The 144179-nt window shown below is 39.5% G+C and overlaps 1 protein-coding gene across 1 annotated transcript; it reads left to right on the top strand.

Moving 5' to 3' along the window:
• The first annotated feature begins 44107 nt into the window (after positions 1-44107).
• Positions 44108-46045, top strand: LOC132131855 (uncharacterized). Its single transcript, XM_059543990.1, has 4 exons — positions 44108-44135; positions 44309-44466; positions 44615-44707; positions 45093-46045. Exons 1-4 carry the CDS (start codon positions 44108-44110, stop codon positions 45417-45419), a joined length of 606 nt encoding a protein of 201 aa, XP_059399973.1. The 3' UTR covers positions 45420-46045.
• Positions 46046-144179: the final 98134 nt, after the last annotated feature.

Here is a 144179-nt window from a genome sequence, read left to right as displayed (position 1 = left end):
ATTTGGCGCATCATTAAACGAAAAATACGTCAAAGACGACCACGAACTCTTCAGCAGCTGGAAATCTATATAAGGCAAGAATGGGACCAAATTCCAACAGCAAAACTCCAGCAACTCATAGCCTCAATGCCCAGACATCTTCAAACTGTTTTGAAAAGAAAAGGAGATGCTACACCATGGTAAACATGCCCCGTCCCAACTATTTTGAGACCTGTAGCAGAAATCAAAATTGAAATGAGCTCATTTTGTGCATAAAATTGTAAACTTTCTCAGTTTAAACATTTGCTATGTTATCTATGTTCTATTGTGAATAAAATATTGGCTCATGTGATTTGAAAGTCTTTTAGTTTTCATTTTATTAAAATTAAAAAAACGTCCCAACTTTTCCAGAATTCGGGTTGTATTACGTACTGCACCTTTAAATGTGATGACATCTTTAAGGTTAGGAATTTTGTTAATGCTCGTCTTTGCTCAACACAAATATGCACACACATTTTGTCGCCTTGGAATAATAAGGTTCTATCTGACATTTTTGTCAAATTTGAGTTATTTACATATTCTGTGATAATTTATTATGTAAGGTGTGTACATTTTGGGCCTTTTTTTAGAAAACAAATATTGCTCTTTCTACAGAAGTCTATGGAATGCAAAAACTTTGAAGCTCAAAACTGCTCAGATAGAACCTTATAATTCCAAGGCGGCAATTAATGTATATATGCCTGCAAATGAAGAGTTTGGTTCCAAAATGGGATAAACACCATTTAAAAAAAAATTTCAATGGTATTGAAAAGTAAATTTTTTATTTTACGCAAAATTAGATATTCGCAGAGTTATTTGGTGATGTTTTCCTCTTCTTTTTTTTCAAGCCGTGAAAAGCGCCAGTCTCCCTTTTTTGCAGAATGCGATATATCCGCTCAACCAATCACAGCACACCATTCCACACACTCAAGACAGTAATGTGTAACGACGAATGAAGGTGAGGAAGCAAGTGCAAGTAAATAGGATATTTAATAAAAAAAACAGAGTCAGAAACACGAGTAACATAAAACAGGATAATAGGTGGGTGAGGCGAAGTCTGATGGCGATCCGGGAAGTAACAATTTCCGATGGTGACCCAGGAAGTGGCAGTGAGGAGATGCAGCAGTAGAGAGTGACACAGGAACTGAGATGAGCGAGCCGTGGGGGTGAGAGGTATTATCCGTGGGTGGTGAGGATTGCATGGGATTCCAGAGACACAGACGATCCAACGAAGAGAAGAACACAGAGAACATGAATGAGAGACCAGGCATAAACAAGGGGAACTGCAAGCAACACTCAAACAAACACAAGAGGAAAGACAGGACAATAAGTAGGGATCGGGTAATGAGTAGCAGCTGATGTAGATGAACAATTAAAGTAGACGCCCACATGAAACAATCAGTGCTGATGCGAGACACACACAAACTCCACCCACATAGTGCAAATCCCGAGGCCACGGTTTACCAACCGTGACAGTACCCTCCCCTCTAGGAACGCCTCCTGGTGTTCCCAGATGACCCTACCTGTTAATTGTAATCATCAATCAGGGAGTGATCCAGTATGTCCCTAGCAAGTACCCAACTCCTCTCCTCCGGACCGTACCCCTCCCAGTCCACCAAGTACTTGAATCCTTATCCCCTCCGTCTCGAGTCCAGAATACGATTTACCGAATAGAGACCATAGAGAGAGTTGTTGACTCCAGGAAGAAGGATTCTGGGAGACTAAACATCGCAAAGTTCTCTCTAAATCTTGGTTGGCCCGCTCAGACTGACCGTTGCTCTGCAGATGATAACCCGAAGACAGTCTAACCGTCGCTCCCAATAATTTACAAAACTCCCTCCAAAATCTGGACACAAATTGGGATCCCCTGTCAGAAACCACGTCTAGAGGGAGGCCATGTAACAAAAAGACGTGATCAATTACAGTAACTGCTGTCTCCTTGGCTGAGGGTAATTTGGGCAAGGGAATGAAATGTGCCGCCTTCGAGAATCGGTCCACTATGGTCAAAACGACCATCATGCCATTAGAGGGTGGGAGGCCGATAACAAAATCTAGAGCGATGGGGGCCAGAGTCTTGAATGGATAGACAGCGGTTGAAGAAGCCCATCCGGAGGTCGGTTAGACATCTTACCACTGGCGCACACTAAGAAGGACAAAATAAAATCGTGAATGTCGCGAGCCATAAGTGGCCACCAGAATCGTTGCTTTACTAAGCACTTGGTGCGGCTTATCCCTGGATGACAAGTGACATTGGAGCCCACTGAATAACGTCAGACCGTAACTCCTCCGGAACGAACAACCTATTCGGTGGGCACCCGGGCAGAGGCGTTACCCCTTCTAAGGCCGTCTTGACCTTCGATTTGACCTCCCATTTGAGTGATGAGATGACTATACTCTCAGGTAAAATACACTCTGGAGTCACCGGGTGTTCTGATGGATCAAAAATACGTGACAAAGAATCGGGTTTGACGTTTTTGGAACCCGGTACGAAAAATCAAAATGACTTAAAAAAAAGTGCCCACCGAGCCTGCATGGAGTTGAGTCTTTTGGCAGTTCTAATATATTCTAAGTTCTTGTGATCGGTCCAGATGATGAAACGTAGTGAACGTAGTACTGGGGGAGGTCAAGGCGGTCAGAGGCGAGACTAGTTGGCTGAAATTGCGAATAAAACGCAGATAAAAATTTACGAACCCCAGAAACCGCTGTAGGGCCTTACGGGAATCTGGACTTGGCCAATCTATCACAGCCTTAACCTTATCAGGATCCTTATGTATTCCCTCAGATGAGACGATGTAACCTAGGAAGGGAACAGATTGTGCATGAAATACCCATTTCTCCGCCTTGACAAAAAGCCCATTCTCTAGTAATCTCTGGAGCACTCGTCTGACATGTTGCATGTGTTCCTGGAGAGACGAGGATAAAATCAGTATGTTATCCAGGTGAACTGATTTACCATGTCTCTCAACACGTCATTAACGAGTGCTTGGAAAACCGCTGGCGAGTTGGAGAGCTCGAACGGCATAACCAAGTACTCAACGTGCTCTCTAGGGGTGTTAAAAGCGGTTTTCCACTCATCCCCCTTCCTGATGCAGACCAAATGTTAAGAGTTACGTAAATCCAGTTTTGTGAAGACGGATGCTCCCTGTAACCTCTCAAAGGCTGAAGACATTAACGGCAAAGGATATGTATTCTTTACCATGATGTTGTTCAGCTCTCGGTAATCAATAAAAGGTCGCAGAGGACCATCCTTCTTACCGATCGAGTCAACGATATAGCTATAGATGAAGTGACCCCAACTAAGCAAGCCAGAGGCGACAGCGGCAAGGAACCGAAACTCCATCGGTGACAGAATGGAGAAAAAAACCTTGGAAGAAACCAGGCTCAGTTGGGGGGCCAGTTCTCCTCTGACCAGATGAAACCAGTAGTTCAATTCCAGGCTGCAGCAAAGTCAGATTGTGCAGAAGAATCATCTGTTTCCTGTGGTCTTGTCCTGGTGGTCTTCTGAGACAAGGTCTTTACAGGGGATCTGTATCTGGGGCTCTAGTTGTCCTGGTCTCGGCTGTCTTTCAGGGCAGTAGAGGTCCTTTCTAGGTGCTGATCCACCATCTGGTCTGGATACGTACTGGACCCTGGTGACTGCAGTGACCCTCTGATCTGGATACAGACTGGATCTGGTGGCTACGGTGACCTCGGAATAAGAGAGAAACAGACAAATATTAGCATAGATGCCATTCTTCTAATGATGTAGCAAGTACATAGGGTGTTATGGGAAGTGTTTCTGGTTCCGGTTAACCTAATTAATGCAGCCTAAAAATCCTTTAACGGATTTGGATATCAAAAGCATATTAGTATGTTATGTGTAAGCCAGGTTAAAGAGATGGGTCTTTAATCTAGATTTAAACTGCAAGAGTGTGTCTGCCTCCCGAACAATGTTAGGTAGGTTATTCCAGAGTTTAGGCGCCAAATAGGAAAAGGATCTGCCGCCCGCAGTTGATTTTGATATTCTAGGTATTATCAAATTGCCTGAGTTTTGAGAACGTAGCGGACATAGAGGATTATAATGTAAAAGGAGCTCATTCAAATACTGAGGTGCAAAACCATTCAGGGCTTTATAAGTAATAAGCAATATTTTAAAATCTATACGATGTTTGATAGGGAACCAGTGCAGTGTTGACAGGACCGGGCTAATATGTTCATACTTCCTGGTTCTAGTAAGAACTCTTGCTGCTGCATTTTGGACTAGCTGTAGTTTGTTTACTAAGCGTGCAGAACAACCACCCAATAAAGCATTACAATAATCTAACCGTTAGGTCATAAATGCATGGATTAATATTTCTGCATTTGACATTGAGAGCATAGGCCGTAATTTAGATATATTTTTAGATGGAAAAATGCAGTTTTACAAATGCTAGAAACATGGCTTTCTAAGGAAAGATTGCGATCAAATAGCACACCTAGGTTCCTAACTGATGACGAAGAATTGACAGAGCAACCATAAAGTCTTAGACAGTGTTCTAGGTTATTACAAGCAGAGCTTTTAGGTCCTATAATTAACACCTCTGTTTTTTCAGAATTTAGCAGTAAGAAATTACTCGTCATCCAGTTTTTTATATCGACTATGCATTCCATTAGTTTTTCAAATTGGTGTGTTTCACCGGGCCGCGAAGAAATATAGAGCTGAGTATCATCAGCATAACAGTGAAAGCTAACACCATGTTTCCTGATGATATCTCCCAAGGGTAACATGTAAAGCGTGAAGAGTAGCGGCCCTAGCACTGAGCCTTGAGGTACTCCATACTGCACTTGTGATCGATATGTTACATCTTCATTCACTGCTACGAACTGATGGCGGTCATATAAGTACGATTTAAACCATGCTAATGCACTTCCACTGATGCCAACAAAGTGTTCAAGTCTATGCAAAAGAATGTTGTGGTCAATTGTGTCAAACGCAGCAATAAGATCCAATATAACTAATAGAGAGATACACCCACGATCAGATGATAAGAGCAGATCATTTGTAACTCTAAGGAGAGCAGTCTTAGTACTATGATACGGTCTAAATCCTGACTGGAAATCCTCACATATACCATTTTTCTCTAAGAAGGAATATAATTGTGAGGATACCACCTTTTCTAGTACACTCTAAAAAAAAAAGGTGCTAAATAGCACTAAAGGTGGTTCTTTGGCTCGTAATCATAGGGGAACCACTTTAAGTTCCATATAGCACTTACCTTTGTCAAATGGTGCTATATAGAACCATAAGAGGTGCCATAAAGCACCTTGATTGTTTACAATTTCTTCAACAAAAATGGTGCTCAACAGTGGTTCTTTTGCTCGATATAGGGGAACATCTTTTGGCATTAATGGCACTTAAGCTTCACAGCACATTTGTCAAATGGTGCTTTATAGAACCTTTTTTTTAGGTAGTAGGCCACTATCATGCCATATACTACAATGTTTGAGTCAATATGCTTCTAAATGACGCTTTTATACCAAATCGTGGATTGAAAGATTCAAAATCCTGTGCTAAAAGCTTACTGATAAACGAAATACATTACACTTTTAAAATAGTTGAATTCATTTATTTTAGTTTCAAATATAATCAGTGCTTTTTAACATTAACAACACTGGCTAAAGGAGTTAGAAAAAATATAAGGAAAAAAACTCTATGCACAGATTGAGTTGTACACTCTTTTAATTGTGACAGGCTGTCCGGCTGCATCCTTCATTTTTAAGACAACGCACTCCAGGAAGGTCAGTCTCACTCTCCTCAGTAATGGACTGGCCATCCAACATGACGACAATGTGTTCGTATGCATGGGATGACCCTCCCTGCAGCCTTTGAGCACCATTTTAGGTGTTGGTGTGTCAGGAGGGCAGGTCTGAGCATGGCCCTGGAGGAGAAGGGATAATAGCATTAACCGTCTTCTCATTTATTTGAAAGGCAAACCTTAAATAGTTGAATAAAACAATAAGCCCATTGAAGCTGTTTTACAGTGAATTTAAAGGGTTAGTTTACCCAATAATCAAAATGATGTCATTAATAACTCACCCTCATGTCGTTCCAAACCTGTGAGTCCTCCGTTCATATTCGGAACATAGTTTAAGATATTTTAGATTTAGTCAGAGAGCTCTCAGTCCCTCCATTGAAACTGTGTGTATGGTCTACTGTCCATGTCCAGAAAGGAAAGAAAAACATCATCAAAGTAGTCCATGTGACATCAGAGGGTCAGTTAGAATTTTTTGAAGCATCGGAAATACATTTTGGTCCAAAAATAGCAAAAACTATGACTTTATTCAGCATTGTCTTCTCTTCCATGTCTGTTGTGAGAGAGTTCAAAACAAAGCAGTTTGTCATATCCAGTTCGCGAACAAATCACTCGATGTAACCGGATCTTCTTGAACCAGTTCATCAAATCGAACTGAATCGTTTGAAATGGTTCGCGTCTCCAATAAGCATTAATCCACAAATGATTTAAGCTGTTAACTTAATTTGTTCGGGTCAGACGCTCTGTGTGTCAGTCTGCTTCACGCTGAATCACACATGCGCAGTATCATCAGCTCCTCGGTTCTCGAATCGGACGCGTCTGACAGAAACGGTTCTTGACTCGAGAACGAGTCAATCTTTTGTTCGTTATCTGGCTCGGCTGGGTGTTCATGTTCAGTTCTCTCTTCACAGCAGTTCAGTCAGTGTACTGTTTGAGTAAATGAATTCCCCCTTAATATTGGTTTATTTTAACTCAGAGGGTGTGTCAGCCACATTAAAAAGGTTAACAGCTTAAGTCATTTACAGGTTTAGATGATTTAACAAGTTTATACAATTCTTCCTCTCCTATAGTAGAGAATGAGTGGAACTGTTCCTCAGGGGGTCTATAGTGCACTGTCTGATGTGATACTGTAGCTGACGGCTGAATGGTTGCAATTTTATCTCTAATAGTATCGATTTTAGAAGTAAAGTAGTTCATAAAGTCATTACTGCTGTGGTGTTGGAGATGTCAACACTTGTTGAGGCTTTATTTTTCGTTAATTTAGCCACTGTATTGAATAAATACCTGGGGTTATGTTTGTTTTCTTCTGAAAGAGAAGAAAAGTTATCGGATCTAGCAGTTTTTTATGCTTTTCTGTAGGATAGGTTACTTTCCCACCAAGCAATACGAAATACCTCTAGTTTTGTTTTCCTCCAGCTGCGCTCCATTTTTCTGGCTGCTCTCTTTAGGGTGCGAGTATGCTCATTATACCATGGTGTCAAACTGTTTTCCTTAACCTTCCTTAAGCGTAAAGGATCAACTGTATTTAAAGTGCTAGAAAAGAGAGAGTCCATAGTTTCTGTTACATCATCAAGTTGTTCTGAGGTTTTGGATATGCTAAGGAATTTGTATACATCAGGAAGATAACTTAAAAAGCAGTCTTTTGTGGTAGAAGTGATGGTTCTTCCATACTTGTAACAAGAAGTAGGATTTACAATTTTGGCTATATGAAGTTTGCACAGAACTAAATAATGATCTGAGATATCATCACTTGGCTGAATAATTTCAACACTATCAACATCAATTCCATGTGACAGTATTAAATCTAGAGTATGATTTCGACAATGAGTAGGTCCTGAAACGTGTTGTTTAACCCCAATAGAGTTCAGAATGTCTATAAATGCTGATCCCAATGCATCTTTTTCATTATCAACATGGATATTAAAATCACCAACTATTAAAACTGTATCTGCAGCCAGAACTAACTCGGATGTAAAATCACCAAACTCTTTAATAAAGTCTGTATTGTGCCCTGGTGGCCTGTATACAGTAGCCAGTACAAACATAACAGGGGATTTATCATTAACATTTGTTTCTCTGGATAATAATATATGAAGCACCATTACTTCAAACGAGTTATACTTGAAGCCTGCACTCTGAGAAATCCTGAAAACGTTGTTATAAATTGAAGCAACACCTCCCCCTTTGCCTTTTAGACGCGGCTCATGTTTATAACAGTAATCTTGGGGGGTGGACTCTTTTAAAATAATGTAATCATCAGGTTTTAGCCAGGTTTCTGTCAAACCGAGTACATCTATATTATGACCAGTGATCATATTATTTACAAAAAGTGTTTTCGTAGAAAGGCATCTTATATTCAATAAGCCAAGCTTTATCATTTGTTTTTCCATATTGCATCTTTTTTTTATTTGTTGAACCTCAATTAAATTGTTAATCTTAACTTGGTTTGGACATTTTTTGTATTTTCTAGTTCGGGGAACAGACAAAGTCTCTATAGTGTGATATCTAGGTGAAAGAGTCTCTATGTGCTGAGAATTAACCGACCTCTGTGACGGGAGGCAGCTAGCAGACGGTCGGTTTAGCCAGTCTAGAGAGTAAAGCTTGCCTTTAGGCGGGGACTTACTTGGAACTAATTCTATGGCACAGTTATAGGAACGATGCGGAGGGAGAGAAGCAGCGAGGGACTTACTGAACACTTCCTTCAGGTCCAGGTACTCCAAGGGCATGTGTAACAGAACCATAGCCTCCTCCTGAAAAACAAAAACAGACACAGCAGGACAAGCAGAAACCAGACAAGACTCATGACAATGTTCACTACACAAGGTGATGGTGTTGGAACCCCAATCCACTCGTGGGTTGTGTTTGACTTGCCAGGGGTGACCTAAGATGATGGGTAGCACAGGGGAGTCCATGAGGAGGAAGGGAAGGGTTTTGGTGTCATTGGTGGAGGTGAGGAAAGTTATGGGTCCTGTGGAGTGGGTGGTGTAGGGCAGTTCATGGCCATTGAGTGCACTGACGGTGATCTGGTGTGAAAGGGGAATGATGGGGAGTCTCAGGTCTTGTGCAAGGGTGGTGTCCATAAGGTTACCTTCGGCTCCTGAGTCCAGAAGGGTGTGACAGGTGTGAGTGTTGTTGGCCCACCTCAGTTTCATCGGAAGGAGAGTAGATTATGTTGAGGACTTCCCGGCAGAGATCCCACCGGATAGTAGCCTCAATATTACTATCGGGCTGGCCCTTTTACCGGGCAGGAAAGTAGAAGATGTCCAGAGCCACCGCTATACATGCATAGTCCTCAGGACCTCTGCCTCTCTCTCTCCTCCCGGGTCAGTCAAGCTCTACCCACCTGCATGGGTTCGTGATCAACGATGGGACCGGGTGTGTTCTCCCTACTCGATTTGCCACTCTCAGAGGTGCCTGGGAGACGTGTGGGACAGGCGTGCACCCCAGTCGATCGATGCGAGCATCCACGCGGAGCGCCAAGTCGGTGAGCGTGTTGAGGCTGGTTGGCAACTCGAGAAGGTAGATCTCCTTGTGAACACGGTCAGCCATGCAGGAACATATCCCACTGCGCCTCCTCATTCCACTGGATGGAATAGTCCACCACGGAGTGATTCCCCTGCTTGAGGTCCGTGAGCTCTCGGGGCCGCCTCTTTGCCAGCCACGGCCCGGTCGAAAACTCTCTTCATCTCCTTGGAGAGTGAGTGGAATGAGGCACAGCATTGGTCTCGGTTATCCCACACCGCCATTCCCCACAGGGAGGCCCTCCCGGAGAGTAGTCAGAACTAACGCCACTTTGGACTCCTCGGTCTCAAAGGTGCGAGGCTGCTGGGAGAAATGCATGGAACACTTGGTCAAAAATGTTCTGCAGTAGTTGGGCTCACCAGAGTAGTTCTCCGGCACAGGAAGGTGTGGTTCTGGCCGGTAGTGGGTTTTGGGGATAGCCCGGGGAACGGACGGTGCGGGTGGTGCAGCGGGAGTGGTCAGCTGTTGGATCTGCTGGGTGAGCTCGGACACCTGTGTCACCAGCGCTTGGACAGCGCATCCAGCGTTGACGATGCTCTCCTGCTGCTGATCCATACGGGTGACTCTGTGGTGGATAAACTCGGAGAGTGATGTGGAACTTGCTGCTTCCATGATTGGTTCAGAGCGTTCTGTAATGACGAATGAAGCTGAGGAAGTGCAAGTAAATAGGATATTTAATAAACACAGTCAGAAACACGAGTAACATAAAACAGGATAACAGGTGGGTGAGGTAGAAGTCTGATGGTGATCCGGGAAGTAACAATGTCTGATGGTGATCCAGGAAGTGGCGGTGAGGAGATGCAGCAGGAGAGCGTGACACAGGAACTGAGATGAGCGAGCCGGGGGGGTGAGAGGTATAATCCGTGGGTGGTGAGGAGTGGATGGGATTCCAGAGACACAGACGATCCAACGAAGAGAAGAACACAGAGAATAGGAACGAGAGACCAGGCATAAACACGGGGAACTGCAAACAACGCTCTGACAAACACAAGACGAAAGACAGGGCAATAAGTAGGGATCGGGTAATGAGTAGCTGGTGTAGATGAACAATTAACGGAGATGCCCACATGAAACTATCAGTGCTGACGCTAGACACACACAAACTCCACCCACATAGTGCAAATCCCGAGGCCACGATTAACCAACTGTGACATAATGACGGCGCTCTGAATACACCCCGCATCCTAATTTCCTCATCTACTTTGTACTTTGTGATCAACAAACAAGGGCTGCACGATAAATCACATGTGATTGTCATGCGCATCTTGACAGTAAAGCCGGTTCTGTGATTAATAGTACCGTTAAATCTCCATCAAGTGCTTTCAGGTGGAAATTATTCAGATGCATCTAATACACAGAGCCGTAGATCGCGTTCATAATCGAATGTGATTCATTTAATGAACACGATATAGCGTAGCTTGTCAGTGTTAGTGCTATTATTAATTCCATAATTTTTTTTGTTAATACAGCACACAGCACTAGTCAACTAAATTGTAACATGTCACATGGCAAAGATGAATGCACTTTTGGAAGTTGAATGTAAGGGAAATGTCATTTTGGTATTTCTGTGGTCTAAAATGTGATGTTGTTAATTAATTAATTTATAACATTAACAGGATGACCCGTTGAATTCATTTTGAAAGCAATGAAAGTGATGTATTTTTAGTCAAGTGCCTATATACTATAAGATCAGTATTGACCAAGTTCAAAGGCTATCATATGTGGATCAACTTACTATGTGGTTATTAACGATAAAAACTCCATGATCACAGGAAGAAGGAGGCGCGAACCGGCGGACAATCAAAATGAAACTTTAATTACAAAATAAATACAAAACATTGCGGCAGCCCCTCACGGACGACTGCCGCGCACAAACAAAATTAAAACATAAAATAAAACCCAGGCCTGGTCCTCTCTCATCTGTCACTGTCGTTGCTCCTGTTTTATATCCTTCCAACTCCTCCGTGGGACTCGAGACCGGTGGGTCGAGCAGGTGTCACTCATTTCCAATCACTTCACTCGTCACATACCCACATCGCACCCTCGCAGGCCGGGGGGTACCCACAAGACTGCACTCTACTCCCCCCCCTCCCTCCGGGGGGACCGCTCACGGTGATCTGCGGGAACCTGGGGGTAGGACAGATGAGGCGAGAGAAAAGGAAATGGAAGGAGGAGCGATGGAGACGAGAGAGGGGAGAGAGGAGGGAAAAAAAAAATTGTTCCGGTTCCCAGACGCACTGCTTTTTGGCCCTCCACCAGCTGGGTGATCTCCTCCGCGGTGCCTGGCGGTGGCAGTGGACGGCCCTCGGTGAACGGCACGACACTCCTCTGCCGCCCGGTGGACGACGACGGCTCCTCCGATTTTGGGCAGCCGGCAGGAGTCCCCCGTTCCCTGCTTCTCCGGATTCCTTCACGGAGGCAGCAGGCTCCGGCCCCCAGGCGAACGGCGCCGACTCCTCCGCTCCCACACGGACGGCATCCGTCCCTCCACATCACGGGCAGCCGGCAGCGAGCTCGCCCGTCCCCGGCAACTCACTCCAACCCAACGCCTCGAGCGTCCATGGCGGCACACTTCCTCGCCTGCTTGATGGCATCGCGGATTCACCACAGCGGCGAGGGACCTTCAGCAGTGCGTCCCTCGTTCTCCCAGGTTTCGGCACCAATGTAATGATAAAAACCAAAATGAAATCAAAAAATCTAAATGAAACTTTAATTACAAAATAAATACAAAGCAGCGTGGCAGCCCCTCACGGACGACTGCCGCGCACAAACACAATCGAAACATAAAATAAAACCCAGGCCTGGTCCTCTCTCGTCCGTCACTGTCGTCGCTCCTGTTTAATATCCTTCCATCTCCTCCGTGGGACTCGAGACCGGTGGGTCGAGCAGGTGTCGCTCATTTCCAATCACTCCACCGGGCTCACCCTGTTCCCACAGCTCTCGGCCCCGCCCCACTCATCACAGTGGTATATTTTCATCAGTTAGAATATATAAAATAGCTTTTCATATAGATTCAATGGATTTATTGCATTTCGGGAAAATAATAATACAATTTTATAACAAATCTTTGAAAATCAAAAACTGGATATTCATTTTTAATATTATTATAACCTAAAGATGCTATGTGAAAGTTTGAAACAGAAAATAATGGTTTTTATCTTGCCACTTTCTTGGTAAAGAAAACAAATTTTTTACTCAAATTAATCTAAATGTATTTTAATGCATTTTGGAACCAAACTCTTCAAATATTACACTATAAAACCAAGATTGATTATTTATTGTCTTTCTACACTTTCACAACCTTAACAAATAATTTCTTTTCAGATGTAATTCACTACACTTTTATGCTGAGATCTCCCATTTAAGAGTGGGCATTTTGCCGGCCTGTTGGTGCTCTCCACTCATAAAGTGAGCTTTGAGCAAGCTTCCCCGGGCCTTGCTTGAAGTTGAGCATTAAATGAGCTGTCAAAAGCACTAATTTTCTGTCTATTTTGTTTTGCTGCAAAAAGCACTTTTTTTTTCTTTGTACATGCTCATTTTCTAATCACCTCCCTGGGGACTTGAAACGAGTCAGAGAAGTGCGGTCTGCTTTATCAAGCTCTGCCAGACAGCTACCTTTAATAAATACCACTTCTAAATGCTCTGGATTCTGTGTGTCTAAATTTTCAGGAAACAGACAAAGCCTGTTTTTAAACCAAATAAATACATGGTCATATCTCAGCAAAGTACCAGCCTCATTATTACTGTAGGTAAGTGAATTTTATTCCAGAAACAAATTATAATCTCCTTTAATGACAAAAAGTATAAATACCGATGTCAGATTCAACCACATACTTCCTGAAAATAGAATATTACCTCTTAAAGGCTGGCCTCTTGAGGGAATTTTGCTCAATTTTTCCAGTTTTTACATTCTCATGTGGTTTATAATTGCAAGTGAATGCGCTCTCGATTTGGGTCGTGCATAGTGTATTGTCATTTTTCATTCAGAACTTCAAATACTTTCATTTAAGACCAGTAAGGATCATAGCCACAGACATGGAGGTAACCAGAGATGTTTTCACAGTAGCTACACTTCGGTTTGCTTTACTGAATTAGATTGCCCGAGTTCTTTGTGAGAAAACGAGAGGGCAGTGTTAAGTGCTGAGGGTTGAACTCGCTTCAAAAATGAACACAAACACTTTAGTTGGGCTGCAGAGAAGCCTGAAGTAGAAATGTAACATGGATGTATAAAATAAAGAATAATGAGTAATTGCAATTCCAAAATTGTACACTGTTGTTGTTAGCGACGATGCTTAAAAAGGAATACATTTAAAAACACACAAGTTCTCAAGCTGTGCACACATTAGCGAAATTTTGATTTATGTCAAATTTTTTATAAATTTCTGTAATTATAAATCAACTATTTATGATTATTTCAGTGTGTTACTTGCAGCTTCTTTGTAATTATTTGTAAAAAAAATAAAATAATAGCAAGCATGCACAGCATTAGCATGGTCAGCATTAACAGTTTGCTGGCGTAGTGTTAGAGACAATGCATTTTATTATAATTTTTTTTTTGCATCATAATGGCTGTTACATTATTAAGAGAATTGTTAATTTTGGGTTAATTATTTCTTTGCAGAGACAGACAAGTTCCAAAGTGTTATATCAATTTGAGTGTCTGGAGGGTTGCATTATTGCTGCTCATTCAAGACACAGATGGCTGTACATGTTCCACGATGAGCAAACATTTTGAGGCTGGTTTGTTTGTATAAGTTATCATAGTTGGATGCACATTTAAGAACTATTTTGATTGGTTTGTATGCCATAGGTAAAATGGTGTAATTCATATCACACCTTATATATAACACTCTGATGATGCGAAGTTGTTCTTTTACCTTGAAAAGCACACAAAAAGATCTCATATAAACACTTATTATTACTATTCAACTAGTCATCCAGAAAAATAGTCAACTAGTAAGTTAGTGAATGTTTACCTAAATTACATGTCTAAAGGGATCACACTTTGGCTGGTTGGCATGGGCAGCATTATCATGGTTAGCACGGATTACTAATTCACCTTATGTTTCGTAAATCGTGAGCACAATTTACAAATGTATTTATGGATGTACAATTCGTTTGCATGATTTACTAATTCACCTTATTTTGAGTAAATTGTGATATGATTATTTTGCATAAATCTTGAGAACGATTTACTAATTTACCTTATTTGCGTAAATTGTGAGCACAATTTACTAATTTACCTTATTTTGCGTAAATCGTGAGCACGATTTACTAATTTACCTTATTTTGCATAAATCGTAAGCATGATTTACTAATTCACCTTATTTTGAGTAAATTGTGATCACGATTTACTAATCCGTTCTATTTATTCAGTTCCTTGAATGATTTATGAATAGCCTATTGCACCCTCTTTTTGACGACATAGCAGTTACAGTCCAGTCATACTTTATTCATAACAACAGCAATAGAGATCTTTTCTCATTACAAAAAAATGATGATGGGTTTCTGAAATTGCGGACATGAGTTAGTAAAACACACAAAAACAAAATTTTACTAAAATTAATTAGTTAGTGAATGTTTACCTAAAGGAGATGTCCAAAAGGATCACACTTTGGCTGGTTGCCATGGGCAGCATTATCATGGTTAGCACGGTTTACTAATTCACCTTTTTTTGAGTAAATCACGAGCATGATTTACTAATTCACCTTATTTTAAATAAATCACAAGCACGATTTACTAATTCACCTTATGTTGTGTAAATCTTGAGCACAATTTGCTAATTCACCCCATTTTGCATAAATCGTGAGCACGATTTACTAATTTACCTTATTTCACGTAATTCAATTAACATGATTTACTAATTCACCTTATTTTGAGTAAACTGTGATCATGATTATTTTGCGTAAATCGTGAGCGTGATTTACTAATTTACCTTATTTTGCGTAAATCATTAGCATGATTTACTAATTCACCTTATTTTGAGTAAATTGTGATCATGATTATTTTGCGTAAATCGTGAGCACGATTTACTAATTTACCTTATTTTGCATGAATCTTGAGCACGATTTACTAATTTACCTTATTTTGTGTAAATCGTTAGCATGATTTACTAATTCACCTTATTTTGAGTAAATTGTGATCATGATTATTTTGCGTAAATCGTTTCTCTCGCAAGTGTGTCACAATACAGAAGTAAAGTCGGTTGCAACTTCTGGTTCAATCAGACTTTAAAATGAGTGTTAGTAAGTTGTGGAAACTAATCGTTATTTTGTGGAAACAATATAGTACCTGACTATTAGCATGCTAAAAGCTTGCATCTATAAATTCACCACCTGCTAGCAAGGAACTGCTGGTGTAGCAATTCGCCTTCAACAATATATTTCAAGACAATTAAATTACATTTATTATTATTATTATCTGATTATTTTCAAAGCAACTTGCAAATGAGCCACTTTACCATCTATTTAATAAAGAAAAAATAAAAATACCATATTTACAGCATTGGACTAATTAGTAAAACAGATATAAGATGTACCAAAATGTGATGTGATTTGTTGTCGATGCAAATTTGCACTGAACTATGGGTAAGGCATCTTTAAATTTAACAAGAGCTGACATCATCAAGGAGATGGTTGTTCTAGAAAAGCTTTTAATTTGAAGTCATCAACACTAACATCTCATGCTGATACAGCAAACGGTGGCAAATGAAGCACTGTTTCAGTGATACTAAAACGAACCCTATTCCAAATAGTGTTTATGGTCCATTAAAAATAATTGCCAAGAGAGATTTATTTTTCTCCTGATAATTTGCATGCATGCAGGGCCGCTAAAAACCTGAGATTCGCTGCAACCAGGTGCTTGTTTCTTCATATAATGATTTCCTCATCGTTTTAAATCAGAGTGAACCAAAACAACCAAAAATTGCCTTCAGCACAATGATTTTTAGCCTATAATTTAATGAAAATCGTCACCTAGCTGATCACATACTGCTGTTGGAAGGCTTTTGATTTATATTTAAATACTAGACTGAGTCTGAATGAAGACCACAGAGTGCTGTAATTAAGATGAATCAGGCATATGCACATTTAACCCATAAGTGGTCAAAAATATATATTTTTAAATATATTTCAAAATATAAACATTAATGACCAAAAATGACAATTTTTTAAAATATATTTATGTAAATACATGTATTTGGCACAAATAATAATATTTTTTTATTTATTTATGCCCAATATATATATATCACATACAATATATATTGTAATTATATGAACTATTGTATACTGTGTGTGTGCATATACTGATATCTTTGTTTTTGTTTTTGTTTAGTTTTTTTCACAAAGCATTAGGTAATGTTGTCTTGCAAAATATTTGAATGATATTTTAAAGTGTTTAAAATGCTGTCTGGGCAGCTCTAGCTCTTTTGATGCCAAGCTATAGCTAAAGACAGCATCCTAATCAAAATGTTATTTGCTTTAGAGGATTGTTTGAGTCACTGTGTAATATTTTCATTATTTATATACTTAAACTTTTGGAAAAGCTGCCAAAGAAACCCCCCAGACATGTATATTACTCATCAATTATCTTATGCGCTAACTGTAATTAGCAAGTTTGAGTACATAAGCTGCCAAATTCTTGCTCCCTAAAGCTGATTTAATCAAATCTCCTGACACTTGAATGGAAACTAAACTCTTCTCAAGCTGAAGCTCAAAGGGCTCAACTTGTCACCTGCCAGGAAATTTCAAGTAAACCAAACCAAAACAGTGTTCAACAATAAGATAAACCAAGAAGAAGGTAAGAATATGTCTTCTGTTTAAATGTGAAAGGAAAATTATGCTTCCCGTGATGAGTAAGGTGAACCTTTAGCGTTTACCTCTGACAGTCGCTCAGTGCTAAAGAGATAATTAGAAAGCTAACCAATATATCTTCAGTGAGCAAGAGACATTTAAGCGGACCATTAATCCATGTTTTGTTGAACCGAAATGAAGTCTTTTCTCGAGGGCTGATTGATCTTTGCTCACAATTGGTCATGGCTTGTACAAAGCGGATTTTGGCGCAGCGTAGACCATGGCCCATTACATCATTCAAACTTGGGATGTGAATTAAAAAAACGGTTTTGTTTCTTTGGTAAAGTTAACGAGGCACCAGTCACACCAATGAGAACTCGAAGTTGTCCTGTGAATAAATAGTTTTATAGCAGTAGTCAGTAAACATCTGTGGGTCATGTGGAGCTTTGTCATTTTGCAGGCTCTGAGAAAGTACTCAGTCATAAATGTGATAAATTTTCAAAATACCAAGTAGGTGATTGTGACTTTTTCATTAGATCTGATGCACCACTGGCAACTGTTTACAATAGGAAAGCCGAGGAAATCAACATTACCTTACATGACCGGAGTCAGTGTTTGATTTCCTAAAACTGTAATTTTCTCAAGCTGTAATTACAATGTGTTTCAAATAAACACGAGCTGTTTGAGGGTGTATGATCAGTTGACACATACAGTACATGTCCATGACAGGGAAAATTCACCAAAAATAAAAAATTATGTATAATTTACTTACCCTGCTGTCAATCAAAACTTGTGTGCATTTCGTTCTCCTGTAATATAATGTTTTAGACCGTTTTTAGACAGCTCTTGTATTCTTCTTCAATTCAATTCCTCAAATTTTGTTCTATTGTGTTCTACAGAAGAAAGAAAGTTATATGATTTGGAAAGACATATGAGTGAGTAAATGACAGAATTGAAATTTTAGGTGAGCCATCCCTTTAAACTATAATGAAAAAAAGGGGTGTAGAATATATTTTGTCTCAGAAATTGCTAGTAATTTTCACAAACAGTTACAAAGAAAAAGTAAAGCATTGAATTAAACACTGCATTTTGAAGTTGAAAGACTGAAATGTAAAATGTACTCCAGTACTCTTTTCTTTGAAAAATCTTTTTTACAGTGTTTGTTTTCTTTTTCTTAAATTATATAAAAATTTTGTATATTTACAATTTTAATTATTTACTTAAAATTACTTATTAAATTTATTTACCATTTTTAAAGTACATTTTTAATTACAGTTTAGAGTTTTACCTTCAATTGTTCATTTTAAATGGCCCTGCAGTGTGATTAAAAAGTACATATATTCAGTTTTTCTTCTCTAATATGTTTTATTTTGTAATATGTTAATTATGATGAATATATGAATATATGAATAATAAGTATAAAATTAATAATTAAGAATATAATTAGGATAATAAAGAGATGATCATACATCTGCATGCATTATAATGTAGTAATTATTAACTAGAAAATGATCTTTTCAGAGGGTCAGTTAAAATTTTTTGAAAGCATCAAAAATACATTTTGGTCCAAAAATAGCAAAAACTACAACTTTATTCAGCATTGTCTTCTCTTCCGTGTCTGTTGTGAGTGAGTTCAAAACAAAACAGTTTGTGATATCCGGTTCGCGAACGAATCACTCGATGTAACCGTATCTTCTTGAACCAGTTCACCAAATCGAACTGAATCATTTTAAACGGTTCTCGTCTCCAATACGCATTAATCCACATATGACTTAAGCTGTTAACTTTTTTAATGTGGCTGACACTCCCTCTGAGTTCAAACAAACCAATATCCCGGAGTAATTCATTTACTCAAACAGTACACTGACTGAACTGCTGTGAAGAGAGAACTGAAGATGAACACCGAGACGAGCCAGATAACGAACAACAGACCTACTCGTTCACGAGTCAAGAATGGTTTCTGTCTGATGCGTCCGATTCGAGAACCGAGGAGCTGATGATACTGCACATGTGTGATTCAGCATGAAGCAGACTGACACACAGAGCATCTGAACCGAACTGATTCTTTTGGTGAGTGATTCTGAACTGATTCTGTGCTAGTGTTATGAGCCCAGGTAAACCGAAGGCTTGAATCAAAGGCAATCATCGCCAATAACGCCATTACGTCGAGCGCAAAAGAACCGGTGAACCGTTTTCTTCAACCGGTTTATTGAATCGAACTGTCTGAAAGAAGTACTAATGATCTGAAAACTGATGCAACCGGTTCTTGACTTGTGAACGAGTCAATCTTTTGCTCGTTATCTGGCTCGGCTCGGTGTTCATCTCTCTCTTCACAGCAGTTCAGTCAGTTTACTGTTTGAGTACATGAATTACTCCGGGATATTGGTTTGTTTTAACTCAGAGGGAGAGTCAGCCACATTAAAAAAGTTAACAGCTTAAGTCATTTGTGGATTAATGCGTATTGGACACGCGAACCGTTTAAAACGATTCAGTTCGATTTGGTGACCTGGTTCAAAAAGATCCGGTTTCATCGAATGCTTCGTTCGCAAACCGGATATCACAAACTGCTTTGTTTTGAACTCCCTCTCACAACAGACACGGAAGAGAAGACAATGACTGTCTGAGCCAATCACAGACAGAGACGTCACTTCCTGTTTGTTGTTGGCGCCTGTACTGCGTATGAGCTCCGTCACTATATTCTTTTTATCGACTATTTTTATCTTAAAAATCTATTTTATACACCAACGTTTCCGTTTATATAACGTGTGAATATATCCTCTATTGTATTCTACAACAAAAACAATCAAGAGCGCCTCGTTATCACTAGTTTTATTTTGAGCTCCTGGGTCCGCTATTAGCTTATAGCCCGTTAGCATCAGCGGAGTGGTTGCTGCTAACTGCGTTTACATTGCTAATACTCTATTCACACACATTACCACTGCTGTACTCACTGTTACTTGCTTTAATGGCGGATGAATGTCTACCTTTGATTACAGGCAAGGCCATGTTCGAATGCAGCTCGAGCTCGAGGCCGTGGGGAAGCAGATTCGCGACCTGGAGGTAAGGCAGGCCCAGCTGAGAGAGTGGAGAGCCGCGTTGGAATCATCCCGGGCTGACGCTCACAAGTCCGGGGTAAGTATACAGCGTGCTGTTAACAGTCCCACCATGTCTACTCCGTGTGTTTCTCTGCACAGGCCCGGTGCACCCAGGACGCGATCTTCCCAGATGTACTTCACTCCGGCACCGGGACACCATGGACCCTGGTTGCATCCACAGCGGAGGACGCGAGCCAGGCCCCGGGCGACAACTTCTCCCCCTCCGGTCTTCGAGATCTCCACACGGAACCGCTTCACTCCCCTCCGCGAGACAGGACGCAACGCTGTGATCATCGGTGACTCCATCGTCTGACACGTCCGTGCTACGTTAGTTGAAGGTAAAGTGCACACTCATTGTTTCCCTGGTGCTCGTGTTCTCGATGTTTCTGCGCAGATACCCGCAATCCTGAAGGCCGACGAGAGCCCCAGAGCGGTCATGCTTCACGCCGGGGTTAACGACACCACGCTGCGGCAGACGGAGACGCTGAAGAGGGACTTCAGGAGCCTGATCGAGGCGGTTCGCAGCACGACGCCCGCGGCGACGATCATCGTGTCAGGACCACTGCCCACGTATCGACGAGGACACGAAAAGTTCAGTAGACTTTTTGCTCTAAATGAATGGTTGTTGTCATGGTGTAAAGAACAGAAACTGCTATTTGTTAATAACTGGAATCTTTTCTGGGAGCGTCCTAGGCTGTTTCGCGCTGATGGCTTGCACCCCAGCAGAGTCGGAGCGGAGCTGCTCTCTGACAACATCTCCAGGACACTTCGCTCCATGTGACTATTAAGACAATTCTCAAATAACTATTATGATGACTTTTGTTCCATCCTCTTAAATGATAAAAGTACTTGCGCTGTACAATCTATTAAGACTGTGTCTGTTCCCCGAATAGTGAGGTCAAAATATAAATTTAATGTAGGATCTAAAAAAAAATTCTTATCGTGATTAAACCAGAAACATGTAAAGTAAATGAACAAAAGCAATCTTTAAAGTTTGGGCTCATAAATATACACACCCAAAGCAGTTATTGTAAATGAAATGATCACAGATAATAGTTTTGATGTACTCTGCTTGACTGAAACCTGGCTAAAACCAAATGATTATTTTGGTCTAAATGAGTCGACTCCACCAAACTACTGTTATAAGCATGAGCCCCGTCAGACTGGTCGTGGCGGAGGTGTTGCAACAATATATAGTGATATTCTCAATGTTACCCAGAAAACGGGATACAGGTTTAACTCATTCGAAATACTTCTGCTTAATGTTACACTGTCAGACATGCAAAAGAAATCTAATGTATCTCTTGCTCTGGCTACTGTGTATAGACCACCAGGGCCGTATACAAAATTCCTAAAAGAATTTGCAGATTTCCTCTCAGACCTTCTGGTTACAGTTGATAAGGTGCTAATCATGGGAGATTTCAATATTCACGTTGATAATACAAATGATGCATTAGGACTTGCGTTTACTGACCTATTAAACTCTTTTGGAGTCAAGCAAAATGTCACCAGGCCCACTCATCGTTTTAATCATACACTAGATTTAATTATATCGCATGGAATCAATCTTACTGCTATAGATATCGTACCTCAATGTGATGATATTACAGGCCATTTCCTTGTATCGTGCATGCTGCATATCACTGATATTAACTATGGTAAATGGACTGCATTTATATAGCGCTTTCAACAGACCACATGGCCATCCAAAGCACTTTACAAGTTGCCTCACATTCACCCATTCACACAGTCATTCATACACCGACTGTGGTGTCAGCCATTCAAGGCGCCATCCAGCTCGTCAGGAGCAGCTGGGGTTGGGTGTCTTGCTCTAGGACACCTCAACACTTGGTCAGGTGAAGCCGGGGGATTGAACCACCAACCTTCCGGTTTGTAGACAACCTACATGAACCAATGAGCCACTGCCATCTATATGTCTCATTGTTACCTTCTGGGTAGAACTATTGTTCCAGTCACCAAAGACAGATTCGCAAATAACCTGCCTCAACCTGATCTATCTCAACTGCTATTTGTACCGAAAAATACACATGAATTAGACGAAATGACTGACAACATGGGCACTATTTTCTCTAATACATTAGAAAATGTTGCCCCCATCAAATTGAAAAAGGTTAGAGAAAAACGTACTGTGCCATGGTATAACAGTAATACTCACTCTCTCAAGAAAGTAACTCGTAGTCTGTCTTGAACGCAAATGGAGAAAAACTAGCTTGGAAGTTTTTAGAATTGCATGGAAACACAGTATGTCCCGCTATAGACAGGCTCTAAAAACTGCTAGGGCAGAGCATATCCACAAACTCATAGAAAATAACCAAAACAATCCAAGGTTTTTATTTAGCACAGTGGATAAATTAACAAATTACCAGACGCCGCCTGATACAAATATTCCACCAACGTTAAATAGTAATGACTTTATGAATTTCTTCACTGATAAAATAGATAACATTAGAAATACAATAAGGAATGTAGATTCAACACCGTCTAACACTTCAGTTTCATCCATCGCACCCAAAGATAAACTGCAGTGCTTTACAAATATAGGACAGGAAGAGCTAAATAAACTTATCACTGTATCTAAACCAACAACATGTTTATTAGATCCTGTACCCACTAAATTATTGAAAGAGTTGTTACCTGTAGCCGCAGAACCGCTTCTCAATATTATTAACTCGTCGTTATCTTTAGGTCACGTCCCAAAACCATTCAAGCTGGCGGTTATTAAGTCTCTTATTAAGAAACCAAAACTAGATCCTAGTGAACTGGCAAATTATAGGCCTATTTCAAATCTTCCATTTATGTCTAAAATTTTAGAAAAAGTTGTGTCTGCTCAATCCTGCACAAAAATTATCTGTATGAAGAATTTCAGTCAGGTTTAGGGCCCCACCATAGCACAGAAACTGCACTTGTTAAAATTACAAATGACCTGCTTCTTGCGTCAGATCAGGTACCATCGTCCCTTCCTCCTCCCCTGCCGGTGCGGGTTTTTTCTTTGTTAAGAAGAAGGACGGTTCTTTACGCCCCTGTATAGATTATCGAGGGCTCAATGACATCACGGTCAAGAACCGTTATCCCTTACCGCTCATGCCATCCGCCTTCGAGATCCTGCGGGGGGCCAAGATTTTTTCGAAGTTAGACCTCCGTAATGCTTACCATCTTGTCCGCATAAAGGAGGGGGACGAATGGAAGACGGCGTTTAACACACCCTTAGGGCACTTCGAATATCGTGTTCTTCCCTTCGGTTTAGTCAACGCTCCCGCCGTGTTCCAAGCGTTAATTAACGATGTTCTCAGAGACATGTTGAAAATTTTCGTCTTTGTCTATCTCAACGATATTTTAATTTTCTCCCCCTCCCTCCAAGTACATACCCAGCATGTTCGTCGGGTCCTCCAATGGCTTCTCGAGAATCGACTATTTGTCAAGGCCGAGAAGTGTACTTTCCACGCTCAATCCATCTCATTTCTGGGGTCTATAATTTCGGTAGAGGGCATTAGCATGGATCTCTCCAAAGTCAGGGCGGTCACCGATTGGCCAGTTCCTGATTTGCGTGTCGCGCTTCAACGTTTTTTGGGCTCTGCTAATTTTACCGTCGGTTTATCCGTAACTTTAGCCAGATCGCCGCCCCGCTAACTGCCCTCACGTCAGCCAGGGTCCGTTTTCTCTGGACTGAGGAGGTTCAAGCCGCTTTCGATCGACTAAAGTCCCTTTTCACATCTGTGCCTATCTTAAAGACCCCTGACATTTCCAGACAGTTTATTGTAGAGGTTTACGCGTCGGAGGTGGGCGTGGGAGCCGTCCTCTCGCAGTGCTCATCTTCTGATGAGAAGATTCACCCCTGCGCTTATTTTTATTTTAAGTTAGACCTCCGTAATGCTTACCATCTTGTCCGCATAAAGGAGGGGGACGAATGGAAGACGGCGTTTAACACACCCTTAGGGCACTTCGAATATCGTGTTCTTCCCTTCAGTTTAGTCAACGCTCCCGCCGTGTTCCAAGCGTTAATTAACGATGTTCTCAGAGACATGTTGAAAATTTTCGTCTTTGTCTATCTCAACGATATTTTAATTTTCTCCCCCTCCCTCCAAGTACATACCCAGCATGTTCGTCGGGTCCTCCAATGGCTTCTCGAGAATCGACTATTTGTCAAGGCTGAGAAGTGTACTTTCCACGCTCAATCGATCTCATTTCTGGGGTCTATAATTTCGGCAGAGGGCATTAGCATGGATCTCTCCAAAGTCAGGGCGGTCACCGATTGGCCAGTTCCTGATTCGCGCGTCACGCTTCAACGTTTTTTGGGCTCTGCTAATTTTACCGTCGGTTTATCCGTAACTTTAGCCAGATCGCCGCCCCGCTAACTGCCCTCACGTCAGCCAGGGTCCGTTTTCTCTGGACTGAGGAGGTTCAAGCCGCTTTCGATCGACTAAAGTCCCTTTTCACATCTGTGCCTATCTTAAAGACCCCTGACATTTCCAGACAGTTTATTGTAGAGGTTTACGCGTCGGAGGTGGGCGTGGGAGCCGTCCTCTCGCAGTGCTCATCTTCTGATGAGAAGAGTCACCCCTGCGCTTATTTTTCACATCGCCTCACCCCCGCCGAACGCAATTATGATGTCGGTTATCGCGAGTTATTGGCGATCCGCCTTGCCTTAGGAGAGTGGCATCACTGGCTTGAGGGCGCTCCTGTCCCGTTCATTGTCTGGACAGATCACAGAAATTTAGAGTACATTCGTTCTGCTAAGAGACTCAACGCTCGACAGGCTCGCTGGGCTCTTTTCTTCACTCGCTTTGACTTTTCTATCTCCTACCGTCCCGGTTCTAAGAACCTCAAGCCAGATGCACTTTCGCGACTGTTCGCTTCACCAGAGGTTTTTCCCACGGAGGAGGAGATCCTCCCTCAGAGCATGGTAGAATGGGCGCAGCTGTCTGGGGAATAGAATGATTAGTCAAATGCTCTCTGGCCCACTCCGTCACTCCCTGTCTTTGTCCAAAAGGCCTTTTTGGCGTTGTGCGTCCGTAGTCACACAACGCCATGGACTTTATCACAGGTCTCCCTCCCTCTGAGGGGAACTCCGTGATACTCACAGTCATTGACCGTTTTTCTAAAGCCGCCCGCTTTATCCCTTTACCTAAGCTCCCGTCCGCTAAAGAGACAGCCCAAATTGTCGTCAACCAGATTTTTAAGATCCATGGTCTCCCCACCGACATTGTCTCCGATAGGGGTCCCCAATTTTCTTCCCTCTTTTGGAAGGAGTTCTGTCGTCTAATTGGAGTGTCGGTTAGTCTCTCCTCCGGTTTTCACCTGCAAACTAATGGCCAGGCCGAGCGATCCAACCAGATAGCCGGACGTATCCTCCGTAGCCTTGCTTTCCATAACCCCGCCTCCTGGTCAGAACAGCTTCCCTGTCATGATCCTGGTACTCTCTCTCATTAGCCTTTCATTCCACGCACTCACACTCTAGCTCATTATCCCACTCACCTTCAGCTGCTTTCCATCATCTCATCTCTGCGCTCTCTCCGCACCTGTTTCCTACCTTCTCTGATTAGACTCTCTATTTCTAGGCTTTCCTTTCCTCTGTTCTTTGTCAGATTATTGCCTGATGCTACATATCCATAACCTGCCTCCTTACCTCTGTTTAGTCCTGTCGTGTCGTATCGTGTCCTGTCTGAGAGGTGAACCTGATTAACAGCCTTATTACCTCGCCTCTGCTCTGTTCATCCTCCAGTTACGTGAGTGGCCCACGGTTGGTGTATCCATGCTCTGAACGCACCCGCTCTCTCTCTCTGCCCCCAGGGGTTTTCCTGTGGCCGGTCCTGACCGCAGTTTTCTGTTGCTTTACTGTTGAAAGTCTTACTGTTCCCGTGGGGCTGAGATTATCATCTGTTGGAGTTATAACCCAGAGACTTTGTGTTGGATCATTCCGCCTCGACGGCTACATGTGTTTCCTTCTAAATACTGAGACTCTTCATTAAAACTTTGTCAAATCGCCTTTTGCTTTTGGGTCCTCTCTCCTTATTTGTGACAGTTTTTCTTACCTTTCTGGACTTGGACAGTATACCGTTCACACAGCTTCGGATTTGGAACAACATGAGGGTAAGTTATTAATGAGATAATTTTGCTATTTGGGTGAACTATCCCTTTAAAACAGAAAATTGTGAATGTTTTAGTAACTTTTAATTAGTAGGTTTATTACATAGCAATAATTTAATTATTGGATTATATGTAATTGTATTATTATTATTAATATTATTATTATTATTATTATTGGTTTGGAATCTATCAAACATTAAAACTTATTATAAAAACATTAATTAAAATATGCTATGCTTGTAATTTGTAAAGTATTTTAATACATTTTCCAAAAATAGGAATAACCAAATGGTTATTTATTATATAAACCAATAATAGTGGTAATATCTCCCATTTCTTAATTTAATCAATAAACACCCCATAAAAATGTGGCCAATAATCTATGTAATTTTGCACACAAAACATACATTTTCCCATTGTCCTTACATTTCCCAAGCTTTTTTTTAGATAAGTACAAGAAAGCGTGAGAAATTGGGAAGCACAATTGGGGAGGTGCGTGAATAATAGATTAATATTGTTGGGGAGGGGGGTGCTTTATTGTTCCAGTGCTCTCTTGTGCCATGCCCACCAATGTCCTGCTGGGATAGCATTGTTAGGCCGAGAGCCATCACAACTGAAGTAGAGAACTGCAGCCCTACCACCCAAACCAAACGTCAACACTTTCAATTCCTTCATAGCTTAAGTCATGGCCTTTCAAGACTGAGTTAAATAAAATCCAGAGAAATGGTGTCAAAGTTGCCTATTGTCTGAAATCCAGGAGAGGCTGATGCAAATATTGAGCAGTTGCTGACATCACCAAAGTTCAGTTCTTCAAGGTGATGAAGTGTTTTGACAGGAATAAAAAGCTTTTCATTTTGGATTTATCTGATGATATCACTTCCTTTGATGTCATTACGTGTCAACACGTACAAGCCGTGGCATCTAACGCAATCCGATCGCCGCAGAGGTGTTGGATAATGTCACTGCACCAGCGCTAAACAATTCTAAAAACTAACCTAAATGATTTTATTGGAGCACTGAATTTGAATTATCACAAATGTGGATTTCAAAGAACTGGGAACACATGCAAACAAAATGACTGTCTTTGCCAATACTGCTGCTTAAAGAAGTATGGACACCAGAAATACAGCAGGGTGATGTAGAATGTTCTGGAGAGCACTTTGAATTTGTTATGTCTTGTAAATCACATTTAAACATTTAAAGGACATTTAAAGTTCCTTTCCCCCAGCAGTTCCAGTAAACTCACCATTTTCACAGTTGTAATTGCAGTCTGATATTTCATCCCAGTGGTCACCTAGGTTCCATAAGGGCAGAGGAAATATTTGCGAAAATGTTCTTTCAAGAAAAACTTGGACGCTTTCAAATGCAGTCAAAAAAGGGATGAACAGCTGTGTGTCTGTGAACTCTAATTCACCTAAATATGAGACAAAGATGAGTAACACAGGCTACTTTCACACTGTTGCTATTAATGGACCAAAATCTTATTTTGTGAGCCAATGTGAGCCATTTATAATCACACTGAATGACTCAATCGATCCATTCATTCATAAATAAATAATTGTCACGATTACACTCCATCACTCACACTCTGCACTACATCTCCCAACATCCTCAGCAGTTCTCACCTGCACTGGCTCAGTCATCGGTTGTTGCTCAAATTGAAAGCTGCATCCTCTGGAGGTCGCACTCTGGAGGCTGCATACGTCATCAAGCCTGGTTTATTTCAGTTAACCGAGCATTACATTCGCGAGTCATAAGCATATATTGATTTATAATTAACTAAGACTAATGGTCAAATTTATAACTGTTAATATTATAAAATAATATCTTCTTTATGATGTATGCAGCCTACAAATGTGACCTCCAAAGGATGCTACCTTCCTTTTGAGAAACAGCCATCATCCGCACCTGCCACTGATCCGCACCTCGTCAGCACCTCCATATAAGCCTGTCTCACACACTGAAAGACAAGCACAGACATGACCAGGGCAGCATCCAGTTAATTTTTTTATGAACTTCACTTACTAACATCCATCTGTCACGTTTATTTAGATGTACATCATTGATTAAATTGCATGAGTGCCCACTACTGGTCGATCCCTTATAATGGGCTGAATTGGAAAGTCCTTAGCCCTTGATCACTTGAATCAGCAATGGAGCTGATTTGTTTACATTTTTCTCCTTACAAATTTGTTTGATGCAACTTTCTATATCTATATAGTTATGCTTGGGCTGTTATAAATGATTAAAAAAGTCAATCCAATGGCAATCCAAGGGGCGTCAGAGGCCTCGCCTGCTGCACCCAGTACATCATGCCTGTTTGCGGATTGTCCCGGGCTGATACTCAGTGCGCAAGAATCCCTGCTGATGTTGATGGCGGCGGGGCTCGCATCCAGCCTTCACGAAGTGGCGGAGCCTGCTGATGAGTCCTCTGAGTCAGCGGGGCTCGCTTCCGGCCTTCACAAAGTAGTGGAAACCACTGATGATCCCTCAGAGTCAGCAGGGCTCGTTTCCGGCCTTCAGTAAGCGCTGGAGCCCACTGATGATCCCTCCGAGGTGGCGGGGCTCGCTTCTGGCATTTAGGAAGCAGCGGAGCCCGCAGATGATCCATCTGAGGTGGCATAGCTTGTTTTAGGCCATCAGGAAGTGGAGAAGCCTGCTGATGATCCCTCCGAGGCGGCGGGGCTTGCTTCGGGCCTTCACTCAGAAAGCTCCAGAGGCAGCAGTGTCTGCTTGTGGTTCCCCCGAGGTGGTTCCTCTGAGGCACCGGGGCTCACTTCTGGCCTTCCCAATGCTGGCCTTTCCCCTGCTGATGATCCCTCCGAGGTGGAGGGGCTTGCTTCAGGGCTTCACGAAGCAGCATATTCCGCTCACCGTTCCCATAAAGCAGGAGCGCCCTCTCACAAGGCTACAGAAGTGTCTGCTCAGAAAGCTCCAGAGGTGGTGGTTTGCACTCAGAATGCTCCATAGGTGGCAGTGTCCACTCCCGGTTCCCCCGAGGTGGCGATGTCCGCTCAGAAAGCTCCAGAGGTGGCGGTGTCCGCTCGCAGTTCCCCTGAGGTGACAGTGTCCTATTTATGCCATCAGGAAGCGGCAGAGCCTGCTGATGATCCCTCTGAGGTGGTGGGGCTTTTTTCGGGCCTTCAAGAAGCAGCGGATTCTGCTCACAGTTCCCCCAAGGCAGGAGCGCCCTCTCACAAAGCTCCAGAAATGCCAGAGCCTGCTCATAATCCTCACAAGGTGGCTGTATCCACTCCCGGTTCCCCTGAGGTGGCGGTGCCCGCTCAAAAAGCTCCAGAGGTGGCGGTGTCCACTCAGAAAGCTCCAGAGGTGGTGGTGTCCACTTAGAAAGCTCCAGAGGTGGCGGTGTCCGCTCACAGTTCCTCTGAGGTGATGGGGCTCACTTCTGGCCTTCCCAAAGCAGTGGAGCCTGCTGATGATCCCTCAGAGGCGGTGGGGATCATTTCTGGTTTTCCCAAAGTGACAGTGCTCGTCTATGGGGCTCCCGATGTGGTGGAACCCACCATTCCCCATTCCAAGGTGGCAGTTGCACACACACCATTGTGGTGGCCGCTGGTTCTGCCCTGGGTCCCCATCCCGACGGATCTGCCTCAGTATCTAGGTCTCCCTCCAGCACACAGACCTCTCCCCCCCATCCCTCTTCCTATTCCGCTCCCGCTCTGCCGTCCCCCGGGCTGGGTGCTTGGGAACGTCTGGAAGCCGTTCCTTTAAGATGGGGTTCTGTCATAAGTCGAGGTCATGCATTTATCCCTCTCTCCACCAGAGGTTGCCATCTCCCAGACTCCATTTCCCAAACTCCATAAACCTGTATACTCATTACACTAATTTCCCCAGACTCCTTTACCTTAACTCTACACACCTGTTCACATACTCACATACACACACACAGCTGTTCCTCATTGTCTTGGACTATTTATACACCACACTCCCACCACTCTATCTGGCTGAATTGTTAATTGTATTTATAATTCTATGTATGTGAGGTAGTCGAGTTGCAATCATTCCTGAACCTGTTTTGTTTTGCCTTGTTTGCCTTTTCTGTTTATTAAAGAGTTCTTACCTGCATTTGGACCCAGACATTGTTTTCCTACGGTGCTCTCTTACCAGAATGTGACACTCTTGTCCATGTCCCAAAGTCGAATGCACTTCAAAATGGCAGCAGGTATTCCCCCAAGGGGAGTGCTTTGGGAAGTTCATGAGTGCGTGTCTAAAAGTGAAGTGGAATGCAGCATAGGAATCCATAACTTGTTGGATACTCTACCGCCCTGTCCCAAATTGCACACTAAACCCCCACCGTCTTCCACTGAGTCCAAACTTTCATGATGTAATACTTCTTTGAGTGTCAGGTAATAGTCTGACGCAGAGCTCGCCTCGCCTTGGCAGAAGTGCACAACGAGGATGCAGAGCGGCCATCAAGAGGACACTCACGAGCATGCTTCTGAAAGCAAAGATGATGAATTGCACACTCTATGGTCTCAGTCATAAAAACTGTAGGTGGTGTCCAGGCATTTTCCTGACATCCTATAATGCTCTTTAATGTTATATCATCTATTATAATATCTATTCTTATATCATAGAATAGATATATTCTATACTATACTATACTATACTATACTATACAGTTAATTAATTTACAATAAATTATTACTTTATTGAATCAACAGCAATAATAACTTCTAACACTGATAAAGAAATTGAAATTGAAATGTAATTATTTAAAAATGTTAAATGTCACAATAAAATAAGTAAATTATATTTAAATAAAATTTCACCCAAAATGAAAATTCTGTCATTGGTTGCTCACCCTCAAGTTTCTGTCCCCACTAACTATTGAAGTCAATGGCTACTTTCAACTGTTTTGTTGCCATCAACTGTTTGGTTACCAAAATTTTCGACATATCGTCTTTTGTGTTCGACAGAAGACAGAAACTCATACAGGTTTGGAGTAAGTGTAGATAAATGAGATTATATGTTCAATCCAGTCCAAAAAGTCAGTCATAGCTCTACATTTCTGTTTTATGGGATAAGACTCTTTATTATTTACTAGCAGCTATAAAATACTTTTCATAATCTGCTTTTTGAGGAAAAAAGACCTCTCAAATGGTATAAAACGGAGTCCCATTCCAAACACCGGCCTGCTCAATTGCTAGCTATAGTGTGCTGGAGATCGTTCTTTCTCACACAAGGTTGTAGTCTTTAATTTGCTTTCCTGGATCCAGCTTGTTGGTTTACAAAGCTTTTTCCATGTAGTATGACGGGGTGGGTGTTCTCTTTGAACACAATTATATTTACGCACAAGAGATTTGCTAATTACCATCCCTGCTCCCATTCTCTAAAGAAATCAAGCCATTGTAGGGAATGCGGGCTTGACATCAAAAGTGAAAGAGGTTAATCAAACCATGACTACCTTGTTTAAACCTGACTAACATCTGAAAGAACTGTTAAAAAGTAAGACTCTTTGTAAATTCCAGCAGTGTATATTATGAAACATGGAGCAACGATTGTTCATACCATAGGACTGAAGTCATACATTTTAGAGAGGATTTTGCAGGTGATGATATAACTAACTTTGAGGGTCTAGACAGGAAAGAGCAAAGCCATACTGTATTTATCCCAGTAGGGATAAATCAGCTTCAGCTACCTTCTCTGTCTAGAGCCGTTAGAAACACATCTCTTGCCTTTGGCATCATCCAAACGAGCCACATTGTATTCAACAAAACAATCACACCCCTCAGGTTTCCATGTTTACTGCCAACAAAAAAAGGGTTTCCACTGCCGCCCTGGGAAACTAAATCATTATTTGGGCATTAGCGATACGAGCGCATGGACAATATTCTAAATGCCTGTGGTTTCGGAAAAGCTGCTTTTCATTCAAGTTCACTCACAAGGTAGCGTATTTGAAGGCTCATGACATTGGCTGTGAGCATGAAACCTTTTCTATGATTGCTAATAAAAATGAGGTTACCTTGTTGAACAAAGTAACGTATGTACAATGTACTAAATTCCTTGCTTAGTTATGAGGTGACTTCATAAGCATCACTTTCACTGAAGGCTAGGGACTTAATTTGTCTGCACTGTATGGACTATGAACATTAACGTTACATCAGATCTTGTGGAGCTTTAAAGAGAGAGATTTTATTACTTTTCTAACCGATCAGACGTAATGATTGGTGAAATGGTGAAAAACCTTGTGGATATATAATTGGTACTTTTCAATCGAAAGGCTGTATCCTTGTAAGACAGCAAATCTGGGCTGCCACATGATAAAGCTCAGCTGTAGGATGTCTCACTTTGAAAGATCCGTATTAGGCAGTCTTTGTTTTGCATCCTTCATTCGGCCCCTTTTCAAGGATGCATCAGGTGTAACCTTTGCATCTTTAAGTTACCAACAATCCTTTGCACAGATTCCGATTTACTAAAAAATAATTCGCTGAATGAATGAATCGCTATTGAGCTGATCCAATTTCATTATGTTGTGTGCAAGACAAAACTTTTTCTTTTTTTTTAGGTGAAGAAATAATGTTTTCTTTGTTGTAAATGAATTACATAATGCTAAACCCTGTGTAATGTTAACCACTGGGAGACCACAGACAGTTGTCATTACCTGTATCATAAGTATTAATAGTATTATCCCAACTATGTTCCTTAATGCATGTCTCCTTAACCAAACCCACGTGATTCAGGTTATCAGCTCATTAGTAGAGACTCCAAGACCTGAAATGGATGTGTCAGACAAAGGAAACATGCAAAATGTGTAGTGTTGGGAGGCCTCCAGGAACAGGCTCTGGAACCACTGAGATAAAGCAGGGGTTCCCAGTTTTGCTTCTGGAGCGCTGGTGTCCTGCAGAGTTTAACTCTAACCTGGTCAAGTACACCTGCCTGAAAGTTTCTAGTGACCTTGATTAGCTGTTTTCAGGTGTTTCTCGTTAATTTTGGAGCTAAACTATGCAGGACAATGGCCCTTCTTGACCAGGCTTGGATAACTCTTTCATGGAGAATTGAGCGTAGACCTACTTAGCCCACGTCCACACTAATAAGTTTTCATTTGAAACGCATCTTTTTCTCACTGTTTTGACCTTCTGTCCACACTGAGACAACATTTTATCAAGGAAAATTGAGCTTTTTGACAATGATAAATTTGAAAACTGCGTTTTCGCATTGTAGTGTGGCCTGAAAAAACGGAGGCTTTTGAAAACGATGACACAAGTTTAGTCATGTGACGCATATTGCACCAATAGATATCCGTGTTTATATTATTGTGCACGTTATGTGCTATGATCATTCACACTATTGCTATAGATGTGTTACTTTGTACACTCATATCACAGTCCTGCAAAGATGAAAGTGAATTTACTTGCGATCACTATGCGGCAAAACATGAGGGCAGTATAGATCAGACATACAATCTTGAGTGTGTGCGACCTGGAAGCGTCAGTGAATGGTGAGTTATTTTCGGAAATAAAATTTCCTGTCAGAAAAACTGCATGAAAATTTATCATGTCTGTTCCGTGTGTACTGTATCATCTGTGGTGATCTTTTCTGAGGCTTTACGTATGTGCAGAAATTGAATTTAACGTTTTCTGATGTTTCTGTGTGAATGAGACACTTTTGGAAAACACTGGAAAATGCTAGTGTGGGCGGAGAGCATTTTAAACGAAAACGACATTTTCAAATGTATCCGGATTAATGTAGATGTAGCCTTAGAAACCACCGAGAAAACTCTAGAAACTGTGTAACAGTGCCTTGATATTATTTTTGCAACACCCCATCACCTTGATAAAGAGTTTTGTATTTACAAGCAGCACAAAATCTAGTTTTATAAAAACCAGAGGTGTCCAGTCCTGTTCCTGGAGGGCCACTGTCCTGCATGGATTAGCTTCAACCCTAATTAAACAAACCTGAACCAGCTAATCAAGGTCTTTAGGTTTACTAGAAACATCCATGCAAATGTGTCCAACTCTGTCAGCCCTACAAAGCAAGATTGGATGCCCCCATTCTAAACTACTGACTACAATATTTTGCAGGACCAGTAGCCAATTCAATATGAGAAAAACACATGTAAGAAAATTATTTTATGTCAAAGACTGTGAAAGTTCCTGCACATGATGTCTGGTATGCACATCCCTAGCAGTTTGCGTCTTCTCATGAGTCCTGGGTGCCAAGGTCAGTGATTGTCAGACAAATGCTGCCATATTAAACTCATTAGGAGGTTCACAGTCTAATCATAGCTCTTTCTTGCCAGCCTGCCTATGATGAGTCAGAGGTTAGGCAAATCCTTGAATGTTAACAGCTGGGAAGAGCCCTCAGCAGGACAAAAAATTACTGGGAACACTCAATGGTTACCGGATCTCTTAATTTCCTATAACATCAAAGCTATTTGTCTGACAGCTTTTGTCCCTGAATCAGTTAGACTCAACTGAAGATCTCCTCAAGAACTCACTAGTAAAGATTGTTGAACGAATGCAATAATAATAATAAAAGGTGCAGGAATCATTGCCAGCTTTATACAGATGTTGAAATGTTGAACATGGGGAAGTTCCTTGTGAGGAAAATCGGAGCCAAAAGAACGCTGACCCACCCCAGTACCTGCACTTCCTTAATTGTGGGAAACCCGGAGTTTTGGAATATCCTCAGGAATTCAACCGTTACCTGTCTGACACCCAGGGCACTCCAGAGATTTTACGATTAGAGGCCCATGTTGAACTATGCTGGGTCTATTTTTAGGACACCAAATTGAGACTGGGCATGAAAACCTGCAGCAAAAAATAACTCCATAAAGTTTAAGGGGGAAAGTTTAATACCTACGTGGCTCATGTGTGGTCCCAGTTTCATTAAAAAGATCTAGTTTTCCACTCATGCTTTGGAAACTACCTCTATGGCAGAGCGCTTGGTGCATTTCAGAGGCCAAAATGTGTTTCTGTCAGCTGGGCAAGGCCTGGGAGATCTTACAAGAATCCCTCAACTGGTTGCTGGATGCAGTGCACTTTTAATCTACATGGAACTTCATGGATTGAGCTTCTGCATGTAACGTGACCATATGGTTTTGCTGAAAGCCATGAATAACACTGAATAACTAACCAGGACATCCTAACAACCACCTAGCAATACCTTCGAATTCCACCGTAAGTGCATTAAAGGGATAGTTCACCCAAAAATGAAAATTACCACATGATTTACTAACCCTCAAGCCATTATAGGTGTATATGGCTTTCTTCTTTTAGACATATACATTAGAAGTACAAAACAAGGATTTGTAAAGAAAAATGTCAGAGTATTTCGATATAAGCAAAGAGGAGACAGGTTTTCCTTTGCTGTAAACAAAACTTGGTTCTCACAAGACTAGCATGTTCTCGCAAATTCTTACGCAGCATCCTAAATCCTCCGCTGGAATACCACTCTGAACACACGTACAACAGATAGTATTCATCTGAAAAAAGAAAGTCATATACACCTAGGATAGCTTGAGGGTGAGTAAATCATGAGGTAATTTTTATTTTTGGGTGAACTATCCTTTTAAACAAGTTTTAATTTTTGTTTTTTACAAAATGAGTAAAAATTTTAACACATACATACATTAAATTGTAAATAACAAAGATTATTATTTTGATGCTTTACAAAACAAGTTGCTTTTCAAGAAATTCAAGCAGTGTTAGTGTTCCCACTGATAGCATTCAAATTAGATCCTCTGGAAATGTGTTTTCAAATTGTAAGTTTAACTAAGTACTTTCTATTAAGCAGGCAGACTACACCCTACTGTACTGCTAGCTAATGCTGGGGGTAATATAATCAAATGAAGTGGTAAATGTCGAGGCAGGAACTCATTACCCAAAGCCATTATGAGGTAATATTTCTCTCTTCATTGATCTGTTTGGCCATCTCACCAGCTCTCCTTGATTAGGAAGAATATATTCCATTAGTCATGTGGGCTAACATCAAAGAAGAAGCCAGTGTGAACAGCAGCACAAATGCTGTATTGTCTTAAAATAAATTTTTACATTGTCTGGAGAAAATATGAACTATATTTGTCTGTGCATCTTCTGTTTTGAGGTTTGTTTGGTTATTTGCCTATTGATAGAATGTTGCTTACTGAACCAATTCAAGAGTACTCAGCACAAGTCTCTGTGCGAAACCTTTTCAGTGTAAGTGTACAGGATTTGAGCTCATTTTGTTGTCTGCTAGGAAAATATTGTTAATCATGTTGAGTAGTTTTGGATTTCCTAAAAACAGTAGCACTTCCACGGCAACAGAATAACATTAAGTCGTTGGCGCCGATACAGGATGGCTGCCTCCGTGACGTGCTCTGCAGTTGTTTTTGTGTTTTTGTTAGTTTGTCCTGTCTTTAGTTATATTCTTGCAATCAGTTTCACCAGGGACGAATTGCTGGACATTCGGCAACACACATCTCCCGATATATCACCGGTTTTCGACTATTCTGATGTTTTGCTAGACATTCTTGTCGGCGGAGCGGCTGCGCTGATCACACGCTTCAAGAGGACGCGCAGATGGGGAAAAAGAGCTGGCGCGCTCGTGAGAGTCAGAAAACGTGGATTTCGAACGCCGTTGCCTAGCATCCATCTGGCAAATCTCCGCTCTCTACCCAACAAAATGGACGAACTGCTTCTGCTCTCTCGGACAAATAAGGATTTCTCACACTCTGCTGCACTGTGTTTCACGGAAACTTGGCTGAATGACGCCATACCGGACAGCCCGCTCCATCTGCCGGACTTTCAGCTATTCAGAGTGGACCGCGAAGCAGAATCAACGGGCAAATCGTGCGGCGGCGGGACATGCTTTTACATCAATGAATGGTGGTGTACAGATGTAACTGTGTTAAAGAAGATGTGCTGCTCAAATCTCGAAACACTCTTCATTAACTGCAAGCCATTCTATTCGCCGCGGGAGTTTCACTCGTTCATTCTGGTGAGTGTTTACATTCCTCCGCAAACGCACGTGAGCTCAGCTTTACAGAAACTTGCTGATCAGATCACAGAGACAGAACAACAACACCCGGACTCCGTTTTAATCATTCTTGGGGACTTTAATGAATCCAATCTCTCCTGTGAACTGCCAAAATACAGACAGCATGTTACATGTCCCACAAGAGACAGTAATATATTGGATCACTGTTACACAACAATAAAGGATGCATATCACTCTGTTCCACGAGCAGCTTTGGGACGTTCTGATCACCTTCTGGTTCATCTTATACCGACCTACAGGCAGAAACTGAAATCAGCTACACCTGTATTAAGGACTGTAAAAAGATAGAGCAGGATTTACAATCTTGTTTTGACCTCACTGACTGGAGTATCTTTGAAGCTGCTGCCACCGATCTGGATGAACTCACAGAGACCGTAACATCATATATAGGGTGGTGGTGTTGGCGCAGTGGATAAGACACATGCATTTGGTGTAAGAGACGCAGGTTCGAATCCACTGTGAGACACCAATGTGTCCCTGAGCAAGACACTTAACCCCTAGTTGCTCCAGAGGCGTGTGACCTCTGACATATATAGCAATTGTAAGTCGCTTTGGATAAAAGCGTCAGCTAAATGAATAAATGTAAATGTAATATATCAGTTTCTGTGAGGATATATGCATTCCTACCAGGACTCAACTAAATTACAACAATAACAAACCGTGGATCACTGCAAAACTCAGACAGCACCGTCAGGCCAAAGAAGATGCTTACATGAAGGGGGACAATGTCTTGTATAAACAGGCTAAATACACACTGGAAAAGGAGATCAAAGTGGCAAAGAGGAATTATTCTGGAAAAATAAGGACTCAGTTTACTTTGAACGACTCCGCATCAGTGTGGAAAAGTCTAAAGAAGATCACCAATTACAAGACACCACCCCCCAGCACTGTGGAGAATCAACCACTTGCAGACGATCTGAACGAGTTTTACTGCAGGTTTGAAAGAACACCCATCACCTGCCCTGAACACCTCCCCACACAACCATTCACACCATTCACAACTCCTGCAACCCATTCTGTACACCTCTCCAAACAACCGTTCACACCATTAACAACTCCTGCAACCCGCCCTGAACACATCTCCAATCAAGCGCTCTCACCATTTACACCTGCAATTCAGATCAGCGAGGATTCGGTGCGCCAGGTCTTCCGGAAGTAGAAAAGGAAAAAAGGACCAGGCCCAGATTGTGTTACACCAGCCTGCCTGAAATCCTGTGCTGACCAGCTGGCCCCCATCTTCACAAAGATCTTCAACAGATCGCTGGAGCTGTGCGAAGTCCCTTCATGCTCCAAACGCTCCACCATTATCCCCATCCCAAAGAAATCCAAAATTACAGGACTAAATGACTACAGGCCTTTGGCTCTAACGTCTGTGGTCATGAAGTCATTTGAAAAACTGGTGCTGGCCCACCTGAAGGACATCACTGGACCCTTGCTGGATCCTCTTCAGTTTGCCTACAGAGCAAACAGGTCTGTGGACAATGCAGTAAACATTGGACTGCATTATGTTCTGCAACACCTAGACAGACTGGGGACTTATGTGAGGGTCCTGTTTGTGGACTTCAGCTCGGCCTTTAACACGATCATCCCAAACCTCCTCCTGCCCAAACTAACTCAGCTCTCCGTGCCCACCTCCGTCTGTCAGTGGATCAACAGCTTCCTGACAGACAGGCAGCAGCTAGTGAGGCTGGGAAAATACACATCCAGCACCCGTACAACCAGCACCGGAGCTCCCCAGGGCTGTGTTCTCTCCCCACTGCTCTTCTCCCTGTACACTAATGATTGCACATCTAAGGACCCCTCTGTCAAGCTCATGAAGTTTGCAGATGACACCACACTCATCGGCCTCATTCAGGACGGTGACGAGTCTGCTTACAGACAGGAGGTTAAAGAGCTGGCTGTCTGGTGCAGTCTCAACAACCTGGAGCTTAACACACTCAAAACAGTGGAGATGATCGTGGACTTCAGGAGAAACCCCCCTGCACTCCCCCCACTCACCATCATGAACAGCACTGTGACTGCAGTGGAGTCATTCAGGTTCCTGGGCACCACTATCTGTCAGGACCTGAAGTGGGACATTCACATTGACTCCATTGTGAAAAAGGCCCAGCAGAGGTTGTACTTCCTTCGCCAGCTGAGGAAGTTTAACCTGCCACAGGAGCTGCTGAAACAGTTCTACTCCACCATCATCGAATCCATCCTCTGCACTTCAGTAACTGTCTGGTTCAGCTCAGCTTCTAAATCTGACCTCAGAAGACTACAGAGGGTAGTCCGGACTGCTGAGCGAATCATCGGTTCAACCCTCCCATCTATTCAAGAACTGTACTTATCCAGAGTGAGCAAAAGGGCTGGCAATATCACTCTGGACCCCTCACATCCAGCACACTCCCTCTTTGAACTGTTGCCATCTGGTCGACGCTACAGAGCACTGAGCACCAATACGACCAGACACAGGAAAAGTGCTCATTGTAATATACCTGCCAAACATTGTCAATTTGTATATTTTCGTTCCTTACCTACCTATTTGTATTTTTTTTTTTATTATTCCATTTTGTGTTTTTTGTTCTGTCACTGCCATTATGTTGCCCTGTGGAGCTTCTGTCACGAAAACAAATTCCTCGTATGTGTGAACATACCTGGCAATAAAGCTCATTCTGATTCTGATTCTGATTAAAGTGTTAGGTAAAATGATAAATGGAAAACTTATAAAGATATATATGCACAGATAGAGATAAAATGTGATGTTGATGGTAAATAGATGTAAAGAAGAAACAGACCAATCACTATTCTTAATGTAAATATATGTATGAAGAAGTCCAATTACAATTCAGTATGCAAATATTATGTTGACATTGCTGCAGGTTTGATTTTAAATTCTGAGCATGTAATTAATATGAGATTTTCAAGCTTATATAGATTGTTCCTCTAAGAAATTAGTGTGTATCTAAATTCTAGAAAAAAAGGTGTAATGGATGCTTTGTACATTATGGTACAAAATGGTATGTCTGAAGAAATAGTGCTTTCCTAATTTTTGTTTTTCAGTTGCTTTGACAAAATCTTTTTTTGTTTAAAGCGCTATATAAATTAATGTGACTTGACTTTACTTGTCTTATTAAAACTGGATGTGTTAAGAAATGAAACTTAAAAGAAGGTAATTTTGCCTTTACAAAGATAAATTTAAGTGCACCCTTGTTCAGAAAGCATGCTTTAACCAGGTCCAGCAGAAAGATCATTGCACAATTTAACTCTTTTATTTTCTGATGTTGAATGTAAGTCTTGGTGCAATTCAACTCTTTAATGTTTTGTTTTATGTGTACTATGTGATATCCGTAAATTATGTTGAAGGGAAGCTATTTTAATTTCATTGTACGTGTGTATAAGGACATTAAAAGGTATTCATTCATTCTCTGCAAACTGTTGCTCTGCCATGACAGCAGTTCACCTGAAACAGCAGATGACGTCAGTTTACGCCAATTTCCACAATAGAGCCCCTTGTGGCAACACTTATGCAGCGAATACTGGCATTATGAATTGCAGCATGACAAATTTTTGAACATAACAAGGCATAAATATTGACCTGGATAGCTAGAAGCATTTGAATTAATGTTCTTGTGTACAGTCTGTTGTATGTTTGCTAGCTTTTATGCACTATAATTATGAACAAGGAAAACTGCCTTAGTGATCACTGCTAACTGTCAAATCCATAAGGTCCGATTGAGTACATGTGATATTGTTTAATCAAACAAGCTTTCACAAATCTTCACTGATGGCTGAAAGAGATACCAGAAATCAAAGCTTGATTAGTGCTAGTAATGATTTATTTAAGACAGATGTAGGTGTTGTGGTGGAGCCGCCAATCTCAGTTTATGAAAGAGAAAACAAACAAGCAGTGCAGATGTTAGATTTGTCAAGACATGCTTACAAAGATGAGAATGCAAAGGCCAGGATCTCATTTGTCACACATTTTGACAGCACAGGGAAATTGATAGATAATCTTAATTCATCAAATATGATTTTTTTAAAGCCTTTAATCAAATGGGGTATAGCCACTGAGATACTTTCCTCTTGGGTCATACTAAAATATGATTCAAACTGGCAATAATTTAACAGATATTTCCGCAAATAATCAACTTGTTGATACTAATTTTGTTATTATTAGTCCAAAAATCTGTGTTGATGGTGAAACATCTAATCCTTAATCTAATTACACAAGACTGACATGTCTATAGTTTTGTCTGGCCTTTGCAGGTAATAAAATTGATAAAAAAAACCCAATATATATAGATCATTGTCAAGGAATAGTTTGCTGACAGATTTCCCCTAGAGCGAAACAGAATGAGTTCAGTATCCTTTCTTTTCTGATACTCACAGTATTTTTGAAGCCTTTATGATGTTGGTCAGTGGTGCCAGATGTTTGCAATGAACACTTCAGGCATGAAGGGTAACATTTCCCTTACTGATTTACAAAACACTGCCTGACTGAAGGCAGCTGCCTTTATTCCTAGAAAGCTGATTCACAGACAGTATTTTAGCAAAAGCTTTTATCCAAAGTGACTTACAGTGTATTCAGGCTCTACATATTTTTGTTACCAGTATGTATGTTCCCTGAGAATTAAACCAATTACCTTTTGCGCTTCTAACACAATGCTCTACCACTGAGCCACAGTGACGGACAGACGGATGGATAGATAGTTATAAATAGATAGACCGACAGATGTCAGTGACTTAACAGACAACTTTTTTTTGTAGAAAGTAGAAAATAGATAGATCTATCTCTCACCCCCTGATTTAAAGGGGTACTCCACCCCAAAATTAAAATGTTGTTATTAATTACTTACCCCCAAGTCATTCCAAAACCCATAAAAGCTTTGTTCATCTTCGGCAGTGTTGCATAAAGTACCTGAAAGTCATACACAAGTAAAAGTACACACCGTAAATGCAAACATGGTATTAAATTAAAAATATTAATTTGACTTTAATCAGTTTTTATCAACCTGCTATTAACACTTGCTTTTAGTAAGTTACTTGTACTTTGAGGTTGAAAAATCTTACCAGCTCAGTCTGCTTGAGTTAGATTAATTTAGAAAAAGTAAGTTTATGATCTGTGGGCATGCGCAGATCAGTCCTCTCTCTACGCTAGACGGCGATATTTGTTCACCACTATGGCCCCGCCCCTCAATAGCTACTATTGGCCAGGCGTCCATCAACTCAACGTAACCTGATTTGTACAGGTCATATACCCTGACCAATCTTAACCACTCCAGGTGAAATGCCTAACCCCAACCAATCAAGCTGCTTCGTAGGGCGGGTCTTGGCGTGGCGGGATTCTTAATTTTGCAGATATGTCACATCATGCCCGCAACTGACCAGGTGGCGCTGGACCTAAACATCACTTCAACGGCACTTGTGTTTATCTTCATCATAACAGCGATTCTTGTGCTTGGCACACTCATTTGGTGAGTAAATATTTTACCCTTGTGCTGACCGTTTTGTTTCTGTACGCGCCCAGTGTGTGCTTGCTCGTAATGATGTGTGTGTAGTAATGTCGGCTAACGATAGCTAACTAACATGGACATAACGTGGCTATATTTTGATGAAACTTGGTCAATACTTCATTATTTTTTCAATCCAAAACTTCCTCGGTGTGGAAAATAGGTAACTTTAAAGACTAGTCACGTTCAAATTGAGGAAAAACTTTAGTGTAACGGTCGCGGGCGTGCTCGTCATGCGAACGTGCCCGTGCCCGCGGCCGCGCCCACCTGCCATGCCAGTAACTTTTGTCGAGTACTGACTATCATGATGACCAACTGATCCCGGCGGTTTGTGAGTTTACTGAGCTTTATTACTGTTGTTTATAAACTCAGGCAGAACATCAGAACAAGTCTGGATGTATCATTTTATTTTAAGATAGGCTGTAAAGTTAGGATTATGTTAAATCAGCTAACTTTAGCTACCAACAATAACAGTCTGTCTTTATCAAAGACAGGATTACCACTGTGTTGGGGATATCACCACAGTCAACTACGTTAACTTAATGTTGTTTTATTTAACACTCCGCACTTAACACTAGTCGATATTACTAAACTTAGCTATGCCGTTTCCATGGTTACCATGTGTAGTACCTAGATCAGACTCGGTAACGTTACAGAAGAGTAGAGTGTCTCCCTGTCTGAAAAGATCTTTACACTCCGTTTATCATAGCCTGTTATGAATGTATTTGCTGGCATGCTCAGTGGCTTACATTATTCTTTAAGGTCATCTTGTACATATGTACATTTTAATACTGAGAACTGTCTTTGTGGGTTATAGGCTTATGTTATAGTTTTCACATGTACTTGTATGTGAGTTGTGGTGAGCTATGGTTGTGTTAAAATGTTGTTGTTTTTTTTTTTAATTGTCCCCTTCCAGGCTTAAGCAGGCTTAAGCATTCAATAGTCCCAGCAATAAAAGGTATTTTAAAATAATAACTGTATTATTATTGCATGCTAAAGTAAAATTTATGCTTACATCAGAGCAATTGGATTACAACAAAAGAAAATCAAATTAAATCTTTCTTGTGTGTTAAAATTAATTCATCATTATAGTATATTTCATCTTACAGAATATTTTGTGCATATTTTGAATTTCAATTATTTGATGTAATTAGTATTTCTGGACTGTCTCTATAGATACTGTGGGTTCGACTTATAGCCCATCATACCCATTTTCACACTCTCATTTCACAAATGATGGACCAATCATTTCTACTACACAGACAAGAAATTGTAAAAAAGGAGCCTGCTGTACAGACCGTGGTTGAACGATGGCCAGCACTCTTCACAGAGAGACAGGTAAGCTATTTTGATTCTCAACCAATAAAATAATGCAAATCAAAAATAAATTCAAGGTGTGTGGCTAGAAATCCAAACACTTGTTGGAATGTTAATACCTCTGTATTAGATGTAGATTAGGTGTAGATTTCCGCCACCTCTCCATCCCTACCCACCCCTCTCTCTACTTCAAGTGTTTGCTGAGTTTAATAGAATCGCCAGTAAGAATCTTGAAGGAGACTTCTTTGAGGCGCTGGACCAGTACGCGCCACGTTTCATCGAACTCTTCAAAACAAAGAAGGGAACTGTTGGCCAGAAACTCATGGAGCTGATGCAGCACATGAGCTGGATGGTAGGTTCATTTTGCTTTTGATCTGTATGATAGTTCATCAATCAAGTTCTAAATGAGCCGATCCAGACCAACCTGTTTTATTTCCTGTCTTCTTGTGTCTTGCAAATTACTCTGTTAACTGGCCTATTCTCTCTCTGTGTATCATTAGACACCAGACGTGACAGTACTTCGCTCTGTTGTCCTCAAAGGCATTCCCATTTTACTCTGTGATGACTCCAGTGAATTCTACAAGACCTGCTCTGTAAGTACGTGCACATAAGAAAAAGTTTGTCTGCATGAATATAATTTTGTATAGCAATACCTCTACAACTAATCTGAGAGATATGTAAACAGCAAGTAAATAAAAATAAAATTTTCCACATAAACGTTATACACATTCATTAATTTCAAATCTAAGGAGTAGGAGTCTAGGTTGAAAAGTCAGTGTCACTGTTCAAGAATGTATAGACCTTGTTGTATCTCCATAGCTTTAGTTTAATCATACCAAATATATTTTGTTTGCTTTATTGTAACAATCCAGTGTGAAAACATATTTAAAGCCATATTCTCTGATAACATTACAACACTAAAAATAAATGTTTTAGAATAGCATAAATTGCAATGCTGAAGAATGTGTGTCTTTGTAGGATACAACGAGAGACGAGGCCCTAGAATGCATCACTGTTGGTGTGCTGACAGTTGTCAGTGAAGATAGTCCTCATGAGGGTCAAAGCTCAGTGGACCTCCAGCCCATCTCCACTGCCATCATTCTGGAGGGAGGTATTGTAATGGATCATATTAAAAACTTGCCTCAGGCAGTTTGTCTGTTGTTTGGGCTTACATATGCATTGCATTTGGATTACCCAAAATGCATGGCAAATACACTCAACTTCATTCAGACTGTGATGCTTGGACTGGGAAAGAAAAAACTCCCACCAAAACTGTTAACTCTGAAGAACAGTCTTCTGGGTTAGAACAGTAAAGAGCCGTCAGCTGTCAGATAGCACTTTGTAAGCTTTGCAGCCATTAATGTTCTCCTGTTATCAGAGAAAGTTCGATGCTTTCATGCAACTGTTCACGCTTATTTACAATCTCAATTTAAAAAAAAAGAAAAATTCCATTGAAGTCTGTACCATGTTATGCAGGTATGCTAATGGTGGAAATAGAGCTGTTTGCAAAGTGTTGTTAGTTGTTATTAGATGATAATGTCAGAAAAGAACCTAGCAAGGTTGTCCTGTTTACATTTGTGTTTTTGGAAAACGTTTAATAGTTTTAATGTAGTACAAATACAAACCCCAAGGAGTGATGTTTTTCTTTGTGTTGGTTTAATTTTTGGACTGTTCAATTTGGTAAACAAAAGTATTTGTTGTACTTTCAGTTTTTATCAGAAATGCACTGATTTTTCCATGCACTGAAGTCCTGTAGTTATCAGGTGTTTACCTGTTTAATATTGGGAGACTGTTATTAGCTCACAGAAATGTGGTTTTATTTTTTATATTTTTCCATATCATTTTCTACAGTTAAATCAAACAACAACTTTGTTGTTTAGCTGCTGTTTGTACTTGAATGTGCATTGAATAAATGTTGTAATGGAGCTGAATCAACCAAGTGAGTGTTCTTTTAAAGTATATGTTTGTGGTGTGTTTGCCTTTATTAGATAGTAACAGCAAAAATAGATCAGAAATGGGGGAGAGAAAAAAGGCCACAGGTTGGACCCAAACCTGGGCAGCTGCAACAAGGACCCATTCAAGGAAATTGGTTTCTTTAATTTAAGTGAACTTGAAAAATGAGAGCGCAGAACTAAAAGTGTTAAGTTGTAGGTATTTAGTAAATCTAAGTGAGGTTAAATTTATATCAAGCAATCCACACAAAATGAAAAAATTAAGTTAACACAAAGCATGTCTATTAAGTTACATGAACATAAAAAAATGTGTTCGTGGTACTACTTGATTTAGTACTGCACACTTAAAATAAACAAGCTTTTCTAACTCACTAATCTTAAGCTTACTTTGCTTAATTTTTTTGAGGCAATGAGTTTGCATACTTTTTTTAAGTAAGGTCAACTAATTACATTTTACAGTGCAGATATCTTACCAGAAAATGACTTTGGTAGAAGTTGAAGTCACCGTTTAGAAAATTACTTGAGTAAAAGTCTTGAAGTATGTGATATTTATTGTACAGGGTTAGTTCACCCGAGAATAAAAATTCGTCCTTCTTCTACTCAACCTCGAAGCATCCTAGGTGTATGTGACTTTCCCCTTTCAGAATAATCCATTCAAAGTTATATTAAAAATTGTCCTTGCTCTTCCAAGCCTTTAAATGGGGTAAGCGGGTCTTTGTTGACAACTGTTTAGAAGACATGAAATAAAGTGCGCGCATCTGTAATAAAACGTCCTTCACCCTGTAGCGAATCCATGCGATTTTGTAAGATAAATTTTCAGATTTCAAATGTAATAAACAATTTTTTTCACACTTCTGCTGACTGTTGGGAACCGGAAGACATATTGAAAGTAAGTAAATGCAAAATGGAAAAGAAGCAAATATATGTATATATATATATATGTATGTTCATTCACAGCTTGAGTAGCAAGATTGTTCAGTTTTACCTATTTCTTCCATTTTGTATTTTTGGGTAAGAATAAGAAGCACTTCATCTGGTATTTAGTGTCTTTCATTCCAACATAAGAAAACTTATCTGTAATCTTCTGTAATCCTCATCTGAAATAGCATTTAGCCTACACTTTAATGTATTTCAGCAGGGACATGGATGAATTTAACCTGCAGTTGCAGATGCATAAATAGGCTTAATGTTTTGTTTTTAACATAAATGCTGAATACTAATATTTGAAATCATTTAAAACATGACAAAAACAAAATAGTCGAAATGTGAAATTAAAACTGCCAGTAGGTGACAGCAAGTGAATGTTAATGAGTGAGTCATTGAGATTCAGCCGATTCATTCAAACACTGATTCATTCAGAAACAAAGCATTTGACCGTGTTGATGAGTGAACTATTTAATCATTTATTCAACCAATTTGTCAAAAAGCTGATTTATTCCATAAGTAAACACGCAGAACCTGATTTTACCAAGTGAGACATGTTCCTGGGACAACATCTTTGTTGTCCCTGGAACAACATTGTGATTAACCAATCAGATTTGAAGAACCAGTTTATAGATTTTGTGAAGTTTACGCTTAAAATCACTGTTTGGTGCTTGTACATCAGTGTCATTCATCTATCATTTCCTCTGCTTTTAGGGATTACTCATGGTTAAGGTTAGGTTTAGGTGTAGGGATATGATCAAGAATATATTTTTGGAGTAAAATGTTGTTCCAGGGTCAACAAAATATTTTGACCTAGGTACACATCTAACTCAGGACGTGCAAGTAAACACCATTCATTGCTCAGAGATGCAAAACAGTGCTGTGATCTTTGTTTGGAACTATTTTCGTAAGCAAAACTGAGCAAAAAGAAGCAATATTATGTGTAAAATGTAAGTCACTTATTGCTTCACTGAACTTGTATAAAATGATTATTAAATGTGTTTATGCATCTGCATAAAAACGGTACTCTTTGTGCGATAGGCTACAGATTAAGTTAACTAGGCCTACATTAAATTATATAAATACAAAAAGCATAAAGAATAATTTTTTGCCCTCTACAATTTAGAATGCCTGGAATATTGAGTTTTAATAGTGTGCACTCTGTGTGTGATTTGGTGATATTGCCTACTTGATAACATCTGATTGCACATCATTACAACAACGCATACCATATTATCACAGACAATGCTGTATATTGCACACCCCAGCCTCGACTTGAGTGGAAAATTAAATAATCGGCGGTTGTTCACGAGTCTAACTGACCACTGACCACTGATTCATCAAACCTGCTTTCCTGCAGTCTGTTCTTCTGATTATTTGGCAGTAAGTAACGAATATACTTGTATCAAGAGTGAAAGTATACATTTTATTTAGGAAATGTAGTGGAGTAAAAGTAAAAGTTGGCTGAAATATAAAACTCAAGTAAAGTGCAGATACTCCCAAAAAATACTCAAATACTGTAACAAAGTATTTTTACTTCATTACATTACACCACTGGTCACCAGAACACAATTTAAGATATTTTTTATGAAAACCTGGAGGCTTGTGACTGTCTCATAGACTGCCAAGTAAATTACACTGTCAAGGTCCAGAAAAGAATGAAAAGCATAATCAGAATAGTCCATCTGCCATCAGTGGTTCAACTGTAATGTTATGTAGGGACGAGAATACTTTTTGTATGAGAATAAAACAAATATAACGACTTTCTTCAACAAGCCATCTCCTCTGTGTCTTCCCACATCACCGTAACACCATTTTGGAAAACGCCTGCTGAATGCAAACTGCCAAAATATCTCAAATTGTGTTCCGAAGACGAACAAAGCTTTTACGGGTTTGGAACGACCTGGGGGTAAGTGATTAATGACAAAAGTTTCATTTTGGGGTGGAGTATCCCTTGATTTAACTTGGTATGTGCTGATATTCAGTACCACACACTCAGTTGCAGTATGTTTTGAGTTTTGTATCTGAACACAAGGACTGTCAAGCTCTATAAAATCCACATAACTGTAGAACATATATCTATATTAGAAACAGGAGTGATTTATATGCTGATTTCCCTCACTCTATTGCAGAGACGCCTCATGACAAGCCAAGAATATTTGCTCCAAGCACTCCAAGGTGAGAATCTTGGCTCAGCACACGAATCCAGTCTTAGGTTGCAAAAAATCTATACATTTATTCATATAGCTAAGTGTATATGGGCATATAATATAGCACATTTGACCTACTTGGCAGAAATCCCGTGCCATTGTCATTTGCATGCACTTTAAATACTTTTTTTTTTTTTTTATGTGGCATTATATAGAAAGAAAATATTGCATAAAATATGATGCTGTGAAACATTCTCGTAAACTAATCTCGTAAACAAACGATTGCTGCTTAATTGTAATTAACATAATTGATTTAATCTGCCACATAATAAACTGATTTATTTAAATAAAATACAAAATAATTTTTTTTAAACATGTTTTCCAAGTAAAAATGCTTTTACAGTACTACGTGCGGAACATGATTCTGGCAATACAAAAACAATACGTAATTGTTAATAATGAGTGACTGAGATCCTGTTCTTATCAGTGAGTCAACAAGCTACATAGATATTTTTATGGTAATAGCGGTGATGTCATACGGCAACAGGACAATCAAATAAGTAACAATGTGTCACTATGGGAGTGTAACCATGTGAATAGTTACTGTCACCTTTGTTTGCTGGATTTTGCAAGGAAAGGGAAAGATGGAAACACTGTTTAAGATTAATTGTTGTTTCTCCAGCTTGTTTTATAATTATAATTATTTTTATTTTGACTAAAAGGGTGTGGTTTGGTTGAAATGCACTGAAATATCTCCACACTAGCAGCCTATCATGTAAACAGGTTCATGACTTGTTACTACATGCAACCAGGATCCCACATACCGATCCCATCAGCTCTTATCTGACTCAGCTGTTTATGTCTGATTGAGCATTTCATCATGAGAGTGAATCTGACACAATTTGGCAATGCTCTAATTTGATGTTGTGATACTAAATGTACAGATGTCTATGTGTATCTATGTGACGTGTTTTACAACCGTTATTAGCAAAGAAAAACAATATACTGTAGGACTGTATATAGTCATCTTTTATTCATCCTTATGTCATTCCAAACCTTTGTAATCTTCTTTCTGCCATGGCATACAAAACATGACATTTCTGAACAATAAATGTCCATGACCTTCAAAAAAGTAAAAATAAATAAATATAAAATAAAACAAAATAAAATAGTTTGTGATTCCAAGAACACAAAATCGTTCAAATTCATAATAGTGGGCTCAGACTTGTGAACCCGTGAGTTTAACTCACACCAGACAGATCAATTCAACTTAAACCAGACATTACTATAGCTGATTGATTGAAACTACTGACTTCTAAAGAACTGGATACCTAATGTTTCTAGGTTATTCATGTCCATGGGAACTCTTCTATACAATGAAAATGAAAGGAAATGGACGTCAAGCTTTTTTTTTTTTTTTTTTTTGGAGGCAATCAAACAAGCCCCAAGCCCCAAGATCCAAAAAAAAAAAAAAAAAAACCTTGACAGTGATAATGTTCTTTCATTTTCATTGTAGGATAGAATTTCTATTTTTGATGAACTGTTCCTTTAAAAGATTTACGTCACAATTTAAAGGAAAGTGTGCTTTGAAAATGACAAAAATATTAATTGTTGTCAAACAGGTTTCAAAACACTGCCATTGGCTAGACAAAACAATTAGTTTCACCCCAAAATCACTGAACATAAAACTTGTTTGCTGTGTCCCAAACTCTCCCCACTGGTCGAAAAACTATTACTGTGTTGGAAATATTGGGATACTAAAACAAAAAACAAAATTCTCTTTAAAAAACTTTAAAAAAATTGCATTTTGGGTGAACTTTCCATTAACATATTTACACAAAAATGTGAAAGTGTAAGTGTATGTAAATAGTCCCACCCAAACTCACTTGATTGGTTGAAACTGGTTTAATGGGCAGGCAAAATACAAAATACACTGATTTCCCCTTAAAAACAATTCCGAACAAATAGTACCATTCCAAATTCACTCCACTGATTGAAGAACTGTTGCTGTGTTGGAGAGGTTGGGATTACAATTAAAAATAATTGTAATAAAAAAGTCCCACCCACAAGCTCGCTCCACTGGTTGAAAAATGTTGCTGTGTTGGGCAGCTTGGAATTCTCAACAAAACAAACATCAAAACCCCATTGAAAGCAATTCTAATGAAGTAGGCAGTTTCTTTGCCTTCATTAGAAATGCAATTTTTTCCACACCTTTGTTAGGGGCTCACAGAGTGTGAAATCACAATAAGCAAAACAAAACAAAAACGTTTGGCCAGCTTATATTAGTGCACTCCAATGTGCTACATCATTCAACAGAGGTACAAAACAAGTGCTAAACACCATGGGGTTGAAGTCCCGGCAAAGTGACCTCTGAAATGATTAGCCATAGAAATTCTCAACACGTTCCAGAGAACTCCACTGCATTTTTTCTCTTTCTCATTCCGTCTTCCTCTGTAGTCTGAGGTTGTTCCAGGTCTGGGGACCGCCATTGGAAACCGCCACTGGGAACCTATCAAATAAGGAATAGGAACTAATAAAATCAGATGCCAAAACCGCAGGAAGAATAGGGAAAAGTTGCCTATTGAAAAGCCGTCCCAGATTGACTAAAAGTGGCATTGTTGGGCTCTTTTGATGACATCAACAGGGGTAGACTTCCCAATGCGCTCTGTTGACGACCAGGTCAGGTCACGTGCTGCTGAGGGGCACATGGGGTAAAATAGGGAAACTATAGCAGTGCTTCAAGTGCTTCTGGAGCGCTTTGAAGTCAAAGAAAGTGGCCTCATCGATCATTAATTTAAAGGCTCTTACCTCTTTTTCTCTTTCTTTTCACATGCCATTTCCCTGCTCTTGTGTGGAACGGTTACAAAAAATCCTGCCTGAACCCACGCTGCCTGAACCCAAGCTGCCCTAATGAAAGTAAAAACATTTACTAAATGTACTAAATAAATGCTAAATCTATATATATATCTACAGGTATATATATATATATATATATATATATATATATATATACAGTACAGACCAAAAGTTTGGACACACCTTCTCATTCAAAGAGTTTTCTTTATTTTCAATTGTAGAGTCACACTGAAGGCATCAAGGGCTATTTGACCAACAAGGAGAGTGAAGGGGTGCTGCGCCAGATGACCTGGCCTCCACAGTCACCGGACCTGAACCCAATCGAGATGGTTTAGGGGGGAGCTGGACCGCAGACAGAAGGCAAAAGGGCCAACAAGTGCTAAGCATCTCTCGGGGAACTCCTTCAAGACTGTTGGAAGAGCATTTCAGGTGACTACCTCTTGAAGCTCATCAAGAGAATGCCAAGAGTGTGCAAAGCAGTAATCAAAGCAAAAGGTGGCTACTTTGAAGAACCTACAATATGACATATTTTCAGTTGTTTCACACTTTTTTGTTATGTATATAATTCCATATATAATTCCACATGTGTTAATTCATAGTTTTGATGCCTTCAGTGTGAATGTTAAATTTTCATAGTCATGAAAATAAAGAAAACTCTTTGAATGAGAAGGTGTGTCCAAACGTTTGGTCTGTACTGTATATATATATATATATATATATACATATATATATATATATATATATATATATATATATATATATATATATATATATACGCCAAGGGGAAGTCGTGGTGGGAAGTCGTGGCCTAATGGTTAGAGAGTCGGACTCGCAATCGAAGGGTTTATAATATTTATATACTTTTTTTTCGAGGTTTAGTTTTAACACTGCTCTGACAATAAAGTGTCACATGGCAAAGGTCAACACTAGCATACTATAAAAACACAATAATGCAAATAAAGTGAAATTATATAATTAAATTATGCCATACATCTACCTTGGACAGACCAAAAAACTGTTTTCATGTTCTTATGATAGGCTTATGTTCAGTGATGAGGAAATAACACTACACAGGTGCTGGTCATATAATTAGAATATCATCATAAAGTTGATTTATTTCACAAATTCCATTCAAAAAGTGGAACTTGTATATTATATTCATTCATTAACACACAGACTGATATATTTCAAATGTTTGTAATGATTATAACTGACAACTAAGAAAAATCCCAAATTCAGGATCTCAGAAAATTTGAATATAACTTAAGACCAATACAAAGAAAGGATTTTTAGAAATCTTGGCCAACTGAAAAGTATGAAAATGAAAAGTATGAGCATGTACAGCACTCAATACTTAGTTGGGGCTCCTTTAGCCAGAATCACTGCAGCAATGTGACATGGCATGGAGTTGATCAGTCTGTGGCACTGCTCAGGTGTTATGAGAGCCCAGGTTGCTCTGATAGTGGCCTTCAGCTGTTCTGCATTCTTGGGTCTGGCATATCGCATCTTCCTCTTCACAGTGCCCCATAGATTTTCTATGGGGTTAAGGTCAGGCGAGTTTTCTGGCCAATTAAGAACAGGGATACCATGGTCCTTTAACCAGGTACTGGTAGCTTTGGCACTGTGTGCAGGTTCCAAGTCCTGTTGGAAAATGAAATCTGCATCTCCATAAATTTGGTCAGCAGCAGGAAGCATGAAGTGCTCTAAAACTTCTTGGTATATGGCTACATTGACCTTGGACCTCAGAAAACACAGTGGACCAACACCAGCAGCTGACATGGCACCCCAAACCTTCACTGACTGTGGAAAATTTACACTGGACCTCAAGCAACATTGTGTGCCTCTCCTCTCTTCCTTCAGACTCTGGGACCCTGATTTCCAAAGGAAATGCAAAATTTACTTTCATCAGATAACATAACTTTGGACCACTCAGCAGCAGTCAAGTCCTTTTTGGAACGAGACGCTTCTGACGCTGTCTGTTGTTCAAGAGTGGCTTGACACAAGGAATGCAACAGCTGAAACCCATGTCTTGCATACGTCTGTGTGTAGTGGTTCTTGAAGCACTGACTCCAGCTGCAGTCCACTCTTTGTGAATCTCCCCCACATTTTTTAATGGGTTTTGTTTCACAATCCTCTCCAGGGTGCGGTTATCCCTATTGCTTGGAAACTTTTTTTCTACCACATCTTTTCCTTCCTTTCGCCTCTCTATTAATGTGCTTGGACACAGAGCTCTGTGAACAGCCAGCCTTTTTTGCAATGACCGTGTCTTGCCCTCCTTGTGCAAGGTGTCAATGGTCGTCTTTTGGACAACTGTGAAGTCAGCAGTCTTCCCCATGATTGTGTAGCCTACAGAACTAGACTGAGAGACCATTTAATGACCTTTGCAGGTGTTTTGAGTTAATTATCTGATTAGAGTGTGACAGCAGGTGTCTTCAAAATTTACCCTTTAATATTTAACCTGCAATTTTCTGAGATACAGAATTTGGGATTTTCCTTAGTTGTCAGTTATAATCATCAAAATTAAAATAAATAAACACTTGAAATATATCAGTCTTTGTGTGATGAATGAATATAATATACAAGTTTCATTTTTTGAATGGAATTAGTGAAATAAATAAACTTTTTGATGATATTCTAATTATATGACCAGCACCTGTATATTGACTTCTTGCCACTTGGAGCCCAAGACCGGTTGCCCACTGAAGCTATGCAGGGCTGAGCCTGGTCAGTACCTGGATGGGAGACCTCCTGGGAAAACTAGGTTGCTGCTGAAAGAGGTGCTAGTAAGGCCAGCAGGGGGTGCTCATCCTGTCATACCTATCAGATAGGTCCTTCAAAGTATCTTGGAGAGGTGAGGTGTCCAAGTCACAACATCTAACTACTTGGGTGCCTCAGGGCTCAGTTCTTGGACCACTTCTCTTCTCTGTCTACATGACATCATCAGGTCATTAAGAAACATGGCTTTTCATACCACTGCTATCCTGATGAGCCGATGGTAGCTACTCGCATCTCAGCTTGTCTAACAGACATTTCTTCCTGGATGATGGACCATCACCTTCAACTCAACCTTGCCAAGACAGAACTGCTTGTGATTCCAGCAAACCCATCGTTTCATCACAATTTCACCATCAAGGTAGGCACATCAACCACAACTCCTTCAAAAACAACCAGAAGCCTTGGAGTTATGACTGATGATCAGCTGATTTTCTCATACCACATTGCTAAAACTGTCCGATCCTGCAGATTTGCTTTATTCAACATCAAGAAGATCAGACCCTTTCTTTCGAAACATGCAGCACAACTCCTTGTTCAAGCTCTTGTTCTGTCCAGGCTGGACAATTGCAATGCCCTCTTGGCAGGTCTTCCAACCAGTTCTATCAAACCTTTACAATTAATCCAGAATGCGGCAGCAAGATTAATTTTTAATGAGCCAAAAATAATACACGTCACACCTCTGTTTTTATCAATTTGCACTGGCTACCAATAGTTGCTTGCATAAAATTCAAGGCATTGATGTTTGCCTACAAAACCTCTAGAAACTTGCGTTCTAGAAACTTGCGTTCTGCAAGTGAAGGTTGCTTGATTGTGCCATCCCAAAGAAGCACAAAGTCAATTTCACATACTTTTAAATTAAATGTTCCCTCCTGGTGGAATGTCTTCCCCAACTCAATCCGAGCAGCTGAGTCCTTAGCCATCTTTAAGAATCGGCTTAAAACCCATCTCTTCCATCTTTATTTGACCCTCTAACTTTAGCACTCACTATTCTAATTCTATTCTTTAAAAAAAAAAATCTAACTACCTTTCTAATCTTTTTGTATTCTATTTTCTTTTCATTTACTATGCAATCATGTGTGTGTGTGTGTGTGTGTGTGTGTGTGACCTCTAACACTAGCTTGCTCTATTCTTTTTTTCTATTCTATCTGTTTTCTTTTTATTTATTATATTATTTAGAAGCCCTTGCTACATGTACTGTGTCTAACTGAGACTTGTTATAGCACTTATATATCATTGCTCTTTTTGTTGTTTTTGATTGCTTCCACTGTCCTCATTTGTAAGTGGATAAAAGTGCCTGCTTGATGAATAAATGTAAATGTAAATTTAACTAAATGATGCATAATGTAAAATGTATTAGAGAAAATCTGTCCATTTCATATGCGTGGACTAAGTGAATGCTGGTCCAGCTTGTCCAGTGATTGAAGAGTGGACATTAATCACTCCCACACCTCTGCCAAAGACAACATAAGGCTCCTCAGGCAGTGATGTAGCAGGGTGAGACCCTATCAGTTTGTAGACAGTAGCATGTGTGGTCAATGTGATAACAGACACTGAGCTGTCATGCTCTTTACTCACATCAAGAACCGAGTGCAGAATGAAAGCATGTGTGAAGTGGAGGTGCAGGCACTGTCATTGTTTGCTTGTGTGACTCCTGTGGTGCACTGGCATGTCTGATAACTGGCAGGCATGCTGGGAGGATGCTAATTACTTCTTTTCTCAAGAAGACGCGGCTTGCAACAGCTGGAAAGAACAATGATGCCAAACAATAATGAATGAAGCTGTCCACCCACACATCTACAGCTGAGAGCTGAGTGATACATATGCATATAGTGCAACCACTTCATTCTCATCAAGATGAGAAAATGAATAAATTATTATTATTATGACAATAATTGTTATTATTATAAAACAAAAGTTAGTAGCATTAGTAGAAAATGTATAATAATCATCAATATATTATTAACACTAAAATAAATAATAAATTATATAAATTATAAATACATCAAATAAATGATTAATAAACTAAATAAACAAAAATATATATATTTATTAATAAGGCTGGAAAGTTGGAGTATCAGTCTGCTGAATGTCCACCTGGAACCTCTGGTGTCGCACTGCTTGCTGAAGCTGATGGTGAGCCACATCCCAGAATCTCTCTCTCTCAGAACCATCCGAAGGTAACAGGTAACAGGCTGGTAACAGAGCATGCACTGGAAAGGAATGAGTCAAGCACAGGCTGTCAAAGGGAATTCTGTCCATATTAAACTAAAGACATTTCATTTACAAATATGGGTTATTTAAATAATATTCTTTTTAAATCAATTAAATTACTTGTTTTTTCAGAAACTGCATTAATTTATGTTTCTGCAAAAATGTAATTACTGAAGTTACATACATAAATTCATTTCTTATATGGTTGCTAGCTTTTTCTGTGTGATTGCCAAAGCACTGTATGTAGATTACAAGTAAAAAATTAAAATAAATAAATAAATAAAAAAACAACACAAACTTAAATACTTAACTGTGAGCAACAGTTACTTACTTGTCTTGATACTTCAAACTTGATACTTGATACTACTAAAATTCATGGTGCAAGATTCACTTCCAACTGTGTCACTCGATATCGTCTGAAAAAGGTCAAACCCAATATATGACATTAAAACAAAGTCTTATCATTTTGATCATGTAGCATGCCATTACAGAGCCCATGCACTTTCAAGGAAATTATAGTGATTCACATTGTGTCGCCATGTTATGTTGCATAAAATATCTACATCTGCTAATATGAGAATTTCCCATGAAATTCCATGCAGAGAATTCCAGGAATACAACAAAAAATATTTAATATCATTATGTGAGATGTTTTCGTAACATATCCTTAAACTACAGTGACTACCCAGTATAGCACTAAGACAAGGATGTAGCTTCTGGTGCTTTACTTTGATGATAAAGACCAGATTTTGCATGTACTATATTCCCATAAATTCAAATACTGTTATCTTTCGTCCCTTTTAAATCAACAGTATTGGGCTGAAACTCAGCCCAAGCAGTAAAGAGTGACTCGATACAATCACGTACTGCTCAACTAGAACAGACACAGGCAAAAAAGCATATTTACTGAAATTAACCTAAAAAATTTGGACAATTTGTTCTTCGTGGGACACTTTATTGACAGTTAATTTCAGTAGAATTTAATTTAATTTAATAGAATTGAACTGTAATCTTAAAAATAACAGCACACACACACAAATTCTGTTTAAGAAAAACTTAATGTTTTTTATTGTTACTAAATGAATGGAAATAATGCTGACTCAGTATTTGGTCAAATTTAGGTTAATTAGGATGCAAATATTACTACCATCTAGGCAAGCAGTTCACTAGGTTGTAGAACAAACAAGCGCCTATATTTCTTATTGTCATGTGATGTTTTTTTTTTTTCCAGGAGACTTAAAAATGACATTATGCAAGTAATTAATTAACTTTGTGCTCTTTGTTGATTTGCACTTAATGGCTCAAATAATTACTTAGCTTTCAAATTATGTCTAAAGCTAATCATGTCTAATTACTTCAGCAAACATTATTGTCCCTGGTCTTTTATTTTATGCCTATGTTTTTTGCACAGCCATGTGTTTGCCATTAAATGGACCATTGTAATATTCTCAATCACAGCGCACCAAAGACGAAATAACATGAGTCGATCATAATATGCCTACACCTCAAACAGAACCTTACTCTCTCCATGCAGAAGTGCACGTACAGAGCAAAGTTCTTACTAAACCAGCACATGAATTACACATCTTACCTAAGTCATATTTTAACATTGTGTAATACTGTTTTTCCCCATTTTTGTCATTGTATGATGAATTTCTTTCATAAAAGTCATAACAGTATATCATGAATTGAATTAATTTTCTGGATTTATTTCCTTGTGTCACTCATAAGTAAGTGTGTGTGTGTGTGTGTGTGTGTGTGTGTGTGTGTGCATGCAGTGTTGCTTTGTATTCTAAGTGGTTTCTTTGTAGCCGAAGTCGGGGGGAGGGGGTTATGTGCTCCCTCACCTCTGGTGCCATCTTCAGAGTGGTCACCCTGATTTTAGTCTGTGAGGTGGGCTACTGCTCTGGGAAGATCTTCCACTCAGAATTGGAGATGGGGAGTGTGTGGATGTAGGCTGTCAAATACATGCAAACAAAATACAAACAAAAAAAACATAAATGACCTCGGAGGGAAGGATTAGTTTCAGTTTTGGGTGGAGAGGACGAAGGTTGTACCAAGGGGGCGTTTTGCCTCACAGGTGGGGTAAAATGCCCCCAGTCTGACAAAGCAATTTGCTTTATATATTTACAGCAAAATCAGAGTACAGGCTGTTTTAAATTTAAATTAAAAAGAATATAATCAATTCTATTTGAAAAATATTGTTAGCTGATGCTAACTGGCTAGCTAACTAGCTACCTGATGATACCTTAAGGTCATTTCCAAATATTTTTATTTAACCAACTAGTTATAATACATTTGATGCAAAAACAAAGGATTTGATGTTTAGAACAGAGTAACTACAGTAATTAAAAAACAAATCAGAAAATGTAATGATATTTTTTTCTTAAATAACACATATTCCCTCTATCTACAGGCCTTACTATTCTCATATCATATATAACTGCAATGTTCCACAAAACAACAAGATTTAAAACACTTGTATTTATTACTGCTCCCTGTGACCCAGTTTCTCCCTCATTTGATTACGTTCATTTGATTCAGGTGTGTTTAATTTATCCCCCCTTGAACCCCCCCCCAACCATAGGACCTGCCCTTCTTGGCGTTTTCAGTTGAGTTCAGCCAGTTCGCCATTTTAGCAGTACTTCGACAATGCTGCACTGAACTTACTGTTCTAGATTGGGCAAATTGAGCTAGAGGGAAGCTATCGTCCAGTGTCTGGAGAGCGTCTGGCTCCAATCCAGATCACAGCCAGGCCCAGAGCCCAGCCCCCCATGACTCCATTGCGAGAAGCACAAGCCCGAGCCCACCGATGACAGAGAGCCCGAGCCGACCGTGACCGATGAGCCATCGCATAGGAGTGTGACAGAGCTGAGGATCGCCACAGAGCTGAAGATTCTAGTGAAGTCAGACAAGGTGCAAGTGCCGGCTAAGACACCCGCCATGAGGAAAATAGCCATGGACAGCACACAGCAGCCCTGAGAGCCCCGGAGGCTCAGAAATACCCACACACCATCCCGTTCCTGCCTCCTCCACCACTATCGTATGGCAGCCCCTCTGCTCACCCTCAGCCTACCATCTGTTTGATGCAAGTGCCAGTCTCCATTGTTGGTGTGGCAGGAGAATCCATTGCCTCCGCCTCCAGCCTCTGAGTCCCAGACTTTGCCTTGGCCCATTGGCCCAGCGGCTCCACCATGGCTCCTAGCTCCCTCCTCTCTGCCGAAGCCCGGCAGTTCACTGGCTCCACCTTGATCTGTCATCGAACATCCATCCCTCTGGCTCTGTCAGGCTCCTCCTTCCCTTCGGCTCCTCCTTGGTCCTCTGTTGCTCCAGCTTCACCACGGCCTTCCGAATCTCCGCCTCTGTTGCTTTAGCCATGCACCCTCCAGGTCCTCCCCATCACCCTGGCTCATCGGCTCTCCATCTCTGCCTTGGAATCCTCCTTCATCCACTCCACCACCATCAGGAGGCCTCCTAGAGTTGTCAGCCCTTCCTCCACCATGGCTCCTCTCCCCATCGGCTCCACCATGGGTCGCCTTTATGGCTGTGGCCTGGGTCCCACCTGGCTCAGCCTGCTCCAAGTCCCTCCTGACTCCTCCCTGGCTCTTCCCTCTGTCTGGTCAGCCCTGGCTCCTCCTGTCTCCTCCATGGCTCCGCCCTTCATCTGGTCCACCCTGGCTCCTCCTGGCTCCTTCTCAACCCTGGAGTCTGTTGGCTGTCCTCCTCCAGGGTGGCCATTCTCCACACTAGCCTCCTCCCAAGGTCCCACCCATACCTCCCTCTCGTGTTTATATGGCGTGAGGACACACCTTCCGGGAGGGGGCAATATGTCAGGAATATGGACTGGTTTTGTTGTACTTTCTCCCATGTGCTCCCCGTGACCTAGTTTCTCCCTTGTTTGATTACATTTATTTGGTTCAGGTGTGTCTTGTCTATTCCCTTCATTTAGCCCTGTATTTATAGTGTTTTCTGTCCCGTTTTCCCTGTCTTGTATTGTTCGTCTCCTGATGGCGCTACGTTTGTCTCCTGCCTACCTTGTTTAACCCTTGGTTTGTCTATTAAAGATTCTTACATCTCTGCATTCCTCGCTTCTACACAGTAGACATCGTGACTGTAAGCTTCATTGGGAATCTTCTACAAAATTCTGCTTGACTTTATCAAGTGGTTATTTTGGGAAAAACAGTAGGGGGTGATTTACCCCAAGGGTGTGTTTCCCCCATTCCACCCTACGTGACTTGGGGCTATCTGTTTAGTTTAGTTTTTTCCTCTCAAAAATTAAAAAATGTATGCTTATTGTTTTTTTTTAATCGGTTAAAACCTCCTACTGTTGGTTAACAAATTTAGATTGGTATTTTTATGTTTGGCCTCCCATATAGGAACAGAGACTGGGCCAAATCTGGCTTACATTCAGCATTTCTGGCTTCATTCTGGCATTGTTTTTTTTATTTATTTATAAATATATTTTTATTTTTTTTATGTAGGATAGGCTATCACAATTAAAACAAAAACAATGCTTGTGTTTAATGACACTACTTTTTTTTCAGAAATGGAAGTCTCTTAAAATTGTATCTGTGTTGTATTTATATATATATATATATATATATATATATATATATATATATATATATATATATATATATATATATATATATATATATATATATATATTTAGTGGCTTTATACAACTATAGTGCTTCCAGTAGGTTACTTTACAGAGCTGTCAACACTGAAAACTCCAGTGGCATGCAATCAGTTGATGAACACCCTATTCATCATATATAAATTATTGTTTGGTGTGTGGTTTTCCCGTTTTTATTTATTGCATTCAAAAATTTCATTATCTACACTGGTAGTGCACAAAATTTAGATAAATGAAATTATATAAATAATAACAATAATTGTGCACTCCCCCTCACACTGACCCTGACCCTGAAATTGAGTGACAGAGACAACTGGACAGGAGACAAAGGAAGTAATTACTTCCCTCAGTTTAGTGGTCATTTGATTTGTGAATGAATTCATTCCTCTTGTCTGCTATGTAGGGTCACAGGGAAAGCAGGGAAACACCCTGTACAGATGGATAGTCCATTAAAGGGAAACTCAGACATAAACACGTGCACTCACACCTACAAGCAATTTAATGTCTCCACTTCATCTGACCTGCATGTCTTTGGATTGTGGAGGGAACTGAATAGCCACACAGAATATCCTTCTGGCTCAGTCATGACTTGAACTGGGGACCTTCTTACTGAGGCAACAGAGATACCCACTGAACCACATGGGCTCAGTTGTTGGCACAACTACTGAGGGGAATGCAGACAGTGGATGACGGCATTAGGATGGCAGCAGAACTGAACTGTCCATATGAACACCCCATTTTAATCCCCCATTAGTCTGGGTCAAGAAATGTCCCCTTAGACAAGAAGAGACTATCTGACGGATGGAGTTTCTTCAATTGACATTTAGGAATGGTTAAATGTAAAACAGATATATGTCGTAGAACAATTTTGAGTGTTTAGGTTTGCTCAAGGAAAAGCAATTGAACTTTCAAATCCAGTAACTCGTTCATAAACCTTTACACCCTTGAATCCCAGTCAGTTTGAAACCAGAATTAAACTGATTGTCTTTGAGACCTTAGGGCAGAGGTGGGCCACTTTGGCCCTTGAGGTCCACTGTCCTGCAGAGTTTAGCTTCAGCCCTAATCAAAAACACCTGCCTGTAATTTTCACATAATCATAAAGGCTTTAGTTAGATTTTTCAGGTGTATTTGAATAGAGTTGGAGTTGAACTCTGTACAGTGGACATCAGGAATCAGAGCTGCCCACCCTCTGCCATAGGGTGTCCAAATTGTCTTTTTAATAGTTCAGAAACATGTCCAAGAGTGCCCCATATGCAACTTTAGCTGAACTCATTTTTTGCCAGTTTGTCTTTTTTACTATGGGACAGTAAAGCAATAAAAAAAAGTGATAAGAAAGCAGAGGGAGGAGCAAGAATAGGAAAGGTCCATGAGCCGGGACTTGAGTTTGGGAAACCTGAGCACTGTTGCAGTGTGTTGGAGAACTGCCCACAAGACTATTACTCTTACACCCTGACCTTGATAGCAGACTATTACTTGACAAACTTCTATCCTCCAAAGAAAGGTCACTAAAGTGTGAACTTTTGGACTTCCAGGACTGAGGGCAGAATTTGGGATTGGGCCTAGGAAAGCTTTAGCTACACTTGAGAGTTAAGCAGTCGTCTCTGGAGACATTCTAGCTCAGCCACTTAAAAGCAGGGTGGAGAAGCACCACTGATGTGTCGAACGTGATATCCGACAGTAATCCAGGCTTCTGGTGAAGTCACGGCCGTGTCTCAAACTGTGATGGTGGTTTCCAAGGCAAATATTTATGTGGGCAGGTCAGTCAGGTATAATGGGGTTGGAAGGGTGGGAAATGGAATATTGCAGTGCCTTGGCCTAGTCTGTAGACTCAGATCTCTGCTGGTGCTGAAAGCTTTTTGTCAGACCCTGACCTTCACAAGTGTAGTAGGGTCATTTCATGCTAACCCTCATTTTGCAAAAAGTCAACATCCTACACATATTTATACACAGTTTTTTGGAGACCAACAGAAAACCTAACCCTTAAAAGTCTTGCAGACTAAGAATTATAGGATTATAACTACACTGTAGGCACAATGTGGGCTACCCTTCTTAGACCAGCCTTAAAGTGTTTGTTGGTCTCACCTGGTTTTGGGGGATTTAGCTGGTCTCAGAACTTTGCCAAGCTGTTCCTTAACTGGTTTAGCCACTTGATCTGCTGGTCTCCCAGCCTGACAAGAGTCAAAAAATTTGGCCAGGCTGGGTTGCAAATTAACCTTGGGCTGGTTTAAGCTTTTTCTTAAGCACAGAAGTGTTATTTAAGGACCATTTTTGTTCCATTGCATTACATCATCCAATAAATGTAACCTCTTTTTAGATGCAAACTTGGATATCCGATAATGCTTATAAGACATTTTATTTTAAGAATTATTTATTTTAAGTAGCACAAACATTGCTCATGGTCACACACATGCAGTGAACTCTTTAATTTAGCTGTATGTTACCAAATTAATCATGTTGGTTTTTGGCTTTCAGTTTTGTATCGTATCCAAATATTTGAATACTTGAAGAAGCAGACATATCCGCATTCTAGCAATATCCAGACTAACAATAGTTATGTTCTTATCTGTTTATGTTTTCTTTGTTACATTAATATACTTCCTCATTCTTCAGAATATGCAAGTACATCTGGCAAAGCAGGAAGAATATAAATATAGTTAGCCTCTAAACAAGGTTTTTGTGAAGAGCCAGGTTTTTTATTAGGTACTATTAGCAGCAACAACAATACATTGAAATACCATTCATAGCAGTCTTGAGATGATCAAATTTGCCATTTTATGGTATAACTTCCAGATACCCTGCGCAGTGATCTCAAACTGGGACAAAGGTTTTTGCTTATTAAAATGTGTCATCCAGCAAGCATGTGATATTAGCATGAATTGCCACAGCCAGTCTGATCTTGCAAGTGTAAGTTGAACATACAGGGATCCCAGGGTATGTCAGACAATCTTGGCAAGTTCTTCTAGGAAAACTAAACTTTATCATACCCTCAAATGAAAGCTAGATTTTAGCATTATCAGTGGTGCTTGCTTGTGCAAAACTTGCCCCCACAATGCCAAGATGTAAGCCAGTTTCATGGTTGTTCTGTGAGGTTGCTAGTTCATCAATGACATTGTCTGGTAACTTTACATTTACACATTTGGGAGACACTACTTTCCAAAGGGACTTACTGTGCATTAAAGGTACACATTTTATCAGCTCTTGTTTTCCATAGGCATCGCACCCACAACCTTAGCATTGCTAATGCTATACTCTACTGATTGAGCAACATGAAGGCCAGTTAAACCTTCAATAAACTTTTTTTTTCAGTAAAACTACATTGTGTGATATATGTGTTTATTGTGACATAAAGGTACTCATTCCAAAATATATTTAGGTATATCCTGTATATAGGAACCACCAATCCTCTACAGAGTTGTTTTAGTCCGTAATCCCAAATAGAAGCATTAATAATAGTGATTTTATTCAACCAAGTCTAATTAAATTGACCTGTCAAAATAAGACATCATGAAGTACCAGGAAATTAATGAAGATTAAAGGTTAAAGAAACAATGACTGGAGTTCTAGTGAAATGAGCAACACTATTTTATAGCGCTGCAAAAGCACATGTGTTCCTGGAACCTGAGCTGTGGGCAATTGAATAAAATCACAGCAGAGATCACTGGAAGAGATATCAGGACATTTAGAGAACTCATTCTCCATGACCCCTGCTTGATCTCCTCTGTAGTCATTTGCACTGATCAGAGAGAGGTTACGATCAAGAAAACTGGACCACACGGCATAGAGAGATTAGAAGTTCAAGTTGCCATAATACCCCAGCGGCAATCAGAAGGACAGGATCAGGGGGCTGGGTGGGGCCCATGACAGCGCAGGGGACGTGGGGATTAGACTCCCCCTATCTAGTGTTTCAGGTGTCACGACTTTCAGAAAAGAAGCAAATCCAAGAGGAAGAAAAATATGCCTCTTTGCTGTCTCTGTAAACATATTACAAAGAGGAAGTGTGGAAAGTATTAAAGCATGAACAAATACATCCATTGTCCAAATTCAGTTGCAGGACAAATTACTTTAACATAATACTTGCTCACACTACGTTTGAACAATCCAATTAAGACAATCAAATGGGATTTTGAGCTATAAAATGTTCTTACAAGTGTGCAGAGTTTCTGTTTTGGCAACCATACACAACATATAATCAGAAATATTGATAAATCTGACTACTTGTGCTTCACATACTGTTTAAGAACACCTCTTTACTGGAGGTAGAATCACTGTAATATTTACCCTCTCATGGCTTATTCCTTTAATGTAAGTATATACTACTGTTAGTTGGGTAAAATGCATTATGAAACAACCTTTAAAAGATAGTAGATGTGCAATTTCTAATTTATTAATAACTAGTAGTATAACTATAGTACATATTTCTTGCTAGGATGTTCTCGAATAGTTAGTCAAATTAATATTTCTGTTACATAAAATATGTAATTGCTGCAAGTGCATTAATGTAATTATGACCAAAAAAAAAAAGTCCAGGGGCTTGACATTACTCCAGGTTACTCACAAAGATCCAGGGCATTGGGGAGGATCCAGAGGTCTAAGGCGGAGCCAGAGGTCCTAGGCAGAGCCAATGGCGCCAGGCGACCAATGCAGAAATTTGGATCCGGGAGGCCACAGTGGAGCCAGAGCGACAGAGACTGAGGTGAAGTAGAGGGGATGAAGAAGCCTGATGGAGTTGGAGGGATGGAGGCACATGGCAAAGCCAGAGGTGTGGAGTCCTGAGGTGCAGGATGGTCGACGCCAGACCAACGTGGAGTCGGAGGGACGAGGGAGCCAGGCGGAGCTTGTGGACTGCTGGGCCATGATGGAGAAGAGGGAGCGAGGAGCCATGGTGGAGCTGAAGGGTCAACGGACCGATGTGGACTCCAGGCCTAGGAGGCTGGTGGTGGAGATGAGGGAAACTCAGACCACGGCAACGCTAAAGGATGGCAGTACCATGGGGCTCGCACCACATAGATGCTGGGTTGAGGGTGTGCAGAGGGGCTGCCAGACGACATTTGAGGAGCAGGCACATTCTAGGAGCAGACACTGGAGAATCAGAAGCCCCTTCAGGGCTGAACGAGGGAACCATTGATGAAGGAGGGCTGGACTGGACCAGCGGAGACCACGGAGAGGGGGCACTTCGATCTCCAGATCAGATTCCCAGTCAATGACAACCTCCTCCTCATTTTGGCCCTTTTGCTGCACCATACTCAGCTCACCCTCAGCCGTGGTGCAGGGGGTAGAGCTCCTCTCTGCGCTCCCGCCATCTGTGGCTTTCTCCCTCTGGCTTGTTGGTCACAGCGGGCTCTGGCTCTCCATTAGCAGTGGACTCAGGGATTGCGTGCTGCGCATTGGGGAGATTCAATTCAAGTTTATTTGTATAGCGCTTTTTACAATACAAATCATTGAAAAGCAACTTTACAGAAAATTACATTTCTACAATATTTAGTAGTAGCTTATCAGTGGTGACTGTCAGTTTATATGCATATGGCAGAAATGTACAAAAAAAATTTAATTGAAGATGTAATCAAACAGATGAACACTATTAATCAGCAATTATTATATGATGCAATCACACTTCTAGCAAAATTTTGTAGTTCTGTATGTTGTTTTAGGGTTAGCATCATCTGAGGTCTTCTGTGGGGGGAGTGCGGTAACATCATCTCTTCTCAGGTGTTTTGGATCCAGACTTTAGCTTGTGTAAACCCTAGTTACCAAGGGATGTAAATCCTGTGGCAAAACAGATAAACAAATAGAGATATAATTAGCATAGCTGCTGTTCCAACCAAGTCAAATTAATTAGTTTAACCAAAGTTAAAGAATATTAATGCGCATTTGATCAGATATAACTGGAGTCCAAAATTATAAGATGCATTATTTGAATGCTTGGCGAAAGAGATGTGTTTTTAATCTGGATTTAAACCGAGAGAGTTTCTCTGAACCCCAAACATTATAAGGCAGGCTATTCCAGAGTTTGGGAGCCTTAGTGGACTTTGCTATCCTAGGTACTACCAAAAGTCCAACATTTTGTGACCTTAGGGAGCTTGATGGATTGTAGCATGGTAGAAGACTAGCAAGGAATGCAGGAGCTAAACCATTAAGGGCCTTATAGGGAAGCAATAATATTTTGTAACTGATACAGAACTTAATAGGTAGCCAGTGCAGAGACAGTAGAATTGGGGTAATATGATCATATTTTTCTTGACCTGGTAAGGACCCTAGCTCCTGCATTTTGTACTACCTGTAGCTTGTTTATTGAAGATGCAGGACAACCACCTAATAGTGCATTACAATAGTCCAGTCTAGAGGTCATGAATGCATGAACTAGCTTTTCTGCATCAGAAGCAGGTAACGTTTCGTAGTTTGGCAATGTTTCTAAGATGGAAGAATGCTGTTTTTGTAATATGGGAAATATGGCTTTCAAAAGACAAGTTGCTGTCTAATTTAATACAGAGATTTTTTTTTTGACTGAAGCGGAATTAACAGTATATCTGTCTAGTTATAAATTGTAATCTACGAGATTCTTTGTACTGTTTTTTTTTTTTTTTTTTTTTTTTTTTAAGACTTGCAAGCAGCAAGTCATTTGTAATTTTAACAAGTGCCATTTCTGTGATATAGTGGGGCCTGAAACCTGACCGAAATTCATACAGATATATATATATATATATATATATTATTATTCTTTTTTTTTTTTTTTTTTTTTTTGCAGGAAGGAGCACAATTGAGCAGACAACTTTTTTAAAATTTTAGACATAAATGGAAGATTTGAAATGGGCCTATAATTTGCCAGTTTACTAGGATCTAGATGTGGATGCATCTAGGGTCCATGGTGTCCCAGTGCCGGAGTGAAGGGCATCTGGGAAAATCACATCCTGGGTGCATCGGTCCTGTGCAGAGAAACACACGGAGTAGACGTGGTGGGACTGTTAACAGCTGGCTGTATACTTAATCCGGACTTGTGACCGTCAGCCTAGGAGGTTTCCAGCGCGGCTCTCTGCTCTCTCAGCTTGGCCTGCCTCTCCTCCAGGTCACAAATCTGCTTCTCCATGGCCTCCAGTTAGAGCTGCATTCAGTGTATGTACGTGTCCTCACCTGCACTCAAAAGGTAGACATACAGTACATCCACCATTAAAGCAAGTAACAGCAATGGTAATGTGTGTGAATAGAGTATTAGCAATGCACGTGGGTTAAACGGCAAACACACTGGTGATGCTAACAGGCTATAAGCTAAATAATGGACTCTGGAAATCAAAATAAAACTAGTGATAACAAGGCGCTCTGATTGTTTTTGTAGAAGAGGATATAATTACGCTCTATAGAAAAAGGTGTATAAAATAGATTTTAAGATTTAAAAAAAAAGGCTATAAAGCATTAATGTGACGGAGCTCAAACTGAAGACCCACGGCAGAAATTAGATGGTGGGCTGGGCTCTGGGTCGAGAGTGGCACTGGTGATAAGCTCTTGGGAACCGGCTGGGAACAGAGATCCATTTCTCATCAATGTCCACTCCACAAAGGCTGAAAAATTCGCTCGGGGACCATCCTCAGACATCAGCACCCTGTACGCAATATTCAAACTGGCGTCATCCAGGTATTTGGTGAGGCTTGCCAGTACCCCTGCTCCAGCAGGCGGAGGAGGTATTCTGGGTGAAGGAGGAGATCAATGGGACAACTGAATGGAAAGAAAAAACTGAGAAAAAATGGAAAACAAATGGAGGGGAGACAAACAGAGGTTTTTTGGATTGGGTCGTCTGTCATACTTTGCTGCAGGAAGAACGAGAGAGAGAAACGTTGAGTACAACCAAAAGTCTTTAATCCAGGAATCACACACCAGTAACACAGAACATCCAACAAGGACAAAGTAGACCCAACAGAGGAGAGATGTAAAGACAGGAATTTAAATACTATAGATAATTGCAAAACACATGTGCATAGAAAGTGAGTGACATGACATTCAGCCAAGTATGGTGACCCATACTCGGAATTTGTGCTCTGCATTTAACCCATCCAAAGTGCACACACACAGAGCAGTGAACACACACACACACCCGGAGCAGTGGGCAGCCATTTATGCTGCAGCGCCCAGGGAGCTGTTGGGGGTTGGATGCCTTGCTCAAGGGCACCTAAGTCGTGGTATTGAAGGTGGAGAGAGAACTGTACATGCACTCCCCCCACCCACAATTCCTGCCGGCCCGGGACTCGAACTCACAACCTTTCGATTGGGAGTCCGACTCTCTAACCATTAGGCCACGACTTCCCTAGAATGACTAATTAAAAGGGAACATGGAACACATGGGGAGGAAAAACACAACAAAATGAGTCCAGGGGCATGACAGTTTCTTCACAGGTTTATAGAGTACTGTAAAATTGTGCAGAAAACAGATATAATGTAATTAGAACAATAATTAAATATTCTCCAGAGAACATTTTGCACATATTTAGAATATTTCTATTTTTCACAGTATACTGTAAGTAAGTCTTCATACATTAAGATATATAGCTGCTTTTTATCATTCTTATTTTACAAAGGGCATGATCATCACATTTAGGGTTCTTTGGCATCAAAACGTTAAAATAATCCTGAATGTGTGAATAAGTGTATTCTTTCTTTCTTTCTTTCTTTCTTTCTTTCATTCTTTCTTTCTTTCTTTCTTTCTTTCTTTCTTTCTTTCTTTCTTTCTTTCTTTATCCAAAGCTTTAATGGTACATATTAGCTCTTAAGTTTTTATATATATATATATAGGGTTAGGGTTAACTTAAGAGCTAATATGTACCATTAAAGCTTTGGATTAAGAGGGGGAAGGGGAAGTCGTGGCCTAATGGTTAGAGAGTCGGACTCGCAATCGAAGAGTTGTGAGTTTGATTCTCAGGCCGGCAGGAATTGTGGGTGGGGGGAGTGCATGTACAGTTCTCTCTCCACCTTCAATATCACGACTTAGGTGCCCTTGAGCAAGACACTGAACCCCCAACTGCTCCCCGGGCGCCGCAGCATAAATGGCTGCCCACTGCTCTGGGTGTGTGTTCACAGTGTGTGTGTGTTCACTATTGTGTGTGTGCACTTTGGATGGGTTAAAAGCAGTGCACAAATTCTGAGTATGGGTCACCATACTTGGCCGTATGTCATGTCACTTTCATATGCCGCGTTTCCACTGAAATTACCAGGAACTTTTTTTTCCAGGAACTTTTTTCCTCCCAGACCTGTTGCTTTCTGCGTTTCCACCACGGTGTAAAATACTGGGGAGGTTAGGCAAATAGTCTGGTGACGTAGGTCTGCGCGCGTTTCTCAGTACAAAGTATGCTGATTTTGGACGTGCATCCTCGGTAGTTCAGACTTTGCTCATTCAACTCGGGAGTGTGATGTCCACGACGATGAATCTGATAATACTGCAAACAGCAGCGTATTTCATAACTTCAGTCAGCTCATCTTGGCTACTGCTATTTTCCTCTCTGTATATTTACAATAAAACGAAATAGGATATCAAATACCACTGCCTCCTTTCGTTTTCATTTAAACATAATAACAGCAGCAGAAATGTACTTAGTTCAGGGATATGTGTATATATACAGCCATGACAATGAAACGAAACATTATATCAATTTGCCTTTTTTTATTTTCATTTTAACATATAGATAAGTTGAATACAGATCAAAGATAACCTGTTAGATTTACCCAAAACGAATTATATTTTATGTTTAACCACTAAAGAGACATCAGAGCCAGCGGCACACATCAGAAGGTCTAGCCGAGGTGAGGCTGCTCTCGGTGGATACATAAGCACTGAGCTCTCGCGGATCGCGTGCAGCTCACCGTCTCTGAGATCGGCGAAACACATTTTACAAATAGCCGCTGTCTTTATAAATAAACCACAGATTTGAGTTTTAAACAACTACATTCTCGCCTGAAATACTATTAAAATTACATTTCATGACACAATAACAGTAATATTTTGAAAATGATCCGAATAAATGGTGGTTAACCCAAACAATGCTGCGTGAAACTCAGCTCATTTTGGCTACTGCAATTTTCCTCTCTGTATATTTACAATAAAACGAAATAGGATATCAAATACCACTGCCTCCTTTCGTTTTCATTTAAACATAATAACAGCTGCAGAAATGTACTTAGTTCAGGGATATGTGTATATATACAGCCATTACAATGAAACGAAATATTATATTAATTTGCCTTTTTTATTTTCATTTTAACATATAGATAAACTGAATACAGACCAAAGATAACCTGTTAGATTTACCCAAAATGAATTATATTTTATGTTTAACCACTAAAGAGACATCAGAGCCAGCGGCACACATCAGAAGGTCTAGCCGAGGTGAGGCTGCTCTCGGTGGATACATGAGGACTGAGATCTCGCTGATCGCGTGAAGTTCACCGTCTCCGGGATCGGCAAAACACAATTTTAAATAGGCTCTGTCATTATAAATAAACCACAGATTTGAGTTTTAAACAACTACATTCCAAAACGTTCTTTGGGGAAAGAAAAATGGTTCTTCTATGGCGCCAATTTGAAAAGCCCTACAATTCTACTACAGATAAAATCATTAATATTCTAGGATAATTCTAGAAAAAGAGGCCATGTTTCACTTCCCCAGCTTTCACCAGGAGCTTTTAATAATTTTTACTAGAAAAGCTATCTATTATAAGATGCAATATATGGGATTTATATGGTAGATGGTCATTCTTCATATCCTCTTGTGCTAGAGTGGTGTCCCTCTAAAGGTTAATTGCCTCTGCTAATTGTTACCCCTTAACTAATGTCCTCCTGCCAGTAGTATGAGTCACGCTCGGACTGAAATGGCCTCTTCCAATTGATGTATGCTGGTATTTTGAAGCAAAGGAACATCGGCGGAAGGATTAGTGAACTTAAACTACAGCTTCAGTTGTGATAAAACCAACCCAGGAGGAAAAATAATAACCAATAACAAATTAAACCTCATTCAGATGAGCAAGACGGATGTGTGGTCTTTCAACAGGAACCATTTTCCACACAATCAAGGGCAAACAAAAGGAACAAATGGGTGATATAAGCTAACGCCCAACATTACCTTCAGCTCAAAGACATGAAGTTAAGAGACATGAAAGCAAGGACTGCGACGCTCCCTTCCTCTCTGTTCCATCCATGCAGAACCAGCCCAGCCCACTGGGGGCAGCGTCACGCTTCTGGGACAAGGAACAGCACTGGTCTCCACATGCATGAGCTGAAATGTTTCCTTATGAAATCTCTCAAGCTCAGCCAGATACTATTATGTTTGTCAGATTAAGATGAGATCAGTTTTATGATAGGAGGATGTTATGATTTTACCTTTGCCCGACAGATGTCAGGAAAGACATTTGTGGCGCTCTTGCGCATTCGTTCATTTCTTCTGAATGGGATTCTGTCTGGGCTTTAGTGAGCTAAAACGAGAGGTCCTTGAATCCTTAATGACTCTTGAGTAATGTAGTCATGTGGACGTGGTGAAGTCAGATTTCATCAGTAAGTGGTGCTTGACTCTCTCACCTCAGACAACTAAAGACATGTCCTTCTGGAAGAATTAATGCACAAACAAATATATTGCTCTATTTTTGGCCCAGTTTTGATTCGGATCAACCCAGAAAGCCCCTTGCAAAAGCAAATAATTTACATTTACCCTTATCACAGACTATAAAAATACCTTACATTCCTGTCTTAAAAAAAACTAACGAAAAAAGGCAATATTACAACAAAATCTCACTGCAAGTAATCCACATTTTGGCTAGTTCATATGAATATGTGTGAAATAAGTCATGGCAGGTGAGGGCATTTTCATACACGCTTGGCCAATAAATGTCTACCTACATCACGAGTAATACCAGTTGTGCTGGTTAGACCCTGCTCCAGAATAGGAGATAATTTGGTTCTCGAAAAAGGCAGTCCAGTACTAAAATTAAACACCAAGTTCTGGCGGTGCGAAAATGTCAAAAAGTGGGTAGTTTCACAATTAGTTCTGGTATTACGAAAAGGTTCCTGTGGTGCAAAAGGCCCTATTAAGTCCACTTGTTATCTCTGTGTGAATTACCTGCATCATGCATCACCTTTACACCGGTGCAATCGTGACAATGCCTCACTGGTTGTATAAAAGTTGGTGGCTAATTTGTATGATCACACTTTTTATACTATCTGCTAATGCCCAAGTGACAGTAAAAAATTGCTGGGTAATTTGTATTAATTCATATTATAAAATTTGTACATTATGAACTTAATCCACACTGACTCTCTAAAAGTTGGTGGCTCATATGAATTGTACTTACTTGTTTTTGTACAATCTGCTTATGTCCCAGTGATGGTAAAAAAAAAAAAAAATGGGTGGCTAATTTTATTGAATGCCCACAATCTCATTTGTATGTTTTCCTATGTTTTGCTTATGCCCCAGTGACAGTTAAAAATGTGTGGCTAATTTGCATGAATTTATACTCATATTATCTCATATGTTTTTGCACAGTTCACAATATACAAATTCGTACAAAATTGCCTCTAAATAGTTATTTTCCTGTGAGATCAGGTTGGTCAGTTTGTTAAGCTAACTAAGCTGAAACCTTATAAACTTTTGTTCATATAATGAATGAAATATCATTTGACATGACAATCAACTGAAGATATTAAGGTATTCAACAAATCTACAAACATTGTTCTTTCCACATCATGTTTAATTTTGAAAGCCCGCTATAGGAAACAGCTCTGTTACATACGTAACCTTCGTTCCCTGATGGACGGAACAGAGATGTTATGTCGAACGACATATAGGGTCTTACTTGGGAGGCAAGTCATCTCTGAGTTTAAGAGAAAACGGCAATGAAATTGGCCAGTGGATTTTGTATACCTGAGCCACTCCCCGTGCATATGGGTATAAATAGGCGACATGTGCATCCACTCTTCAGGTTTTACGCTGAGGAGCCGAGAACATTTCCCGGCAACAGCGAATGGTTGTGGCATGGGAATATACATAACCGAGACTTTCCCTATCTGTCGGTCACTACAAGTAATGTCGAATGACATATGGGGTCCATGGAAAATGCCACAACCTGAACACCGTCACAACCCTATGGCACTGCAATTGTTGACAAGCCGTGGTATGCCACAAAAGCTATGCTAAGGTCATAACCTTACCAAAGCCCCAGCACAAATTCACTGACCTTGGTACTGAAGGGGACCAACAGTGAATATATCGCTGCTGGAGAAGTCCATGCTGCTGTTCCATCCACAAAAAAAGTTTTTAAAGGGATTTTAACCTTCTGTAAAAGTTTGCTTAAAATCTTCCTATTTGTTCTTTCAGCCTTGCAAAATGATGGGGAAGTGATTCAGTATTTCAGAGTCTTAAGGAAAAAGGTTGCTATGGAGACCATTTTTTACCCATAGAGAGGTGGCTTATATGGACTGTCCAAGGGGTCAATATTACATATGGAATGGGTCTCTGAACCAGACAAGGACCTGCTCAGAACTTCTGAAATTCTGGGTGTGGTCCACGTATATGTGTAGCACTCTTACGGGACACAGCAACACCAAGGCTGGAATTGCCTCCTCCTGGGCAGTGCTTGCAGGTTCACCACCTGATCTGGCACATATCCAGGCCCGGGCCTCAGGACAATTCAGCCTAACAGAACATGAGTTGCAGGAGGAGTGAGAGGTCCATTGGGCATGGCCCAGTGGAGAAGCTCTCACTGTCATCCTCAAATCTCCCAGAGCACTAGCCGGCGTTCTTCTGCTCATGGCAGAGAAACCGGGATGGAGGGATCTGCTGCAAACCCCTTGACAAGAGGGAAACACGATCGCAGCAATGCCATGGTCATACGCACACAATAGTTGTATGACTCATCCTGAAGACAGCAATCGTGGCTGTCGACAGAGGACAGGAAATGACCGAATCCAAAAGGGCACGGACGAAACACGGGGGGCATAAAAGGCACAGGGAGTTGGTCAGGTATGCGAAATCCAATAGCCAATTTTCATTTCCGTTTTCTCTTAAACTCAGAGATGATTGGCCTCCCAAGTGAGACCCCATATGTCGTTCGACATAACTGGTAGAGACCGACAGATAGGGAATCAGGGTTTCTCAAATCTTGTGCTGCTGAATTTAGCTCCAGCCCTGATCAAATTTATCTACCTGTGATTTTCTAATGATCCTGAAGACAGTGATAAGTATGCTCAGGTGTGTTTGATTAGGGTTAGAGCTAAAGTCTGAAGGAAAGTGGATCTTGTGGGCCAGATTTGAGGATCCCTGGCCTAAATGGAAACATATTAACTTCCACAGTTTGAATGAGATGCACATATACCTTAGCACATGATCATCAACTGTTAATTCAGTATAAAAAATTTAAAAAAGATAAACGATTTGACAGCTTATATTGTCAGCAGCAACATTAACAACAAAATTAAGCCAGTAAGTTCTAAATCAATTATCATTTTTAATAATAGTTACCACATACGTTTTTCAAGCTGCAATGCATGCTGGGAACTTGCGAAACTTGTTTGTTAAAGTATTATGAACTGGCTTTTAAAAATGTTATACTGTTCTCTGAGATCCACTTATAGTGTTAAGAAGAATTTTGCATAAAAAAAATACAAATTTACAAACTATTGGTTTTATTTTGTCCTGTTTTTGGCATGGCCCATTCTAGACTCATAAGAAGAAGCCCACTGCCATGATTGGCTAGTAGTTTTGCATATTTAAATAAGTTTCAACCCTCCCATCGATACACATATGGAATTGTTTTGAAAACTTCTGATGTTGAGAAATGGCAGCCATGTTTTATACATGAAGTGTACCTAGCATGTGTTAAGTCAGGGATCTTACCATGCCTCAGGGTTTTTGTGGGTCAGACAGACCCAGGGTGTAATGCTGGGCCTTTTCGCCTAAGTGCTGATCCTCAGTTGCTCATGAGAGGATGTTTGCAAAGGATTTGAGGTCAGGAAGTTGATAAAACATACAGGAGGTGGTTAGGCATCCTGGAAACCCTGGGAGAATGAAACACATCGCATCATGGGGAAGTTCTGATTAATACACACATGTGAACTACTTTGTCATTAAATCAACAGTGACTCGCATGGGTGAACTCTGTCATACAGTAGCAGTGTAATTTGTGTCTCATTTACAATGTTAGTCAGCCACAGAGACAAAAACAAACCAAAACAAGAGTGAGTTAATACATTGCGACAAGTTCCTTATGTCAAAGTGGATTTTCTCATCTATCCTGTATTACTATATTTATTTATTACTTGTTAGACCTTTTGATTCAAAACTGCTTTCTACAGAAGCCCATTAGAGTCGAAACTAAAACATGACAACGTGAGATAAAGTTTGAAATGATATACATAGACACATTCTAATACCTAAATTCACAATTGTGAGATTTTAAGTCATAGTTAAGAGAAATAAACTGATATCGAAAAATAATATGTAACAAAGTTGCAATATCGTACAGATTTGTACAATTTGAATCGTAGGAAAATGTAGGATTTGTAATAAGACTGGATGGTAATATTGTAATAAGATGGATTTATTTCTTATTTCTTCACCAGACATTAACTGATGGACTGGAGTGGTGTGGATTACTTGTGAATTATTGAAATGTTTTTATAATCTGTTTGGACTCTCATTCTGATGGCACCCATTCACTGCTGAGGATCCATTGGTAAGCAAATTATGTAATGCTACATTTCTCCAAATCTGATGAAGAAACAAACTCATGTCATCTGTCATCTTGGATGACACTGACAGCAAATTGTCATTTTTGGGTTAACTGCTCCTTTAATCATTGTTTTGAGAGTGTGATTTCCACAGTACAAATCTTTTACTGCACATAATAAAAGAATGAATAGATCAGTCTTCCATAAATGAGGTAAGCTTTTCCAATCAAACGCAGAGTAGCGATCACTGGCGTGACTTTAAAAAATACATACAATTGCTTCTCACTGTATTTGCTGAGGGTGTTTATTTGCTCAGTTGACGCATGCTTTAGGTTGCTTTATTCAGAGAAAAATTGAGCTTGGCATTTTCAGTCGTCGTTAAAACAAGCGGTCTTCAAACACGCACAATTACAAAGCGCATTTCAAAGACCTCACACCATACAAATAAAGAACCAAAACATACAAATACAAAGCTTCATATGCGTCATAATCACAGTGTCTCTGGAGTTAAAGCTCCTGTATGGGCTGCTTCTTGTCAATGAGTACCTGAAGGGGTCGGTGCGTGGGAACTTAACTGCGATTGCTAATGTGTTAGCGGAAAGTGTTGTGGTTATTAAAAGCCTGTTTAATCTTAAAGATTACAATGTCATTAATGTGTCTACATCACTGCTCTTATGGGCTTATTAACACCAATTCCAAAATATACAAGACAATATTTGTAAATGAAACAATTCATGCCTCTGAAATACTGAATCACATTGATTGTGTATTTTCTATTGGAGGCTAAGAAATGGATAGTTCACTCAAATATGAAAAATCATATTTTTCTTTAACAATTTTTTTTTTTTGGTGAATGTTAAAGCTGCTGTGTTCCATACAATTAAAATAGACTATCATTATTATAACTTTTATTTTTAAGTATATCTTTAAATTGTTCTGGTATTTTTCAAGTGATTATGGAAATTTTGCATTGGAATGGGTTTGAATGGGTTTCACTGGTTAAAGCGTTACTGTTGATTATAGACTTGTATTTTAGCTGGAAGCAATGGTGGGAAGTAAAAACATCTTAATGATGGATTTGTTTCTTACAAAAACCCAACTTTAAGCTTCATAAGACATTAATTGATGGACTGGAGTGGTGTGGATTACTTGTGGATTATTGTGATGTTTTTATCAGCTGTTTGGACTCTCATTCTGATGGCACCCATTCACTGCAGAGGATCCACTTGTGAGCAAGTGATGCAATCCTACATTTCTCCAAATCTTATGAAGAAACAAACTCATCTACATATTGGATGGCCTGAGGGTGAGCACCTTTTCTGTAAATTTTAATTTTGGGTGAATTGTTCCTTTTTAAGCTCTTCTGTTTTCATGAAAGTTATAGCACATATCTCATTTTCTGTTCACAAGATAAAATAATATGTTAAAGCATTCAAGTATCAAGTGAACGTGACAATGGTAATATTATTGCACAAGCAAGTTTTATGCTTTAGTAGAAGGTCCTCCCTAAAAATCAACATGATCAAATGTTGTGGAGGTTCAGCTGGGCTCATGCCAACATTTCATTTTGAAACCCTCAGGTTTTTTTTTTTTTTTTTACCGCTAAGACTAGGCTGAACAGGTAAATTCTGAAAACATGCTCTAGTTTAATAAGAGCTTATAGAAAGTTACGCGCTGAAACATAAACCCGAATAAAACCACATCTGGCAAGAAATCTCAATTCAAAGGAACTGTGGTATTAAGAAAACAGTACCACTGAAGAACATAATTGCATTATGTCGAAATCAAATATGAAATAGGAAATGAATTATTGACATGAAGTATTACTAAAAAATGTCTTCCTCCTCTTTGATGTGGCTGGAAATGCGACCTAAATCTTAATATTACCATATAGAACTTCAACCTTATAAGTCTAATGGTGTCCGTAAGGTCATTAAAAACTGAATATACTCTGTGGACACAGTAAATATCAGTATGTAGCTAATAGTAATGGACTTGTGAAGGGTCTGCAGTATCTGTAAAGTAAAATTGAAATATTTTTCACAGTAGTTTTCACCATAATCATTTAACAGTGCAAATCTTGGTTGACAAAAGAATACAATTTAGCATTTTACTTTTGCTAGGTCCACATAAACAAACATATATATATATATACATATAGGCTATACATATCACGCCCTTGGGCTGTCTGTGTATGTTTTTCTCCCCACGTGCTCCCCGTGACCCAGTTTGTCCCAAGTGTGATTGTCTCATTTGGTTCAGATGTGTCTCGTTTATTACTAGTTTAGTGCTGTATTTAAAGTGTTGTCTGACATATGTTCTGTGGTCCGGTGTTAAATGTCTCGATGTGTTACGTGTATCTCCAGCCTAACCTATGTTTGGATTATTAAAGACTGTTTATGATTATCCCTCGTCTCTGCGTTCCTTGCTCCTCTCTGTAGCAATCATGACGAACGATAGATAGATAGATAGATAGATAGATAGATAGATAGATAGATAGATAGATAGATAGATAGATAGATAGATAGATAGATAGATAGATAAGGTTTGAAGATAGATAGATAGATAGATAGATAGATAGATAGATAGATAGATAGATAGATAGATAGATAGATTGTGTCTATCCTTCACAGTCTTGTTTTTATTTGTGTTAAATTACATATGGGGTCTATTCTTGTGGACTGTGAAAGAAATTCACAAACTGGAATTAAATGAGGTAGCATTTACACAACCCCATTTTCAACTAAAAATGGAACACGTTTGATGCGTTTTGTCCAATCACAACAGCATTTTGGGCCCTGAAAACAACGGTGTTATCATCTATAGTCATTGATACATGTAATTTTTATAATTCGATAAAATAACAAGAAAATCATTTTTATTAAGAACATTCAATTGATCATCTCTGATTCATTTCAAAGTGGACATTTGTTGGCATGGCAAGTTGGGAGACATGTTTTGTCCCATGTCTAAACAATCTTTGAGCCTATTGTGAACGCTGATCTGGCATACTGCATAAACCACTTACATCACTGGAACATTATTTTAACAGCTCCCATTGAGTCCGAGTCAGATTTGGAAATGTTTTATAGAAGATTAAAGCTTCCTTTGAGCACCTGATCTCTGAAGAACATTCCCAGTAAAAGCTCTGAAATCTGAGCGGATCTTGGCCTTTGTTTTTTCTTGTTTGTAATGTCTTTGCTTGTTAGTTCCTTCCAGTAAAATTCCCACACAGTGTTAGTGGATACATCCATTTACTGCCAGGTTGTTTATCCACCTCTCCATTGCTTTGCTCCATTATTTCCTTAGAATTTAATACAAGTGTTCCCGTTTTTTCATGTCAGTTTGCTTTGGAGCAATATCTGATCTGGCAGGAATGGCTGTGAGTGCTGAATATCAATACTCGGCTTACTGGCCCACTGTGGTCTTGATACATGTCTGCCATTGTGCTGTGACAGCTTGTCTTTCAAAATGGGTTTCTAGAGCCATCCAACTGCAGCTTGGATAGATAGATCGGTCATGTACTGGGTCTGACCCCAATAAAAGCCATCAGCTGCATCACAGGGATCTTGAAGGAGGCTAATCTGATCAGTTTTTTTAATGCTCTTTGATACCGCCACCTCCTTTAAAGTGTGTGCACAACCAGGGTATTTAGTAAAATAAAAAAGTCTGAAAATGTTAAACATACAATCTGATACAAAGATAACGAACGTTACTTTTAAATGTAATGCATTACAAAATAGCTTTACACCCGGAAAAAAAGTAACTAATTGCATTACTCAGTTACTTTTTATGGGAAGTAATGTGATACAGTACTTTTGCATCACTTTTTCTCATCTGAGCTGGGCTTGCTGGTTTGTTTTTAATATAAAAGTTATATTTTTGGCAAATAGCTTAACTCACATTATTTGTGATGCATTACCCTAATACTGTTTTTAAATGTATTTATTTTATCAAATTACACCAATGAATGCAACCATCAGAAAATGTGCTCACCCATCCAAGATGTAGATGAGTTTGTTCTCTTACGAGAGCTCTCTCGTACTGCGTCTTAGCTAAGACGCTACGGGAAAAGTCTCTTTTCACGAAATACTGAAGCAAAAAATTATCCTTAATTTTGTATTTTTGTAAAGCGCATTTGCAGCAGTACACAGCCATAGGCGAGACGGCTCGTTCGCTCATTGGCTTGTTCTGCGGCAACTGCACAGCCTATCGAGCGCGGGCTGATGCAACATCAGACCAATAAGGGCGCTTCGCGCCCTTCTTGCCACTTCCCGGCGAAACGGGTGTGGCCCAACCTATAAAAGGAGCTCGAAAAGGCTGACTCACCTGATTTTTCATCTCTTCAGCGAAGCTCACGCATCGCTGGATCACGGAGGAAGCAAGCGCCGTCTGAGAAAGCACATCAGCAGGACGAGCCATTCTGAAGCTGCTGGCATCGCCGCCTTCCATTGCCGTTCCTGCTGCGCTATCCGGCGCCTATATCCTTTCAATCCTGTTATATACAAGCTGTTCTTTATGTGTGTGTGTGTGTTCGCTCTGCGACACACACTCGTAAAAGAGCTCGCGTCTTTTTTAAGATGCCTTCCTGCGGCTCGTCAGAGCCCCACTCAGCGAGGGAGACCGGTACGTCATCTGTGTCTCCTGCCTGGGTGAAGATCATGCAGCGCTCGCTCGCTGACGGCGGATGCCCCCACTGCGAGCTGTTGCCATGGTGACTCTGAGGACTCGCCTGGCCTTTTTCTCTGAGCCTGCATTCTCCGCTGCGCTGAAGCGCCGTAAAAGGATCGCTTCCAGCGGATTCTGGAACCGTCTTCAGCTCAACCGAGCTCGCCGGTTCGCCCTGCTTCACCGGCCCCCCCTGCATCGCTTCCCGGTGGGCAGCGCCCGCTGTTTGCCGGCGCGTCGTCCGAGGAAGTCGATCTCAGGGCCGCGTCGGGGGAAGAGGACACGCGCTCTCTGCTAGCTTCGGGCAGTGAGGGCTGGGCGAGCTCCAAGGATCTCGCGCCTTCTGCTCAGAAGCCCAGCAGACGAGCTGACATCGAGAAGGAGCCGGGGCGAAGGCTCGTGTTGGCCGCGATGAGTCTCGGCCGCGAGTGGTTTGCACCAGCGCCCCCCCCCTCTCGTTCCCGGCTGGATGGTATTTCCCTTTCGGATGAGCGTACTTCTCAAAGCCCGCCTCATTTCTTCCTGAGCTTCACGAAGAGGTGGCGAAGGCTTGGAACGCTCCATATTCAGCACGAACTCGTTCGTCTGTCTCACTAGCATTCTCCACACTGATGATGCTAAAAACAGGAACTACCACTCACTTCCGCCGGTGGAACAGGCGATAGCGACGCACCTTTGTCCGCCCTCTGCTGGACGGCGGCAAAAGCGGTGTTGCCATCTAAAGCCTCCTGTGTGACGCTGCGTCGGCACTACTAATGATGGCTGCTTCATCGAAGCGCAGGTGTACGAGTTCCGCTGTGGCCGAGCTCTCACCCAAGCGCACCGCTGTTTCAGTTCCGGGAATTGTGACTGTCTCAGCGTTTTCTGCAATGCGCAAGCCTGCACAGTTGCCCGTTTGCCTGCACACAAAAGCCGTTATCACAACAGCTTCAGCAACGCAGCTCGAGACCCCCGTTCTCGCTCTACTGGCCGTCGCCCCGCGCCGCGGGGACCGCGGCAGAGGATTACGGTGAGGCCGGGAGCCCCGAAGCCATCCTGGGAAAGCCATCTACGCATGCTGCATGTTGCTGCGTCGGCACTACACACGATGGCTGCTTCATCGAAGCGCCGGTGTACGAGTTCCGCTGCGGCCGGGCTCTCACCTAAGCGCGCCGCTGTTTCAGTTTCCAGAGATTGTGACTGTTTCAGCGTTGTTTGCAATGCGCAAGCCTGTACGGTTGCCCGCTTGCCTGCACACGAAAACCGTTATCACGGCTACCCAGATATTTCCCGAAAAAGGTGTAATTCCTGGTGTCCCGGCCACGGCCGAAGGTGCTATAAATGTAGTGACGATGCCCACTGCTCAGTGCCCATCTCCGCATATAAGCACAGCCCTTCACACAGGGCTCGCGCCTATAAAAGCGACTCAAGTCGATCACGCGCACTACATAGTAGACGTGCCCACTCCTCAGTGCCCACAATCACTATGTCACACGCGTCATGTGGTTTCTGTAAAAACGAAACCCGTGCACGTTCGTCCGGCCACGGCCGATGGTGCTATAAATGTAGTGACGATGCCCACTCCTCAGTGCCCATCTCCACATGTAAGCACAGCCCTGCACACAGGGCCTGCGCCCATAATGTCGACTCAAGTCGGTCGCGCACACTGCATAGTAAACGTGCCCACCCCTCAGTGCCCACAATTACTATGTCACACACGTCATGTGGTTTCTGTAAAAACGAAACCCGTGCATGCTCGTCCGGCCACGGCCGATGGTGCTATAAATGCAGTGACGATGCCCACTACCCAGTGCCCATCTCCACATGTAAGCACAGCCCTGCACACAGGGCTAGCGCACATAAGATCGACACAGATCGGTCGAGCGCGCCGCATAGTAAACGTGCCCACTTCCCAGTGCCCACATACACTATGTCACATACGGCGCGGGGCTTCTGTAAAAACGAGGCCCGTGCACGTACATTCTGCACAGGCAGACAGCGAGTTGAAAGTGGTAAAAGTGCACACATGCAGCCCACGGTTACTCGCAGATATATCGAGTCCCACGGGACCCGCTCAGCCTCCCTCCAGTCGGTTAAGCGCCGGAACGGGGTCGAGGAAGAGCGATCTGCCCGCTGTGATCAGCGCGCTCCCCGCCTCAGATGCGCAGCACACTCGAGCGCCGCCGTTGCCCAGTCAACAGAGCGCGTTTCGCATCCAGCCCTTAGCCATTCATGCAGATGCATGGTCAGTGCTTCCAGGGGTTTCGGATTGGGTGCTAGGCATTATAAAGAGAGGCTACTCGCTACAGTTTTCTCGACGCCCACCGTGCTTTTCAGCGCACTTCGAAACTACGGTCAAAACAGAAGTAGCACACATACTTCGGGCCGAAATATCAAAACTGTTGAGCAAAGGGGCTGTAGAGCCTGTGTCTCAAAGCGAGGGGGGGCTGTACAGCAGATACTTTCTGGTGCCCAAGAGAGACGGGGGTCTCCGGCCGATACTGGATCTAAGACAGCTGAACAGGCATTGATGAAACGCAGTTTCAAAATGCTCACGACCAGGTAGCTCCTCGCGCAGATTCGCAGAGGGGACTGGTTCATGTCAATAGATCTGAAGGACGCGTATTTTCAAATACAGATAGCGTCAAACCACAGGCGATATTTGAGATTCGCCTTCGAGGGCCAGGCATACCAGTTTGCAGTCCTGCCATTCGGCTTGTCCGTAGCTCCTCGTACGTTTACGAGGTGCATGGATGCAGCGCTCGCTCCTCTTAGACTCAGAGGCACACGAGTGCTGAATTATTTGGACGACTGGCTGGTTCTGGCCCGATCATGAGCGGAGCTCATGGACCACAGAGCCGTTTTACTCGATCACCTCGAGAAGCTCGGCCTCAGTGTCAATTGGGTGAAGAGTTCGCTGAACCCCAGTCAGACGATCCTGTTTCTGGGTATAGTTCTGAACTCGTGTTCCATGACGGCGCGGCTGTCACCACAGCGCGCGATGGGCATTCAGCGTGCAGCGAGTTCTTTCCGCTGTGGCGCGACTGTGGCGCTCAAACACTGTCAAAAGATGCTGGGTTTCATGGCCTCAGCATCTCCGGTTCTGCGGCTGGGCCTGCTCCGCATGCGCCCCCTGCAGTTCTGGCTGAAGGCTCGGGTGCCGCGCAGAGCGTGGGCGTCTGGCCGGCTGCATTTCAAGGTCGATCAGAGCTGTGTTGCGGCTCTAGCACCTTGGACAGCGAACAGCTGGTACCGATCAGGTGTAAGCCTGGGGACTTCCCCGAGTGTGAAAATGGTGTCGACGGACGCCTCCACTTCGGGATGGGGAGCGCTGCTCGAAGGCAGACCGTCCTTTGGCCTATGATCAGAACGGGAAAAGCTCCATCATATCAACTGCCTGGAAATGCTGGCAGTGGAGAACGGGCTGACGCGCTTTTGTCCCCATATCAAGGATCACCACGTCATAGTCCGTTCGGACAACATGTCCGTGGTGTCCTACATAAATCGCCAGGTCGGTCTCGGGTCCCGAAACCTGTGCAGGCTGACGGAACGCCTCCTGATTTGGGCTCAGCGCAACGTGCGCTCGCTGAGAGCAGTGCATGTGCCTGGACTGCAGAATCTGGGTCCAGACAGGCTGTCCAGAGGCAATGTTCCTACGGGCGAATGGTCTCTACACCCGCAAACAGTCCGGCTGTTGTGGGAGAGATTTGGCATGGCGGAGGTGGACCTCTTTGTGTCCCACGAAAACGCTCACTGCCCCGCGTTCTTTTCCAAGAACGAAAGCGCGCTGTCACGGAGATGGCCGTGCTGCCCGCTTTATGCGTTCCCTCCCGTCTCCCTCCTTCCGCAGGTGATAGAACGGGTGAGAGAAACGAGATGTTCAATACTGCTTGTAGCACCTCTTTGGAAGAACCAACCATGGTTCCCAGATTTGATGCAGTTAGCAGATGTCGCCCCGTGGCCGGTACCGTTGAGGAGAGACCTCCTCTCGCAGGCCAGGGGCTCGATTTGGCACCCTCAACCGGAGTTGTGGTCCCTCTATGTATGGGCACTCAATGGTTACCCGCTGATCTCGCAGTGGGAGTGCTAAATACCATCACTCAGGCTAGAGCTCCGTCGACACGACGTCTGTATGCCTCGAAGTGGTCGGTGTTCTCCAGCTGGTGCACAGCTCGAGGTTATTCACCCCTTAGTTGTGAGGTGACGGAGGTCCTCTCCTTCCTTCAGGAGCTGTTGGATAAGGGCAGAGCCCCATCCACGCTCAAAGTTTATGTGGCTGCCATCGCGGCGTTTTCTGAAACGGCGTCCGGTCAGTCAATAGGAAGGAATGATTTAGTCATCCGGTTCCTCAGAGGAGCTAGGAGGCTGAATCCTCCCAGACCTCCGTCAGTCCCTATGTGGGACCTAGCGGCGGTTTTGGAGGCCTTGAAAGGTCCCCCTTTCAAGCCTATCCAATCGATTAGCCTTCAGCATCTGTCGTTCAAGACAGTATTCTTGTTGGCTCTCGCTTCTGTGAAGCGTGTGGGTGATTTGCACGCGCTCTCGGTGAGCCAGTCGTGCTTGGAGTTTGGGCCCAATGACTCAAGAGTCATACTCAAACCTAGGCACGGTTATGTGCCGAAATCCCTCAACACACCGTTTCGGGCTCAGGATATTGCCCTGTCTGCCCTGCCGGTGTCAGGGGAGGATGGAGACTCGAGTCTTCTTTGCCCTGTCAGGGTTTTAAGAGCTTATGTGTCTCGCTCTGCTGCCTTTCGGCAGACGGAGCAGCTATTTGTCTCGTTCGGTGGGCGTTCCAAGGGAATGGCTGTTTCGAGACAGACTCTATCCAGATGGATAGTTGACGCCATAGCGTTAGCTTACGCTTCCAGGGGCCTTCAGTGCCCGTTGGGCGTCAGAGCACACTCCACAAGAGGCATCGCCTCGTCGTGGGCGTGGTCTACTGGGATCTCCTTGCAGGATATATGTATGGCGGCAGGTTGGGCCTCGCCGTCTACATTTATCAGGTTCTATAACCTGGAGGTTCCCACCTTGCAAGCAAGGCTGCTGTTGGTATAGGCGAATCAGGGCCCTGAGGGGAATTCTGAGTTCACGAGCGCTATGCGCTGCCGACTGTTATATGGGCAGTATTGCGTAAGACCCGCATTGCCACATTGGTCAGGCCTTGCCTCGGCTGTGTGACGTCATATTGCCGCATCTACGGATGCTGCTAGATATGGGACGGAGGGCTTTTTCCCTTTTCTGTCCTGGACTCTCTGTGAGTCCCTCAGGTGACTGTGCACTGTAAATCCTGGGCGTTGCTTCAGGTTTATTGGTGTGTGATCCCTGCGCGCACGGCGTTTTACATTGGGTTCCCGTAGCGTCTTAGCTAAGACGCAGTACGAGAGAGCTCTCGTAAGAGAACGTACTCGGTTACTAAACGTAACCTCGGTTCTCTCTAGAAGAGCGAACGAGTACTGCGTTCTCTGCCGTGCGCACGATTCACTCTGGTTCGCTTCGGCGATAAAATAAATCAGGTGAGTCAGCCTTTTCGAGCTCCTTTTATAGGTTGGGCCACACCCGTTTCGGCGGGAAGTGGCAAGAAGGGCGCGAAGCGCCCTTATTGGTCTGATGTTGCATCAGCCCGCGCTCGATAGGCTGTGCAGTTGCCGCAGAACAAGCCAATGAGCGAACGAGCCGTCTCGCCTATAGCTGTGTACTGCTGCAAATGCGCTTTACAAAAATACAAAATTAAGGATAATTTTTTGCTTCAGTATTTCGTGAAAAGAGACTTTTCCTGTAGCGTCTTAGCTAAGACGCAGTACTCGTTCGCTCTTCTAGAGAGAACCGAGGTTACGTTTAGTAACCGAGTACGTTTCTTCATCAGATCTGGAGAAATGTAGCATTACATCAATTGCTCACCAATGGATGCTCTGCAGTGAATGGGTGCCGTCAGAATGAGAGTCCAAACAGCTGATAAAACATCACGATAATCCACAAGTAATCCACACCACTCCAGTCCAGTGCTGGTGAAGCAAAAATTACATGTTTGTAAGAAACAAATCCATCAAGACCACAGCATTCTGCAGTATCTTTATATAATATCGATACAAGCACGTCACAGTTTTATCAGTAGTGATTCAGTTGGGTTGACAGTTGAGAAGTTTGTATGTATCGCACTTATTTAGAATATGATTGCAATATGACAATCTTTTATAAAGAAATATCTAACTGAAAAGACTGTGTTGTTGTCAAGTCATTAACCAAATACTTTAATAAAGAATATAAAAACATTAAAGAGCAAAAACTCTAATGCCGTAGTTAAAAGATTTCCAACACAATAATAAAGATTTGATGTTAGAGGATTATTAAATGAATGGCTTTGCGTACACAGACAATTTATTCTCAACAAAGATGATCCTGCTTTAGTGCCACAAATGGGTTTTGTTCTTAATAATACTGAGACACATTTCAACACTATCCTGTCTGGACGTACTGGTGTGATTGTATAAGTGTGAATAGATTCTGGATTATGTCAATGGGTTGTGCAATTTATGCACACAGTCATTAATTTAAAACATTAAGATGGCACGAAATATTACAGAATAACTGTCTCCTTTGTATCATGTTGAAACTTGTATAATTCGAGCCTTGATCCATTATTTCACGTAACACAAAGGACCTAAAACACCTGATAAACACTGACTCTGTTCCAAAATCTATTAAACTCCCTAAGTAGACAGCACTCCAAAAGTGAGGGCTATACTCAAAGATGAGGAGCATAATTATGATGCCTACTAAAATGCCTTCTTTTAAGAAATTCAAATGAAGCCTAACATGTATCCTTAGCAGAGAAGGTAATTCCAGAATGCATTGCACCAAACTCAATTTTCATTCAAGATGGCGGACAAAGTAAGATAATTTGTAAGAATATAGTTATGATATTTCTAATGGCTCAGTCTTTAATTTAATTTATAAAGGTCTACTAGTTATTTTAAATTGTTAAGACTATTGCATTGTCAGCTTAGCAATATTTGTTAGCAACATTTAGTAAACAAATGCGAGTTTATGACTACTCAGCGTGTTAGAACACTACATTTTGAAAGTGTTACCATTTCAGATATCTTGTAAACATTTTTTTATTTTATTTTTTTGCTTTGAATGGTATTTGTATAAATTTTACCGCGTTTAGACAATGTTGCAAGAAGTAATTACATAAGACTCAAAGCATTGTATTGGAAGTATTGGCATCTAAAGGGCTTAAATGTTCCAGTCCAGCATTTCCCATACTGCTTTATAATGTTGACTTCAAAGTGCTCTGATTTGGGGGAAGGATATGAAAGGATTTTACAGTTACATATTATTACATATAGACGCTACATATTGTGTTGCATGGGAGAGTTATTACCCTTTTGGCAGCACTTTTCTTATTGGTTTTGCCTTATCTCTTTTATTGGCTGCTACTAGTGTAGGTCTAGATTTGGCCACATGTGGATCACTAGTCCTTTACCTCACCAATGGGGCGACTTGGACATCATATTCCATTTAGAAGAGGATCACAGGTGTGGGTCATTTACACTTCACAACCGTTATGCCACTTCTCAGAGCCAGTGTTGAATAATGTCTAATATAGCCAATCAAGCAGGCTTTTAGGTCAACCAACATTCATTTTACCAAATTTTTACACAGAGAGAAACTTTATTCCTCTTCATAGCTTAGGGCTCCTGGTGGAGTTCTAAAATAACATTCAATAATAGCTCACCATAACTCTCTCTTAGATGTTTCTCCTAAAATAACTTATTGGATGAAAGATGCTTGAGCTCTTATAGAGATCTTTGACTTCTGATGACAGACTTTAGTATCTTGAAAAACTGGTTTCCAGCGTTATTAAAAAGTGATCATGAATGAAATATTTTCATTGTTTCTGTCACATAACAAACAAAGGACTCAGCAGGTAAAGTAATCATTTAAGTTCCTCATAAATTAACTTCAGCTGCATTATAATGATTTCCTAATTCATAATACTATGAAGATTGTGAAGATGGATGTGTTAAGTGAATGTTGGCTGTTGTAAATATAACATTTAAAGGCACTCAAATGAACAAAATAACTTGAATACATATTAGGGTAATACTTAAGTTTAGGGACCAGTTCACATTACTAGAATATTGGCTATTTATTAGTACTTATAAAACACATATAAATGCCTTATCTGCATAAGAATATTCTAGATCCCTTAATCCACCCCATACATAAACTTAACATTTATCTTACTAACTATTAATAAGCAGCACATCAGGAGTTTATTGAGGGAAAAGTTGTAGTTAATTGTTATGTAATAGTGAGAACTGGTCCCCAAACTAAAGTGTGACCAATATGGGTTTGTTTTTATTAACGGTATCAAATAAAAGAGTCAGTAAAATGATCTGATCTTTACATCACTACTTCCGAATGTCTTCTTTTATGTTAGGGATAACATCAAACTTGTACATGTAAGCTAGCAACTTCAGAGACTAGAAAATCACAGCTAGGCTGTTTTGTCTTTGATGTCTCATTAAGACTGCATGAAACCTGGTCAAAACAGGCAGCTAAGAGAGAGAAGAAATAACATTAGCCTTTAGCAGTGGGGAAAAGTACAACATTGTGCAGACCCCAAGTGTGTAGAGTCTCTCCATTTTCCACTGGACCACCTAAAAAGTTGCGTCAATAAACGCAGCATGTTCTGAGGGGGAAAAAGCCCTCACAGGTTTTCTCAAACAGCACACACCCAAGTCTAATTCCCACAACATGACTATCACGCTTGGCTTTTAAGGACAAACACAATGTTATTCAGGTGTGACCTTTATCTTTATGATGTAAGTACTTGTATTCTGAGTCACTGAACTTGTAGGCCTTTTTTACATGAATGAATGAATCACCCCACAAGTAATTAAATCGTACAATATTCAGTGCAATAGTGAGAGCAATAGCGTCAACCTCATTGCTGTAGTTCTTTTCTTAGAACAGAAGAGGTCTGTGTTTACACTGCGCAGATGGCTAATCTAGCAGAGCTCTGCACTCTTACAATGAGCCCTCCAAAACTAACATTATGAAATGAACGGCACAAATCACTACAAAAATAGTGAGCTACTTCAAAATAAACCCAGCTGATTTCAACTTTCATTGAAATATTAGCCAGTTTTTCCACCTTTTCTGCTCTTTATTACATGAGGAATAAGTTGTAAACATTTGGAAAGACCTGCGTTTTTTCTTGTCTAGAAATGTATGGGTTAAAATTTTCTTTCCTCTTAAGATCAAAGGCTGTGGCTCACTGTGCTCACTGGCTTAAAATTCTCAGATTAAAGGTACGTAAACCTGGATAACCAAAGCATTTGGGCAGCATTGTCTTTTCTTAGAGTGACTTGCTCTGATTCCGTCAACTCTTTGTTGTTTATTATATCTAAACAACACTAAATCCTAATAATTTGTACTGTAAATCCAAAAACCAAAAATTTTGAAACAGATAGATAATTGATTAATATACATATACATTTAGTTATATAGCAGACACTTATCCACAGTGACACACACACACACACACACACACACACACACACATAGGGAACACTATTCTCTATTAACTAAGACTTTTCCTTTAATAAATTCCTAATTTGCTGCATATTAATAGTTAATAAGATAGTTGTTAAGTTTGGGTATTGGGTAGGACTAGGGATGGAGAATAAGGCATTCATTTGTGCTTAATTGGTTCTAATAAATGACTAATATTCTAGTAATATGCATGCTAATAAGCAACTAGTTAAGATACCCTAAAATAAAGTGTTACCAAAATATTGTATGCAAGTTGAAATATTTCATTGATCTTTACTGTTTTCCATATGTATGTGATGCGATCTAGGAAAACCCAAAACATGGTGAAATTTTATCTTTTTTAAGGTTTTGAAACCCAAATATGATATGAAAGCTGAGTTCAAGCCCTTTCCATTTTGTACATAACTTGAACGGAACAAAAGTTATGGCTATCTGAAGTTGGCTGATTGATATGATTTTCCTGAATGGAATTTTGAGAAGAACAGGTTTAAAGTAAGACGGGTTTCACTTTCACTTATACTTAATGATTGCTGTCTGTCAGGAGCACTATACTGCATCTTTACACAAATATACTAACTTTACCCTGAAGTGGACAGTTGTCTGTTGTTTATCATGATGGGCATAGATCACCCCTTGTATATTGGATAGCACGAATAGTGTACCTTGTAGTTAGAAAAGTGAGCGCAGCGCACATGTGCATATAACAGACTGTCATCGGACTCATCATCTTTAGTAACATCATCATCCAATCCTTCATCTCTGGATGTTAAATAGTCCATTATAACATCTTTTAGGGTACTGACATCACCATGATTGAGCAGACTGAGATGAGCAAGATCGTCTAAGTGAACAGCTTCAGACTGCATTGTTTTCTTGCGCTCCACCTCAAATTATATTAAAATAAACAAATAAAAACTTTGCATGTCGTAGTTTACACAGGACTGGCGGGAAATGTGAATTGGTACACCTTTATTATATACGTTAGCTACTTGATTTATTTTCATCTATTATATTGATTTACTATCCTCTTTAGTCTTCTGAGGTCAGATTTGGTAGCTGAGCTAAACCAGACAGTTATTGAAGTGCAGAGGACAGAATCAATGATGGCGGAGTAGAACTCTTTCAGCAGATCCTGTGGCAGGTTGAACATCCTCAGCTGGCGAAGGAAGTACAACCTCTGCTGGGCCTTTTTAACAATGGAGTCAGTGTGAATATCTGACTTCAGGTCCTGAGAGATGGTTGTGCCCAGGAACCTGAATGACTCCTCTGCAGTCACAGTGCTGTCCCTGAGGGTGAGTGGGGCAAGAGCAGGGGGGTTCCTCCTGAAGTCCACAATCATCTTTACAGTTTTGAGTGTGTTGAACTCCAGGTTGTTGAGACTGCACCAGACAGCTTGCTCTTTAACCTCCTGTCTGTAAGCAGACTCATCTCCATCTTAACATGAGTGTGGTGTCGTCTGCAAACTTCAGGAGCTTGACAGAGGGGTCTTTAGATGTGCAGTCGATGGTGTAGTTGGAGAAGAGCAGTGGGGAGAGAACACAGCCTTGAGGAGCTCCAGTGATGATCGTACAGGTGCTAGATGAGAGTTTTCCCAGTCTCACTAGCTGCTGGCTGTCTGTCAGGAAGCTGGTGATCCACTTACAGACGAAGGTGGGCATAGAGTGCTTAGTTAATTTGGGCAGGATGAGGTTTGGGAAACAGGATCCTTACATTAGTACCTGGTCTGTCTAGATGTTGCAGGATATAATGAAGTCCCATGTTGACAGTATCATCCACAGACCTGTTTGCTCTGTAGGCAAACTGCAGTGGGTCCAGTAAGGTTCCAGTGATGTCCTTCAGATAAGCCAAAACCAATCTTTCAAATGATTTCATGGCCACAGACGTTAATATTCAATTCAAGTTTATTTGTATAGCGCTTTTTACGATACAAATCATTACAAAGCAACTTTACAGAAAATAACATTTCTACAATATTTAGTAGTACCTTATAAGTGGTTACTGTCAGTTTGTGTGTATATGACAGGATTTTTCAGAAAAAGTAATACAAGACGTAGTCAGCCAGACGATGAACATTATTAACAGCAATTATTATATGATGCAATCACACTTGTAGCAATATTTGTTAGTTCTGTTTGTTGATTCAGGGTTAGCATCATCTGAGGTCCTCTGAGGGTCAGCATCATCTCTTCTCAGGTGTTCTGGATCCAGACTGGAGCTTGTGTACATCCTAGTTACATCCTGTGGCAAAACAGAGAAACAAATAGAGACATCATTAGCATAGCTGCTGTTCCAAAAGGGTAAAATTAATTAGTTTAACCCAAGCAAAAGAATAAGAATGCACATTTCAGCTTCAGCTTCAGATCAGATTCAACTGCAGTCACAATTTAAGAGATGCATTATTTGAATGCTTGGAGAAAAAAATGCATTTTTAATCTAGATTTAAAGAGAGAGAGTGTGTGTCTGAATCCCAAACATTATCAGGAAGGCAATTCCAGAGTTTGGGAGCGAAATGTGAAAAAGCTCTACCTCCTTTAGTGGACTTTGCTGTCCCAGGAACTACCAAAAGTCCAGTGTTTTGTGACCTTAGGGAGCGTGATGGATTGTAATGTGGTATAAGGCTAGTTAGGTACGCAGGAGGTAAACCATTTAGGGCCTTTTAGGTAAGTAATGATAATTTGTAATGGAACTTAATAGGTAGCCAGTGCAGAGACTGTAGAATTGGGGTAATATGATCATATCTTCTTGACTTTGTAAGGACTCTAACTCCTGCATTTTGTACTACCTGTAGCTTTTTTATTGAAGATGCAGTACAACCACCTAGAAGTGCGTTACAATAGTCCAGTCTAGAGGTCATGAATGCATGAACTAGCTTTTCTGCATCAGAAGCAGGTAACGTTTCATAGCTTGGCAATGTTTCTAAGATGGAAGAATGCAGTTTTTGTAACATGGGAAATATGGTTTTCAAAAGACAAGTTGCTGTCTAATATAACACCCAGATTTTTGACTGTAGAGGAAGTAACAGTTCATCCGTCTAGTTGCAAATTGTAATCTACAAGATTCTGTGTACTGTTTTTTGGTCCAATAATTAATATCTCTGTCTTATCCAAATTTAATAGGAGAAAATTATTGGTCATCCAATCTTTTACAATTTTAACACACTCTGTTAGCTTAGTTAATTTAGAAGTTTCATCTGGTCTCGTTGAGATTAGCTGAGTATCATCAGCATAACAGTGGAAACTAATCCCATATTTTCTAATAATATTACCAAGGGGCAAAATGTATATTGAAAACATAAGGGGATCTAGGACAGATCCTTGTGGCACTCCATATTGTACTGGTGATAAAAAGATGACTCCCCATTTAAGTAAATAAAATGGTAGCGATCGGACAGGTAGGATCTAAACCATCTTAGAGCCTGCCCTTGAATACCTGTATAGTTTTATAATCTATCTACGAGTATGTCTTGATCAATGGTGTCGAATGCAGCACTAAGATCCAGTAATACTAGCAATGAGATGCAGCCTTGATCCGATGCAAGAAGCAGGTCATTTGTAATTTTAACAAGTGCAGTTTCTGTGCTATGGTGGGGCCTGAAACCTGACTGAAATTCTTCATACAGATATTTTTTTTTTTTAGCAGGAAGGAGCTCAATTGAGCAGACACAACTTTTTCTAAAATTTTGGACATAAATGGAAGATTTGAAATAGGCCTATAATTTGCCAGTTCACTAGGATCTAGTTTTGGTTTCTTAATAAGAGGCTTAATAACCGCCAGCTTAAATTGTTTTGGGATGTGACCTAAAGATAACGACTAGTTAATGATATTGAGAAGCAGTTCTTTAGGTACAGGTAACAACTCTTTCAGTAATTTAGACTGTATAGGATCTAATAAACATGTTGTTGGTTTAGATACAGTAATATGTTTATTTAGCTATTCCTGTCCTATAGTTGTGAAGCACTGCAGTTTATCTTTGGGTGCGATGGATGAAGCTGAAGTATTAGCCGCATTAAGTATTAATATTTCTAATGTTATCTATTTTATCAGTGAAGAAATTCATGAAGTCATTACTATTAAACGTTGATGGAATATTTGAATCAGGTGGCATCTGGTTATTTGTCAATCTAGCCACTGTTGATTGTTTTTGTTATCTTCTATGAGTTTGTGGATATGCTCGGCCCTGGCAGTTTTTAGGGCCTGTCTATAGCTGGACATACTGTTTTTCCACGCAATTCTTTTCTCCATTTGCATTCAAGACTACGAGTTTCTTTCTTGAGAGAGTGAGTATTACTGTTATACCATGGTACAGTACATTTTTCTCTAACCTTTTTCAATTTGATGGGGGCAACAGCTTCTAATGTATTAGAGAAAATAGTGCCCATGTTGTCAGTCATTTTGTCTAGTTCATGTGTATTTTTGGGTACAAATAGCAGTTGAGATAGATCAGGCAGGTTATTTGTGAATCTGTCTTTGGTGGCTGGAACAATAGTTCTGCCCAGACGGTAATGCTGAGACATATAGGCGGCAGTGGCTCATTGGTTCATGAAGGTTGTCTACAAACCGGAAGGTTGGTGGTTCAATCCCCAGCTCCACCTGACCAAGTGTCGAGGTGTCCTTGAGCAAGACACCTAACCCCAGCTGCTCCTGACGAGCTGGATGGCGCCTTGAATGGCTGACACCGCAGTCGGTGTATGAATGACTGTGTGAATGGGTGAATGTGAGGCAAATTGTAAAGTGCTTTGGATGGCCATGTGGTCTGTTGAAAGCGCTATATAAATGCAGTCCATTTACCATAGTAAATATCAGTGATACGCAGCATGCAATATACAAGGAAATGATGAGTGGGCCGGTGACATTTTGCTTGACTCCAAAAGAGTTTATTAGGTCATTAAACGCAAGTACTAATGCATCATTTGTATTATCAACGTGAATATTAAAATTTCCCATGATGATGCGCTTTATCAACTGTCACCAGAAGGTCTGAGAGGAAATCTGCAAATTCTTTTAAGAATTCTGTATACGGCCCTGGTGGTCTATACACAGCAGCCAGAGCAAGAGATACAATAGATTTATTTTGAATATCTGACAGTGTAACATTAAGCAGAAATATTTCGAATGAGTTAAACCTGTATTCTGTTTTCTGGGTAACATTGAGAATATCACATAGCCACAGGTCTCTTTCTGCTTCATCTCTCAAAATTATTTTCTTAAATTTATTCACTCCAAAGGCTTTGTATGTCTTTTTTTAATGAGTTTGACTCTAATTTTTGGCTTCTCCAAGTGTGTTTTTTTTTATGATTTTGACAGCTTTTTTTAAAGTCACCTAATTAATGTTAGACTGAAACCAAATTCTGCCATCTTTTCAAACCAAACCAGCACAATGACGAATTAAACATGGATTTAGAGGAAGGAATGTTAGATAGCTGTCTGCCTGTTTTTGCTAATAATCTTTGCCTCTTTCCTCTATGTTTTCTCACTAACACGAGCAGCATCATATTCTAGAACAGTGGAATTTACTTTTGTCTTGGTTAGTCTACAAAACTGACAAAAAAACACAGTTGTTTGTGGAAAATCTGTAGCGCCAGCTGCAACATCTTGATATTGCATTAATCTGATCGAACATTTGTAATATTAAAACCATCATCCCCCCACTTGACATTGACCCAATTAATCAAATCCTCAGGCAGCAAAAAACACAAAATAATTCATAAACAATCTGAACTTCCTAAACACAGCAACATTTAAGCCCATTTTCCCATGACATTTTTTAATGCAACTATAGAAAACCTGTCTTTTTCTATTTAAATAAAGTGGATGGTGACCTTTTTTGCCTACATTTTGCCTAAAACTAGGTGACCTTGTCTAAACGCATAAGCATGATGTTGGGTCTTAACAAAGATTTGGAGTGAGACTGTGATGATGTTCCTCATGGCTCCCTCCTCTGTTATGGTTACTGCCGGAATAAAGCAAAGTGGTGAAATCATTACAGCTGTCCTGATGAAGTGCTCACTTTGACCCTGTTCAGTGACATATCAGGTGTTCAATTGCGCCTCATAGCTTTATTTTAAAGGGATTTTATTTGATTCAGATGTTTGGTAAACCGAACGGTTGTCAACATGGGATGAAAATTAAATTTGCAAAACTAAAATGTCAATTTCGTTATTATATTATGTTATATTAATGATATATCATAGTATATATTAATGTATATTAATTAATATTTTATCAGGACAATTAATTAATTAATTCGTTTAGCATTGTGACTTTCATATTAAAAAAATGACTGAAATACTGCTGTAAAAATTACAATACTACTAACAGTGAAATATGCATACATCACTGTTGGATTGGTTGTCCTCAATGCTGATTTAACTATATGAATTGTAATATGTAAAGTTTTATGTAATACACTGAAAAAGATGAATATTTGTATATTTATATTTATAAATATCAATAGAAAATAGAAACATAATAGATACAAAAAAAAAAAACAGGTTCCATTTGCTAACATTAGTTAACTATGTAGTTAACATTAACTAACAATGCAAAAAATCTAAAGCATTTATTAATTGTAATGTTATTTTTACAATTAAAATATTAAAATACACTAAAATCATAAAAGTTGTAAATGTTAGAACTAACAACTAAATAGTATTTTTTTACAGATCAATTAATAGTATAAGAAATGGGTAACACTTTATTTTGGTGGTTCCTTTTGAACATTCTGTTGGCAATAAGTAACAGTACACCTACATGTCTACTAACTCTCATTAGAGTATTAGTAGCCCGTCTGCTTAATATCTGCTAACTCTTTATTTTGATGGTCTCACAAAAGACATTCCACTGACTATCAGTAACTTTGCAAGTACATGTCAACTTAATCTAACCCTGCCAGTCTACTAATACTCTACAAACACTCTAATGAGAGTTAGTAGACATGTAGGTACAACCTTACTTATAGTCAACAGAATGTGTTAAAAAGGGACCATCAAAGTAAAGTGTAACCAAGAAATGTCATGCAATTTGTTAGTTAATTGTAGCCGGTTCATGTCATCGTTTCACTGGTCTCCAGCTCTTTGTAGTTGGCTGAGGTAGTGGCAACCCCCCATGGCAGAACACTGACATCAGTCTGTCTGGGGGGGCACTGACTAATTCTGACATCATGCTGCTCTCACATTCACCTGATGGCAGCCATATCGCTGCTTCCTCCTGATTGCTTTCTTCTCCTGCTCGGGTTCCATCTGTAAGCAATCATCTGCTTCACAGCCCAACTTGGCCTATTGTTCACCAATTGGCCCCACATGCCAGCAATCTTCCGATCAACATCCACACATTAAGTCCATATCTGTTTGTTTCCCGCGATGCTAATCACCTGTTTACATGTGTCCAAGCTCCATGTCCATGACACGCTGTCCCTGCTTAGCCAAACTTCAAAAGTAAAACCATTTAACTTCACTCATATAAGGCCTGAAACATACTCGATATGTGTGCTAACATAAGTCAGAACGTCACAAGTACGTGTTATATTATCAGCATTGCTGTAAAAGTTTTACAGAGGATATTTTGCAAACTTCCAGGGTCATTTTCCCAATTGAACTGTATGAAAAACCTAACGATTTTTAGAAAAAGTAAGCACGGAGGTCCATTTCTAACCCTCATTGGTGCGTGAACAGATTGTATAAAATCGCATGAATGAAATCATAGAAAAATCACACAATTTAATCACAGATTCGCCAAAACGTAACATAGTTATGAATTGCTGTGAGATTGTGTTGCATTTTCCTCTTTCAGGTACTGATGATCTATTTCAAAACACTGCTTCATGAAGCTTCGAAATATTTACAAATTTGAATCAGTGGTTTGGATCTTATGGAAGCCTGTTTCGGCCTGAATAAAATTATGTAAGCAGATAAATAAAGGTAATTGCGAGACAACTGAGAGTTTCCGACTTATTTTTTTTCACAATTGTGAGTTAAAAAGTCCTATTCTAAGGGGGAAAATACAAGTTTATATCTCACAATTCTGACTTCTGAACTGACATTTATGTGTTATAATCTCTAAATTGTGAGATATAAACCAAGAGAAAAAATAAAATTTGAACTCAGAGAAAAAAGTCACTATATAATATGTGCAATATAAACTCGCAATTCTTGAATTCACAAAATGACTAACATCTTGTTGAAAAAGAATGGTCTAATGGTTTTAACTTATCACAGGTCAGTTTTATGATATAGGTTAATTTTTATATAATTTAATGAATTTTAATAATTAATGATTATGATTAATAATTAATGCATGTATAATACAAAAAGGAGAGTATTTGGTTACTTCAAAATTGACTCAGTTTGTCAAGCTCTGCATAAACAACATGAAACAAACATTATACATTAATAAAAGAACACAAATTTTGTATTTAATGGTATTTAATTATTTATAGGTTACTTTTAATAGATGCTGTTTCTTGAGTTTCCATGAAATTTACAAGTTTTGACTAGCTGGTGCCACCTGCCTGAGGTGTTTTGATGGTTTTGAAATTGCGGTTCAACTGATGAAGAGTTTAGAAAATATTTGCTTCTTCCATCATTACTTTAATGTCAACTATTGTCATAACAGAGCAATAATATGATGGGAATGCTACTGAAGAAGTAAGTTAAAGGTGGTTAAACTGCTTTTGACATGTTTATTACAAGTGATATGTGTTATAAATCATTTATAACACATTTGTAACAAGTTTATAACATCCTAACTTGTGAATACTTTACTTTTAATAATTAATAATATCTTTAGCCAGTTATAGTTAAGGTGTGGTCAAATTAGTGAAGTTTTAGTGATACGTTTGTGTAGATTGCTGTTAAAAATGTTGATTCATTCGATGAAAATGTGAAATGAATGATTAATAATGTAGAAATGCATATTTTGATTTTGATCAAGTTTTAATATTTTATTCCACCAAGAAAAAAAAATGTTTAAGCAAGAGTACAGCGCCGACTGCTGTTACCGGGATGAGCCTGTGTTATTAGCTTTTACCAGTTTTACCAGTTTACCTTGTAATGCCGTGTAATAAATGCATTTAACACACATGCCAGTTTCAGAGGTCCAGGCATTAACTTCTAATAAAATACACATATAACCAACTGCACTAAGTTGTTCATTTCCCCACATTTTATAACAATATATCATTTTTTTCTTCACTTGTAAGAACAGTCACTGCAATGCCAAACAAGTAAATCAAGAAATACTGAGGAAAGTATATTCATAAAAGTTGCATTCCACCTGGGAGTGTTTTAGCAAGACAACGCATCAACAAGGATTCTTTCCAGGAATGAGCAAAGAAACAAAACAAAACAAGCGTTTGGGCAGGGCTCCAGGATAACTGGGAAACACCATTATAAACCGTTGCCCTAGAGAAACTGATGGAAAATCACACAGTGTTGGAAAATTTGTGGAGGACTCCCCTTTAATGTGGAGCTGCTTCTTGTGCCAGTTCATTGTTAAAGCCATGACCTGAAACTTACTATTTTTATAGGTACAATGATTTAAATGTTTTAGGCTCAACTGTGCCCATGCAATGAGGAAATAATTAAGCTTTATTTTGTAACAAAAGGCTATGTGACAGATTCAATTCAAATAATTTGGTCAATTGATGTTAACAGCCCAATGATAAATCACTGTGTAGGGTCATCTGGCCCTGTAGAGCTACACAATTATGAATTTTACTTTATTACAGCTATAACATATGTGAAAATACCTGTACAGTCATCTGCAGAGGTTAATTGCTAATAATGTGTGCGAATCTGATCCTTCACAAGACAAGTTTTTACTTTACGCTACATCAAAATCTGTCAAAAAGGTACAATAAGCCACTTAATATTTCATTGTTGTAACCATTTTAGTTGCTAATGATGAGGTGTGTAATACATTACTACATGCAACATCAAATTGAATTGTCAACTCTCTCCCATTGGTCAGGCAAACGAAGAGTGCCTTAAACTCACAACATTGGTTGAGTCAGTGTTGGCATAATGGTGGATTCTGGTCCATATGTCATACTAACAATAAACTCGAGAGCAGAAGTTCCAACCATGTAAGTTTGTGATGCTCTTAGCGAATGGACCTGTGATTTTGCGCAACACAGAATCGTTAGTTACGACGGAATTCGCAACCATAGGCTAATGCTTTGGGAAATGTTTCCCAGATCAGGATTCTTGCAATGTTTTGATAATCCGAGGCAGTGTTTTCCAGTGTTGGGCAAAGTTACTTTTAAAATACTTCATTACAATTGCACTACACATTAAAAAAAGTAACTAATTGCATTACTTTGTTACTTTTTATAGAAAGTAATGTGTTACATACATTTTTCATTACTTTTTCTCATCTGGTCTTGCTTGTTTGTTTTCTATATAAAAAGTGGGGTTAAATACATAAAGGATTTTTTGTTATTTAACATAGTTGTTGCAGGTTTGCATCATATTCAGAGTTTGCATTTTACTGTTTTAACTCATTTTGAGGAACACTGGATCTGTTTTTGAGCAGATGAGATGAGTAAATGCACGTTCACATTTAGCCTAGAATTACAGAAACATCATGTTCACAAAAGAGCGCACACAACGCCTCTGCACTCACTCCTGATTTCTCTCAACATGAGGACAGGAGAACAGTCAGTCAATAAAAAAAAAAACAAATAACTGACGTTATTATTTGAAAAAAGTAAATCAGATATTTTCTTGTAAATTAAAAAGTAATGCATTACTGTTAATCTGATTACGTAACTCTCATTATTTGTAATGCATTACCCACAACACAAGTGTTTTCACTTCTGTGAGAGATGTTTCTTGTATGATTTCTTCTTCAAGTGACTCAGAGTCAGATATCATTCAGGAAAAATATCACTTGCTTTTAGCTTCTGAAGCAGCGACAGCTTTAGGGTCCTCTCTGACACTGCAAAAGCATTACAGAAGTTGACTGATTGCCATTGGTGACAAAGCATTAAAGGGACAGTTCAGCCAAAAATGAAAATTATGTTGTCATCAATCCACATGTTTCTCCAAATCTATAAGACTTTTGTTATCTTTGAAACACTAACCTGAGAGAGTTATGTCCATCCAAGTCCATTCCAGTAATTTTTTAAATACACATTGCTTGTTAATTATTTTCTGGCTGTTTGTTCAGATACAGTACATGAAATGAAGCATCCTCCTCCGATGTTGAATTACTAATGCATAAACCACATTCACAAAACATTGTTCTTTCCTTTAACACTCATGTTGAATTGCACATGCCAAGCAACCATCTTTTTCCATGTATATTAATGTTTTGGACATATTTTATAGTTGCCTTTTATAACCTAAGGTTGTATCTTCTCATATCAATACAATTTCAGTGTAGTTTCCCAAGGGTTCACCAAGAGTCAGTTCCTGACCTCTATTTTACAACATAAACATGTGATTCTTCAATTAGAGGCACATTTAAATACCAAATAGCATTGTTTAATATCAGGAAAAAAAATATGTTCATGACTTTGATGAATATGTGATAATGTGAACCTCTGACATTGTGTAATGGAAGTGGCATTTTTAATAACAGTTTGTATGTGTTTTTTTTTTCTAAATTGTCATATAAAGGCCACTTATCACCATACAACCCCAAATGGATAAAATCAAGTGCCCTTCATTATCATTGATTATCTTGTTTCCCATATGTTACATCATGGGAGTAAAATGCTTTTCGAGTGCTATTTCGTGTTAATTAGTGAGAGATTACCAAAATTTGGTTAATAAAACAACTAAATAAATGTGCCCTCTTAATTATTTGCACTTTTATTTTTGTTCAAAGACCTTGTGCAAAGTGTAAACCCACAATTTTTGCACAATTACAATCCTGAGTGAGAGTCCAGCAATACAGGGCAACTAGGAAAGAATGCAAAATTAAATATTAATCACCATTGTGTGCTTCTCCACTCCCTGTGCTTTCCACCAAAACTGTGTTTTCCACCAAAAAATAAAAAATAAATAACAATTAAGGAATTTCATAAAAAGACCTTGCATTTAAGTTCATCATCTAGCTGACTACGTCTTGTATTATTATTATTATTTTTATTTTTCTAAAATCCTGTCAAACGTGCACAAACTACTAGCTACTACTAAATATTGTAGAAACATAATTTTCTGTAAAGTTGCTTTGTAACGATTTGTATTGTAAAAAGCGCTATACAAATAAACTTGAATTGAATTGAATTGAATTGAAGAGCCAAAAATTTGGAAACGCAGGCTTATCCACAAGTGTTTTTCATAAAATCGCTCCTCGTGGAAGCAGTACATTTGGGGGGCCTCCGTTTCACAGGATCAGTGGGACGGGAGGCAATAAAAACCAAAAGTACCCCTTAAATAGAACAAGGGAGACTGTCATATGCTTTAAATCAGTGGTTCTCGACCCAAAAATGGCACACAGTCTTTTTTTTTTTTTTTTGGTGAACATAATTAATAAATGTTAATAGATTTCAATGTTTTCATGATAAAAATAAATAAATAAATCCTCACTGTTTCATCATCACTACCTCATGTCAAATCTAAACTCTGAGTCCTGAAGCAAAACCGCTGGTTTAAATTTCCCCGAAAATCAGGTGTCGATTAAGACAAGTATATTCATGACATCATACTCCGAAATACATTTTCACATCCAACGTTCTTGAGAAACACGAGAACATTCAGATGACAATAAACGTATTGTACAATCCATCTGAAAACCGGCGAAAACCATCTAGATATGACATACGTAATCTGAAGAAGGTGGCACAACAGGGCGCCTACCTGGGCTTTAAGTGAAGCCAGATAAGCTGACGAAAGCCCGTTCAGAGGGGGTATGGAACAAATTAGAAGGCCTGGTAATGCATGAAGATCTAGAAGATAGTCAAAGACTTGGATCAGACAGCCACCTAACTAGGTAAGCGTGATGGACAAAGTGGCCTGCTCCTGGCTCTGGCTTTCTCCGTGTTCAAACTAATACGTGCTTTTCTCTCCCGATCCATGAAAGTGAATTTGAATGATTTACTCATTCACGCTCTCGGTGAGCAATGGAAACTCTTGAATCAGTGCTAATTTTCCTATCAGCGTTAAATTCAGTCTCACCACCAACGCTGCACCTTTATTTGATGTTTTCAGGGGTAAGTGGCTCAACATGTCGTCCTATGGGCCGGACTCTGAAGTCACATCCTCACAAGAATGAAAAACAGCCTTATTTTTTTTTCTCTCCCTCTCTTGCTGGGGAAATGTGCATTGATATCCTGATGCAAAGGAAAAGACTATTCAAGTTGGCATATGGAAATTAAAAAAGGCGGCACTGGCCAAAACTTGACTTGACTTTGGTGGAATTTTTTTTTTTTTTTTTTTGCTGCGACTTTTCAAGTAGGGTACAATAGTTATAGGAGCTTTTTTTTTTAAGAATTTAGATATGATTTATTTTACCTATTTTATTTCCGAAATTGTAGAATGATCTTATCTAAATACATTATACACTTTTAGATGTGTAATATTTTTGTATTTGTTTACATACATTAGGCATTCTGCTCTTTTTATGTAGATTAAGTATTTTAGTTGCGATACAATAATACATTTATTTCAATCTTCTGCTGAAAAAAAGAAGAAAGGGAATAGAAAGCATCACATAATTTGCAATGGTTTTACTGGTTATAATTCAAAGATTCAAAGTGTTTATTGTCATATAGCCAGTGAGGATCCCATAGACCCAGTGGGTGGGGTCTTTAATGATGGACGCAGCTCTTCTGTGGACTCTGCGATGGTAAGTGGCCTGCAGAGAGGGCAGTGGATCCTGATGATCTTCACAGCAGTCTTCACCACTCTCTGCAGATGTTTGCGGTCCCTCACTGTAGTGCTGCCATACCATGCAGTGTTGCAGCCGGTCAAGACTGTAACAGTCACAAACCTGTTAGCATGTTTTATGTTGTAATTGTTATAGCAACCATGAGGGGGCAACATGGAGCTATACTCTCAGATATACAATGGGTGAAGGGAGTAGAAAAAGTCAGATTCATAATGGAGGGAATTAGGCATGGCTTATTGCCTTTGTAATGATAGTTGAGTATATAGGGCACAAGCAGAATGAGACAGCACAGGCTACTTTATGTTACGCAGTTGTTAAAATAAAGAACAGAAACCGAGCAATGTGTATATCGTTTTCTTCATGAACATGACATCCTAACACTACAGCCTTGTCCAAATACCCACACTCGCAGTCTTGGCCACTTGAGAGCGCGTGCACATGACAGGAAGTCAGTGTGCAAGACTGTCCAGATCTTAAAAACGCCAAAGCGTAGTGCCCTTAATGCACACTAAATCTCGAATACTGCTCCAGAGCGGTATTGTATCCCATCATGCATCATGTTGTGGAAATAAATTGCGACACTTTTTTGCCAAGATCGCAAGAGGTCATGGAAACCTTTCAAATGTAAGTTAAATATTAATAATAATTAGATATTACATATAATTTGGTAGTAAAACAAAGTGCTACACGTTTTATTGCTGCATAGATTAGTATATTTATTTTGTACAACATTAGGAACTGCTTTTTATCACTTCATTAAAAGCACCACAAATTAAAATTATCATGTTATAGGGACTACTGAACAGCCATTTAGAAGTTGATTTTAAAATGCAAAGTATTTTAAATATATAGAATATATTTTTACAATACTAAGTGTGTCCCATCAGGTAAAAAAAAGTTTGACACACACTTGTGGTCTTCATCCTCACTTGAACACTTGGGCTAAACACAGGAAATACGTCATAGAAGTAGTCAAGTGCAAAGACCGCAAGTGTGGGTATTTGGACAAGGCTTATGGCTCCAAACAATCACTTGTATTGATTGAATGCTTTTGGGTGATTTATGTGTAATTATTTTTCTAATGTGATTTATTTCATATTATTTAGAAGGACTCCACATTCTGTGGGATTTATACTTATATTCATATGCCTGTTGTACTTGCACCATAAGCATGACTTTAAAGTGGGTTTTGAGGCTGTGAATTATGTTGTCAACTGTTGTGGATTCTTGGTTATGCCACAAATGTGACTCTGAAGACTTGCTGGTTGATGGGATTGATATCTACTTTAAGGATTACGTGTTGCACTGGGGAATCTTTGGATGGTGATAATTGGATTTCATGGAAAATGATTTCTACATGTGTGGAATGAACATTCAGCATTTGTATCATTGTCCTTCATCATCACATCAGAAGATTTGATTCCTTTGCTGGTCTGAGTTTGTGTTGGTGAAATATGTATGTTTGTAGTATTGTTTTTAAAGGGGTTTGAAAGGTAAAAGGAGGTAAATGAATGAGAAGCATTTATTTGTGTTTTTATTTATAAGTAACAGATTTAAGCAATTGTCTGCAATTTATAGAGCTAATTTGCCTTACTGATGTCTTCTATTGTGCCTTATACAAACTCTAGTTAGGGAATCCCTCTCTATAATACTGATTTATAGCCAACACTTTTTTTTTAGAATAAAGGGGTGGTTCGGGATTTTTGACATCGGACCTCATTTTTAGGTCAGCCTGGTTGTTATTCATCAGTGCAGAGGCGTCGTGCCCATTCAAAGTGAGGGGGCACGTGCCCCCTCAGATTTCTGAGCCAAGTGGATTTTAAATGCAGCTTCCAAACGAAATAAAAAAATTTGCAGAATAATATTTTTTATATATTTGATACAATCACAGCGGTGTGATTAGATCGTTCAGTGCACAGCATCAGCTGCTAAATTCAAATCTGCGTTCGCTGGCTGGCGCTGAGCCAGAGACAGACGCGTTCGTACAACGATTCATGATAACCAATCAGAAACTATTCTGTTGCGCTTATGGATGCAATGGCCAATCAGAGACGTCCAGAAGAGTCATCACTGAAACGTTTTGTTCACTTGCTCGCTGACTGAATTATTTAGCGAATTCTCTCATCAGAAACAACAAAAAGTGCAGATGTGCGTACGAATGTAAGTAAGATATTCGTTTCATAATGTAAAGTGCTTCAGTGATTTTAATGGGAGTTTTTGAGAGTGCCTGAACTCTGGCTAGACTGAATGAAAATGTTTTTTGATAATGTAAATGTTCTTTACTCTCTGTAAAATGAAAGTGTTAAAATAAGTATCTTACAATATTCTTATTAAAATTTACATTAAATGCAAATTCAGTCGTATTAAAAATATTTTATGGCATGTTATGGCACTTAAGTAAAAAGTCAGGTTTTTATGTGTAGTTAATAGATTACACTACATTTCCATATATTGATCAAATAACAATCTATAAAGGTGCAAAACGCGTTTACCTACACATATTTGAGAAACGAGATATTTCCTGATATATTAAGCATTTGTTTTGAATAAAAAGGAAAAAAAATAATAAAAAAATAAGCCTATATCAGTTATACAGTGCTTTCGTAGAATGACTTATACCCCCCCCCAAATGTGCCCCCTCAAAAATCATGAATGCATGACGCCCCTGCATCAGTGGAGACATTTTTTTTTTAAATTATCCAGTCCTTATATTTGGACAGTTGGCCGATGCTAGGCTAGCGCGAGTCAATGGGTATATGTTAGCCAGCCATTAAAAACCGTTTTACCCACTCCACAGTGCACCAAACGCAAATCAATTATAACACTAGACTATCGATGCAAATGTCCGTTGAGAGAATAATGTTAGAAATCAAACTTTTCTGCCATAAATGCAATAGGGCCGCTGTAATATTGTGATATAGTAGTGACTGTTTGTAGTTCTGGTGGGGCTATTTGGGAGAAAATACAGGGCAGTTTTTTACTTCCAGTCCGTCCTTGTCTGTGGATGTATTGGCAGCAGCAAATCTCAGTATTTGCTCTGCCACAGCAGCATTGCAGGTCCATTCCACCAAGACCAAACACATTAACATTGCCATTTACATTACCATTCTAATCTTTGCGTGAGTTGTTATGACAGAAATATATATATATATATAAATGGAGGGAGAATATTTTATTTTTTCTTTTGATTTTGAGGTGGAACATAGCAGACTTCACCCACAAAATACCACTGTATACAGTATAAAACAATGTAAGTTTAAAACAAGTGAGATGGTGCCATTTTTGAGTTTTATTTTTACTGTGTTCTGTTATGTGTTAATTAGGCCTGCTCTAGTGCAGGCAAAGTGTTTCTGGTAGCAGAGCCACTGGAACGGCGCTGAAACAGCTGAAGTGTTCAGACACCTGGACATTCTCACCACGCCAGTTCTGGCTGATCGAACGAAGCAAATAAACACTCCTTCAATCCAAGTTTAACCAGAAGCATACCTCATGCTATGAGACAGATGCTATTCCAGAGAGTTTTTGATATCCAAAACCAGAGTTTCCAGTGTAATATTTAGTAAAGATGAAACGTCTTGACAATCTGTTCAAAGAAACTCAAAATATTGTGAATGTGTGTCTTAAAACTCAAGTGAAAAATACTGATGTCATGGAACGGTCTGTTTAATTACTTAAGGCGATCAGTGAGTAAGAATGTGGTCTAGAACAGTGTTCAACACTGTACTATTTAATAAAAACTATTTATAGTTACAGAAGGGAAATTAAGCCTTTTATCATGACTATGTATCATAAAGCATTAACATAATGAATAATTCAAAGCCAAAAAAGGCCTATTCACCCTCACATAGTTCCAACCCCAAATTACCCCAAATCCTGTGGAGCACACATAAAAAAAATAAAAAATGTAAAAAAAACATTTGAAGACTGCTCTTTTAAAAAAAAAAAAAAAAAAGTTAATAAACGCTGTTGAATCATAAAAGTATCATACATTGTGTGTAATGTCAGTCTTATTTTATGATTTGTTGTGCCTTTTTTTTCTTGTGTACTTCAATACTGTTTCTTAGATGGAAAAGTCTTAATTCACATTGTATCATTAATTAATTGACTACAGTAGACATCAGTTGTAATGCCGAAATAAACTAAAGAAAAGATTAATATATGGGTAAATTTACAGGAAAATCTGCTTTATTACACAATCAAACATGGCCATAATGTGTGTGCTTTGAGAGACACGTTTAAAATCGTCTTAATGTGGTAAAACTGTGCATCTTTACACATACTAAAGAAACACTGCGAAAACTGATACCTTAACACAGACAGAATGTGTGAGTCTACAGATGCAAAAGAAAGACGTTCAGAATTACATGGACAAAACAGTAAGTGTTGACATGGCCACATTTCACAACTTCAGTTTAAAAACTTGCGGTACTGTCTGCCTTCCATAGTCCAGGTCTTCAGACTCGGAGGTAGCACATAAATTAATCTGGCGGTGGTCAGATGATACAGCGGTCACATGGTCCAAGGTTTGCCATTTCCTGCACTTTGATGTGCTTCTCGTTATTTCCTTAAACGAAAGCATGGAGTACTTTTTATGATGGATGGATGCCTTTAACCTCTATTGGACTATTGAATCTCAACAGCCATAATGCCATTATAAAGTGAAAAGTGAAGTGACGTGTGGCAAAGTATGGTGTCACATACCCTGAATTTGTGTTCTGCATTAACCCATCCAAGCGCACACACACACACACACACACACACAGTGAACACACACCCAGAGCAGTGGGCAACCGTATAGCCGTAGGGGAGCTGTTGGGGGTTCGTCTCTTGCTCAAGTGTCTCACCTCAGTCGTGGTATTGAAGGTGGAGGAGAGAGCTGGTTATTCACTTCCCTCACCAACAATCCCTTCCGGACCCGACACCTGAAACCCGGGACTGCCGGGTTACAAGCAATGTTCCCTCTAAGCTGCATGCAGAAGAAATAATGTGCCGCACACACAAAAATATACAATAAATAAATAATGAGTTGGGAAAGCCATTTGATTGAATTCGAGGAGAAGCGGAAAAAATCGCAATGCCCGGGAAACCGCTGTAGAGCTGATGTCGCTATAGAGTTAGAACTGGTGAATGTGGTTTACAGGTTTCATAGAAAGAGAATGATGTGTGCCAGATGAGTCACTGTAGAAACCGAATACTTCAATTGTTGCGGTGCACTCAATCGGCAAGAGCCAATACGCAAATGCAATGCATGGCATCATGTATTAAACATTGGTAAAAACACTTTTTTTTACTTCACTAAGTACTCATGTAACAGGAATGATAGAACTTCATTTTGTAACAACAATATGTATAAGAGTAATTGGAACCATTTGATCCAGGGGGTGGAAATGGGTAGGTTTAGGGTTATGTAAAGTGGGAGTAATACCAATGTAATAACATGTTAACTCCTCATGAACTGTCCACTTAATGTAAAGTGTAACATTCTGGACACCAACCACAATTTATATGTAAAGCCTAACTTACTGGCCACTGCTGTGTAACATCAGAGTAACTACATGATAAATCTAATTTAAAGTGTAACTTTTCTTTACCAAATAGTGCTGTTACTCCTGTTACACATTTGTACTTTCATTACCAAAAAGTGTTGTGACAAATGACCTGTTACATATTTGTACTTACACATACCATTCAGTGGTTTGATACATATGTGTAGTTATACAAACATTAGAGCTGTAGATATTATGTGCCAGGGACTACTGTACTAGGGACACAACATAAAGTGGGACCACGTTTTATGCTTTGTCACGCCTGACAAAGGTAAAAAATTGTCAGAAGACTTTCTGGGCATTTCAGTGTACCAATGCATCCCTTACTATAGATGATTACACTGTAAAAAAAAAATACAATTAAAATTAAAAATGGTGAAATGCATGACAGCACAGTGTGCCAAACGTTTACCTTTAATGGAAATAATGGTTAAAGATAATTTTTTGAAAAAATGGTCAATGACTGGCAGAAGTGGAACTGTAAAATTAAGATAACATATCGTAATCTGTATCTTAATTTTCTTTTAACAAAAGAAAAAAAGTAAAAAAAAATAATAATAATGTTACTTTACAGGTATTTTCTGGACTACCAATGTGAAACAATCTCTGTAAAATGTAAATCTTGCAGTTAACCATTAGCTAGCAACAGCAAACATGCATGAGCTAATCTCACTGCATCAACTAAACAATTACTGCCTTTAATAAAGCAACACACAGCAGAACATCAATGTTTCTTGGTCTTCTCCTGGTCTGAAGCACAGACTCTACACTTCAGCACAATGGAGACCCACAAAACTCAGACAACAGAAACCCTTTAAATCCCCACACAAAAAAAGTGAAAGTTACATGACATTCAGCCAAGTATGGTGACCCATACTCAGAATTCATGCTCTGCTTTTAACCCATCCAAAGTGCACACACAAAGAGCAGTTAACACACACACACTGTGAACACACACCCGGAGCAGTGGGCAGCCATTTATGCTGCGGCGCCCAAGGAGCAGTTGGGGGTTCAGTGCCTTGCTCAAGGGCACCTAAGTCGTGGTATTGAAGGTGGAGAGAGAATTGTACATGCACTCCCCCCACCCACAATTCCTGCCGGCCCGAGACTCGAACTCACAACCTTTCGATTGCCAGTCCAACTCTCTAACCATTAGGCCATGACTTTTTAAACCACTTTGTCTTTATTTCTTTCAATCCAAAATGAAAGATGTTAGATGTTGATGTTTTATTGAAATTACATAGTTTGAAGTCACCGTTGTGGAGATAGGTGTTTGTTTTAGTTGGGTTTTGACCCTTGACTTTTTCATATTAGATTTTCTGTAAATGCTGCTGTAACTGTGTTTTTAAATAACTTTTGTTATAGTAAAATTTGCAATAGAAAATCTGATCATATGCATTAATTCAGATTAATTATTAATGTCTTAATATTTAAAATAACATCCAAGTAGTTAGAGATCATTTCAAAGAGTGTTGACTACAAAATCAGTAATTTTCCACAAAAGTATTTTGTATTATTATTAAGTTGGCTTGAGAAAGCCAACTTACTGATATTCTATTTAAACTTATTATTATTCTTCTGAGACTAAATTTCTGACTGCTACTCCTCCTACAGCTTTAACTCTATAGACTCCAAACTCAGCCCAGATCTTCATCTATCTATCTATAATCTGACTCTATCTATCTATCTATCTATCTATCTATCTATCTATCTATCTATCTATCTATCTTCATAGCAACAATATAGCTACTGTCCAAACCAACCTTGCAACCACCCTGGGTTCTCTATCAACCGCATAGCAACACCTTAGCAACCACCCCAGGCACGCTAGCAACAGCATAGCAACTCCTTTGCAACCGCCACGTGTACCCTAGCAACGGCATAGCAACACCCTAGCAACCACCCGGGCACCCTAGCAACTGCATAGCAACACCCAAGCAACAATGCCAGGTACCCTAGCAACCGCAAAGCAACACCCTAGCAACCACTCCGGGTACCCTAGCAATCATACATCAACACCCTAGCAACCACCCCGAATACCTTAGCAACCACATAGCAACGCCTTTGCAAACCCCCGGCTACCCTAGCAACCGGCTGAAAATCTCAGGCTGAAATCTTTCATACTTAAAACTTTTTAAACTTCTTAAACTTTTAAAACTGCTTAAACTTTTTAAACTTTTCTAACGTTTTCAAACTTTCTGGTCCGGCTTTCTCAAGTTAACTTAAAGTTTGTCTTGACAAACTTTTTTATCTAGTTTTTATTATTATTTATAGTGTACATGATATGTTTCAATAACTATACTTCCCTGAAAACATAAAATATGTGATTGCAATACTAATTGTAATAGGCCTATACATACATAATTTTTAATAGAGATATATAAATCAATTTACACAGTTACGGCATGAGGGCAATGCTCGATACACCAGATTCATTAATCTCCACTCACTCACTCACTCTTCTCAATAGTTTTGTGTGAGCAAAAGACTGAAATTTAAACAACGCTTGCTTTGCAGGGTAAAGAGAACATCAGTTTGACAACACAAACACAGACACAAAGGTGCGTAATGAACGGAGCTTTAATTTTTGGGTGAATTTTCTATAAAAGTATTAACAATAGCATTTCCTAATGTAGTGTTAGATAATTCTTATTATATAGCAACATAATGCTATAGACAGTAATCCTATGACATTGTACAGTGAGACAGATCTTCTAATCGTTATGAGCAAGCCGTTGTGTATTTGCATCCATCTCAAGTCTTTGAAAGCAGAAGCTTAATTACCCAAGAGTGAGGGAGGTCTTATTTGAGTATGATAAAAATCACTGGTTCTCCATCACGTGACGTCTTCAGTTTGAACTCTCTGCCCATTTACCTCAAGTTGCATATAGACAAAAAGGAGCCATGGTATGGTAGTAATTATGAGTCTTTTGAAAGGCATCAAGCTTACCTTCTCTGACCTTCTGAAGAGTCTTATCAGTGAGGAGAGGTCCTGATAAGTTTTTCCTCTTTCCTTTCTTTCACTCATAAAATGGACCAACCAGAACTACCCAATTTGTTTTTTTGTTTATTTTTTTGTCTTTTGCGACAGTGTTACCTAATCTGAAGTGTTTCTTTCTATGAAACTTGACAAATTTGTTATGAAAAATCTCATTGTTTGGTCTGAGTCCTTCAAATTCTAAAACAAATCAGAAAATAATTGTATTTTCAGTACCTTTCATTTTTTATTTAAGTATTTAATTCCCAGTATTATCCAAAATCATTGTTTGTATTTACACTATGTTGGATTTCCAACAAACTGAAAATGGGCCTATTATCCTTTTACTGTTATAAATATATATATATATTGTATATTTGCAATTTAAGTACCAAAATGAGTAAGTAATGAGTAGGAATTTAGTACTGCACCTTAACAATAATTAACAATTTTACAGTTTTAACCAACTGAAAACAAGATAATAACTGTCATTCCAAAATGTTTCTTTTATATTTTTATGTTTGACAAAAAAAAATAGTAGTTCTGTAAGAAAAATAATGTAGAGTAAATGTACTGTTTTTCACACTTTGTGTGTGTGATGATCTGGCACATGCAAAGCCTTACAAACAAGTAAACAAAGTCAGTATCTCTGAAGTCATAGAATAGTGTCGCCAACCACAACAAATTACCCGTGACTTAATAATGGCCAGATGATGGGTATTCAGCAAAGCTCAGCCTCTTTGGACCCACATGACCCTTCCACACTGTTAACATTAGCAACACTGCTTTCCAAATCTTAAGGCCATAAAAAAAGATGCCTTTAATATCAGAGAATAATTCACTGATGCAATAAAAAACAGGCGTGCCATGCAGAATGATGATACATTGTTGGACAACTGGTAAAATCTACTTTTGTAGATTTTTTTGTTGTTGTTGTTGTTGTACTCTTGTTTGTGTTTATTAATGTTTGCTTTTATTGTGATAGAGGTTTTAGGAGGTTACCTTTACTTTCATTAATGTTTGAAATCCCAATAGGCACTCATCTCGAGTCAAACTGCATGAAGATCAATATGACTATGACTTAAATGCTTCGTAACTGGATACATGCTTCATAAGACACGCTGAGCTATTTTAGACATCAGTGATGTGAAATGTCAATGGCTTTTGCACGTCTTATGATTGACTATGACATGCCAAATTTAATGCAGGTTATTTTATTGAGATTTGAAAGCTATAGCTGAGGTGAAGGTTTTCAGCAACTGAATTATGGTCTGTTCTTTGTGTATATGACATCAGATAGCTATAGTTAATGTGATGTATGGACCACCTTTATCCTGCCTTTTTATTATTTTTGGATTAAATCATTGTGACTGCATGTCATACATTTCTTTTACATTTCATATATAAGAAGGATAATATTTGGATAATTTAAATTTTAGGGTGAACTATCCTATTAAATAAGACTACACTTTAAAACCTTAAAAATTAACAACATTTCTGCAACCATTAATTACAATGTAATTTTTATTTTATTTTATTTTATTTTGCTTGCCATGGGAATGCATTTCCTCAGTCATGCTGTGACTGACAAAATAATGAAAATACATAAAAAAATCACAACATAATATTACAACGGTATCAATTTTATTCATGCATTGAAGTTTAAATGTTCAGAATCATACGACTTCGAGAAAAGGTCCCAAAAACCATGGAGTGGTTTAGGATAGTACTTAACAACATCGTTTGGACTTCTTTTAGTGCTTTTGATGTTTTTACAATAAACAAATTATTGTGATCACATTAGTTTTTATTTGTACTGCACATATTTTTATTTAATGGTTAGAGTTAGGTTTAGAGGTAGTGACTCAAAGTATTTTTTTTATTTCATACTGTTCATAAAATCTTTCATATACATATCCACGCCGCCATGTTGTGGAGATGATGTGTGTTTCATTGTGAAAACGAAACTACTTTGTTTAGCCTTCCAAAGAGGACACAACTAGAAATCAGTGGTTAAGTTGTATTTACAACACTGTTCCAGAACATTCAACCCAAATATTCAGATGTGTGCAGCACATCTTATGGAGAACCAGTGGACTACAACGTGTCTGTGGCACAAATGCTATTTCTATAAGGTGGTGCAGTTCCAACTTTGCGAGGACAGTCTGGCGCTTCTGACACAAAGCCTGTAAGTACAGTGTTTTTTTACATTTAAATAATTTGCCACTGATGATTCAAACATGAGTTGAGTAGAGCTTGTTGTTTGATGTTTCTCCAATCACAAATGCAGACATGGTTTTATGTTTAAGCAGCATAATGTGCAACGCAACACGTAAAAAGACAGTACAAGTCATTATAATCAGTAATTATGTCCCCACTGGATGCAACAAATGCCTTGTTTGTAATGGGTTTTATTGGTTTTGTCTCGTCTAGTGATGTCCGGATAGCAAATTATTCTTTCTATTTAACCTGATCTTCTTCATGAACCGGTCGAACCAGTTCACCAAATCAAACTGAATCGTTTGACATGCTTCGCGTCTCCAATACGCACTAATCCACAGATTATTTCAGTTATTCGGTTTATAAACGTGCCTTACACTCCTCTGACGCAAAATAAATCAATCTCCCAAGTTATTCAGTTACTCCTAACAGTACATTGACTGAACTGCTAAAAGGGAGCCAATGATGGGATGTGCACGAGCAGAGCAGCTGGACTGAGCCTCGTCCTGCTGGGAGATGGCATGACTTTATGTTAAGGGGTGTAACATTTCTGTCACACGCTTAAGGCTTTTTTTTATTAACCTTAAACCCCATAAACACATTGCATTATACGAAATACACAAATTAATGTTCTTTTTAGCAACATCATGTAACCCCTTTAATTATTTTATGTTTTTTTAGCTGTAAATATGTATTGTTCTATTTTTTTACATTTTAAATGTTTCAAAACATCCACATTGTACGTTTCATCATCAAACAAACATGCAAAACATTACATTTTGTACCTGTATAACCTCGTATATACAATGAGACCAGACTGACAATAAATTAATTAATAATGAAGCTACAAAACATATGTAAAATATACGGAAAAATATTGGAAATAACGATTTTCAATTTGGGATGAACTTCGATGTTAAAAATAAGGTTTACAAAAGTGAGTTTTTACATAGAAAAATCGTTTTTGGTTTCCTGAAGAGCCTTTCAGTGAACAGTTCTTATAAAAGAAACATTTGTGAAAAATATTTTATGGTAACACTAACCATATAGTAAGTACTAGGGATGTCCCGAGGCCGCTTTTTCACTTCCGATACCGATACCGCTGCCGATTCCGATATCAATCTGATATTTTTATTTTATTCTTGAACTAAAACTCATAATAATTATAAAATAAATGAAAGCACTTTGCTCAATTAGCCACCTAAAAACATCTCACTCAAATGGAGAACAAATACTTCTCCAGTATATAGTCCACAACAACAGTTGATTAAGAAAGACTGCCACCCTTTATTCAAATACTACAAAAATTAAAATAAATGAATAAAATACAGGTACTTCAGTACTTAAAGCTACCAACAGGTTTAAAGTTAAAACAATTTAAACAGCAGCATGGTTGGGGGGATGAGGGTGTATTTGTTAGTTCGGGTGGGCGATATGGCAAAAAATGACAAAATGACATTTTTTATTAATATCATGATTTTATCATGATTGTTTGTCATGTTGGTTTTTCTATTTTGCAAGCTGTTTGAGCGTTATAGCCAAACTAATATCCTTATTAAAAAAAAGACAAAGCTTGTTACATTAAGGTAACAAAAATTAAAAAAGTGGGAGAAGATACAAATCTTTGTCATTATTTTATTCTTCATTTTATAAAATGATTTATATAATTTTATTCTATCTTTGTTATAAAAAAAATGAGCAAAGATACACATTACAAATACACATAATATACAAATAAAAAAAAAACAGTTTTTTGCAGGTACAATAGTATTTAGCAGGAGCATTCAAAAAATTGAATGAACAAGTAAAAATAAAACACAATATACCTTGATCCTATTAAAGCAATAGTTTTAAAGTTTTTCAGTCAAGAGTATTGAGTGATTTTTCTCTTTGTGTTTGGTGTTTTATTAACATTAAAGGAATAATTCACCCAAAAATGTACTTCATGTACCCACACAAAAACAGTTTTAAACCTGAATGAGTTTTCTTCTTCTGCTAAACATAAACTCAATTTTGAAGAAGTTGGAAAACCAAACAGCTGCTGGTTCACAGTAACTTCCAGAGTATTTTTCCCCCTACTACAAAGTCAATGTGGACCAGCAACTGTTTGGTTATCCAGATTCTTCAAAATATCTTCTTTTGTGTGCAGCACAAGAAATAAATTAATATGCTGTAGGGTTTGGGACAACATGTGAGTGAATAAAAAGTGACAGAAATTACATTTTAGGGTGAACTATTCCTTCTATTACAGTCGATAGCATGTAGCCTACTGTCACTTTAAGACCTGCACGCATCTAATATACAGACATGCATCTGTTTCTTTCAATTGTTTACTTTCATTTTAGACATAACCAACTGAGGTTATACATAAACCTTGTGTTTTTGACAGTATCAACACAAAACAGAACTTAGTTCAGTAATCAGGTGCTGTTTGAAGGGTTTTTCGTTTTCGTGCGCACACTTTGAGTGTGCTCAAAAAAAAAAGAAGAAAAAAAAACGCATGTCAGAACAGCACACAAATGAAACATTTAAATAACCAGTAGGGCTTTCTTCAAAAGCAGATCATGGGGACATTTTTATCGTCCATGATCAAAAATCTTCATATCGCACACCCCTTCCCTCGGAAGAAATCGCAGACCGAGGGCAGACCGGCCCCGCAAGAGCACTTTAGCATCGGACCACAAAGGGGCAGGGACTCAAACGGAAAACGGCTCATTCGACCGTTGGACTTTTTTCCTCTTTAAGGTTAAAATACTTCCACACCGCTGACATGGCTATTCTGTAAGTTAGCTAACTCTCATCCTCATGCAACTATAATTGGCAGCTACTGTTATCATGTGACAGGCTGCGCGCTTAACTGGATGTCGCAGCAAGGAAAATGCTAATATTCAAGCAATTAGGTGATGGTTTAAGCTAGATTTTCCCATGGTTTGTGTTGGATAGATATCGGATCATATTTCTTTCTCCTCTCTGATCTCTGATCTAGCATTCTGGGCCAGTATCTGCATGATACCGATGTCGTGGAGTGGCTCGGGACATCCCTAATAAGTACATGTAGTTAATTAATATTACCCAGTAGTTAAATGCATAATTACATTGTAACAAGGACACCTTAGGTACCTGTGGTGACGATTTTGTACCTTTATTTAACAGTACAAAAATTGACCCTTCAAAAAGGGAACAAAATTGGCTTTGACAGGGTACAATCATTGACTATAATGAGATGGGGTACGTTAGTGTAGATTGTACCTTTTGGGACAGAAATGGACTCCTACTGTACCCCTATTTTTGACAGTGTACTACACTGATTAAATTATAGGAAATCTACAATTTCCCATGGGGAGATTCAGAGCACAAGAATCTCTCAGAAAACAAAAAAAGTTAAATAAATAAAAGTATCCTAGCATCACAACATCCTCCAGGAGAAAGAGTGTCCCTATTAGAATACTTCTTCGAGTGAGTGCTTGGAGCCACATACTAGACTCTTAAAGGGATTGTGAGAGAGTATGAAAACGAAATGACTTTAAATTGGCCAATGAAATGCTTGCATTCCCAGTGTGGTCTGCCATAATGTTTTAACTCACAGCAGCGAGGTCAAGTCGAGCACACCTGGGTTAAAGCTCAGACTGCGAGAGGAACTCGTCCACAGCCAGAACAAACAACAAGTATTTCCAAACTGATTCCACCGTTTTGCAAAGCTTACCGCATTTTCTCATATATGCTAATTTCTTCCTAAAACTGACAGGAATTTTTTTTTTTTCTTTAATCTGGCCGATATTAAACAGATAAATGTGCCGCAGCGGAATAATTCAACTCTTCCTGATTTTAGTCCCACATTTCATCTGTAATAATCATAAAAACCTATGACAAACCACATGTGCTCTAATTTCTAGTAGTTTCCGTATTGAATCATCATCTAGCAGTAAATATTTTGTTAGCGACACACTGGCTGTAACCTCTTCTGAACGATCCTACTTTAAAATTCCACAGGTGTGGCCCTCGTTCGTTACACATGGAATTGTTATTGAACATCAGAATGATGTGGGAAAATCTCTGTGGTAAATGCACTCCACTTTTTTTTTTTTTTTTTTACACATGATAGTCACCAATTCCATGTTTTAATACAGTGAGAACTACATATTATTTACCCTTCATCCAGTGAATAAAAGAATCAAAATTTTGACATAATCCATTGACTTGATAACTTGATTAATGTTTTTATTACTATAAAAAAAAGATTTCTTTATTTTCATGACTATGAAAATTGTAGATTCACACTGAAGGCATCAAAACTATGAATTAACACATGTGGAATTATATATGGAATTATATACATAACAAAAAAGTGTGAAACAACTGAAAATATGTCATATTGTAGGTTCTTCAGAGTAGCCACCTTTTGCTTTGATTACTGCTTTGCACACTCTTGGCATTCTCTTGATGAGCTCCCCGAGAGATGCTTAGCACTTGTTGGCCCTTTTGCCTTCTGTCTGCGGTCCAGCTCACCCCTAAACCATCTCGATTGGGTTCAGGTCCGGTGACTGTGGAGGCCAGGTCATCTGGCGCAGCACCCCATCACTCTCCTTCTTGGTCAAATAGCCCTTGATGCCTTCAGTGTGACTCTGCAATTTTCATAGTCATGAAAATAAAGAAAACTCTTTGAATGAGATGGTGTGTCCAAACTTTTGGTCTGTATATATATATATATATATATATATATATATATATATATATATATATATATGTTACTTAATTGTGGCCATAACCTGAGCACAACTCAGTTACAGCATGATCTACCCCCTTGTAAAAATGGGAGGTTTCTATAAAATTGTGCCTCCATGAAAGTGACAAGATGATTTTTCATTGTACACTCTGAAAAGAAGACAAGTTAATAATTTATTTTTATTGCCCTGCACTTGTGAAGCTCAACTGTTATTATAAAAAAGATCAGATATTGACTGATTACTTGATTGATCGGTTGATTGAATTTGTAAGTTAATTTTGTAGTGCTGTAAGTTTCTATAAATCAGCAACAGGCCCCAAACTAACTAGACCCTGCCTACATTATTATTATTATTATTATTATTATTGTTGTTGTTGTTTATTTATTTATTTATTTATTGTGGAATTATCCAATTTACTGCCTGGACAATTTAAGGTGAGACACTGCAGGCAAAAACACTGTTTTTTCAAGCACCTGTCAATTTTGAGATTTTGGGCTTTTTGGTTTTTCATAAAGTGCTTTTTCAAACTAGTGGAAGGAAAACATCCAAAAGACACTGTTAAGTGTTTCTTTTATAGCACTTTATCTGTTTGTGTCAATAGATTTCAATTACAATACATATTTTTAAAGGCCGTTTTCTAAAAATGTGTTTTTTCTTCAACACTGAGCCACAAATCTCCACTTGAGTAGCACTTACACACACCAAACTTGACATTTTTATTCCTGTCTATATTCTGAAGGTTTTTACAGAGGGATTTGTTCATATATATTTTCCTTGATTATATACAACATTTTATTCCCCCCAAAATTGTGAAAATATATTGTTTTCTGGCTGTTCAAAGTATTTTCTGAATTATGGAGTGACAAAAAAAGATAACCACAATTGCCTCTGTAAAAACATTTGACTCTAATATGTCAAAAAAATTAAACAAAAATTTTGAAACTGACTTCATCTAGTGTTCAGATTTTTGTACTAGACATTTATGCAAATTAGCACATATTTCATTAAATAATGCCTCATTTGCATATTTTAACATAACATTTTTGAAAACTTGTAATACAAAAAATGTTTGCAATAATCAATGTAATCAATCAACTGGGTAAGTAAGGTGATAACTATTAGTTTTTTTTTTTTGCCCTATTCACCTGCAGTGTCTCGCCTTAAGACCATGACTCAGCATATTAAAAATAAACTTGTATTTTAGGAAGCAATGAACCAAACCTGCATCTAATTGATCAACTGAGGTTCCAGGCTGTTGTAATCTTGTAATAGGATACTTTCTTCAGACAGACTTTTTAAATTTAAATCATTAGGACTGAAACCGCAGGCCGCTGTTTCCACCAACGCTACTTTGTATTGTTTAACTAAATGGAAGAAAATCTTTCAGTTTATTAAACAATGAGTAATAATGGTCAAAGAGAGCGGAGACAAAGCATCTCATATGATAAAGGAGCAATTAAAGTCAAATAAAACAGTGTTCCTGTTTAATTTATTAATTTATGTATTTATTTATGCAAGATGGTAAGGATTAAGGAAGTATGAATAAAGGAAATAATTAATTATATTTCTTTTTAGACCTTTAAAGCTAAAATATATTACAAAATGTGCAGGAAAATACATTTCCAGTCTTGAAATGCTAAATGTATTTGTAAAAACAAAACAAAATTATATATATATATATTTAGTTTCACTCTAAAATAAGTACAAAACATCAATGTTGGCACACCACATCTCCAGAGTTATTTAATGGTTTACTCCCCACAGGTGATGTTTCGAGCTTAAATGCTCTTCATCAGACACTAAATCACATGAAGAAAAGAAAAAAACAAAAAAACAGGGCAATCAACAAATCATGTAAGAAAAAGGCCAAAAATCGCATAAAAGTGAGAGCAGCAATGAATTACAAATCTATTTTACTAAACACCTGACTGCTAAATGTTCAAAATTACACCAAAGAAAATACCAAAAATACACAAAATACATAAAAAATAAAAATAAAAATAAATAAATAACAATAAATAACAATATATATATATATTTATATATATATATATATATATATATATATTTATATAAATCAAGGCATGATATAATGTGGTAAATCTTACCGTCTAAGTCACTATAATAATTAAAGAAAAGGGCGAATATCAAAATCTTCATTGACAATTGAAATAAAGTTAAGTATATGTCCAATATGCTTCCCGCCTTAAAAGTAGATTGTGAATATTACCCCCTCTTCGAGGTAATTTAACTGCTTCGATTACGATATATTGTAGAGTCGAAGCCCAATGTTTAAACTTTGGAAAATGTTGTGCTATCAGACTTCTAGGGAAATTGCATTGTAACTGCCCTAACCAGCATGTTGCGCAAATTAGGAGGTCTCTTATAGACCACCCTAGGTGATTTATCAAAAATGTATTGCAACTTGGGATCGCTCTCAACAGTGTGCCAATATTTCTGAATAATACCATGTATTTAGCCAAAGGGGAAAAGCGAATGAAACAATTAACACGCTGCTCTTTACATTTAGATCTGTTAACCAGACAGTCTTGTTGAGAAACATTGTTGAAACGTGCGGCGGCAGCTTGGATCCACTCCTCTTTATACACTCTTTGCCTGAACCTGTCTGCCAAGATCTCAGCTTGCTGTTGATAGTCCTCATCTCTGCCACTGATTCTGCAAATCTGACTAAATTGGGAAATAGGAAGAGAACGTTTCAAAGGAACAGGCTCTCAATGGCTCCCAAGTTTTGCATCCCTATTTTGTGGGCTGTTTGAAGAACAGGTTGTATTCAATCAAGCATGTTCTTCAACACGTTTCAACAATCTTTCCCCTTTGGCTAAAAACATTGATGGTATTATTCAGAAATATTGGCACACTGTCACACAGCGATCCCAAGTTGCAATCAATTTGATAAATCTCCTAGGGTGGTCTATAAGAGACCTCCTAATTTGCAAAACATACTGGTTAGGGCAGATCTGTTAGCTCCACAACCAACACATTTCTTGAGTCATATAACTTTTGGTAATTTCAAGTGAGTTAACTCGCAACAATGTAGTTTTACGTATAAAACACAAACTTTTAATCATCCCTCTTCTTGTCATGTATGTATGTATTGTCTGATGAAGAGCGTTTAAGCTCAAAACGTCACCTCTGGTGATAACACAATGAAATATTTCTCTATCTCTGGAGCTGTGGTGTGCCTACTTTGATGTTTTGTTCTCATTTTTGCATGGTAGAGCACCCACATTGAGCTTTTTTGGCCTAACTGATGTGCACTCTTGGATTGTTTTTTGTTTAACTCTAAATAAGTCACAACAGAAGACAAAGTTGGCTGCAACTTCCATTTCACATGAGCTCATATAAATATAATGTGAAAATAATACGGTTATGATATATCATGATGCCAATAATTGGTAATTATCTAAAATGGAAAATTCCCACTGTCATACCCTACTACTTCAACTTTCCAGATTTCTGCTCACCCAAGGACGTGCCGGATCTGATGATGCATATGAACTGAAGAACACTGGCATCACTCTGAGGGTGTTCCTGTAGCAAGGCCATGGCATATATTTTGTCTGGGATGACGGCTTTGAAACAACCCTCCCTATCACGCTGTTTCCTGCATTGTAATAAATTGGCAAACATTCAGCCAGTTCTGTGTTATCTCACAAGCAAAAGCCCTTTTAAATAGCTGGCCAGGATTAACCAGCAAGCTGTTCAGAAAAGATTGTGGAAGGGGCGGATACTGAGTGGCCAGGAAGTTCCGAGAGGATGCCCAGGAAAACACTTAACATCTGTAACTCACATTAGTCAGTTTTGAGAGAAAAAAAATGTTTTTTTGTGTGTGTGTTTTTATTTTTTATTATTGTCTAAAGTAAAAGCAGCATGTTGCGTGGGGTCGAGCTTCAAAAATGACACAAAATTACTATTAAGGTAACTTTGTGTGAGGAACAGACTAATATTTAAATTGTTATTGGCCACAAAATCTTTGCAACTCAAAGGGAGAACTTTGGAAAGTGCTGTCAAATCAATTAATCGTGATTAATCACATCCAAAATAAAAGTTTGTGTTTACATAATATATGTGTGTGTATTTTATATTGTATTTTATGACAGATGGATTGCCGCTGCTGACACTGCCATCGAGCTAGGTGGGCGTGGCTTCAGCAACCAGCTCCCGCCTTTTTTCCCATTTTCGATTTTTCTGGGAGACTCACGCGGTGACGCGCTGCCAAGATGGCGACGGCCCGCTCTGCACACTTTGAGCTTCAAAAACGCTCTTCAAGAGTCTACGGGTGACGTCACAGACACCACGTCCACGTTTTTATACAGTCTATGCTTCTCACACATACTCGCATCTGAATTTCTACATGCTGCATTGTTACCCATTAGTACAGACTGTGTCCGAGTTATTCATTCCCCAGCTGCATGTCAAGTTCAGCTGAAACAAGTTACATGGAAAAGAGCTGACAGAAAACTGAAGCTCAGGCCCAAAAAATCTGAGGTGTTGTTGCAATTTGCTCTGTTAAATGGTGACTACCGAAGAACAAGGAAAAAGACGTCTTGGAGCCAAAAAGACGTCAAAAATCCATAAAAAAGTTTATGCATAATGCATACATTCGAATTGTGTATAGATAAATGGGTGTGATGTTGGCAGGTGCTGTCCATGCTGGTGGTGCTGAATAGATTGATATTGATGGCTCGAGAATCGAGAATCACATATAAATATGTGTGTGTGTGTGTGTGTGTGTGTGTGTCTAACCCTAACCCTAACCACAACCTCAAGGCCAAAAGTATTCTTTTTCAACCAGATACATTAACTGGCTGTTTGGCTTTGTTTGCTTTTGAAAGGCTCATTTTTATTATCATAATTTGCCATAGTGTGTTAATGTTCTCCACAGTCTGTGTTGATAACCAACCAGCAGCATCACATTATTGGCGAAAATAACTCATTTGTGTGATCGGATGACTTAACTAATAAAAGCACAACATGCGAGACAGTGATGGGCTACAGGAAACCAGTCTTCCCACATTTTTTACACTTCAGTCATGTGCATTTGCATGTTTCTTTTCAAATAAACACCTGATTAATTGCTAACTTGCTGTCATCGATTTTGTCTCTGCAGAGTATCTTTATTGTGAACAAATATCCTATCACAAGCCTGAACTCATTGAACGTGTTTTAAAGTAGCAAAATTTTACATTAATTTTCATTGGGGTTGTTATTTATATGTAGAAATGGCCTTTTGCATGTATACAGTATGACACATTTTTTCACATACATATAATAAGCCCTTACCCACATTACCAGTTTTAACCAAGAAGTTTACACTGCATATCATATGCACTCAAAAAGCCATTTCTGCTTAAAAATAGGATGTCACACACATATGCTATATTAGATTCACAGCGCTAGGAGATTGGGTAGGTATTCTGACACCGCATACATTTAGATTAGCTACAACTGCAGTGGGGACCATTGTAAAGCACCTTCAAAGGGGGAACTATCAGATAAGTAAGAACAGGAAAAATAAGGTGATGACTGTGGATGAATTTTGGTGCAAAAAAATAAATTTCAGCATCATGACCCGTCGCTGAATTGGTTCCACACAAATCTGTTGTGTGTGCTACCAGGCCACTTTGCCACCACGTCAGTAAACATCCCCCTGTGGTCCACTACCACTTGGATATTGATGGCTGCATTGATGTGCCTTGCATCACTTTGTGCCTGGTGAAAGGCATACAGTATGTATATAATTGGTGGCATGACGGAGTAGGATGTTTCTGACGAAGTTAACAAACCGCCACACCGAGGTCTTACTCAGCCCATATTAATCCCCAACCACCTCCAGAAAACTACTCACAGCATAAAAACGGAGAGCCGACAGCAGCTAAATTTCGGGGCTTAGGGGGTAGCTCCGTCGAGTTTGTATTGACAAAGTTGGACCAACGAGATGTAAAAGCTGCCGAATTTGATCCTATGGCAGGCAACTTTTTGCAGAATTGTACCTTCTGACATGGTAGCCAGGGGACTAAAAATGTATCTTATGAAATAGTGCACACACTAACTGGCTTCGCGGATGGCACCATTTTTGATTTAAGATAACGTCTCGGTTACGTACGTAACCCTCGTTCCCTGATGGAGGGAACGGAGATGTTATGTCGAACGACATATGGGGTCTCACTTGGGAGGCCAATCATCTCTGAGTTTAAGAGAAAACGCCAATGAAAATTGGCTAGTGGATTTAACATACCTGAGCCACTCCCCATGCCAATGGGTATAAATAGGGCGACAGGTGCATCCACTCATTAGGTTTTACGCTGAGGAGCCGAGATCATGTCCCGGCAACAGCGACCGGTTCAAGGTTGTGGCATGGGGACATAACGTCTCCGTTCCCTCCATCAGGGAACGAGGGTTACGTACATAACCGAGACGTTCCCTATCTGTCGGTCACTATGAGTTATGTCGAACGACATATGGGGTCCTATGGAAAACGGCACAACCTGAACACCGTCACAACCCTGTGGAGCTGCAATTGTCGGCAAGTCGTGGTGTGCCACAAAAGCTACGCTTAAGGTCGTAACCTTCCCAAAGCCCCAGCGCAAATTCACTGACCTTGGTACCGAAGGGGCCAAAGGGTGAGTACATCGCTGCTGGAGAAGGCCACGCTGCTGTTCCGCCCACATAAAGTTAATGGAAGGGATTTCAACCTTCAGAGAAAGATTGCTTCAAATCTTCCCTATATGTTCTTTCAGCTTGGCGAGACAATGGGGAAGCGAGCCTTAGGAAAAGGTCGCTACGGAGACCACATCCTGCCCTTAGGGAGGTGATATATGAAGATACTGATATGGACTGACCCAGGGGGCAGTTCTACATATGGAAGGGGTCTCTGAGGCAGGTCCTACCTTAGAGTAGGGATGGAACGGCTGCCAGAAGAGACTGACAGAAGGGGTCTGTCAAGGGAAGACACGGGTTTGCCAAGAGGGAAACCTTACCATGGAAAAATACACATATGGGATTACCTGTAGGGAATCAAGCCATATGGACACCTAGCCCAGTACAGGGGCTGACCGGAGCTCCGGGCATGCTAACACCAGTACTGGGCCTGGCGACAGACTGCTCCGCCAAGTCTGAATGGCGAGGGTGCTGGAGGATGCTCGACCAGGGTACGCCAACCGGGGAACTCTACTGGGAGAAGAAAGGCGCTCACATCCCTGTGCAAAGGTGTTGGGTGTTGCCCAGCCCACAGCTCGACAGATGTCTGCCAGAGAGGCGCCGTGCGCCAGCGCATATAAGGAGGCCACACTCTGTGTGGAGTGGGCCCTGACCCCCAGGGGGCACGGCTCGCCTTGGGAATGGTATGCCAAGGCGATGGCATCCACTATCCAGTGGGCCAACCTCTGTTTGGAGACAGCCTTCCCCTTCTGCTGACCTCCAAAGCAGACCAGGAGTTGCTCAGAGCTTCTGAAGCTCTGGGTGCGGTCCACGTATATGCGAAGCGCTCTTACGGGACACAGCAACGGCAAGGCTGGATCTGCCTCCTCCAGGGGCAGCCTTTGTAGTTTCACCACCTGGTCTCAGAAGGGAGTGGTGGGAACCTTGGCACGTATCCTGGCCAGGGTCTCAGGACAACATGAGAGTAGGCCGGCCCGAACACAAGGCACTCTTCACTTACCGAAAATGCTTGGAGGTCCCCGACCCTCTTGATGGAAATGAGCGCAATCAGGAGCGCTGTCTTGAGAGACAGGAACTTAAGCTCGACTGAATCCAGTGGCTCAAAGGGACCCCTCTGATCAGAGTAGACCGCTCTCCTGCGCGGGACTCAATGCGCCGGCCTTGAAGAACTCTCAGCACGGGGCGGACCTGGTGTGGAGGACGCAGGGGGGCGCCCACGGCGACGAGCAGGCTGAGGCACTGCCCGCGACGGAATGGTGGCAACCGGAGGATCACGTCGTGGCGAGATGTGCTGTATGGACTCAGTCTGCTGTTGTTCTGTCAGGAACTGCTGGGCACAACCCCCGACAGCGTCGCCACACAGGACAGCCTGGGAGATGGGAGCGTCGAGAAAGTGCACTTTGTCAACGTCTCTCATACAGACTAGGCTGAACCAGAAACGGCACTACTGGACCACCAGAGTGGACATCGCCTTCCCAAGGGACTGCGTCGTGACTTCCGTCACCCGGAAGGGTGAGGTCAGTCGCCGTGCGCAGCTCCTGCATCAACCTCAGGTTGGTTCTACCCTCGTGCATTTGTTAAAGCCTTGGCTTGGTGAGTTTGCAGGATAGCAATGGCCTGCAGAGCAGAGGCAGCTTGGCCCGCAGCACTGTAAGCCTTGGCAGCGAGAGCGGGCAACAGCTTACAGGCCTTGAGTGAGAGGCGCGGACTATTCCTCCCAGTGGCGGCGTTTTGCGGACACAAGTAGACCGCAATCGCACTCTCCTGCTGGGGAATGTCGACGCACCCCTAGCTGCCCCGACATCGAGGGTAGTGAGGACGGAGGAACGAAATGAGCTGCTTCCGGCCGTAAAAAGGGGCCATCCACGACTACATCACTTCCACATGCACATCCGGGAAATGAACCAGAGCAAAACGCGGTTGTGAGCCGCGCTCTACACTGAGAACCAATCAAACAGCCATGAGCATTCAGGTCTGGGCGGTGCATTCACCTCCATCCTGATGCTCACAGCTGCCCGGGCAAGCACGGCTGTCAACTCTGGGTCCAATTCGGCAGTGGCGACAACACCCGAGGGGGGCAGCCCCGCCTAATCTTCATCCACAGAGGTCAACAGCCCATCCCCGATGCTGCAATCGACATCTGATCCCCGGTGGCAAACTGAATGACCCGTTGGGACTGTCATAAGACAGCCCAGCAAAATCACCCAGCAGCCGCACAGGACAAACACTGCCGAAGGGGTAAGAGGTCCGTGGGGCGTGGCCCGGCGGAGAAGCTCTCACTGTCACCTTCAAATCTCCCAGAGCACTAGCCGGCGATCCTCTACTCGTGGCAGAGAAACCGGAACGGGGAGTGACAGAGGGGTCTGCTCCTTTCCCTTTAAGAAAGGGGAGACGCGATCACAGCGTTGCCATGGTCACACACGCAGTGCGTGCATGAACCATCCACGAACGCGTCTTCAGCGTGCTGAATGCCCAGACACGGAAGACAACGATCGTGGCTGTTGTCAGAGAACAGGAAACAACCACATCCAGAAGGACGCGGACGAAACGGCATCTTTAAAAAGACGCGAATCGTCCGTGATTTGCTCTTTTAGAAAATCTGCTCTCTTAGTTGAAGTGCCCAGGGGAATCGCTGAAAGGGACACCACTGTTTGCGCCGTACCGCCAACCAGAACAGCTTCCCGACACAGCAGATGAATGGCTTTGTGGAGTATAACAGCTTTCATACAACCACTCGGCTCCGAAGCAAAAATCTAATGAGTGGATGCACCTGTCGCCCTATTTATACCCGTTGGCACGGGGAGTGGCTCAGGTATGTTAAATCCACTAGCCAATTTTCATTGGCGTTTTCTCTTAAACTCAGAGATGATTGGCCTCCCAAGTGAGACCCCATATGTCGTTCGACATAACTCGTAGTGACCGACAGATAGGGAACTATTCGTTGTCTTGCTGCCATAGTTTGACCAAACTCCCATTCACATTCATTCCCTTTAAATAGACTCATAATTATGTACCGCCTAATGGTTTGCCAGCTGATGTGCTTTTGTATTGTCCTATTGCAATGGAAAAACTAACAACCATCAGTATAATGAGAGTTTTATTCTTTGCATAAAAAAACATTTGCTATCAAAATATATTATAAAAAAATAAACCTCACAATTGAGCCTTTAAACCATTTTTTATTATTAATATTTTATATTAATATTGCCACAGAATTACAATCGTATTGACTGAAATGTGAAGAAGCTTTTTGCACAGTGGTGGCCACTAGCAGAGTGAAATGTGAACAGCAATAAGGTATAGCTAAGAGTTGTCCAGACTTACCTTATGAATGAATGACTTACAGAAGGTATACTTAACTAAGAATGTTTCGGGAAGCACGTGTTAACGTAAAGGTATGGCTTTAAGGTTTAACTTACGAACGACGAATCGTTAAGAATGTTTTGGGAAACACAGTCCTGATCCTTTACTCACCCCCTTTTCATCCAAGATGTTTAGGTTTTCCTTTCTTCAGTTGAAAATAAATTAAGGTTTTGATGAAAACATTCCAGGATTATTCTCCTTATAGTGGACTTTAACAGCAACCAAATGGTTGAAGGTCAAAATGACAGTTTCAGTGTCGCTTCAAAAGACTCTAGTCTACATCATACCAGATGAAGAATAAGGGTCTTATCTAGTGAAACGATCTGTAATTTTCAAAAAAAAAAAAAAAAAAAATTCTGCTTTATAAATAGAAATTCTCACCTTGCACTGCTCCGTGATTTAGGCGGAAGTACTAACTCAGTGTTTACAAATCGAACGTGCAAAGACTTAAATCAAACGCTGTTTACAAAAAAAAATGTAATATGTGTCATTGAACATACAACAACTTGAATGGTCCTCCTTCTCCACATTTGTAAACACTGATTTAGTTGGTACTTCTGCATACATTACGTGTGACCTTTTCAATGTAATTAAGTATTATGTGAAGTCATGGACGTGTATCACAGAGTAGTGCAAGGTGAGCATTTCTGTTTATAAAGCAGATACATTTATTTTATTTTTTTGTAGAAAATTACAATTGTTTCACTAGATAAGACCCTTATTCTTCGTCTGGTATTGTGTAGAGCCCTTTGAAGCGTACTTTTTTTTATGGAGTAACGCAATATTGTAATACATTACTTTTAAAAGCAACTTTCTTTTTAAACTTTTAACTTTTAACTCACTTGCACTTTTTCTGCTAACGGCCCACTGGTGGTTAGGTTTAGGGGTGGGCCTTTTTATTTTTAATCTTTTATACAAAATCACACATTTCCATATTAATAAAATTGCTAATTCATAAAATAGTTACGTTTTCTATTAATATGTACAACTTTTGTCTTGGTTATACCAACATTAAGAGAACATTCAATTATATAATTTTGCAAACATTATGGGATTGTTTCTTGAATGTTCTCTGAACGTAAATTGTTAAAACTGTTAGATGAATGTCCAACTAAAATGTTTCAGAATAAAATGTTCCATGATTGATTGAAAATTTTTGATAATATTTTGAGATTATTATTAAGAACAGATAAAATTGAATGAATGCTCTGTAAATGTTATTAGAAGAACATTTGTTCATAAATGTCAGAAGCTTCTCACAATATTTCCAGCTAGCTTAAATTAAATCTTGCTGTAATGCCACGCCAGCCTCTCCCATCAACCATGCCTAGGACAGTGAGTTTTGCTCTACCTGATAAGTTCGATGGTTCTGCTGATTGATGTGGAGGCTTTGTTCGACAAGTAAAAATTCACTTTGAGTACCAAGAAGACAAGTTTCATTCTGATGATATGAAATGTGCCATCATAATGTCACTGTTATCTGGAAAGGCGATCCACTGGGCTGCGGCTGTTTGGGATACGGATACGTGATTTAGAAGATCGTTTGACTGCTTCATCCAGCAACTGCAAGAAGTGTTTGAATATCCCGCAGGGGGCAAGGATATATCAACCCAGCTTCTGCAATTGTCCCAAAGCAACAGAACAGCCACTGAGTACGCCATCTTGTTTCAAACGCTCGCTGATCAGAGTGGATGGAATGATGTTTCTCTTTAAGCCAGAGGAGCCTCAAGACTGATCTACAGGCAGAACTGGTGTGTAAAGGAGAGAGCTTATCATTCTCCGATTTCGTAACGCTCACCATTAAGATCGATAATCTAATGAGACAAGCTTCACGAAGAAGCAGTACTAGTGAGATTCCGCCTAATTCCCCAAATGTTAATCAAATCATAACCTCATCTACCACCAAGCTAAGTGATGAACACATGCAAGTAAAGTTTTCAAAATCTCTGAGAATGAAAAAAAAACAGGCGACGTCAGCTGTGTTTATGTTTTTATTCCGGTGAACCAGGCTATCGCTGTCAGGGATGCCCACACAAGGCTCAAGACTCCAAACTGGTAAATCTGGAACATTTCTCTCTACCTAGCAACCAGTTTTTTAAACAACTTCTTACCTTGAAAACTGAAGACATGTCCATTTCATTAATAGCAATGATTGACTCTGGAGCAGCCTTAAACCTCATTCATAAGGATATCGTCAAGAAATATAACATACTTACTCAACCTTGCAAACCACCTATCAAGATTAAAGCCATCAATGATAAGTCACTCGACTTCTGAGGAATCAATTGTATTTAAAGGCAAAGAAGTGTGAGTTTCACATCAGACAGACAGCGTTTCTTGGTTGTCACATTAGTCACCTGAGTGTCAGGATGGATGAAGCCAAGGTCAAGGCAGTCACTTCAAAGAACTTCAAAGGTTTCTGGGGTTTGCTAATTTCTACAGGCGATTCATTAGAAACTACAGTATGGTTGCTTCCCCTCTGACATCTCTGCTAAAGGGAAAACCATCAAAACTCAAGTGGAATGAGGAGGCCACTCAAGCATCCAACCCTCTGAAAGACAGATTTACCACAGCCCCCATTCTCAAACATCCTGACCCCAATATCCCTTTCATCGTGGAAGTGGATGCTTCTGACTCTGGAATTGGGGCTGTGCTTTCTCAACTCTATGGTCACCTGGTATACTGTATCCCTGTGCATTCTTTTCAAGGAAGTTAACTGTGGCAGAACATAACCATGATGTTGGGAACAAATAACTGTTAAAAAGCAGAGGTCCACACCTCTGTCAGCTCTGGCCACCCTGGGATATCCCGCACTCTGTACCTGCTACATAACTCATTCTGGTGGCCTTCAATGTCCAAAGATGTCACAGCTTATGTTAAGGCCTGTCAGGTCTGTGCCCAGTCCAAGACCCACAAGGAGTTATCATCCGGACTCCTTCAACCTCTGCCCGTTACACAACATCCTTGGTCTCATCTCTCCATAGACTTTGTCACTGACAAGCAGGAACCTCAGCCCAACGTATGGTGGTCCCTTTAAGATTCTAAGAAGAATAAATGAGGTCACATACCAGTTAGATTTTCCTGCTAACTATCGTATCTCTCCATCCTTCCATGTTTCGCTGCTCAAACCGGTCTACCCGGATGCTGATCAACAATGAGACTCAGGAACCGTCAATTAACTACTGGACTCTAGAAGAACAGGGGGTCAGCTCCAACTCTTGGTGGACTGGGAGGGCTATGGGCCTGAGGAAAGGTCATGGGTAGCCGCCAGCAACATTCTGGATCCCTCTCTCACTGAGGATTTTCAACAAGCCAGATCTGACCGACCAGCACCACAAACACGGGGACGTCTGTGCCGAGTGCCAGGAGGCACTCAAAGAGGGGAGTTCTGTAATGCCATGCCAGCAGACGGAGCCCTCATCTGAATATTGACTGTTCACTGCTCCCTCTGCTTCTACAATCATTTCCTGTTTGGTACCATTTAACGTGAGTCAGCATTTTCACACATTGCCCAGTATTGCTGGTTTACCTGCCTTTTCAAGCGTTTTCCCATTGAATATTCTGACTGCCTGTTTGTGTATGATTCTGATTTTTGCTTCTTGGATTGCCCCATTGGATTTACTGCCTGATTGGACTGATGTTTGTGTTTGAACCATTTGCCTGCCTACTCGTCTCTGCCTTTTGGATTCCCCTTGTGTATGTTGAAAGATCGGACTGCCATTATGGTACTGACTCTCTGCCTGGTTAAACGACTCTGTCTATAAGATCGTTCTCTAATAAACTTCTGCAAATGGATTCTAATACTGCCTCAGCCTCCTCGTTACACTTGTCTAAGTGGACATTCTCATCTAGAATGAACTGCAGTGCGGACCTGACTTTAAACCAATAGTCAAGTCTTTCTAATTATGACTAATGTTTGGTAGAAATGTGCCACACTGATACAAATGAGCTTGGACACAAATGGAAAGGATTAATAGAGCGTTAAGTCCTATTAACTCTGTACAACAAACTGCTAGGAAGGAAGTATCCCTCTATGACTGTTCAATCCCTCTGCCGAGATCCAGACATATATTCCCGATAAAAACCACAAGAAGCTAAATTGGCACATCTGGTAAAGTACAAGAGTTTGTTTTGATGTGCTTTGTATTTTTAGCCTACACCTAAATTTAGAATTTTTGCAAATGCCAAGGTTACTTGTGAAAACTAAGTGTGCTTTAGTGTACTGTACTTCAAATCTTAAAAGGATAAAATAACTGTAACTTAACTCTATATAAAGAAAGGCAATTTCATGACTGCTTTTTAACATGCTCAAGTAAATTTTTTAAGAAAGTGAACTTTGTAATAATGTCAAATATGTCAAAAAATTAAAATACATTTTAAATCATATTAATAATCTTCTGTCTTGTTTTAAAGAAGTAAACTTTGATGTGTTGACTAACATACTAAAGCACATGCAAAAAATAGTATGTTATTCAATATTACATTTAAATTTTAATATATTTTAAATGTACTAAATTGGAACCTTATTTTCATAGCAAATTTAACATTTTGAAACATGACACACATTTCAATAAAACATTTGTTTTAGGTTACCATAATTTTACCACTTTGACAATATTTTAAAGACAGTAGAAGTAATTATACTATTACATGTAAAGATCCTAAGTCCTTTAATTTATTAATTTTTTTTTTTTTTTTTTATTTTTTTTTTTTTTTAATAAGTGTCTTTCATTACATTCAGCTCACACTTTAGTATATTATTTTGAATTATGAGAACTTCTTTTTTTTCAAAGACATGCACTTCTTTTTCACAAGGGGTCACTTAAGAAAAGGCAGGCATAACTTCACATAAAAATATATGTATATTCTCATGAAAACCAAATATAGCTTGTAGTTTTTTGTCAGTAAGATACTGATTATTGACATATCAGTATATATTACCAACATTTACCCATTCTTCTTTGATGGGTTTCTATTTGGATTACGTTTATATACTGTGATACATTAACTGTCACTCTTTTCGGTTAAAATAAATTATAATTTTATGTGTGTTCCATTCATCATTGTTTAAAGGGAATTTTCCTCTCATTAAAAATAATTATTTAGTTTTCAGCCTGTACTTACACGATTTTGTAAATTGACCACACATGATAATAATTTGGATTTTGGAGAGACTCCCTGAAGCTTGAGATTTGAAACCACTGATCAAGTAATGAAAACAAGATAAGGCAAAACCCGTTTGGTAGGTTATTTGATTTCTAAACAAACACCACATCGATGACAAAATGATTTAGTAATTAAATTGTTGGGATTGTGTTAGATGAGAGAAAACCCATAGGCATGTTAGCATCAAAGACCAAAATATAAAAAAGAAAGATGGAAAAAATATATATATATATCACTGATTAAAAAGATTAAAACAAGGATGCATTGTAAGAAAGTGGCAGACTTGGCAGTGTTGACGCTTCAGCGTTTGCACAGTCATCACAACACCAAGGAGAGAGAGAGAAAGCCCTTGGGAAAGTCAGTCAGGAGTCATCTATCTATCTATCTATCTATCTATCTATCTATCTATCTATCTATATTATATTATATAATATAACTATTTTCATAAGTAAGGTGCACATTTACAAAACCTTAAACTGATCACACTTGTAACACCACTAGTCATTCTATCAAAACCTGATCTCATGATTTCATTTATAGTTGTATATATACACAGTACAGACCAAAAGTTTGGACACACCTTCTCATTCAAAGAGTTTTCTTTATTTTCATGACTATGAAAATTGTAGAGTCACACTGAAGGCATCAAGGGCTATTTGACCAAGAAGGAGAGTGATGGGGTGCTGCGCCAGATGACCTGGCCTCCACAGTCACCGGACCTAAACCCAATCCAGATGGTTTAGGGGTGAGCTGGACCGCAGACTGAAGGCAAAAGGGCCAACAAGTGCTAAGCATCTCTCGGGGAACTCCTTCAAGACTGTTGGAAGACCATTTCAGGTGACTACCTCTTGAAGCTCATCAAGAAAATGCCAAGATTGTGCAAAGCAGTAATCAAAGCAAAAGGTGGCTACTTTGAAGAACCTACAATATGACATATTTTCAGTTGTTTCACACTTTTTTGTTATGTATATAATTCCATATATAATTCCACATGTGTTAATTCATAGTTTTGATGCCTTCAGTGTGAATCTACAATTTTCATAGTCATGAAAATAAAGAAAACTCTTTGAATGAGAAGGTGTGTCCAAACTTTTGGTCTGTACTGTATATATTTTCATTCCCTCCATAATCACTGTTTCAAAACAAAAGATCATTGTGATATTTATTGAGAACATTTGTATTAATCAATAAAACACAACAGTATGATCTCATTTCAATTTAATACTTTTAACAGTCAGTTAATTTCAAATCACCTTTGTTGCTGAAATAATTACAGTAATACAGGTAATATCTGGCATGCTAGAAAATACACTTGCATTAGATAACTTGCACACCTCACATAAAATCAATAATGTTTGTAAAAGTATTTATACAGTTTGTTAACAAAAGGTGTGATGAAGGTATGACATGGCCAAAAGGTTTTGTGCTAGAACAGAGTTTCCTGTCAATGCAGTAAATGTCCTCACTGTGATGTATGACTGAATCTAAATTCTAGCTGAATTTTTCAGATGAAGGGTGAGTTATAGTAATGTGCAGTCTTTACCATGGTAATGATTCTATTTACAGTATCACATGGCATAATGTAATGTAAAATGCTGTATTTGATGCCATCCTGATCATTTCCTCTCCTTTGTGTCCTGCTGTATGGTCACAAATAGCAAAACACACAGGTTTACAAATGAGGACGTCCTCAAAGGAAGGTTTTAGATGATTTTGTCAAGTTTCGCTTACTTCTGGGTAACAGTTTGTCCCAAAAATAGGGTTTTCCTTTCATGATGGTGACATTCCATAGGAGTTATGGGTCTCCCCCTACCCTAAACCTTATGATGTATATATATTTTTTCCATTGGACCCCCCAAAAAAAGAACAATGATTTCAGATATTGCCATCTTTGTGTGGACATTTTTTACCTACAAAATAGGGTTTACCTGAACCACACACACACACACAAACACACACACACACACTTACAAAACAGTGGTTATCATCTTATATATCATCAAATAAATCACGTTTCGTGTCAAAATAATTCAGTGCATTTGGTTATCCCTAAATTGCAATCACGTTCTATAGAAACTAAATATCTATTGAATCTATATCCATAGATGCGCCAAATGATTTACTGATTAACCATTAAGATGAGTTGATTAAATGATAGACAAATGTATTAAACTGAATGAGAAGACATATGAAAAGTTTGATAGTGAGTGCTTTATGAAAGTCAGTTACTGTGAATGAAACATTTATATACAGTAGATGACCTACTTATGTTGTGTAGTGAAAAGGATATTTTGCGATTGTGTGCATTGTACTAAAACAAGTAAAAAAAATTCTGAAATATGTGAAAAAAAAGTGCACTATTGATGATCTGTTGGGATATTAGTACAAATAGTTTTGAAAATGTATAAAACTCTTAATACTAATATCACAAGCAGCCAATTAGGGGTTTACTGATGCAAAAGTCATAGTTTATAGTTAGTTAATAGTGAGAATTGGTCCACAAACTAAAGTGTGATCTAATATTTGCACTTTATAATTATTATTTCATTATTTTAGCTTTATTTTTTATTTTCTTAAGCAGAAGAAATGTAGTTTTTTAGCACTACTAGCACTTCGATTCTTCTAGACTTGACCCGATACCTTAGTGTTTTTCTTATACAGATGGTGTGACCTCAACCACGGATATCCACTTACCGTGTGTTTGTTTAGGTATCTCCAGCCTTCCCTTACTCAAGTGCTCTCGTAAAAGGAAGTACAGTAGGGTGTTTTGTGTGTGTGTGTGTGTGTGTGTGTGTGTTATTATTCTTTTTTTCTGTGAGGTAAGAGGGTCTATATATAACACTATGTGACCACCATGCATGCTTAAAAGGTTTTTTAGTTTTTTTGTCAACTGGACTGGATTCTGGCTGTGGCAGTGCTGTTTTAAAAGCTCAAGCTTCCCAGGATCAGAGCCAGCTACTAATGTGATGACAAATGATGGTAATAATTTAGAAAAAAAAATCTCCTCATGGAGATGGTGGCCCCAAGTCTTGGTTTATAGCAGCCTGCTTTCCCGGTCACTGCAAGGGCTCTCTTCCGCTCCTCAACAGACTTTACTGGCAAAACATATAAAACACCAACCCACTTTTCCTTTTTTTGTTTTTTAAATTAGAGCTATTGTCAGACACAGTGCATGACTCATGGAATATATGAATGTAAAAAACATTGACAAAAAAATGATCAGACCGCATGAAGTCAACCAAGATTGTTTCTGCAGCCCATTACTGAGGAATACATATTTTTAAAATGAACTGAATGAAGCGAAACATATTAAGTAACAGAAATAACAGTAGCAAGTTATACAATACTGATATTTTACATACCTGCGAAGCTTGAAAAAATATAGCAGTTACTAAAAACTTTAAGAGTGTATAGTGTCTAATTGCTGGAAGAATACACACACAAAATGAAAAAAGAAAAGAAAAATTGTCATGCAAATGGTAAAACAAAAAAGGAGATGTTCTGAAGAATGTTGACGCTGCTCTTGTCCATACAACAAAAGTTGGTTAATTTGAACTTGCATTGTATGGAAAGGAGCAGCTTAAACTTTCTTTAAAGTTAGAAAGACAAAGTAAAATTAATCACTCGAGTTACTGAAGAAAACGTGCATGGTATTCTTGAACTGACATGATGTAGAGTAGGTGGTTACCAGGGTGTTGTAATGCAGTTACTAAGGAGTTTAAATGGTTTCTTAGTTGTACAATTACTGTTTTTCCCAAATTTTTGCTGGCGAAATTGAGTCATTTCAATAGCAATCAACACAATCAGAAAATATTGCGTGAAAGATTTCCCCACACTAGTTTTGCATGTATATTTGCCATGCTGTCCAACAGAAAGCTGCTTGGTTTGAAAGTGGCTTGTGGGTCATACATTGCTACACTATTGACAATTGTAACGGAATTGTAATATAATGGTTCTGATTCATCTTAATAATTCTGATTCCATTCACGTTTCTTTCAGTACTTCTAAGAAATTCATATTTTGAGGAGGGGGAAATGCAATTCATTTGGCAAGTGATGCAGGGTTGCCATAACAAAACGAGCCCAGTGGTAGGCGATTTTTGCACAAGTTACAATTTAAACAGTTGCATTTTTTTCATAGCTTAATTGTCAATAACTATATAGCAATAATGCAAATTAATTAAAAAAAAATGTAATTGTGCATTTTATAAATGATATGTATATTTAATTCCATGAAGTTTAATTCATGTCTCACAGCTGAAAGCTGTACGTGTTTAATACTTTACAAAGAATCAAAAGTCATTCATCCTGGAATCAGACTGGTTGTGCTCTCTATTTATTTGCTGTAGATTCAGTATGAAGGTATATTTGGTACAAAACAACTGAGCGTCTATGACAGCGGATTTTGTAGTTGTAGAGAATAGCCACACAGGTGTACCAGTAAATTTGAAGTCACAGACAAAAGTTGCAAACTTGTAGATTTTTTTTCCTCTTCCAAAAACACAATAATTACAGCAAAACAAATTGTTGCACCAAAAATACCTTCATAATTCAGTAGTGATATTCAATAATTTGTTGCAAGAAACACCAGATTTCCTAAAATGGGCAAATTAGTGTGAGAGTGCAATCCAATAAAAGTGCTGATGGGAGTGGAAAGTTCTGGTGATTTACTGACAATGCGCAAATTAGATTTACAACTAAAACTTTTTGCCCATTTATTTACATGACAACAATGTTTTGTGGGTCTGAAATGCAACATTTTGAAAACATGTTTCAAAGTGCAAGCTTTTGAAAATGTCTCTGTGTAAACTAAAGCGCACATTTGTGAAAACAGTGATGTCATGCGTATGCATATTACGTGTTTGCGTAGTGTTTCTTTACTATCGCCATCTACTGTGTAGCAGTGCACAAGAGAGAACCGTTAGGAGAAATTTGAACAGAACCAAACCTTTACTTAATTTAAATGGATTTGGAGAAGAACTTTTTCTCAGTTTCCGACTCTGCTTTTAATGGATAAAAAATCCACTGAGTTCATGCTTAGGTGTATGATTTCCCAAAATAGACATTAAATGCATTACAAGATGCAAAGTATCCGGAGCAATCAGCTTTGGGGTGAACAACAGTTTGACATTGAGCGAAAACTACTTGGTGAGTGGAAGCGTCCTAAAGAACAGCCGAGTCTGTGTTTACCACAAGGTTTGACAATGGATTTAACATGATCCATTACGATCCATGACCCTGCTTTTATTACAAAAAAAAACTCCTACAAGGCAAAACAGCCATCGTCTTCAGGAGAGCTGATGGAAACTTGTTCATCACTATTGCCGTAGCCACTAACTGCTTTTCCATGCATCCGTGTCGGTACCCCTGCTGCAGAAAAGGGAGCCAAGAGACGCCGGGTTTGAACTGCAGCCCAGACCCGCCACCATTTAACTGGTGATCCCAGCATAGTGGTTAACCTCCAGATGTTTCAGTCCTTCCTAATGTAAATTTGGGGTTTAGGCAACAGGCACAACCCTACTCCCATTCAATTTTCACTTGAAAATTACTACTTTTAGTTTACACTTAAAATCAATTCAATTAATTTAATGCATCCTTGGTGAATAAAAGTATGAAAAAAAATTAAAAAAAAAAACCATTACTCACCATCAGGCCATCTGATATGTAAATGAGTTTGTTCCTTTATCTGAACAGATTTGGAAAAATGTAGCATTACGCTTGCTCTGAATGTGTGAATGCTTACTCCATACTGAATATTGTTTCCTCCAGTGAAAAAGTAATCTCCTCTGAATCAAAAGAGAAATCTGCACAGATCAAGCACTGTTTACAAGCCAAAACAGCTCTAAACAAACATGTAGGAAACAACAGGAGATGAACTTTTTCACTGAGCGTTATTATGGTTTATGGACTCCATTTTAGCGAGTAATGATGGTAAAAATGCCTTGATGGATTTTTTTCCTTTTGTTTCTTACAAACTCACAGCTTTAGTCTTCTCCAGATGTTAACTGATGGACTGGAGTGGTGTGGTGTGGATTATTGTGATGTGTTTATCAGCTGTTTGGACTCTCATTCTGACGGCACCCATTCACTCCAGAGCATCCATTGGTGAGCAAGTAATGTGATGCTGCATTTCTCCAAATCTGACAAAGAAACAAACTCATCTACATCTTGGATGGCCTCAGAGTGAGTACATTTTTATTTTCCTTTAAAGGAATAATTCACAACTGAATGAAAATTTTGTCATCATCTCACGTCTCAAAATTGGTCAAATATTTATGCTCACTAAACGGCAGTGTATGATCTCTATTATTGTGTGTAGGCTCTGCGTGGGACTGTATGCGGATTTCAGACTGCACACATGGCTTTGTGTACATAACGTGAATTAGAAACAGAAGTTTCAGAAGCCGGACTGAAACCTCACTTACTACTCTTTACAAAGCAAACGCTACGACCCAACCCATTTTTATTTCCATATTGGTGGTTGTTTAATTGTGTGGTTCTTGGTCAAAATATGCAACAATTTGCACAAGACTTTATGGAAACTGTCAGATGTACCCTAAGTGGAAACTAACTGGTTAAATAGATAATTTGACCGGGTATATCAGCTACTAAAGTTAATGTTTTTACTAGCGGCGGTGTTATTATATGTAGATGAGGCAGCATGTGGGATTTTTTTGAATATAAGTAAGGCCCCTTGCCTTCTAAAAAGTTAAAGACTTTTATATCACCATGAAACACATTATTACATTCCTTCACTTGCAATAACATGCATCCTCAAAAAGGTTACATTTGCAACAACACGTCTCACCCAAAACTCCAGAATATGGGTTGTTTGATGGGCGTTTAGGAACATTAAATGTTTTTTTGTTGGTGGGGGGGTTATTGTCAATATATAGATCAATCTAAAAATGTTGTATTGTGAAACTATTATAGGTCAAAGCATGAGGTCTTTTTAGTTGTGGTCTAAATATATACGGCTTTTAAAACAAGAAGGATAAGCGATGATGCAGTAAACGATGACTACCAACTACGGAAGAGGATTAGGGCCAAGTGATAATACAACAAATAAAACCTTCTTGAGATTAAAGTCAATATAATGCAAGATTAAACTCGTAAAAAAAATGTCTAAATAAAATGTTGAGAAAATACTAAATTAAACTTTTGGGAATAAACTCATGTTTATTGTTGTGTTTCGAGAAAAACAAATTTAAGAAAAAAAATGTGAAATTAAATGTTGAGAAAAAAACGCGTTAAATTTTGAGAAAAAAAGTCCAAGTTAAATGTTGAGAATAAACTCATTAAATGGTGAGAAAAAAGTTGTGTTTTGAGAAAAAAAAAATCACTCAATTTCAAGAAAATGGCTAAATAAAATGTTGAGGAAAAAACTTGTTACATTTCGAGAAAAAAAGTCAAAATAAAATGCTGAGAACACATGGTCATGTTCATCTTCTCTCACTGTAAAGTGTTAATCAGCGCAGGAAGTAGAGATTGATGCTCGTGGATGAAGTTTGAATTTGCCTTTTGCTGAACTCTCTCTTCCTCATTTTTCATTACATACCACTTCGGATGCAAACAGATGCTATTTACACTAAGTGACAACATCGATTCTATTTACTCTATGTAAAAGTAGCAGATCTTTGCAATGAGTGTCAGTAGTTATTAATTAGATGCTATTTATCCTTATAATAGTGACAGATATTATTTGCAACTCAGTATTGTTGTATATTAACAGGATGCAATAATAACAGTGTAAATTATTTTTTTCTTTATTAAAATTATTAAATAGACGCTGACTTTCTCGAAATTTAACAAGATTTTTCTCAAAACACAACGACTTTATTCTCAAAATGTAATAATTTAATTGTCAACATTTTAGTTTAATCTCGCATTATAATGACAATCTGAGATTTTATTATTATTATTGTTATTATTATCATTGCCTGGGCATTGTCCATAGCTGAGAGAGAGAAAAAAGATTTTGAAGAGAAATAAAGTTTTAAAGAGAGAAAAAAAAATTGAAGAAAGAAAAAAAAAATTTTTCGAGGAGAGAGAAAATGTCTTCATACTTAGGCTTAAAAAGGATCTAAGTCACTATATTTAGTTTTTTCCCCACATTGATATTTTCCTTTTATTCCTTTTCTTTT

The sequence above is a fragment of the Carassius carassius genome, chromosome 48 (assembly GCF_963082965.1).
Source record: "Carassius carassius chromosome 48, fCarCar2.1, whole genome shotgun sequence".
NCBI classification, from domain to species: Eukaryota; Metazoa; Chordata; class Actinopteri; order Cypriniformes; family Cyprinidae; genus Carassius; species Carassius carassius.
The sequence above is the reverse complement of the archived record's forward strand: the minus strand, read 5'-3'. Positions and strand labels throughout refer to the sequence as shown.

Excerpts from the sequence above, each read along its gene's own strand:
- LOC132131855 (XM_059543990.1), top strand. The coding sequence starts at position 44,108 with ATGGCCAGCACTCTTCACAGAGAGACAG. Across the intron at positions 44,136-44,308 it reads CACTCTTCACAGAGAGACAG|TGTTTGCTGAGTTTAATAGA; the intron begins GTAAGCTATTTT and ends CTCTACTTCAAG. Across the intron at positions 44,708-45,092 it reads AATTCTACAAGACCTGCTCT|GATACAACGAGAGACGAGGC; the intron begins GTAAGTACGTGC and ends GTGTCTTTGTAG.